Source organism: Coffea arabica, chromosome 4e, assembly GCF_036785885.1.
Source record: "Coffea arabica cultivar ET-39 chromosome 4e, Coffea Arabica ET-39 HiFi, whole genome shotgun sequence".
Lineage (NCBI taxonomy): Eukaryota > Viridiplantae > Streptophyta > Magnoliopsida > Gentianales > Rubiaceae > Coffea > Coffea arabica.
In genome coordinates this window covers 9,578-131,473 of record NC_092317.1, presented here as the reverse complement: position 1 = coordinate 131,473, position 121,896 = coordinate 9,578, and the positions used below count along the sequence as shown (strand labels likewise).

Here is a 121,896-nt window from a genome sequence, read left to right as displayed (position 1 = left end):
AAAGGGATTCCTTTTTTTTTTTTTATAAAAAAAAAAGTCGCTACTTGATATTCGTGTCAGGTGCATCAAATCACCAAAAAATATTTTTAAATGACTCCAGATCTATAAAAACGAGAGAAAAATGTTTAAAAGCCGTAGTTGATGAAAGGGAAACTAAAGATTTGATTGGCTTGAATATAAGATATTTTTTCAACCTAATCCAAGTCAGTTATGAGGTTTAATCAAAATTTTTTTGAATATAAACCTTTGTACTCATCGCATTTAGATATTATCTACATGGATGCAAGATCTAAACTTATGGGGTATCGAAAAGAATTAAATGTTTCTTCAAAATCTAATTAGTACGAACATATGAGTTATGAATTCCAAAATAATTCCTTAAAAGGAGTTACTAGTGATCCAAAATGAAACTTCCAAAGAAGAGAAAATTAGAATTTGTATGCATAAATATAAAAACAGACAAAGAGAGGGAAATGCAACAAAATGAGCGTGGGAATTAGGAGTTAGGACTCGTGATAAAATAATCTTTTTTATAGGAGAGTTAATGAGGTGCTAGGGCTAGATAGCGACATTGGCTCATTTCCATGCTTACATGATGACTTTTCTAACCAAAATAAACAAATGAACTATCTAATTTATTAACATCTACATGAAATGCCAACCTAACTGAAATGAGTTAAACACATATGGAAAAGGAATACAAAATAGGAAAAATAACGTTCAATTGAGAAAAGGCCATAAAAATGGAAAAACTATATGTATGAACTACGCTATATGAATTTAACATGTGAAGAATCTAAGAGTTTAGCATTGAACTAATATATTCTTACAAAACCTTATTAGTACTGGACTAGCAGGGAAACAGGATGAAAGCCATAAAAATAGTGGACTAATGTGGTGATGGTATATGTCCATCACTTGTGTAGTAATAATAAACCAAATAAAGTAGTACAAATTAAAGCAAGTGCATATGAGAGCACATAACACATAAACATACTGTCTAGATGTAAAATTTCTAAACAAAGTGAGTAAAACACATGAGTCATATTAAACACAAAATCCTATCCATTACATTAGGGGATCTAACTATAATCCTAAAGTGGAAAAGATAAAAATAAATCTATCTAACCTATCTATTACATTTCATCAGAAAGAATGCCCTAATTACAATTCTTACAAATGAAATTTACAATATAACCTATCCATTACATTTAGGTATTTAATTACCCTTTAAATGATGAGAAAGATTAAATTAATTAGAATAAATGAATAAATAAAGCTAAATAAGCATAATGATGAGAAATAGCAAAAGAAGTATATAAAATGTATAGCACATATTTGAGAGTTAAAGAGTGATACGGTAACTCTGTTTGAAGACAACGGCTAAGGTGAAAGAAAATAGACCTATCTAAATAACGTGCAAAATCTTACCTCAAATCAACAAATAAGGCCAAATCAAACTAACCCGCCAAGAACACATTTATTGCAACATTAATTTATTATTTTTGGGACTTTAACAATTGCTCTAGTTCTAGCACGTGCTGAAAATTGTCATTTACAAAATCTTTTTGCATATAAAACTAAAAACAAATGGTTTAACAAACTGTTAAGCAAAAATCACTCTACTATTCAAATGTACAAATTGCTATTTTTTCTACAACCATACAAATGTAAAATTTTCTGTGTTCACGCATGGTCCTTATAACTTTATGGCTAGGAGAAATTTAAGTTTTGAAAATTTGAGTTTCTTTTCATTCTCAATCCGATTTTATTATTCCTAATTAAACGAACAAAAAAAAATTGTTTTGTTTAATATTCAACCAGCTTAATTATAAAGAGCAAAATGTTATACTACTACTATTATAGTTTCCCTCACGATCCATGTTATTAAGAGATTCTTTAACGATTTTGACTTCCTTAAGACGAAGAAGCGAAGGAATTTTGGAAATGATTTGAGGAATAGTACGTAGTAATTCCGTAATTAATAGACACATGCAGGGATACAAATGATAACTAATTAAGAGGAGTATTATTAAATACCTAGCTAATAGTACAGATAGTTAAATGGGTAGAATTGAATTTTGAGGCTTTTGATTTCATACCTGCAAACTTTTGAGGGAAGAGTGAAACTGAAACTGATGATGGTAATTAAGTTTTCATAAGTTGCAAAACATAGGATATGAATGCGGAGATTCATTAAACTGATGGATCAGTCCAGAGTACGTCCAATGTACGAATGAATAATTACCAAGAATCTGGAAGTGAGGGGAAACCAAAAAAAAAAAAAAAAAAGAAATTCAAAGAAGCCGCAATTGTGAAAGACCAATTCTAATCAAGTCAACAACGTACTGATGCTATGTAGTAGTATGTACCAAAGAAAAAGATGAAAAACCTAGAAAAGAGAGCCAAAACAAATCAATTGCAACGAGCTGAATTTTTAATTCCCTAGCTAGAAAAAAAAAAATATATGGAGTACTATCGTGTTTGGAATTTTGTTTATTAGTCGAGGAATATTAAGTCAAAAGTACGTCTCGCAAGAGCAGATACCATTTTGGTACCAGCCTCAATTCATCCATCAAATTCCATCCCATCCCTCTCCTTAACATCTTCAATCTTTTCAACAGCCTCCTTCAAATCCCACCTGGTTTCCGCGTCCTCTTCGCAACAACCAACTCCGATCCTTAAAAGCTTCCACATCTCTCCTGCACTGTTGTCGGTGTCACCCATTTCTCTGTCGAAGTAGGCTTGATGACCAGCTTCCTGCTGATGATCTTCGGCTGCCTTTATAGAATTTATCCATCCCGCTACTTCGGATGATTTATAAGAATAGGAGGAGGATGATACTCCCGTGCCTTGAGCGATGTAGTTTGCGGGAAAGTTGCTGGTGAGGATCTCTAAAATCAGAACTCCAAGATTCCAAACGTCCGTTTTCCTGGTGGTGCGGCCGTGTTGTACGTATTCTGGAGATTTGTAGGCCACTAGTAGGTGTTGAACTTGCTCAGGGTTAACCACCGGCACTAGAGCGTAGTCCATCAAGAGGGGCTGGAAGGTCTTATCCAACACCACGTTGGAAGACTTCAGGTGACCATGAGCTAAGCTCACGCTAGGAAGCTCATGGTGAAGATAAGCCAATCCTCTTGCGACTCCTTTCACAATTTTCAACCGAGTTGGCCAGTCGAGAGCTGGCTGCTCCGCAGAATGGTTACCTGATGATGACCAACGCGGAAAAAAAATCCATAATATAATGGAGTACTACAGTGTATTATTTAACATGCATTACAAGTAGTTAGCTAGCAATTACCAAAAAATTAATGGATGAGTACTATTGATCCGCACGTACCGTGAAGATGACTGGCCAAGTTGCCATTTTGCATGTAATCAAACACCAACAGCTTCTCCTCTTTTCTGTAGTAATATGCCACAAGGGGCAACAAATTAGGGTGGACGAGTCTCCCCAGCCTTCTCATGTGCTCGTGAAAATCTTCTTTCCCGACGTTGCTCATTTGCTTAAATCGTTTCACAACAACCGCTTGCCCATCCATAAGTACAGCCTTGTATGAAGATCCGAAGTTGCCGCTCCCTAAAACTTCCGCGGACGCTCTCAGCAGGTCCTGCAAATCGAATTTTTGCCGGTCCTCTCTCACAAATGACAGCTTGCTTGCTTCGGCCTTTGCCTTTCTCGAAGTGACGGCATTACCGCCAACGCTGGCCATCTGATTATCAGCAGCGCCTGCCGCCGCAGCAGTCTGTTTATTATAGGGTTCCGGCACTCCCGCCTGCGTCATGCCCTTACTGCCGCCATTACTACCATTACTTTTGCTATGTTTTTCTGATGATGACGGCGATGTTACCGCTTTCCCAAGCCTCGGCGTCTCTTTCTTACTACGTCTATATATGGCGAGAAGCACCGCAATACCAACCAAGGCCACCAAAATGGCCAGGGCAACAATAACGGTTCTGGAAACCGACGAAGCTTTCTCGCCGGTTACCTGAGGAGGGGCAGGATCGGCGCTATCTGCAGATGGTGCCGAAGTTGGAGAAGGTTTCCGGTCGGGGAGAGGAGAGGGAGAATTGCATGATATCGCTAGAGGTGGTCCGCACACACCCTTGTTTCCTGCACAATTAAATCCAATATTTCCGTCTTAATTTTCGCATATAGATACAACTGCAAAATTTGCACCAGTGGGCTCTAGGAAATGCATGTGTACACACACAGCAACATGGATAGAACAGAATAGATAGTACGTACCTGCGAAGGAGCTTGGATCCATTTTGGCTAGACTAGATGGTATCGGACCCTGGAGTTGGTTGTTAGACACGTTAAGCGCCTTGATGCCTGGCTTGAGATCTGGAATGGGCCCTGTAAATTGGTTGTTCTCCAGCCTCAGTTCTAAAAGCCTAGGGGTGGCCAGCGTCGCGGGAATATTGCCCGTAAACCTGTTATTTGCCAGATAAACTTTCTTCAAAGAAGCCATGCCATTGAAAGCATCCGGGGGGATCTGTCCAGAGAAATGGTTGTTGGACAAGAAGAGCGACTTGAGGGCGCCGAGTTTCTTCCATTCGGGCATCGGACCCTCAAAGCTGTTGTTCATCAAACTGATGGTGCGTAAGGAACGCAAGGGAACCAGCGCATCCACGTCGATCTGTCCCGTCAGCCTGAGGTTTTCGAGCTGCAGACCCCAAACGACGCCGTTAGAGCAGAGCACGCCCCGCCACGTTGCGTAGTTCCCTGCACACGGGGAAGGAGCGACGGAGGGATGCCAGGTGTCAAAAACGTTGACGTAAGCCAATGAGCTTTTGAATCTCAGCAGGGCTTGCGTCGTGGTGGTGGTGGTGGTGTCTACAGGAGGAGCACCGGACGCCAATAGCACCCATGATGATGATGATGATGATGATGATGATGAGAAGATCAACAGCATCAATGCAATGACACCGGTGGTGCCAACATTAAGTTTGGTACCATGACGGGGGGCTGGTGCTGGTGGGCCTCTACAGGCGCCCATCAGCATTCTTTAAAGTTGACAATCCACGACGAAATAAGTAATGATCCTACAATGATATCTTATAGTATTTTGTGCCGATATGATTGCCAACAGTAGGCGGCTGCAGAGGGAGGAATCGCCTTCCTGGGATGCCTTTTGATGATCAGAGCATATATATGAATGGCTCTCTCTCCTCTGTCTCTTATTCCTACTTAACTAATTCTACCTTCTCCTCTTTCTTTTCTTTTTTTTTTTCGTAAAACAATAATATATTTTTCTTTTCCCTCGTCTTTGCTCTCTCTCTCTCTCTCTCTCTCCCTGTTTTTTTTTTTTTTTCTTTTTGTGTTTTCCCTTAATTTTTGGGTGTGGAGAAGAGGAGAAAGTGGAGAAAGAGAGAGAAGTTTGCAAAGGGCTGAGGATGGCTAGAAAGTTAAAAGAGTGTTTTTGCCTAGAATAGAATACTCCTAGTGTCCCTCCCTCAAAAAAAGAAAAAAAAAAAAAAAGAATACTCCTAGTGTAAAACTAAAAAATAAAAATAGAGCATTTGGGGTGGCTGAATTGGGTCCCGGTTCGTAGGAGGCTGTGAATTCTCTCACTCAGGAGGAGGTTCTGAATTTTTCTGGGTTCTCCCCAGCCCATCTGTTTGTTGCCCGTATGAATGGGTTCAATGCCAGGTTGCTAGCAAAACAAGTCCCTCCCATTCTCCACCTTCCCAATATTTCCTGAATGCACGTCCGAGATATTTTAGGCAAGCCTTTAATTTTGAAACTCAGAAAGACCAAAAAAAAAAAAAAAGTATATTATCTACTGAATCAAGTGATAGATTCGAAATTGAGCTTAAAATCCTAATTGACTAACCAAAACACAGAGCTTATTACCTTTCACACCCGTCTGATTTGACTTGATGCCTCAGAGTCGTTTTCCATTCCAACTTCTTTGCAATTACATGATGTTGTTTTCTGAATGAAAGTGATCGGAGTATTTCAATGAAAATTTGACGTGTAATCAAGCCAATAAAATGTCTAGATATTTCATGGTGAAAAATAACCTTACTCATCATTAAGAATTTCTGCTGAGATGCTGAAATTTAGAAATTTTTTGTTCAAATCCTTCTTTCTTGTCTTGTCGCCGCTGCTTATTAAATCTCACCCCTATCCTACTAGCCAACAAAAAAAAAAAAAAAAATTTTTTTGTTTTTCAAAATGCAATTATTTCTATACAAAAAAAATAACTTGAAAAATGTATAAATTAGTCATAAAAAGTAAAGCGTGTAAATAGATAGGATGTGCCTTAACCTTGATTGGTCTCAGCCTATAAACTCAAAAGTTCAATATCTAGTTGACTGACTTGGGCTCATTGAAAACCAACCCTACTTTCGGTCGGGTCAGCTAGCCTGGAATTTCAACTTACTGCGGAGGAGCCTTTCAATTGTCACTGCTCCTATCATCTTCAGAGTCTGCGTAATTTCGTATTACTGCCACTCTTCTTCACAATTAAACATCTCTTCTCATGCTTCACAGTTTGAAGAAAACACAAGTTTCACACACACACACACACAATGAGACAACTAATGGTGAATTTAAAGGCAACTTGCAAACTGAACAAGGCTGGCTTTATTTCTCTGTCTCTCTTTGAATACAAAAGCTACACATGCCGATTTTCAGCCGTAAAAGAATGAACCGCCGAGCAATGTAAGCAATCACCACCACAAACTCAATAGGCCCGAAAGATCCAAGGAAAAAAAAAACGGATCCCTTCCTTCTCAATAATCAGCATTTGCTTCACAATCATCAACCCAATGTAACAAAACCTAGCATTTGCTTCCCAATTAATCAGAATCTGCAATTTTACAATTTATTTATTTAGCCGCATGCAGACCTCCTCCACAAGCCTACTTCGAGGTATATCATAGTCCTTAGTGGCCACGACATCTTTTAATTTAACTACACCTTGACTAAGTTCATTTTCTCCAACAATTAGCATCCAAGGGATCCTCGAATCTCTGGCACGTCCGATGTGTTTCATCAGTCTTTTATCCAACATGTACTCAGCTTTTACTTTGGCATCCCAAAGTTCGCTTGCCAGTTCAGCACCCAAAGACAGGTCATCGCCCAAAATGCTCACTAGGACTTCAGTTTCAGTAGCCCGCATCGTCTGCAAGGATAATATTAGAAGAAAATCAGTGATGACAGCTTTGACCTCAATATTCAACTTCAGAATTACGTGGACTTGTTCTTGCACGATCGTAGCCACTAGATTATTTCACCACACACTTACTTTTGGCAAAAAACTACTGCAGAACATAATAATGGGTAGAAGAAAGGATTGTGACCGTTGAGAAACATATATTTTCAGAACTTCTACTAGGAAAGAGACTGCAGAGCAAGCACTTCAATTCAACAATTGTCTTCAAATAATTAATAAACAGGCTACTACACTAAATTCTACTTACCTCGTTTCTATCTTTCTGAAGCTGTTCCATTATCACAAATACTCGCTCTATTCCTAGACTGATGCCAACTGCAGGGACCTGCTTTGTGCCAAACATTCCTACAAGGTTGTCATAACGTCCCCCAGCAGCAATTGAACCAACCTGCAAATTTTATTTTTGAGGGTGAAATTACTTATAAATAGCAATCAACTACACACTGCCTTGCAAACTTGAAATGAAGCCAACCCTAGGTGGGGAGAATTATGTCCTTTAACACCTGTACCCTCTACTATCTTGTGATCAAATTTAAGCCACTTGGAAGGCAATAACTCTAGAGAGAGTTGACAAAACACACTACCTGGCCTGTCAAACAGGTTCATGCTGAGCATTGCTGCTATGGAGCAGGACGCTAAACAAATTGTAATCATATAGAACAAAATCCAACACTACATACAACTGGAGGAGGAAATGCAGAACTGAATTTTTTTTTTTTTGCAAACAATAAAGAACACGACAAGTGCTTGAAGAGCAATGATCATTTAGGGCAAGATAAGAATACAACCTTTTGCCAGCTACATGAGGTGTTTTAAGCATGAAAGCATTTGACAGGATTTTTATATGAAGGGTCATGTCTCAAAATTGACAAGAAAATGTGTAATAATTTTGACCAACATGCATACAAGAGCTAAAAGTAATTATATTAAATTATTTCCTTTCAATTATTCAATTTTACAGGAGATAAAATACATAAGCAAAACAACACTGATAAAATGGAAGTAGTAACAATTGACAAATAATGGACATTTTAAGGAAAGTCATAACCAACATAAAAATATAAAAAACAGATATCTGTGAAATACAGTTCAAGATCTTTTAAAATAAAAATCTACCTGTGTAGACCCTTTAAAAACAGCTTCAAATATGACTCCAGTATAGTAATCAAGGCCTCTTGCAAGACTCAAGTCAAAAACCACTTTGCTGTCGCATTTAGCTTTTCCTAAAGCTTTGAATAAGATCTCCAATTCGTTCAATGCAAGGTGGGATTCAATGTTCTCCAAGAACTCACTGCCCTTGCGTTTCAACTTACATAACAGTTCCATGGGGGGTCCCCGTTCTTTAACAAATGTGCCAATTGCATCTGCAACCTCTTCAGTTAAACCCTTCTCATTCACCTGAATCATCACACTCAAAACAATAAAAACTTCGAAGGCCAATTTTTCAGAAAATGGAAAAAGTCAATAACACAATTGTCCATTTTAAAAAGGAAAAATCAACACAAAAAAAAGAGCGATAGACGCTGAAGCTTCCTTCACATAACAGACCAGCATTTTTAGTATCTCTTCGTTATAAGAATGGTTTGCAGTTTTGAATTGCCCCCATCTGAATCCCATAAATCACCAAGGTTCTGATCAATGACAAAAGTTTAGAACATTAATCAAACATATTTCTGTCCTTTTTTACTTTCAAGAAACAGCTGCAATCATTCTATTACAGATTTTGAGTTCACCATTTCATGGATGTCTCAAATCAAGTCACTTTAAAGTCTAGAAACCCAACATTTTCCTAGACTGAAAATTAAAGGCCATTTGATGATCATACAGAATTATAGGTAAACGAACAACCCTACACCAAATATAGTAGTTCTACAACTATAGCACAAGTGGAAGATGGCAGCCAACAAAAAGTCGGGGGGGGGGGGGGGTGAGGGCTGGGGGGAGGGAAATTGATGCTTAGGTACATGCAGGAGAACTAACTGCACTTCAAACAGCAGTCCATCTTTTACTACTGTCAAACACAATAAAAAGCTCTGGACTAGTATTTCAAGGCTTCAAATATCTGAGTGTTCCAGAAACATGGACATTTATAAGACATGACAAACGTAAACATAGTCATATATCACAGCTATGATCACTCATTACAGCTTTTGAGTTCACCGTTTCATGGGTGTCTCAAATCAAAGTCACTTTAAAGTCAGAAACCTGACATTTACCATTCACAGCTTTTGAGTTCACCGTTTCACAGATGTCCCAAATCAAGTCCTTATAGTCAGGATTACATACGCTGAAAATTAAAGGTCCTTGATGCTTTAAAAAACCGACTTAAAAGGCAAATAACTAATCAGATTAGAAAACTAATTAATTAGAAAAAAATGTTTCAGGACAAGGACAACTAGAGGGCTGTCTACTCTGAAAAATAATTGGAAAATTAGCTGACTTAAATTTGAACTAAAATTACAGTTACTAGTAAGAGTGGATAAAGTAGTATAACAGAACATAAACACCACAAGTAAACAGTAGATGCAGGGCCATACCATTTCTCTCTTTATCTGCTCAAAAGATTGTTTGTCTAGTTTGTCGATGCTAGAACAAATAGTTCTAAATTTTTCCTGTGGCACCCCACATATGGCCATCATACCATCTAGTAACTTTCGATGATTCAATTTCACCTAGAAAAAGTTAGATGCATCAAAAAAATTTACCAGCCACATGATATCTTTAAAAAAAATAAAAATAAAAGCACTTTAGGAAACTGCAATATTCTGCTGGGATTTAAGGTAACAAAAGACTAATGAGCAGGGCGGGGAACAAAAACAATGTCAACCTCATAATGCCCAATAACACACTTGATTAAATTTCTCAATAAATTACCTCATAATCCCCAATATCAAGCTCATTTAGCAATTCAGTCAGTATCTTGATGACCTCAAAATCTGGCCCCATTTTTTCAAATTGACCAGCAATATCAAAATCGCATTGATAAAATTCACGAAATCTTCCCTTAGATGGATTATCCCTCCTGTACACCTTTGCTATCTGATACCTTTTGAAAGATGTAAGACCATTCATAGCCACATATCTGGCAAATGGGACAGTCAGGTCATAACGGAGCGAGCAAAGTTCTCCACCCTGCGCAGAAACACATGATATTTAGTACTAGAAAGGAAACCCACAATAATGGTTGTGTTATATTAAAGCAACATATAACTCGTATTCATTTTGACTAAAATTTAATTGAAATCAGAACAAAGAGAATCATAATTCTTCCGCACCTACAAGCAAAATCCAACCATCAAACAAAGAACAAACTGAAAACTTTCAGATATCAATTACTACAACAGTTCTTTGTTTGAAGTTATATGTATGTCAATTGTTTACATAGTCAAACTGGACTCAAGCTTTTGTTTCAATTTTAATCCAATCATGCAGTAAACATGCTGAATGGAAATTAATCATTCCATATAAGTTACAATCACAATAAGGACCTAAACCATCATGTCATGTACATTTCCCCATAAAGAAAGTCAACAGAACTACTGCTATATCTGTATTAGATAATGAAACTCCTTTAAATGGTATTGATACAAGATAGCAAATCCATCATCAAGATGACACAGAAAAAGGAACTTAAGTTTGGGAATTTCGTTTAGAAGTAATTTATGAGTCTAGATTGTGGTTCATTTCCTTATTTCATGTTCGTATTCCATGTTTCCTTATTTTATGTCTGCTTGTCAGGGATCAGTTGTGGCTGCAAATTCAACAGTCAACCACAGGAGGAAGTTCCAGGATCAGCCACTATACAGTAGCAGCTTTACAGGACCACCTAGGCCATCAATGTGTCAATAAAGGTCACCTAGTTGGTAGAGATTTACCAATACATGTATTAGCTTGTATTCATAAAAGTCCTCGGAAAAATTTCTTCTTACCTTTTGGTTCGGTCTGAAGATTTCTTCTTCTCTTCTCCTATTACTCCATTAGTTTCTCATCTTTCCTACTTGTTCATACACTGTCCCTGGCTGCAATCAAAAGCTATCTACACTCTCAATAACACCATTTTATCCAGATCTTAAACTATTCTGAAGAAGCTCATGATCGACCTCAACCCCTCATAAAGATATTTCAAGCCTTTACAGTTTTATTTGTCTTAAAAAAGTAGGAGTTGAGGTGAAGAAATAAGTCCCTCCATCACTAACAGGCACATGTAAGGAATATCTATGAGTATAGTCTTTTGTGCATGCCTAAAACAACTCATTCCAACCCATCTTAGATCAATGGAGAGCCTAAAACAACCCAAAACCAACCCAACCTGGATCAGCAAGACAAAAATTTTGCCAATCACATTATCCATACAAACCCCATTAGTAAGATGCAACCAATGGAAAAAGAAAAATGAAATAGCAGAATCACACAAAACAATAATCATCATCTGAAGAAATTTTCCTCAAAATGAGCACAGAAAATTAATCATAACACACCTGATCAGCAAGGTCATAAATCAACTTTGAGTCTTCGCCATACTTTCCCATAAGAGTCTCTCTCAATTCGAAGGCCGGTGTATCAAGAGCTGTGGCTCCATGCCTCTTAAATACGTCAACAATAATTGAGAAGGCTTTCTCCCTTACAGTCATCTGTTCTTTTGCAAAATCTCTCGTTCCCTGTTACAAAACCTCCAACCTTAGGCATAATATTTCATTATTTTTTTTAAGAAAAAATTATTATTCAACGAATGAGAAAGTCTTATCAGGGAAAGGAAAGCGCAGATGCAACATAACATACAGCATTATCAAAGAGTTGAAACAAGGATACGTATGCCATAACACATCAAATAATGAACCTCACTGCAAAAAAAGAGGAGTCATAAAGGAGCATTCCAAGATGAGATATGTACCCACCACAGCATACCAAAGAAAACATTAAGACTAAAACAAGACCACATGGATTCTATTATTTCCAGCTTTGCCTAATTTCACAAAGCAAAAACCAGAAGACCTCAAACTCCCTCTTTAAGTTTAAGATCTACCTGTTAGGTACCTGGTTTATTAGCACGATACCAAAAAAATCTCAAGAGACCATGTCTATGTGCCACTATTGTGTTTAAGATCCACCAAAAGGACCATTTCTAGAGCAATCTAAACATATTAGATGGCACCAAAACCTTGAAAGCCATGTAACTATTAGATCTTAACACAATCTTAATATGAAATCCTAGCCTATATCAAAACAAAAGGGAAACAGAGGACAAAGATAACTCAGACCCAGCAGTTTATAAATCATTCCAACTGCCAGAAGAGAAGTGGTAAATTCATTGACAATAGTCTAGCAGCGCATGGAAGAATATCCACATAATTGGCACATCATCCGTACCCAAAACCACAGAAATTAGCAGGAAAGAGTAAGATGCAGATGGAATAACCTCCAACGAATAGTTGCTTAAAAACATTTGTCAGGCCTTATTAAAATATTAAAAATATAAATGCCCAGATGCCTCAGAATGGATTGGGTCGTTTATTAAGCATGAATGATAAGTTTCTCCATATTGTTCACACAAGTTGGCAAGCTTACAGATGTTCTGAACAAGGACGCATATTGTTAACCAAGTATAACGAGAATTCCTAGCTCCTACATTGCCTATGAGATTTGGAACATTTTTAGGGAATTAAAAAAAAAAAAAAAGCTACAGAAGGAAGGTGAATATGAAGGGATAATTAAATAAATACCTTGGGGAGCTTGGGGAGCCTTCGACTTTCATTGCTCGCCACGATATCTTTCAGTTTTTCCAGTAAAATCTCAAATCTAGAGTTACGGGGGTCCAAAAAAAAGAGAAAATCTTGAGCCCATTTCTCAAATAAAGTAGAAGCTGAGATGGAATTGGTTTCATTGGCCGCCCCATCCCCACTTAGCAAGCTTTCCTTGATGAACTGCATCAAGGCTGAGGATCCTTTCCCCAAAACTTTTTTTCTCCTTTCACCCTTTTTCTTATCAGCACCAGTAGGAGCACTAAGAGGTGGATTTTTGCTCTCGGTAACTGCTGCAATTATGCCACCGCCTTCCAGGGACACAAACGCTACAGTGGCCTCCCAACAAACAGTCTTCCTGACAGCCTCCAACAAGCAATAAATCTGGTGCACAGACCTAATGTAATCCTTGTCGATTAGGGCCGCCTGAGAATAAGAGAGGAGTTGTTTAATGGAATCAATTTTGCTGGAGGACCTCTGAGCTCCCAAAATGGAGCGTAATTCGTCAGAGGGAAGCGAATCAAGGAGAAGCTTGGCTCGGGAGGAGCTGGTATCAGCTAAATTGTAAAGAGCCAGAGCCAGAGATGACAGAGCGGTAGACATGGCTTCGGCACTGCCAGCTCTGAAAGCTGCACAGCTCAACTGGACACGTGTCCTATAGTGCAGAAGTCGGCATACTTCCCTAAAATTGCCATAGACAGCAGGTATCCTGGAGATGGCCGGGGTAGCAGAAGTAGGGTTTTTGCTGTTGACGACCAATTTGGAACCATTGAAAAAGACCTTGAAGTCGGAGGCGACAGCGACGTCATCCTTAGCGAAGGAGCCATCCCCAGAGTCAGTAAGATTGAAACAGGAAAGGTCGGCCCTGAGGGCCTCACAGGAGAGGGCAGCGACAGCATCAGCAACGGGGCCAAGAGCAGAAGAGCCGTGGTCCAAAAGAGCGGAGATGCCATCGAGAGCGGCAAGGGAGTAGTAGTCAACATCGTTTTGCTGGGGGACGCCACCATCTTGAAACTTGTAGGAGCGTGGGCCAGACTCATCTAGGTTGAGGAAGACATCATAAAGCTGGGTGATAGCGAAGGCGGAGGAGGAGGAGAGGCAAAGGAGGTTATTCAAAAGGACGAGGACGGAGGCTCGGGTCTCTTCAATCGTTAAATCATCGGGAATGGAAAACGAGACCTCGGGTCCGGCGGACGACGATAGCTTGGAGATGGCGGAGGAGTCCAAAGCTAGTCGAGCGAGGCCGTTGGCCAACTCGAAAACGGAGGACGACGAGAGCCATTCCCCACCTAAGCGCACAACGCGAGACAAGAAGGACTCTGCCGCCATGTTTCCGGAAATCTCTCCCAGCAGGTTGCCGCCGGGAGGATCGGTAGGAAGAGGACTCGGGGTTTTTAAATTCTAGGGTTGCGGCGAATGAAATTACAGGGTGTGTTTGGTTCTATGGACTGGGGTTTGGAGGTCGGGTAACCCAGCATACGGCCAATTAGTTTGGTATCGGAGACGGGTAACCGGGTACAAAATGTTTGAAATGTTTTTTTTTTTCGGAAAATTTGTCAAATTGGTCCCTAACATTTACCAAAAACACTTTTTTAGTCCTTAACATATAAAATCAACCAAAATGATCCTTCACATTTAAATTATGAGCCAATTTGGTCATATTGCTCATTTTTGCTCATTTCTCCTGCTAAAAATAGCACGCCCCCCTCATGTGGTCATATGTTTAGGGGCAAAATCGGAAAACACATTTCATTACCGGTCGAAAGAAGCCATCTTTTCTTCATCTAATCACCTCACTAACCCATGAAATTGAAGAGGGAAAATACAGTAGCAAGAAATTGGGAAGAAGAAGCTGACGTTTGACGAGTAAAATTGATCCAAACGAGTGATGTCTTTGTGGAAAGGAACCCATCATTGTGACTTTTTGGAAACCTGCAATCAGATACTTACAAAATAGTTGTAATACTTGGGGAGGGGGGGAGGGTGAGGCATCTGATTTTTTGTTGGTTGGGGGAAGGGGAAGAAGAGATAGAGAGAGGTAGTTACTTTTGGCGCTGGAGGGATTTGAGGATGGAAGCTTTGGAAGACTCGATCTCCCATCCATGTATCCGAAGTCCAACCCGCTCGTCCGGCAGCAACTCCGCTCCGGTTTCTTTCAATTCTTTCTGGTCTGCCTCCCACTCCATGCCCCCTACCTCACAAAACAAGCACCGTCACGATTTATGTCCAATCCTGTTCCAGATTCTGCAACCCCCCTTCTGCTGGGCTGGCGACTAGAGCTGGTTTTCTACATCCACAGGGATGCTTTCCGAACGGCGATGGATTCCAACTACCGCTTTTTGTGAAAGGTCTGAATCGTCATTGCATCTTGTTTGTGTCTGTGTGTGTGTGTGTGTGTGTGTACATGCCCTCTTAATTTTCTTCACAATTTTCTGGCCAAACCTTCAATCTTTTCTCAATCACACCCTACAGGTTTGTCGTCGTCATCATCGGCAATACATTTCCAAGTTATGCTTGTTAATTTGGGGATGCAATTAGGGTTTCTTCAAACTGTAATTTGAGGGCCAAAGGTGAAATGTGTATTTTGGTGGTGGTCCCCTATCCTTTTACCTTCAACCGGTAATGAAATGTGTTTTCCGATTTTGCCCCTAAAAATATGACCACGTGAGGGGGGCGTGCTATTTTTAGCCGGAGAAATGAGCAAAAACGAGCAATAGGACCAAATTGGCTCATAATTTAAATATGAAGGATCATTTTGGCTGATTTTATATGTTAAGGACTAAAAAAGTGTTTTTGGTAAATGTTAGGGACCAATTTGGCAAATTTCCCTTTTTTTTCACCCCCTAAGTTTTATGTGAGATTTTTTTTTAAATATACTGCCAATTAGGGGAAATGTTTTTTTTCCTCCCCTAAGTATCAGGCTATCAGCACTGTTAATTAAGGATAGCTAAGGGTGTGCATTCGATGCAAAAGCGGTAATTCGGTGCAATGAATTCGATTATTCGATCTATAGAAATCTAAACCGTTTTTAATTTCGAATTGGCCATAACCGAATTCATTCCACAACCAATTTCAAATTCGAAAACGATAATTATTAAAAAAAAATTGATTTTTTAAAAATTATTACTGATTTGATCCCCAAATTTATTCATAATTTAACACATTACTTATGTTCTAATCATTTTGTGGTTTAATTTAATTGGCATTTATTTGATCACTTATACTTAGAATCCTTAGTCTATGATTCAAGAAACACATAAAAAGTGATTAATTTAAGCTAGAATAAACCTTAGACTGTACAATAATTAGTGATAATTTATGAATTTATAATTTACAATGATTAATAATAAGTAATATTAGTTGCAAACTTACAAATTACAATGATTAGTGATAAGTTATATTAGTTACAAACTTATAATTTATTTCAAATCAAAATAAAACTTATTTGCTTACATATGTTATTGTGAGAGTCAATACACTAATACATTGATTTGCAATTCACATGCATTCACTTACACTGCTTAGTTGTCTTATTTATACTTAAAGCCTTAAGATTAGTGAATAGATAATCTGAATTTTTATGTTAAATATGTAATATAAATTTAGAGCACACTAATACTTGCAAGTTACAGATTACGCATTCAAATATTCAATAATTCAAACATGTATGATCAATGATGTATCAAATTACCAATATCTAAATTCTAATTACTAATTATGTTTATTGTTTAATATTTAGTATTATACATATATGTATTAATTATTATCCAATTCTAGTCATGTTACTCATGTATAAAATAATAAGTAGTTAACTTATATTGTTATGTATTACTATATATTTGTATTATTATAGTCATATAACAATTAACAAATACTAAAATAATATATTGTACATTATTATATATTATTATTATTATAAGTACATGATATGATGATAATACCATATACTTATTATTATTAATAGCATTTACCTATCTAATATAATAATATATTAGTAGCATATACTAATACTAAATAGCATTTATCTATATATTATATAATTTTATATACCAATTTGGTATTCGAATGCGGTAATGCGGTACCCTATTTCAATTACCGAATTTGAATGCGAAATTGGTTATTACCAAATTCATAATTTCATTACCTATTTTATACCATATTAGAATTCGGTGAATTCGGTATGTACTAAATTTGTACCAAATTACCAAATACCCGATTTCAAATTACTGAATTGAATTTGAATTCGGTTATGAATTTGGTATGAACCGAATTTGCTCACCTCTAGGGATAGCAACATGACGGGTTTGGAGTAGAGGATCTCTCCCGATCCCCTGCCCCGTTGCTAAAAATCTCTCTCCACCCTTGTTCTTGTCATTGCCCTCGTCGTCCCGTCCTGTCCCCCACCTCTATTCTCGCCTCGCCCCATCACGCTTTATTTGCGGGTGATAATTTGATTTTTTTTAATAGAAGTCTTTATTTAATAGATCAAAGCTAAATTTAAAAATAAAATAAAATATAGGGCTGGAAAAAGTGAAAAAAGAAAAATAAAACCAGAAAAGTGTTAAAATAAAACGTCAAGAAAATTAAAAAACTCATTTGGATTGTATAGATATATGAAATAAAGGTTATGTTTGTTTGTCAAATATTCTAAATTTATTATTATTAGATTATATAATATAATATATTTATTTATATTAAATATTGAAGTGGGAGACGGAGCGAGGGTATCGTCTCCCGCCCCCAGCCCCCCGCCTCATTTAAAACGGGAGGAGAAAAATTTCCCCAGTCCCTGCCCTACCCTATCCCCTGTCCCATTACTCCCCCATCCACGAACAACAGTCTCCATTGTCATCCCTACTGCCAGTTTTAGATGAATAAATGATAATTATGTAAAATTTGAATTTAAACTATAATTTTATAAACATGTCACGAATCTAACGATGATAGTGTATATATTATTAAAAAAACCTTATAGCCGTTTTAAGAATTATTTTACTCTATGAACAAAGAGTACCGTATGGTTAATTTAGACCCGCAAGAAAGTCAGTTTGATATATGTTTTATCAAAAAAATTTAAAAAAATCAACTTCTAAAGTACTCCTATCTTCGTTTAAAAAAAAAAAATTACTGGGTCTGAAAAAATCTCGGAGATTAACATGGCCAGTACTGCATACGCGAAATAAGGGAATTTCCAACGAAACATGTAAACGTGAAAAAAAAAAAATTATTTCCAATGAATCCTTTATAAACTTTTTTTTAAAATTTTTTTTTTTTTTTGAATGCCCAACTGACAAGTATAGAATTTGAATTGAATTATTCATTCATCTGTCGATGTACAGGGACCGTCCGCTGATCCAATTGACTTGGTGTGGAATGAAATTTATGGAGGGAGGGTCCCCGTACCTTCTTCTTGTGCCATAAATAATAGTAGTAGGTAGAATTTGCTATGGCTTTTGCACAACTTGGGAATGAGCTTCTCAATACAAAAAAAGAAGAAGAAGAAGAAGAAGAAGAAGAAGGTGTACAAGCAAGCGGGCGGGTGACTGACAGGGACTCGTGTAAAAATTTTTAAGATTGCTCAACTGCTAAGGATGCAAATCCTAGAACACCACGGACGACCTCATATGCTGCTTTGCTTAGTTTTTACCTTTGTCACGTCATTCGCAGAAAACAAGGAAGCTCTACAACAAGCACAATTGTCCCTACTGCAGCAGAAACCATAGACATCTTTTGTTGCCATCATTTGATGTTTTCAGAGAAACCAGTCTCAGATTTCAGTGATTCACAATCATCCATCCAACCAGATGCACCAACCAAGATCCTCCCCCCCGCTTTGCTTTAATACTCGGTCACTGAACTAAACGAACTAACGCTTCTACCACTTCAGACATGGGTGGCCGAAATTCTGGCTCCGACTGATTTCACGTTTCACAAATCACAGGTTCAAATTATTGCAACATGAACTATAATAATATGTAGAATACCAGAAACAATCCACGTTACCCACAAATTCACAAAATTACGCACAATGAGATTTCTTGCAGCCCTAAAAATACTCACCTGCACGCACAGAGCAATTACATCTGCGAAACGAGAAAGACATCTGGGCGGATACAGCCCACGCAGGGCAGGATCAGCCATTTTCTCCAGGGCATCAATATCATGAAGCTGAGGTGGGGCCCACCGGACAAGAAACTGTTCCATTCTTGGCTTTGAACTTATTTTTGAAAAAAAAAAAAAAGCAACAAACTTGTGAGGATGAAGACAATTAAGCGGTATCCCTGATTGCCTTCAAATACGATAATAATTACCTGTCAAAAGCCATTCGACCTGTCAATAATTCCAACATAATCACCCCAAAGCTGTAGATATCACTCTTTGATGTATAAGCTGAAGGTTTTGTGCACTCAGGCGCTTTATATCCAATCCCATGATTTTTGTTCATCCGCTGATTTTTTCCCTCCAATTAAAAGAGTCAAATCAGAAAAAGAAGAAACCCCAGCAAATAAATTGTGATCTGGGATCCAAAATGATTGCAGCAGCACAAATTTTGGCATAACCAAAGTTCCCAAGAAAGAGTAGAGTGAAACATCAGGTAACGCAACAATGACAATCTACTTAAACTCCGTACAGTAGAGACCTTGTTCTTGTACCAGATTGAAAGGAATAAATCTACATGCAATAAGCATACAGAAAAGAATATCAGAATAAGCATTTTGATTTACCCTTTTTGGGGGCAGTCAACCAAGTAATCCCTCGCAGGTTCAGATCATTTTCTTGCCTGATATATGTGGATGTTTTCAAGCTAGGATGAAACTTTACATTGTTAACATTAGTTTCAATGGAATATCCCACATTTAATCTATTCCAGTATCTTCTGTAACTTGAGAGAATTTACTTGGACTCTATCAACCTTGGTGTGGTGTATACTAGAGCTTTGGCTGTAAATGAAGAGTACATATATACAACACATGACAAAAGGTTTGATTACAATGCACCAACCGTGAGAAGAACTTACAATGTAACAACTTGGTATGGAGTATACTAGAGCTTTGGCTCTAAATGAAAAGTGCACATATGCGACAAAGGACACAAGAATGACCTATGCCTATGATATCTTGTTTACGTCTACCACATCTTTTAAGAAACAAGTGAAAATACTTTTAGAAAAAGTAAACTTAAAAGAGATGGCTGCATAAAATCGGTGGATGCTAAGAATTATAACTTAAGCATATTCAGTGCGGAATGTAAAGGATGCCTTGTATACTTGTGCGCAAATTTACATGCACTCCTTGGGCTGTAGGCAAATTATTCCTAAAGACTTCAGACATATCATTTTGCCTATAAAGTCCACTTTTGAGCTCCTCAACTGGATAACTGCCCCAGTGCTGTTCCTTCCTTGATATTTACGCTCTTTACTTAACCATCCTCTGATGGATAGCTAATGTAGGCAAAAAATCAGTCATCACAATTTATTTTTCCAACTTTCATTTTTAGAAGTGCTTGACAAAGCCATAAGCAGCTTCATATTGTTTCTGGTCCCAGTTTTGATTCTATAGTCTCATGCCTAGGAGTTTATTGACAGTTGTTTGGCATCTAGTATGATTCCAGCATAAGTTCGATATTTTTAACCACTTCAACCAATTGGTTTTTCGACAGTTTTAAAGTAATGCTAATAAATCACGGGGTTCATCCATTCAGCAATACACAACTGTTTTGAAACCAAATTTTCGCCAATAACAATTCTCAAGGGCTTCAAGGAATTCATACAAGGTCTTCAAGACCAAAAAAATGTTTTGAAGAACCACAATATTTTGTCTTCTTCCATGTCACCACCAGCTAACATGCAAGCATCTCCACTAGATAGTTATGAGATGTCATGCATTACATCCTCAAATGAGGAAAAAAATATTTTAATGCCAATGCCATGAGGGTAGGGTCGTCTAATTTCTCTGCATGCAGTTGGAATATATGGCATCATAGAAACTCCTGATGGCATGGTGGTGATGGTTATTTTGTTGAACTCTAATGGTGCTTTCACTGGCAAAATTAGCCAAAAACCAACTGGACTCGATACATCTCTTTTCGCTTCTATTTATTCATTTCAGGTAGAATGATAACAGGGAATCCAGAACAGTTGTGACCATTGCAAACATACAGAAGCTTTATTTTTGTTGTTCTGAACATACTCTAATCAATTGTAAACTCCTATGCCAAAAATATCAGCAGCATACCCATATGTAATTATCACTCACCAAAGAAAAAAAGTTACATTGCTAGATAAAGTTAGCTTTCCAACCAAAAATTAAGAACAACGGATAGAGAGAAAACCAACTATTTTAAGCTTTATCTATCATATATTGTCATCCAAAGAGCATAAAAAATAAAACAATTAAAAAATTCAAACACATAGCCACTATAAACCTTAGCCTGAGCTAAAAGAAACAAATTACAAAAACTTATGGGAAGTGTATCATAAGAAAATTTTATAGAAAAATGTACCTCATAGAAAACTGTCAAGCCACAGTCAGAGAGACGGGGATTTAGTTCAGCATCAAGCAAAATATTAGAAGACTTTATGTTCTTGTGAACATAAGATGGAGAGCAAACCTCATGCAAGTACCTGAACAAAATGGAATATCAAGATATAAGTTGACTAAATATGTCAGTGTCCAATCCTTGTAACAAGAATATTCATGTTCTCCTCTTCTTTTTTTTCCCTTGACCCATTAATAGAGTCCCTAGGAAAAGGGAAGATAAAATGAAGTACATATCAACAAAACCCCAGCCTTGGCTGGCTTTGAGGATTTGGGGCCGAGGGAAAACAAGTCATTGAATTCCGAAAATACAGTCAAAATTGATCTACATATCTAAATCCCGATATATTTTCACAAATCCCAACAATTTCTGATGATTTGTAGACAGAAAAGTTGCAATTTGGGCAGGTAATCACAAAATAGTGGAGTGAATCCAATTCAAGCTTTGCTATCCATTTGATGCTGTAAATGGGAAAAATAAGACTACCATCCCTTCCGATTTGAATGTTACATTTGGATATAGATGTGTCATGTATTTGGATATGAATCACAGCATCCCGGATTGATACTTAAATCTGCTCAATTCACCCAAATCAATGAAAATGGCAAGACAAATCACACTGAAAGATTGATAAACTTACTCGAGAGCACGAGCTGTTCCTAGAGAAATTTTGACTCTGGTATTCCACGTAAGTGGTTTGCTAAAGTCATCTGACAGGTGCAGGAACTCATGAAGTGAACCATTTCTAAAATACTCATAGATTATCATGTTCTGTCCCTGTTCTGAACAATAACCAACGAGTTCTGAAATATTTGGGTGGCGTAGTTCAGAGATATGTGTGATTACTTCCCTAAATTTTCCCCCATGTCCACCTTGTAGAAGTGAGGAATCTATTTTCTTCACAGCCAAAACCTGAACCAGCATCAGTAAAGATCAAATCATTAACGTCTTCCACAATCTGCCAAAGGTCAAATAGATTCTGATAACTGTACAACTAAAAGAAAGTGCTAAACACAAACACACACACTGATTGCAAGGACAATTGAAGTAGCTACAATAGCATTTACAAACTCCCCACTTTCAAAGGTAAAAAAAGGAGCAGAATAGCAACATATAATCTAAAATATTACAGTTCATCAACACAGTCAAGTATGCTGGGTGTAGATAGAGTTCTACAAAAGAACTAAGTTAGCTATAATAGTTTTACCAATTCTGCTCATCCCATGTGACAAGGACTTAAATAGAGAATACTGTAAGTCAGCTCTCAGATTCTTATACATCTTGACAAGGAAGCAATATAATAAAATGAAGGAAGAAAGTAGGGTTAAAAAAATTAAGAAATTCAATGGCAACCTGACCATAGAACTGTAAACAGCCTAATGCATAACTTCAGGCACAAATAAGATACACATATATAACTTCTAAAACAACTATAAACAACCTTGCAAAATAGAACCTCGATAAGAGTCTTTATCTCTAACTAAAGATAAAGACAAACAACCACAAAATTTAAAGCATGAATTAGTTTTCCCATTTCCATTAACTGTTACACCAACATGCTGTAGAGCTACATTCAGCTACTTGTTACATTCTCTTATCTATCCTAATCCTAATTCCTCTATCCTATTGCGGATTTTATTCCAGGCATACAATTCAGTAAGAACACTCTATTTGGATTGAGTATTTCATTGACCAGGACATCTCAAGTGATTGAGAGAAACAATACATACTAATTTCTTACACCATCTAAAAATAGTTTAACCAATTATGTGACCTAGGAGACTGAAATGAAAACAGCACATAAATGTGCATTAATTCTAATAACCAATGAAAATTTTTTAAGCCAGGCAGATGAAAATATTGCAGAGAAGATACTAATTTCAACACAAAATAGTAGAATTTATGCATACCTTCCCATCAGCATGCTTTGCCCTATAGACTCGACCAATTGATCCCTCTCCAAGAAGGCGACCTGTTGCAAAGTTACCTGTGGCATTTTGCAACTCTGAAAGAGAATAGCAAGTGACATGAATTGAACTGCTCCTTTCTAGACGATCTGTAATTTCATTATGATTGGTATATCTAGCACAATCAGAAGGTGGGAGATTAAGATCTCCTGAAAGAGAGGCTTCCAATGCTTTTCCTGACTTAAAACCTGGAGAAGGAGATGCTTGCAGAGTTTTCCCCGTCTCAAGACTCATTGAAGCAGATGTCTGTAAACATTTTACTTTCACTGAAGAAGACGAACCAAATGACTTCCGTTCTGCCAACAGCAAACAAATTATAAGCAGCTGCACAGTTTAAACTGAAGTGAGGGACAACTTAAAGGAGGGGCAACTGTAAATGACTGGACCAATTATCAAAAAGAAAAAAAAAATGGTGCACTAATATGTAGAATGAGGCACTAAATAGAATGTACATGCAAAACCATGAAGTTTTTTCAGTCCAATTTCCAGTTAGGAGTTTTCAGTATGAACAAATGAACAAAGGAAAATGCATATCCTGTTTGCATTGTGATAAACTTACATCAATAATGCATTGTGTAATGTTAGGGGTATCTTGCTAAAAACAATGTAAAACATTAATTACACAAGTTCTTTTTCCTGTATTTGTTTGACTCATCAGAAACATCAGGTACTTAAGACTTAACTGCTCAAATGAAGTATCTCTACCAGATATCTATGGGTAACAACATAAAACCAAGTCAAGAAAAGTCAATATGACCCTATCACAAAGGTTTTCACAAAGGCAAAGAACATAAACACCAAGAAAGGGACAAAGAACCTTAACATCAAATTATGCCAAATGGTACACTGAAGATTAATATCTTTCCCATAAATCATGCGTGTGTCACACATTAGATCTCTGAACTACCTGCATCAGATTTGAACTTTGGAACTCTTGCATGTGCCTTACAATTAGTTACAGATGTAGTGATTCCAAGAAATTCTGGATGAAAATGTTACCTGAAGTTTACCAAAATCATTTCACTTTCCCAGAAAGTAGGGCATAACATCAATCAAACAGTGGAATGCCCTGAACTTCTAATGGGAATCAATTTTAGGTAATGCTCCATAACCATGGCATCAGCATTATCACCGATGGTAATTCTTGCACCATCAGATTTCTGATATCTTATCATTGATCAGGAGAATGCTGTTAATTTTTGTTCTCCATTACTATTTTAATTCCACTTTTAAATCCGGGGAAGGAGAGTAGTTTGCGAAGAGCAAGAGGTGGGGGGGAGAGAGAGAGTGAGAGTGACCTCTGAAGTCGTTCTGCACATCATTAGGCAAATCATTGGACAGCTCATGAATTGCAAGAGGAGAAAATGGACTATGCTTGCGGCTGAGCCTATCTTCTTCAAGAAAATGCGATGAAGAAGATTTTCGTGAGAATAAAGTGATTATGACACCAAACACTACCAAAATACCCAGAACTATTCCTGCAATGGCTGTTCCACTAAGACCAGACTTTTTGATATCTTCTTTTGACTGCCTGGCATGAGGATCACTTTTCTGACCAGGGGGTGGGGGAGGAGCAGGCCCTGAAGACCAAGAGTTTCCTCCAGTCCTTGAACAGAGTTTCAAAAGTCAATAAAGAAATTGATACAACTTCACCATGCAATGTAAGCTCAATACTCACTCTATATCTTTGATGCTTTTCAATTCATCAGGAATCCAACCTGTAAACTGATTATTTGCCACATTCCTGCGATGCATATAGCCAACATATTCTTTTAGGTTAATCATACAAGCAAATTATGCATGGAAAAAAAGATTTTTTGATGCAGAGTATTGGTTAGTTGAGCTATGTAGCATATCCAGCAGGAGTACAGTATTCAAAATTCCCATGTCTAAGATAAATGTCAAACTAAATAGTGATCTATAACCAGAGAAATAAACTATAGATAGATAGATAAATATTTTTAAAAAATTTTCAATCATTTGAAACTCAACATAAGTGCAGAAACAGTTCTTTACATAATGGTTATTGTCGTTAACAAGGGAATTAAAGCAGCAAAGCCTGTCATATAGCCATAAACCAAATTATGAAAAATGAATTAGATGTGTGTGTGTGTGTGGGTGTGTGCATGTGTGTATTTAATCCAATACAGCAACAAACAAACTCCAAGTGAATACAGCTCAACAAGAAGCCTGGCTTACAAATCATCAAGTGGAAGATTGGCAAGGACATTTATTGAACCGGTAAACTGGTTATTCTGCAAATGCCTGCATGAAGACATGTAACCACCTTCAGCACCACAAAAATCGCAGTCGTAAAAGTTAGTGAATCAGGTCACTTACAATGTGCTGAGGCTTGAGAGGGATTTAAAGCTCGGGGGTAATGTGCCAGTAAATGAATTGAAAGACAAATCCCTAGACATAAGAGCAAGGATACATTCACAAACACAGCTTTACAGGTGGAAAATACTGGATGATACACAACAAGAAACACTTGAATTTTAATGCACGTGCACACACACGCACAGAGCAACTGAGCTGAAAAGCTGAAAGTAAGATGCATTCATGACATTATAAATAACACAAAATGAATCTAAAATATCCCATTTCATTAGTTGCCAACAAGATCGAGGTACCAATTTTTTGGATATTTATACAAATGCTACGGTATTAAAAAAAAAGGAAGGTCCCAATAAGAATGAATGTAATGCTGTTTGGCTTGATCATGTATACTCCTCATGATGACTTTCTAGTGAAATTAAAAGCAATATGATACTTAAGTATAATCTAGGGAACGTATCACCCAATTTGCTACCACATATCAGATTTTCTGATAAAAATCTTACATGACAAGTTAAAAAACTTTTTAGTGTTTAACAAGTTGAAACGAATTTTGATGCATGGTAGAAGTTGCAAGGTTGAGAAATATAAGAAAACATAAAATGATATCAGTTTCAAAGACTATTTTACATTTTAATCTCTTTTTATGTTTATTTTTAGCAGTAGTTATAGGCTTGGAGTATCCACTTAGAAAATTTAGGTTGCAGTAAAAAATTAATCCAATCAAAAGTTCTTTCAGTGGATAGCATTAAAGTTTTTGGAACTCCGAAGTCTATAGAAGCATACATAATCTCTTTACTTCATTCAAGTTGAGTTATGCCTCCTGAATTTTGTGATCTCTATTAGACTTCACGACATTAAGCTTCTCTTCTCTATCAATTTTCTTCCCTTTCTTCTTTCTTCTTCTGCACTCTCATCCAGGATTATATTTCTTTTCATAAAAGGAAGCACATCACATGACAAAGATGAAGGTACAAATTTGCCTGCAAAATCTGTCTTTCAACCTATTGTTCGTGCTTCCTCTATAAAACAAACGGAGATACATCCTGCGATGCCAAAAACAAAACGTAAATGGCAAAAATCACCATACTTACAACTTAGAGAGTTTAGAAAGTTGTCCGAACATATCATTCAGCTGTCCATTGAGCTGATTGTTATTAAGATTCCTGCAAAACCCTTAAAATCAGGACACTACATAAAATCAAACAAAAAGCCAAAAGTTACATATCTCTCATTTTTACTACTTCCTTTGAGAGAGAGAGGGAGAGAGAGAGAGAGTGTGTGTGTGTGTGTGACAAACTCACAAATATTCAAGATTAATCATCTGCGAAATTGAATATGGCACACTGCCGCTGAATCCATTCCTTGAAAGATCTCTACACGGAAAGTTATTATAGTCATTCAGACAAATCACTTAAGTGATGAAAAACTGTCAAAAAAATTCTTTGTATTGATTTAATAAGCATAATCAATTTTTCACACATATAATTTGCATAGAGTAATTAAATTTGGATGTTAATTGCGAAAATCCCTTTCTCGACAATTAGTGTATCTATTGCACTATAGCTATTTCATTGCATAATCATGTCATGCAGACAAAAAATAAAAAGGAGTTGGAAAATCTCTCTTTAATCTTCTACCAATTATTTGCCCTAAAAGAAATCACAGTAATGAAGACAGCTTTAAATCAAATCAAAAGAATAGTCAAAACCAAAGATCCCTCAAATAGAAGATTCATGCATGGAAAAACTACATGATTTTCCAACTGTTCAAGCAAACCAACAGGGAGATATTCTTTTAAAAAAAAAAAATTTTCTTCAGCCTAGAAGACATAGATAAGTACAACCATGCCAAGAAACCATCAAAATGACAACTTGAATCGGTAGTGAATAAGAGAAAGTCACTTGTAAGATATAAATAGTTTCTTCTGGCTTACATATATTGTGCGTTAGGAGGTAGTTGATACGGTATATCACCCTTGAGATTGTTTTTGCTCAAATCACTGCATTAAAACAAAAATTTTCATCACCATCAGGCCAAATCAAAGTTTTTTTTTTTTTGTTGGGGGGGGGGGGGGGTGGATACATCAAAAAGCTGGTGAAGCCTCACAAGTAAGTGACGGATGTCAAACTTGAAAGCTGGTAGCCCATTGATCCAGTGAGTCCCAAATCAGAGAGATCACTGAGAAAATATTGAAAGAAGGTCAACTTACAAGAGATGACTTTGGTTTAGAAAATGGACCCAAATCCAAATACTTGGTCCTATAGCACAAATAAATTTCTCTTTTTGGGGGAAAACACGTATACATTTCAGTTACACTGGAGCCTGAACATTTGATTCCGTGCCAAGATTGACCACAAGGGTCACCTCCATTTGATTTCCAGCCATCCAGTTTGGACGGAGAATTCATGCTGGTGTACATGACATTGAGCGCAGAAACTGCTAAGATATAGAGATGTCAGAATGAGAGGTAAAAGAGGCAACAGGTGCAACAATATTGTAACATGCGGAACCACTTAAATGCTTTTGCTTTTAAATGATTCTTTGGTTGGCAAGTGGTGAAGCAATTCGTTAAAACATTGAACTAACCCAACTGTCATAACTTCATGGTTTTTAACAAGTGGAAGGAACGGGGTTTGGGGGAAACTATAATGTGCTGATGTCATCACCACTGGTGGTGCACCAGACCCTTCTGCTGCCTATTATGCTGTCAGAATTTGTCAATGAACAAATTGCCCTACAAATTACAGACAGACTGTTGTGCAAATGAAGTCAGTTCTCACTGTTCATTCTGGGAATGAATGGAGAAAAGAATGGACAAGATAATGTTCAATAAACATTTAAGGTTTAGAGAATCCTAAAATCGAAAATGTCGCAGGTTAATTCTTCTCTCCTATCATTGACGTTGAGTTGAAACCACAAATGACCAGACCGCAATCTTAGGCTAGCTAACAAGAATTTGTGGAGGAAGTGAGTTTTAACTTCTTTGGATGAGGCATAGAATATCAAAGTTTGCTGCCATTATTGAGCCCAACTTTAACCATTATATGTGGTTTCGAACTGAAAAGAGTAGGGCAGCCGGGAATGTTGTTGCTACATCAGCAGAAAATGGTAGAAGTATAAAGCAAAAAATTCAAATAGGCCAGCGACTGCGAGGATGCATGGCTACGGCGGTAAGTGAACTGTGAGAGTAGCATTTTTGTGGCGGTGTCATCCTGTTCCTAAGTTGGTCTGCAGAATAACATATGGTATAAATATAAATGATAATGGTGGTGGTGAGAGATACTAATTAATAATACCGTCGGGAGCATTGGTTTTGGAGAGCACGAAAGTAGTGAAGTTGAAGGAGGTCAGGAGAAGCAGCAGCCAATAGAAGTCCAGTGTTGCTTGTCTCGGCAAAAGCAGCGGCCCTCTTGTAGCTTTTCTAAGAAAGTAACAACCATAAGAAGGAGAATAACAAGGAGGAGAAGCGATATCAGCATCGCAGGCCATCATCGTCATCTCGGCCCGGGCGGGGGTTGAGGAAACAGCTGGCGACGGAGTTGTCAATAATACTCCAAAGGATGTTAAATTTGGCAATAAGCCTGCCTATTCATTCATCAAGCTGCAGGCCGAGAGGCATTTTTTGGTTTTTTTTTTTTTTTTTTTGGCGGGGCGAGGATTCAATGTTAAGAGGAAGGAAGATTTGAAAGAGCAGGAAAATGAACAATGCTGATGTATATGTCGTGTATTACATTGCACTGAATAATTATGTCATGGCTGGAAAGCAAATGCTAAAGGTACGCCTGGGATTAAGCAGAAGAAGATGGTGACGCCAAATTATTATTAATGAAAGAACCGGAATTCTTTCACTTGGAATAAAAGGAAAGGAGAGGAGAGGGGTCTATTGCCGTAGGTGGCGGTGGCGGTGGAGGAGAAAGAGCGAAGGAAGCCTGGGCAAATGCCGCCTGATTCTGGAAATTAATGGAGGACGATACCGGAAAATGGTTTTTTCTTTTTTCTTTTTTTTGTTTTGTTGTTTGGTGTGGGGGGGGGGGGGGGAAGGGAAGGGAAGAGAGAGAGATTGCCCCTTTGCGTATCCGCATACGTGTTTTCTTTCTATTAGGTCATAACATTCCGGTTGGTTCGGGATGCGATGTGAGGTTGGAGATTAAAGGAACGAAGGCCGAATTTTAGGAGGGGAAGAAGAAGAAGAGAAAATGAGTTCATATTTGCATTTGAAATATTCTACCACTACCTGATTGATTGTGGTCTGTTGACTAGACAGCAGCAGCAGCTTGCTTTGCATGCATTGCTCGCCTGGTCGGAGCCCCAAAAACGGGAGACATTCCCGATGATTCTGACACTGGAATCTCTGGATACGTCCATACTTCCCAGGCGACCAAAGCAGCCGCCCTTCCCCCAACCGACCGATACGTCCATACTTCCCGGGATATATTGGATAGGAGATTATGTATGTGCACAGATTGTGATTTTTTGTGACGTGATGTATGTGAGATAAAAAAGTAATTAGGAAGATAAAAAAATGTGTTGAAAATATAAACAAATCATTTTTAGTGGCTATCCAAACACACAGCTGCTGCTACATTGCCAAGCCATGCGTACGCATTCCATAATTTCCATTCATGAATCACCACATTTATTGACCAACTTAAACCCCTGCAAATGCATCCTAAATACAAATAATGTATTTTTGTCCGCGTCACAAATATATTTATAAATTATTTTTTTATTTGACATACATCATATTAAAAAAATAATGATTTTAAAAAAAATTATTTTAAATAATTTTCTATCAAAACATGCTTGCTTAGGGTCTATTTGTATCGATGGAAAATTTTTTCAAAAAAATGTTTTCCCTTTTTTCTGATGTTTGGTTGAAAAAGTGTCCAAAAATTTTTTTTTCTAAAAAAAAGGTTTTACTCTATCCAATGGAAACCAAACTTCTGCAAAAGGTTTCACAAACTTCTGCAAAAGGTTTCAGTGAATCTAAATCAACGGTATTGTTGGTTACATCATCTTATTCAATTGTTCATAGAATTTGCTATGAATGCTTTAAAAAGATTTTTTTTTTTTTTTTTTTTTTACCGTTTTTTGACTCTCAAATTGATTGTGGTATTTAACATGGATTGTCTTGTCTATAGTAGTAATAGAGAGATACTAACTGATGATTATACTGGAATGCTAATAATAGAATTTTTCAACAAAATGATTTTCAGCGAAAAGATTATTTTACAAGCAAACAGACGGACCCTCAAGTGGCGTGGCACTACTTTACCACTGGGACGTTGTTGCACCCAAGGTTTGTAAAATCGGGATTCCACGTAGGATCGATTTTAATTTCACAAAATCGGATCGTAGGATCGAATCGTAGGATCCCACCAAAAGCTCCTAAATTTACTAAATTAATAAAATTGAAATTCATATACCATTTTGTACATCCTAAAAGATATCAAATAAATAAGTTACTCATCAATATATAGCATTTTTTACTTACTATCTGACAAGTAATAAAAAGATGAAGAAGTTACAGCCGACAGCATTTCAAGAATGTTTTGATTGCCAATTGCCAATCACAAAAGATCAATAATATGTTTACAATTTCGAATTAATGAAAAATATGTACGTAGTTGAAGAATGAAATTTTTAGAAAAGTAATATTAATCAAAAAAGGTATATATATGAATATAAAAAAAGGTTATGCGTGTTAGAAGTGCATATACATAATAGGTGTGAATTGAATGTGTTAACGATCAAATATTGAACATTCATTACAAAAACTTAATATATATATATATATAAAGCTCAAATATTAAATGGGCAGAAAAAGTTCTGGCATTAGATTTCATTTCATCATTTAATTCAAGTATTTAAAACTTCCTGTGGTTTCACTAATTAAAGTTGCCAAATACAAATTTCAATTATTGAGAAAAAAAAATAGGAGCACCATCCAACAGAATAGAATTCCTGGTATCATATAATTTCCTACAATGTAAACGAAAAAAGCTTGAGAAAAGGTAAAATTTGTACATTTCCATCCTAATTTCACACGCCATTAATTAGTCACTATTGCACTCATGTTTAAACGCTTACAAAGTAGTATGAGTATGAGAGAGGAAGATGATGATTTTGCTGCTCAGCTTTTCACCCAATGCAGAAGATGAACTTTTTCTGCAATAGCTGTCGGCTGTAGCTTGTGGGTTCCTGGTAGAAGCCGCAGCGATTTGTCTTGTGGGTTCTTGGTAAGAGCTGTAGCCGAAGCTTGAGGTGGTTTGATGGTTAAAATTAGGGATTTGATTTGGGCAGCGGAGAGGAGAAGAGAAACGTCAAAGCTCTGCTTGAGGGGAAGATGAAGAAGGCCCGAAGCTTTTTGACGGAATCTTTTGACTTTGAGGCAAACTTTGTTAAAACATTGCAACTAAGGCCTGCAATTGAGTGTGAACTTACAAGTCTACCCCAAATGTCGATTTTTACTTGCAAAATGAACCTTGTATTCCACAAATTAGCAAAAAATTGTAGGATCGAAGTAGGATCGTAGGATCGTACGATTCTACGCGATCCTACCTCGATCCTATATAGATTCAAGGAATTTGCGATTTTGAGTGCGATTCGGATCGATTTTGCCTTTCCAGATCGTAGGATCGTACGATCCTACGATCCGGATCGCGATTTTAACAACCATGGTTGCACCCCGCCCACCCGCGGTCTCGGCAAATACAAAGACTGCAAATGCTCCCTGCACTTCTTTTGTTGCGTTTAACTCAGGTAGACGGCAAAATTTCAAACACTCCTAGAGCAATAAAACATATCGACATGGTTGGCCAAATGTAGATCATCCACACATATGTTTCAAATTTTAAATAATCACACTTCACTTCTAGAGCCAACAGGTCAATGTTCATCAACTCCCATTTTGCTAGGAAATGCACAGCTAACCTTGCTAATGCATCTGTTGCGTTATGCTGCTTGTATTCCATCCACTACATTCTTGGGGATCCGCAGATATTTGGACTCTTTCACCCAGCTTCAGCCTTCACAGTAGGGCACCTCTTGCAAATGCTAATGCTTGCCTGCTTTACGTAGCCTTGATAAAGCACCATGCTTGGTTAACTTGGTCAAGATGTACGCCATTGCAACCTTTGCACCCAAGTCAGAATGACCCCCAGACAGGCAGACTGCACCCCCTAGTAGGATCAAACCATTTTTTATCAATTTATTTGCAGGTTTTCTGGAGATATTACTGGTATAGCAATCCGAAGCCACTTGGCAGCAAATGGTACTTGCTGCAGAGGACGTGTCATCAACACCTTCCATTCCAGGAGGGAACTACGTGAAAAAATGGATAACATTAGACAAGAAACAGTGCTCTTTCAAAAAGCTCACAACAGTTGCTACTCGTAAGAAAAAAGCTGATTAATATACCAGCCGCATAACAGACAGGCCCGACTTAAAAATCTACCATAGATAAACAACATAGAATGCAAGCACAAAGCAAACAATTGACACTAAGGTCAATTGTCAATTACCAGCGGCTTTGAGCTACGGAAATCATTACTACTGCATGTTGGCAATTTGAGCAAGTCAAATTTGTGGACACCAGTCTACCACTACCTCAGCAAAATTTGTGGTTTCTAGGAACTACAAACAAAAAATGAGAAGGCGACTAAACTTTTCAGCCTAACCACCTCAACAAGAGAAAGGCTTTTGATTCTGAAAAGAAGCTTAAGAAAAACATTTACATCATCTACAACACGGATGATATGTACAAGTGGTTGTTGATGTCACACAACACGGGGAGTAATGCAAGTTTGAGCTTAGAACATGAGGTTACATCTGGTACCTCTAATGGGCTACATAGCATTGTCGGACGCCTGAAAACGCCATGAAAACAACTTGTGACAAGAAGAAATTATTCCTAACCTTCTGAGTTAGCATTGTTGCACTCAAAGATGAATTCAGCTGAGGAGAATATATATGAAGCGCATCACTCATCCTGCATACATAACTCCATATGCTCTTTGCAAATACCAGCTTTGCCATTTCCACATTCAGGCCAGCGTCTTCTTGATGCACCATTTTGATTTCGCATGCATTTCTACCAGCTACTGAAGAAAGATATTTCAGGGAAGCAAGAAATCAAATAAGATCATTCGCTCACTTTGTGCAAAAATCAACTTACAGAGAAATGAAGGGAAATCCAACTAGTATTATTAACTGTGGCAGTACAGTAAATTGTATCAAGTTCACATACTACTACATGAAAAGGGGAATGCAAAAGAACAGCAAACATGTGTGACAGATCAGAATGGCTTGGATATGCACCATTACATTCCATTTAAGGCAACTACCTAAGATGTCAGGAAAAGAACACAAAAAGAAAATGCACTTTGTGCACAGTGATAATCTAAATGACCGACCTCAATTTCCTGTCCCAATATGTAGGAATTTATTTTTGCTCTGTGGGGAAGGAGGAAGGTAATTTATTTAGTAACTTAACATACTTGACTATGGAATTGAGTTCTTCAGAATTCCCCTTCACTGAAAGCATGCTTCTGCAACATATTTTCAGTTACAGCACTTGCCTTGGTACTTCTAAGACATCAGATGGTAAAATATAGGACCTCTAAGAAAATAGGTAGCACTTTCATTGTGCATCTGAGCCAAAAAGTAATAGGTGATCTGCACCTGAGTACTAAACTGCACAAGTAAATAAACCCTTTTTTCCCATCCTTCTAAGGAAACAAGAAAAAAAAAAAGATCTCTGAAATTGCAGCTAATGGCACAGAACCATTGCAGCTTTCCCTGATTCAATATGCTTCCTATGATATATCTCAATTATCTGCTGAAAAATAAAATGACGTCGGAAAATAAGTCAAAAATACGTGCCTTTTCTGATTCGCCAACCAGACCTAAGGAACATAACCCTTACATATTTCTTCTGTCTTGGGGCAAGAGCATGTTCACATCCCTGATAAATGTATTGTGCAAAATCTGTTAGCCATAAAGAACTATGCCCTTATCATGGAAACATGAGAACTATGACAAGCAACCACAAATAATAGATTGTCAATAAATAATTCAAAAGCATAAAAGAAACTTGCTTCTGGATTTACTTCAAATGCTACTAAGCAAGGGAATCCGTGTTGTCTGAGAAATATTGTGGACATCCCGTGCACCACTTCATTGCTGATAATGTAGTGCAGCAATACAATTACTCATAAGTTAGTACTAAAGAGAGAGAAAGAGAGAGAGAGAGACCCTCAAACATGTATCCACCAATATCTCCACCTCCTTCAGGCTCTCTTCAGTCTGCTTTCCAATCCGTGCCCCTCAACCCATCTGCCACTCTATGCCTTCTGTCCTCCTTCCAACTTGAAACTATTGCTTAATCATATTGCCATCCCAAAAGATACTGAGTTTCAAGAATGGTCTTACCTTACAAGGGAATTGACATATTAGTCCTGTTTGGATTGTAACTTTTCTGTAATAATTTTTAAAAATTTTTCTAGCAAGGGATGAGTGGGACTTAAGAAGTGGGTAGATAGAGGCATTTGAATCTAGGACCTTTAATTTCTGAGGTCCCAACCTTAGCCACTAGACAAACACCTCCTCGACAAGTGAGATAAAGAGATGATTAAGAAATGTATCAAGAAATTATTCTAAAATTTTTTTTTACAAAAATTCACAATCCAAACAGGCCTATTATGTAAAATAACTAAAATATGTCCTTAAAACATGCTGTTTTTGTTGAAACCGATTTAAGGAGAAAATACCTCATGCAACTCCAACTGGAAATAGTAGTAAAACATGCCACTGGCTCCTTTTGAAAATACACAGAAATAGGCATAGGTATTTGCTACCTTCCTAAATTGGTTGAGATCAGCCAAGGACCCGAAGTTTCAACAGCAACAATTTGCATAAACTTTGAAAATCGCATTACCAACTGTTAAAACAGCGGAACAACTGGAAAAGGGCGGGGAGGGAGCAGAAAGGATGTCAAAAGGGAGAAAACTGGTGGTGGCAGGAGACATTTACGTGCTGATTTCGCAATCAGCAATTTGGTCGCAGAAACATGCCATCAAGATCAAAGTGGTGCAGCAGATGTCTACCAGACACTCTCAAAGTAAACGATAAATAAAAGAACATCTAAGAAGCAGCATCACTCGGAATGCACTATATAAGGATTAGATGAGCTACAACAACTTTGGATACCTTACTAAGACAGTAGAAGGCCCCATATTTATCTTCCCAAACTCTCCAAGCTGATACATATTCTCTTGGGGTCAAGAAGGGGAATTTTTTTATCGTGCGACCAATTTCAGTTCCATTACTTTCATCCACCTGCAGCTGCTCATGCTCCATTAAGGTCTTGTCCCAGGTTTTCCTATAGTTATTGTCCATATAAAAATTTCTCAGCAACTCAGAAGAGCAATTCTCAAACACTGTAATACTCAAATATTTCAAAGGCCCATCCTGCAATAGAAAAGGATATCATCAAGTATATTTATTCAATACTAAATTGACAGCAAAAAAGGATACTAAATCTAAGAGATAGAAGAGAAATAATGGTCTAGCAAGCTGCAAAATTTTATCTTCCCTTAAAAGAAGCATGTCATCAGGCCAAGTCCTAATATAAGATGAGCCAGCTCAAGCGGACTCAGCAACAGTGCAGTAATCAAGTAACATACACAATGTAGCACCAAAAAAGTAGACTATGAAGTGATCAACTATATTACCACCCTATCATAGTTAGCTGCAAGACAGTAACTATAGCCTGAGTTTTTTTTTTTTTTTTGGGGTCCCCCGTCTGAAGGGAAAAGACGGGCAAATATGTACAAAAGTTATTTCACGTCAAGCTGAGCACACATACAAAGTGGGAAAGGGAAGAAAATGGTGTATGTCCTTGCACAGCAAATGTTATCATTGAACTCAACTGGGCTAATAACAATATATAACGAAAAGAAATCAGCAAGCAGTTGCTACAGTGTACAAAATAATAAGCAAAGAACATGTTTTTTCCAGTAGGATACGAACAGAATTTAGTTTTAAGCAGGAAGTCCCTCGGAACCAAAAAGGCAGAGGGGTTAAGATAGAAAGCTCTAGGCTTAAAAAATGGGGCCTAGTTCAAGTATGACAGAAGAAAAAATATGAGGGGGGAAAGGGCAAAGAAAATAGAAACCTTAGGCTTGCAAGACTTGGCAGTGTAGGAAAAGAAATGGTTTCTCCTGTCAATGACAGGCTCCCATTCCTCATTCTCATGAAGCTTCTCATCCAAGTCATGGAGCAAATCCTTGAGATCCGAGTCAGATACAATGCTAGAAGTCCTGTGAAATTAATATTTCCAAGAGCCCAAGGCAACAATTGTTAGAAGAACTTTTAAGCAACACCCGAGCATTAGATGAAAAAGGAAAAATCGTGAAAATGCTAGCTTGAAAATCGACTATTGCAAGTTTCAAACAACAACAAAACCACCAACAAGAATCAAAGCAACCCGAGAGAGAGAGAGAGAGATGACTAGATTAGAGAACGGAAGAAACGACGAGGAGTAAAAGCACAACAGAGACAGAGGCTAGTATACACAGACTTCCCAAGTATAATGAATGGTACTAATAAAGTAATAACATAGACACACAGGAAAGAGGGAGAGAGATGAAGAAGATAGCAACCTAGGTTGCGAGAGGGCGGCGGAGGAAGGTGAAACGGCGACATTAGCATTTGTTTTGGGGTTGAGATTAGGAGGAGCAACCGTGAAGCGGAAGCGAGCGGAGCACCACCTCACAAACTGGGTCGCCAATATGACAAGTATAACTCCCATGGTATATGGGTTCCATGATGGCCTTAGTCCTCCATCATCCACCATTTCTCTTCTTCTGCTGCTGATTTCGAGTTCAAATCATTTGAGCTCATTCTGTACTACTAGTCAACTCAAATCCCCGCCACCTCCCTATCCCCCACCCCCTCCCCCCTCCCCCCTCCCCCTCTTCTCTTTTTTCCCAAAAACCCCAGCACCAAAAATAAAAAATTTAATTTGAGAGAGAGAATTTTACCTGTCTCTAGTCTTTATTCGTCAAATTCACAGTACCAAAAAGGGCTGTCCAGTTTGCTACAAACACGAAAGCAGCTTCCCCACTGCTACAGGCTACTGCCGCGACTCCACCCGTTCCTCGTTCTTAACTATGGTGCTTGCTTGTATAAATATTTGCCATCCACCACCATTCCTTAATACATAAATAAATAGTGTATTTACACACACCTGCTATCCACATATATACATATTTTTTTTTATAATATCCACATATATACTAATATTAATCGAAACATTTTGCATCTTTCAAAATAGTTCTATCCTATGGAAACACCCACTATCGGTTATCGACTAACATACGGGGTCGGACCCCGCCACCGCCCGGGGGGGGCCGCAGGGGTAGCTGCTCCCACAGGTTTACCATAGGCCTACTTGTTTTTAAGTAAAACAATCTATGTGTTTGGACATAGTATTATTTGAAATCTCGTCTTTGGGAAATGTTATTTGTACTCTCATTTTTGTAATCGCACTTTCACTATCATTTTTATCATATGATTTTAATTTATTAGATTATATGACAAAACAAATGATGAGAATATAATTAATAAAAGCAAGTGCCTTCCGGTGTTCTTACTCATACATTCATTATATGACATTGAAAAAGAAATAATTTGAGAAAATCATGTTAATTTAACAATTGGTATATTTTCTCTTTTTTTTTCACCTCACACCTCTCCCCGTAACCCTTCCCACCTCAATTGCAAGACTCGGGATTCGATCCCTAAATTTGATAGTGGAAAAAACTCTAATAATTGTTCTTTAATTACCGATCCAACCCCAATGATTTCAATAATTGGTGTATTTGATCAAATGAAGGATCATAAAATACAGTCTTGCACTCTCACATTATTAAGAAATAAAATTATTGGAGTGTTTAAAGTTCATATTTGTTCTACGCTTTGTCTTTTACAACTAAAAACATCTTATTGCTAGTTAATGTCTTTCAAACTTTTATTTGTAATCTATGATGCTTGATTGGCCATAACATTTTTGTATTATATGTTTGACCATTCACCCTCTAACTTAAAATCTTGGGCCCGTCATTGCTAACATAGGTAAAAAATTGTTTATTTTGATGACTAAATTTATTTTAAGCAAAAAAATAGTTATTCAACTGAAACAAATATTTTTTGAATCAAAAAACATATACGTTCAGTGATAAAAAAATGCCCGTTGTCATTGGTTGAGTGCCTAAAGGCATAATTTAGTGATCAAATAGTTCAGCGACCATTGTTGTTATTAGATCTAAAAGAAAAAACATAAATTTCATTGAACTAAATTTATTAGCCTGACTGTTTCCTTACATGAACTAAATTAACCTGACAGTTTCCAATACATAAACATCTTCGCTGAACAATGCTATAATGATGATACCAGGCGAAGTAATTCAAATATACATTGTGATGATTCCCTAGACATTCCGATTTCCAACTGGCAAAAGCAACACGTGGCAGTCAATTTTTTTATTAAAAAAAAAGTTTAACAGGCTGAATATTAGAGTTCTTTCTAACGTCGGGTTTGAATCTTGATCTTGAGTGTTGAGGTTCAAACAGATACCAGTAAGATATAACTGAAATTCCCACATTATGAAAGTTAACTTTTGAGTCTCTCATGCATTGGTTTCTAATATTTGCATTGGTACCACACAAGATTTGGCCGAGGACAACCAACGCAACTGAGGTTTGATTCGTTAAATTTGGAAGGCTATACAATTGAGTCCCCTCCCAAGGAAGACTTCAGGCCTTGCACGGGAAAAAAGAGGAAAGAGAGAGGAGGGCTTGAGAATTGAGACTCAAACCAATGACCTCAAAGTCGCGTGACTAATGGTCTCTATCAATTAAGCAGAATCCTGAAAACATTAGCCGTGCGAAACAAATCTAACCCACCAGAAAGCAGAAGCAACAACAGCTTGCCTTTGCCAAGAGGAGCGCCAATCTTTTTCCTGGAAAGACAGATTAAAGGTGAAAGATTGCAGCAAAGCCACTATTATCACGTACACAAGGTCCTTTGAAGATATCACATCACCTCAGTCCCCTTAAAAGTCCACAGCCTTCTCCCTCTTGTGATCACCAGCCTGATTACGGAATTAAATAATTCCACAAGAGCATCAACTTTAGAAGTGATCGTGGGTGTGTCAATAAGAGCTAAATGACATCTTCCCTTCTTCAGCAGCCAGAAGTTTTACATGGCAACTTCTTTGTTTTCTTCTCCAGATTTAGTTTCTGCATGAAAAAGTGCTGTTAGCTATTAATTGGATTAGGCACACTTCAATCAAACACCAAAGAAAACAGTAACTTTCTGACTTACTTTCTCATGCTTGGTTAACTCTCCATCCATTCCAGTAAAAGTATTACACCTTCGAAGCTAGACTATCTTTCATCAAGTATTTCTTCTTTCCTTGAAATTGTGGGGGACGTGGCTGGAATATGAGTATCTTTATGTGGGGCTGGGGATTGAGCAAGCCATTATCAAGGGAAGGAAATCAATTGTGGCAACAAAATAATTGAAGACAAGTGACTAGGTCTTTACCTTTTCCCAATTTTCGGGTTCGGATTACACCACCTTCAACACTAGTTGAGGAAAGCGTCCTAACGGGCACAGATTTTGCTGAGGATTCGGGCTTCTTTGAAGATATAAGAGCAGAAGAAAGAAGAGCATCAACAGCATCACGTTGTTGTTTTCTTTTCAAAATTGTATCATTAGGCAATTCTACTTGACCTGAAGCTTTGTCAACGTAACCTCTGTCTCCACTTAGGCTTCCTTCAGGAGATGTTACGCCAGTGTCCATCATCAGCGAACTTCTCTGATGCTTGGAAGGATCTAAACACCTTCGGGATGCTTGACGTTTCAAATGTCTACGATTCTCACATTTCACTTTCTCCAAATGCTCTTGGTCATTGCTTGAATTTCCACCCATATTTCCATCTGGTGAATTGAGTTCCGTACTCTTAATTTTCATTGCGCTAGTCCTTTTACCAGAAGTTCCCTCATTCCCGGCTTGACTTCCATCAATGGAAGGCTTCAAACCCTCGCATATTTGGCCCTCGCTATTTTCAACAAAAACAGATGCAAAATCCTTTACCAACGGAGAATTATTTTTGTTCGTGACTCTTATTTTGCTTTGTGCAACGGTTTTTACAGAGGGTACAACATGCTCAATTTCACCTGTCACAGCATCAACAGGTGCTTCACTCATAATGTATTTTCTCTTCTTTCAGATATATCTTTGGCCCTTGTGTTTTGCACATCAGCATGCTTGGCAGTTGCTTTTACCTTATTGACGTGCTGCAGCTGCCTCAAATGATTCCCAGGACCTTCGTCGGGAGGAATTTCATGTGAAGCTGAATTGAAGATAAGATTGTTGTATGGTCTTCTAACTTGTGTTACCAAATTTCTTTCTTTAGCATCCTTCAGGAGAGAAGCCCAGTTCTCATTTGTCTGCAACGTTCTTGCATTTCCCAAAATCCACAAGGAAAATTTGGCCCTTGTGAGAGCAACATTCATGCGTCTAACATCAGCAACGAATCCAATACTGCTAGAACTAGATCTGGATGCCTGATGTTCAGCTGCTCTAACCGTGGAAAGTACCAAGATGTCAACCTCTCGACCTTGAAAACCATCAACTGTATTAAACTCCATTTCAGCTGAAATAGAAGAACCAAATGCACTGGAAAATCGTGAACGCAAAACAGAAAGTTGACGCTTGTATGGAGTTATTACACCAATCCTTCCACCGACAAATTCCAATGGGTACCTAGGCAAAAACCCCCCACTTATCACAAGAGAATCATATGGCAATTGATCAATTTAAGATGGAGAAGGCATACCTCTTCTTAAAATGTCTTAGTACTTCAACAGCAGCATCAGCCTCACATTCATTGTAGAGGGATAGCGAACCAGTGTTCTTACCATGACTTTCCTGTCCATCAACGACATCAAAGAACATGTAAGGGCCAAGGCCCTCAGTCTCATGGAAGACTGCAGCTTTGCTGGACATCTGGTCGCCGTTTTTCAACTTCCCATCATAGAAGTGCAACGAAGGAAAGCGACATATCTCCGGGTGCATCCTATACTGACATATTCAGAATATGTTGGATATCTCATACATAGATATACTGGCAAGAGCATAACACCAATATTCATGGATAGTAGCCCAACAATGACAATGGATCAAAAAGAGCAATCACAGAATGAGCAACTAATATTCTAAACTGTATTCATCAGGACCTTTTCTAATTTCTAACTTCAATGTACTTTCTGATTTAGTATGTCCAATCTCTGTTTAAGTCAACTGAATTTGTCAAAGGCAAGCTCCTTTACAGTTAGATTCCCAAACACTAGGTGCTGCATTCAATTATTCATTCACTCCTTAGCTTTACTCTTAAATGCAAATAGTTCTGCAGATATTGTCTTATTAGATTCTGTCATTGAAAAAGCTTGCAAGGTATGTGTCTCAATTTTCTATAGATATTATCGAATTTTTCCTTTTTCGGTCCTTGGTTATGTACCTGGGCCACAAATGAAAAATGAGAGAAAATGGGGCCTCACTGGATTCACAATATTTGAGGACCATTTTCTAAGCTGCATTTGATTCAGGAATATCCTTACAAGCTCCCAGCTTTTAAGCTGTAACAGCTTGACTCAGCGCATCAAATACTATATGTAAATCACTGTATGTGACACTCTAATAGAATACATTTCCTTTCATACAAATTTCAGTTTACCATTCAAACAGGATGATAACACTTAAAGACTACCTGTTGGGTAAGCATGACAACAGGATGACCAGCACGTTGCAAACGTTCAAACATGCTACACTGATATAAATATTTGCTGGCAATGTTAGAAAGAACTGTAGCAGGAAGCTGTTTGGGATCACCAACCTTCAAGAAAGAGAGACTATTCAATAGCATTTCTCATGGTATAGTGACAATTACACATTCTTTCCCTAGCATTTACCATTATACATCTGGTTCCCTTTGACTTTAACAGCTGAAGAGGAATCAATGTAGCAGGTTCAAGGGCCTACAGCAGAAATCTATGAATCAAAAGCACAAGAAAAACATACCAGAAGAACCATTTAAACCAAAGAACAAACAACAGAGAGAACGGATAAAAATAGGGCAATAACAAATGAAAAAGAAAGCAAAATACTTGTGCTGCTTCATCTACTACAACAGCATCAAATAGGGTGCTTTCTGTTGAACTGCTGAACTTATGGCTCAAGATAGATTCAGCACAAACCCCATAAAGATCTCCACCACAGCCACTCAGTGTAGTCACGACAACTTCAGCTTCTTTCAATATAGCCCTTCGCAACTTCTGTTTACGAGCTTTGCTTTCTTCACTGGCCTTTTTCTCCTGAGCTTGTGCATGGGAAAGATCTTTATAGAATGCTTTCTTTTTCTCATACAATCTTTTCAGCTTTGCTTCAATTTCTGTATCAATTGGTTCCTTCAAGTCATCACCTTTAACACTCCCTTCTAATTGTCTTCTTGTATCTGGATCTCTACCCACCAAGTTCGCACGCTTGGCTTCATAAAATCTGATTTGATCAACTAAACTCTCCAGATTAGAACGAAGAACTGAGACTGAGTCCACACCAATCTCAGTCTTTCCATCATTCGCAGTCTCCTCAACCACACGCTGATCAACAAGTGTGTCAATAAAGTAAGGCAGTGAATTCGGATGAACAGTCTTGATATTGCCAACTCTAACAAGATATGGTTTATATATCAGTCCATCACAACCATAAAGCCCTTCAGTTGATATTCTAGACACTAACTCATCAACTGCAGCATTGGATTGAGCACAGATGAGAATCCGTCCTCTACTGCAACTGCCAGAGGACTTGGTGCTCCTGTCTTCCTCTTCATGTAGTTGCTTGGCCAATGCTGCATCCTGCCATGCCCTTGCAATCGCAGCAGACTGATTGATCTGTGATCTGGAATGCATGTCAGAGCTAGTCGTACGATATGGATCCCGACTTCCCGTTCTTTTCTTATCCCTAGTCTGGGAAAATGCTAGCAAACCACTCACAATTCCCAAAATTGTTCTGGTCTTACCAGTCCCTATCAGTAAAACATACAAATGACACAAAATCAGCAAAACATACAAATTACAAAAAAATTGCATATTAAAGAAACAACAGAACAGGGAAAAAAAGAAATTAAAACAGAATAATATAAGAGGAGTAAACAGACCTGGTGGACCCTGTACAAGGGACACTTCAAAATCCTTTTTCAAATCAAATGATCCAATAGCAGCAGAGATAGCTTGCAGTTGAGAGCCATTATATGAGGACCTTAAAACCTGCTGCAAAGGCTGAGACAATCTGCCAAGATTTTCTCTTCTAGAATTATTAACACCAGTATGACAGGCTGGATTCAAGATAACAGGAAGCAAAGGAATTTCTCTTAATGATGACAATGCTTGGAATTCTCGGAGTTGAGGTGTAATGCTCATAATGTGACTAATGCACCATTTACTTCGTTCAACAAGAAACTTTCTAGCTCGATTAAGACGAGAAGATCCATTTTGCAGATACAGTCTGAGAACTAAGACACTTGATCTTCTTTTAATGTCTATTTCACGCTTCTCAACCTAAGCACAAAAATATCACCAAGGTGAAAACAATTATCTAGAAATGCAAAGCAAAATACAATGGGTGTGTTTGAATAAGCGATTATTTCAAAATATATTATTTGGAATGATACTGTAGCATTTTTTAATGATGTGATGTATGTGGGACGAAGAGATGGTTGACAATATAAAAAGGCGATTAGAAAATTTGTTTGTTATGCAAGCCAAAATTTTTTGCAAATAAAACTTGTATCTAAACAAGCCCAATGTGGATATTTCAAATTTTATTGTTAGATCCAATGAGATTCCAGGAGAAATCTAACAAACTGAAAAATCTGCAGTCAAACTAACACCGTCAGCTACCTAAGCTTGAACTGAGACAAAGTTACCACTGCACTTGTAGAGAGAAAATAAAATTTTTAGCATATTTACAGCCGCTAAAGAAACCCAAAAACCATGTGGATAAATGAATTGAAAGAAAGAAGAAGTATTAAACGTCATCCATTCCTATGGGCACTGAAAACTAAACTCATATGACTAAACAAAAAATCATTTTGCAAAAGATGCAGACATGCAGATACCTACCTTCCCGACCATGTGAATGTCCCCATGGGAAGAACGTGGCAATGGTTGCCTAGTAAGCAATATGAGATCCTTCTCCAAGAAGCTCCTAGAACCCGAGGATTCAGCGTCATCATGGACACAGCGAACCATATGAAAATCATCAATTCGCTCAACAGACAGCACAGAAATACCTCCATAACACATCTCATCTACAGAAGTCATCTCCTGAAAAGAACTGTGAAGCTGTGCCTTAAATTCTTCTAGTACTAGTGGACGAAAAATTTCAACATATTCATCAGGTGATTTAAAACAAACAGGGACCTCCTTCAATTTGCCAAACTTCCTATTCCCACCTTTGTCTTCTGATGCTAATCCAACTGTCACAAAGTAATCCAACTCTAGAATTGATTTATACCAATCATCAAGCCTGGGAGCCTTAAATCTTCCCTTTTCAAGATTCAGCCTCCAGCTCCCAGACCTGTTTTGCATGGGTAAGTTGAGTTGAATGACTTGTCGTTTAGCACCAGGGTTGCTTGGTTTGGATAACAGTGATTTGTGAGGCCTTGCTGACTTGAAAAAAGAAAAATCCCATGAATCATCTTCTCTATCATGATGTAATACCTTGTTTGTGACTAGATGACTTTTTTCTAGAACTTTGTCATCGCTTTTGTGGTCCTTGCTGTTGCTGTTAAAGATATTACTTGTACCAACTGGTGCTTTCATTTTCCAACCAAGTTGAGACTTGGAAGAACCAGTTCCCCCTGAATCTACACTTTCATCCGATGACTTTAAGTCAGATACATTTTCTGTAGGACAAAAGTAATTCTTATTGTGTTTAGGGCTCATCTCTTTTTCCTTACTCTCTATGGACTTAAACATCAAGTCAGGTGCAGGCCACTCTCTGCCTTCAGTTTTATCCATCTCCAGCTTCTGAATGATAGGTGAAAAACCCTCTATACTTCCTTCGCAAAGAGTTTCTGATGAATATCCCAAACAACCAGTCGCAGAATTATTTTCTTCATTACAATGCAAAGTTCTTTCCATAGGAACAGAAGAAAAAGCCTTATTATCAAAACTATCTTGAGTCAACCCAAGATAAGATTGAATCTTCTCAACAGCAGAAATTGCTGGTTTTTCATCATCATCCAGAAGAATTATCACATTATCCCTCTCTCTACCAATTAATCCATCCAAGCCTGTCAGATGTTCTTCTACAGCATTCGGGGATAACAATTTCACATTTTCAAGCAAACAATTTTGCCCGTGCAATAGCTCTTCAGAGAATATTGATTTGGGTTTCATGTTTGATTTATTTAATGCAGAAGAACCGTCATCCACCAATGAAAGAGAGAGGCATGTGACTTGATCATTCATTTCATCCATTGCAACATTATCTGCAATGCACATGCATGAGTCTGCTCGTATTGCAAGTGAAATTGAGGCAAGAAGGAAATAAAAACAAAATATTTCACCTGATGACATGAGCCTCTCCACAGCCCTAATTGCACAAGCAGTATTTTGACTGCATGACTTCTTAAGCACACCCAGCAAAGAAACTAGAGCTTGTTTCCAGTATCTAGCCACCACAGCAAGTGATGACCTACCCCAATCCATGAAATCATGAAGCCACTTCATGTCAGTTATAACTTTCATTGTGAGGCCTGAATTTGGATAAAGTTCGCCAAATATAATAGGAAGGATCTCAAGTAGACGGACACTTGTCATCTGAAACCAAAAACTTAGAATGCTAGTTAACTGTGAATCAAATGACAAAGAAATAAAGTGCTATGACAAACGAATAATCTTCCACAACGCCCAACTGGTACGTCAAGCAATCTGGGATTTTTCTGTTTTTCAGTGTTTCAAGAAAAAATTATTTGGGGAAGGACTCTTGGGTGTTTTAGTATGCTTCCAGAAGAAGGTAAAGTACCAACATGAGAAACCAAGGCAGGTCATCATGCGCGAGGCATACCACCAATTACGGTCAGTATTAACTCAAAAAGGTCATTAAGAGCACTTGAACGACAAGCGACACTGAGTAAAATATAACCACCAAAGCAACAACACTGACAGGTCAATGCACTGGCAAATCAAGTGTTAGCATTACTGTTTGACTAAGACAGCTCAGAGATGTATCCATGCATTAAACAGCTATTGTAGTGCGAAAATTCCTAACAAGATCCCTAGTGTATTTATCAAATCATCATTTGATATTAAGTCAGGCGTAATATGGAGAGAACAATAACATACAGTTCAAACTTGCATGCTCTGTGAAGGAATAGATGAATGCATAGAGATGCCCACTGCAACTAAGCGTACGATACTCAAAGACAAAGAATTATTACAAGTTTCTTTACCTGAGATATTTTATCATCTTTGAATGCCTTGCCTTCAGCCAAACACTTCTTCACAGATGGCCATGCCATTTCTGATATTGAGCAACAGAATTTCTCCCAGGCTGTAGAATTGACAACAGATGAATTTAGGTCGTCCTTTCTCAGATTAATTACAGGCTGCCTTAAAAATCCACCTCGGGAAGAAAACTGTGGAACATTTAAAACTCCTCGAGAACCCCCAGCAATTGGATCTCTACATGAATTTCCTTCTTTAATTAATTTGCATAGCACAAAGAAGAAATGGTGCAGCATTTGAAAGTTCAGTAACACAGCATCCAAGTGAACCTGGAAATAATGTTGGATCATAGTACAGAATTTGTAACCAGAACAATATTTCCAATGGAAAAATTTTTAAAAATGCGGATAGAACAGAGGAATGAGACCACTAATAAATGTTAACTGAACTTCTAAGAACATCTAATGCATGTAATATAGAAGAGAAATTTGGAGAACAGAGGAACAAGACCATGAATCAGTGTCAATTACAGCTCTAAAAACACCATTTTGTGCACGTAAGCTGACTTGCATAATGAATCAAACTCTTTTCTAATGAGATTACACTACTACAGTTTTGATCACGATGATACTGATCGAAAGGTAAAATAGCCAAAAATGCTCCAAACAAATATCCAAAAAAAGTTCCTTATTAACTCGTGAAACATACTCTAGTCTCATACTGCCAAAATATAGTTATTCATGAAACGGCAAAGAAAAGAAATTAATTCGGTTCAGTACCGGACATTACCAGTTTCAGGGCATGTCTCAACCCCAGAAAGATGGCTGCCAATGAAGATTGGCTCGAACAGAGAAACCGCAGACCAGAAGTAAGGCCTTTTTCGCCTGAAAATTGCTCAAGGATAAGCCTACTCACTTGTCTGTCATTCTGGACCAAAAAGAAAAGAGTTCAGATTTGACCGTTAGAAGAACATGATATACACGGAAAAGGGGAAGAAAGAGTGAGGAAGTATAAGTAAAATAAACAAGACCAAGCAACTATGACTTCATTAATTTGCCCAAAACTAGAGAATTTCTTTTTTAAATGTAAATTAGTACATCATTTGGATCAACAAGAAAAAGAATCAGACTATCAGCCATCCCTGGCTCCCAAGTCCACTGCTTCTTCAGTTCACTTTGCTCCATTCTGAAAATATAGTGGGAAGCCAACCTGCAATCCACTCAAAAGAAAAAGAAAAAATTGTGTTGTTTTCTGTTCCTTTTCCCAAATAGATGCAGGTAATCATGATTCAAAATCATAATCAACTACAAGGAGTTACACTCAGCCCAAAAAAAAAAAAAGAGAAGCAACTTACCTCCTAAATGTCCTTATGAGAGGAATATACATTTTTGAGACACCAATGGAGTTTTTGGACTCTGCTCTATCTCCACCATCGTCAGAACCAGAAGGGATCTTCCATCCAAAAAGATGAGAAATTTCTGAAGCACAGGTTGTCAGCAAATCCCCTATTGAAACTGACATTCGGATGCTATACTCTGCCTCTACCATAGAGAAACGAGATAGAGCCCAAAAAACAGCTTTGGAAAATGATACCGGAAGGATCAAAGGATCAATTCCAACTAGAACATCAAACCATAGCATTGGAATGCACAGCCACTCCGTATATGTCAGTGTAGTATTTTTCATCTGCAGATGGAATTCATTCCAACAACTTGTGTCCTTCTCTTCAATATCTTCACCAATAAGGAGCTCTTCATTGTTGTCATTTTCATCATTAGCCTCAACAGGCACAACTTTTTCGTTACATGAAAGCAAATGATTGTTCAAAATTGTGGCAACCAAAGCAGAAGCATCAGAAATTACAACTGTTTGAATAAGATCCAAGGCTGGTTGTCTCAGTGAGATATGAAGGGATGAATCCTTCAAAGAAGAGACAAGAGAAGGGCACCTGGATGATTGAAACAAAAGGACTTACAAATCAATACAGCCATATCACCAGCAAACACAAGGATATATATAGGATCACCTGATCCAAGATCTCAAAGTGAAAAAACTCCAAGAACACTAGAGAGGTAAATGAAGTACACAAAGACAGTGAAACATAAATCCTGCTTATCAGCCTCGGAGATTTGAAGACCAATTTTTGTTTATATTCATCATAAACTTTAAAAAAGTGTAGCTAATCTTAAACATCCATAAAGCTACAAGGTATGTGAGAAGTAAAACACATGTTTATTTTTCAAAACGTAATTATAAAATCCAGCGAAGACAAAGTCATTTTCTTCTTTGAATTTAGCAAAAAGCTTGAGACCTAAAAATATAGTTACATACACAATAATTCATTTATACAAGGCTAAGATATGCACGATTTTTAGACAAAATAATTCAAACTACATGGCCAAGTACAAGCTAAGAAATATTTTATCACATAAACAACTACTAGTTTTATATAAAAGTTACCCATATTCAAGTAAATTTACTTTTCCATGTTCCGAACCTTAGTTTCTGCTTTCTAAGCTGTTTGGTTTGTATACATAGACCTGCTTATCAGGAAATGCAAAAACCCTCAAATCCGGTCATTGACATCATCAGATATACACTGGAGCCCTACTAGAACTTATGCAGAAATTTTGATTATAGAAGTTAAATTAGGCAACTTTCATCAAAGAAGAATGATCTTGCAGACTTCCATAGCCAACACATCTAAAATATTGACAGAGAGTTGTAGCACATACCACATGTGCACACATTCATAAGGTGGGCAAGGTGGGTTAATCTTGTAACCTCGGTGAACAATGAGAAGAGCAATCTTGCACAAACAGAGAAACCTCATAAAAAAGGCTGAATTTGCTATAAAAGTAAAAATGAAAGTAAGTATGCAGTTTTCTTTAGCCATTGCAGAGGCAGGAATTAACCTGACAAGCCTTTTTTCGCATCAGTACACTGAAGTTACTACTCACGGTCACTTGATGCAAAAGGAAGTAAAGAAGATGCCTCCGTTGCATTTCATGCTCTCCATCTTGTAAAGCTTCTAGAGACTGGATAGACACACATTAGTAGCAGCATTACTAATACAACATAAAGAAACTCAGGAAGATAATAAAGAGAAAAGAACACCCTGGTGGTGAACTTGAAACCATCAGGACAAAAAAAGTTCAGACATACCTGCAAAAAAGGCTGGAAAAGATCAAAAATTTCTTTGTGGCTTTTCTCATTACGAGTATGAAAACATTGACCTAGCAATGTATTACACATAACACTTGGAGACAATGTTGATCTCCACCAAAGCTTACATCCTTAGCACAACAAAATGGTCAAATATCAGCTAAAGTAATAGAAAATCTAATGCCTTTCCAAGAGAACAATGCACTAGAGGACCCTTACCAAGCATTTGGAAAAGCAGCCTCAGGCAATTAACAGCGTGAGAAAATTCAAGATCATCACTAATTTGGTTAAGTACGATACTCAAAAAAACAGGGTAGCGATCTAATATCCCTTCCTCAAATGCTGGAGGTTCTAAGAACCCAAGCCTTCAAAACACCCAAAAAGAAAGGAACTATAAGCAGAAAAGTTAAAAAAAGAATAGAACTTAGCATTGAGAATTAAAGCAACTGCTTCCTACAATGCTTTAATCCCGAGCCATACAGTTATTCGGTCCAGCTGCACCCTAGGTCTAGAAGTCTCAGTAGCTGATGGCACTATTTCAGTCTCCAGAAGACTAACACATTTCTTCAGCAAAGGCTGCAGAGGATCCAAGTCAGCTGATCTCCTTCACAGCATAGAATAAAAACTTATCAAAATCCATGCAAATAAACAATTAGCAATAAAGCCAGAATCTTTGATCACTGGGCCACAAAAACAAGTGCTTGGCATATCTAAAGCAAATTATATTACCAACAGTAAAACTGTGTAGAACCATTAGGAGCATTTATAAATTCCCAAGGCAAATTTTATGCTTACTATTCACTTAGAACCACTCAAGCCAAAAGGGATAACAAGGCAAATCTATGCCATAGTTTCAGGATAGTTCATTGGATCATCTGAAAAATGGTAAGAAGAATGAACCATATTCAGCCTCCGCCAATAAGGTTGCGTCCACCAAATCACTACAAGGTAACTACCATAACAACCCCTTAAACCAAAGAGCAGTTGCAAGATCAACAATATCAAAAACATTATGTTTCAACTTTTCCAGCTAAATGCCACCATAAAATAAGATTAGAAGAGTACCTTACATTACCCATTTGTGCAGCCAGCCGAAAACCAATAGAACGTGCTCTTCTGCTTTTAAGGAAAAGTAATGCATAAACTCCCTAAGCAAAGAATTGAGAACATCATTAAGAATATCTGAAGCTCTCAATCAAAGACTGAAGGTTAGTAGAAGTGAGGGGAAGTTCTTACTGGATACTGCTGATGTCCGGCCAATGTCAGTTCGTGAGAGCTATCAATTGCTTCAATGAACTTTTCAAATTCAGTAGCCAAAGATTGATCATCCAACAAGAAGGGAAACATCAAAACCTGCAGCTCAACAAACATATTTATATCAAATCAAAAACATATACACAGTGACCCAACAAACCATGACAATGCACAGCAGAGTAGAGGATGAAGCACACCCTCAATAAAATATCAACCAAGATATGATGTATCACCATATAGTTACAAAAGTTATTAAAAAAAAAAAAAGCATTTTCATTTACACCCCAAAGCACCTATAACTAACAAAAGCGATAAAAATGAGAGCCACAGTAACAGTATAGGATGGCATTTAAGGCAATTGAAAGGGTGTAAAAAGGAGAAACAAAAAAGAAGTTGAAGAATCAAGCTAGTACAGCTGTATACCATAACAGGAGGCTTGTTAGCTAGACCAAAGCTAGTTCCATGAGACTACATAATGATCACTAGGAAAGAATTAAATCACCTCTTAGACCCTTTATGCAGATTCAAGGTGCATTCAGGCATTTTGAGCAAGTTAAAGTCCATCATACACAATTCTGTATTCAGGCATTTTAATAATAATTAAACTCCATTACATGTTTTTCAAGCAATTTCTGGACTCTTTTCCATAATCATACCTAATTATACATTCAGCAGCCAAATACTCCAGAGGTTTTCCAACCCTATCCCTAAAATAGTTATACAAAATTCTGTTGTATAATGTGGCAGATACAATAAGAGTCCAGTAGGGTATCAAGAACCAAAGCCTAATTTCTTTCAGTTTTACAAAGAAAAAACACTACTAGTTATAGATCCAAATGCTCAATCGTCACTAAATATTGGATTTGTTAAGACTTAAGCAGACTACCTTATCAAAAATCCATGTAATTGTTCACTCACAATATTCAAAACAAATTTACACACACAATTCAGATTCTTTAATAGTATAACCAACCTTAATTATAGTTTGGTGTTCTTTCCACTACAGATGTTGCCACCTTAATGTTAAGTCATCATCAAATGCAAGCCTCATATCAAGATATAAGCCACTGGAAAAGAATTTAGACCTATCAAGATATAAACCACTGGAAAATTTTATTTCGGTTGTTACAAGAGGGAGTTGTGTTAGGCATAGTCCTGTAAGAATTAAAATTTTTCTGCTCTCCTATGGTTCTGCCTTCATTCTTATCCCACCTTTTTGGTTCATTTATATAATGATTTTCATTAAAAAGCCAATCCTTTCTCTCTAGCCTTCCCTAAGCTCAGGAATTCAGAACGAAGATGTCACCAACTCAACCAATTCCCTGTTTTGAGGCCATTTCTGCCCAAGTGAAATTCAAATATCTATCTGTCTTCAGCAAGGTAGTTTTATTTTTAAGGAAATGGATGGATCATCTGAAGGAAATAATTATTAATCTCATCAACCTAGTCCCACTCCAGGTTATTCCTAGCAATCTCAGCCACTCCATTATCATGACACTCTGAAACAGGAATCCAGCAAGCAACAAAATATAGATATTTGTTCCACTTTCTTCAGCAGTGGGCAAGTGGTTAACTATGTCAAATGCAGCGAGGCATTTCAACATCAGCGTGGAGAAAGCAAATAAAGACCAATAAAACCACATCAGATAATAGTATTACACACTGTTGGAGAGAGAGAGAGAGATTGACATATAAGTATTGGAAAAGGTATCCAAAGCACCTCAAACATCACACAAACAACTTCAGCATTAGTACATGCTGGATCCAACTCCCCCCGAGCTACTTTTGCATTAATCTCTTTCAGATTTTTACTTATTCTTTCTTCATCAAGAGTACGGACTACTTCCAGAAGAGGTCCAATGGAACTGGGATCATAATCCATATTATACATATCCTGGGTGCGATGGTGCTGACAGATGCATTGAGTGCAATGTCGCATTTCTTCAGAAATCCTAGTCCACAAAATCTTAAGAGGCGAACCATGAGGCTCATCTATAGAATAATTATAGAAAGTCTCCAGAAGAGGTCCCATCAAATCCCAAGAGCTGCACCAAATATGATTGTCGTCCGGCAAGCCAATTAAAAAGTTGAATGCATCAGAAAACCTGAATAAAAAAAATCATGAACAGATAACTTAGACGAAACAAGACAAAATAACCACTTCTGCGTACATAACTAACTACTTATTCAGATAGACAAACAAAACCAAATAAGCTACATTAAAAATTAAATGAGACGATTGAGGAGGAACTACAACGAGGAAATGGACCAACAACCTTCAAAGCAGAAGGAAGCTAGTCACGACATCGAAGCATAAGACCCCTCATTTCACACATCAAAAGTGCAAGTAGGAAGCTAGTGATCACTCTCTAAGAAGGATGCAATTGGCTAGCCACGGTGTAACGGAGAACCTTCCTGCTTGAACTGGCCATGTTTATTTTGAGTCGGTGCACGGGTGTCAAAATGTGCTTGCAGGCAGGTCACGGGTGTGGGGGTGTATTTCACTGTGCTTTGTGATTAGGCTAATATTACACTTGCTCCAATAGGAGGGTGAGCTTGTTCATAATTTGATTTACGTGTTCTAGCAGAGGGTTGGCGGCAGTATAAGACACCAAGTGTCACCCCAAAGCCCAGAAAGACAAGGGGGGAAAAAACAGAAAGAATGATGATGTTTTCGATGTTAACAAAATCCCGTGGACGAATTTCACAACAAAGAAGACTCAAACCCCGGATTATAGAGAAAAAAGAAAAGAGGAAGATAGAAAAAGAAACAGACCATGCTTGTTTGAGTTGGCGGAGACGGCCACGCTTGTGAAGGTCTTGACCCTGCTCATCATCGTCTTCTTCTTCGATACCCCTCCATCGGTCTAATAGCTCTCCTCTCGTAACCAACTTCTTCTTCTTCATTTCCATTTTTTTTCAAATTAATAGCTTATCTGTTCACTCCAATCCACCCTCCTGAACCGTCCGCCAACTGATATTCACAGCATTCCCAGTCTATTTTTTGAGCTGAGAAATTAGGGCTTCCATCCACAGGCTTTTTTTTCTTTTCTTTTTTTTGTCAGCGGCAACAGCAGGGATGATGAAAAAATCAAAATTAAGGCGAGAGAAGTATACGAAACTCAAAAATCAAAACCCCAGTATTCGGAAATGGTACCAATCAAATTACCTCTAGGGGCGAGGCGAGGCGAACGCGGGGAAAGGGGAACAGCGGCCGCCAATAGCGCTGATGCTCCCTCCCTTTTAAATTAGGATTAGTATCATTAAGTCCCTCCCTTACTTATTAGTGTAACTAGACCAGTAGTACTTGTGCCTTCCGCGCCAAAATGCAGGGGCAATGACCTGTTACTCGTCTCTTTTAAATTTTTAAGCCAAACCTCGACATATAATGGAAATTTGTTAAACTAACTAATAATAGGGAGGCACTTGGAAATTCGTTAAGCAAATAATGGGGAGCTTGGGTGGTTACTCCGTAAAACTTTTGGACGAGATTTTTTGGATATTATATATATATTATATATATTATACATTTATGTATATATATTTATGTAATTATACATTTATATAGATTTATATATATTTATGTATATTTATAGTATACATTTATATTATGTATTATGTATAATATAATACATTTATAATATATTTACACATTTATATTAATATATATAATATTAATTATATATTTATACATAATATTAATACATTTATACATTTATATTAATTATATTAATACATTAATACATAATATTAATATATATTTATAATATATTAATTTATACATTTATAATAATATACATTTATTACATTTATAATTATATTTATATTATGTAATATATATAATATAATACATTTATATATTTTTATATAATTATATAAATATATTTATTTATAAATATTTATAAATGTATTATAAATGCATAAATGTATATAAATATTTAAACAATAAAAATTTTAAATTTTAAATAATATTAATTATACATTTATACATAATATTAATACATTTATATATTTATATAAATTATATTAATACATTTATACATAATATTAATATATATTTATAAATTATAATTTATACATTTATATAATATTCATTTATAATTTATACATTTATATTAATTATACATTTATACATTTATAAATATATTTATATTAGTATTATATATAATATAATACATTTATATATTTTTATATAAATATATAAATATATTTATTTATATATATATAAATATATTTATTTATATATATTTATAAATGTATTATAAGTGCATAAATGTATATAAATTATAAAAATATTCAAAAATATGTTTTAAAAATACCTCCAAAAATAATCCAAAAAACATCAACAGTAAAAATTTTTCATATAGTTTTTGAAAAACAACCCCAAAAACAACTAATCCAAACGGACTTGTATTTGAAAAACGAAATGCTACAGTGCTGTTTTGAAAAATAACCCCAAAAACAACTAATCCAAACGAACTTGTAGATTTGGATGAATGGACGGTGAGACCGAAAAGTCAAGGAATCTTTACTACTCCAATATTTTGTATTGACATACTATCTATTTTAGGCTTAATTACACTTTGCCCCCCCTGAATTTGGAATCCTGTACACTTTGCTCCCCTGAACTCCAAATATATACAATCTTACCCCTTGTGATCAACTTTATGATAGGGTTAAGATGAAGGCATATTTTTTATGACCAAAATATCTCTAACTGATTCTTAAACATACATAATAATTCTAACATAATAAATACCAATTTTTTTCATGGTTGCTAAATGTATTGAAACACAATTACACTATTCATTTCAATTTTTAGCACTAAAATGAATTAGATAATTCACAAAAAAAAAGTCTAGACAACCCAATGTATTTATCTCAATGTCGATAGCAATACTTTATTTTAAATAAAATAAAATTAATTAGTGCATCTGGAATGAGAATTGTTTGCTTATGTTTTTTTATTGTATCACTTTTTAGTGTGTTTTATGATATAAAAATATATTTATAGAATTTTTAGTTTTTTTAAAATATAGAATGCAAACAAAATACAAAGTAAGGTACGAATGAGGTATAAAATTACCAAATAGTATCGTATTGACTCGTGAAAATCTTGTTGCAAAGTAAATGAAAATTATTAAAACTAATCCATTTACAAATAGCAATGGAAAATTTGTACAAATGCTTTAGGAATTTTTAAATTTTTTTCTCCACAATACAAATTTTCAAATCTTTGGTATTATACCATCTTTTATTTTTTTATTTTTTAAATGACATGACTTTGTGTTTTTTCCTATAAAATGTTGCATATTTCGATTAAAAATATAGCATTATTTTAAAACTATTATATAAGGGCATTCATGTTATTTTGTTAAAAATTTGGATGGAGAAATCATCATTAACGTTTGACTTGGTCAATGAATGGGGCAAAGTGCATATATTTAAAGTTCGGGGGGCAAAGTATTATAAATGGTCAAGTTCAAGGGGGTAAACTGGAATTAACCCTCTATTTTAAGTACTTTCAGTGTTAAATTGTTTTTTCATTTTGAACTATACTCTTCTTCTTTCTCTGTACACAAAAATATAAATTTTAAGTTATGCATGAAGAAATAAAAGAAAGAAATAAAAGAGATTCTCATGATTTTTGAACATATTGGATGTTATTAGTATGTTCGTTGAAAGTTCACATACAAAATGAGTTTGGTAATATTCATATGTAAATAGCGTGAAACAATTTGAAAGTTACATAATTAAAAGTACGAAAAATTTCATTATGATTTTCAAATGTTACGTTATATTACTAATTTTGACTATTCTCTTTATATATGAGAAATTAAAGTGATTAACACTTGATCATCTTAATAGTTTCATATGTATTTAACTATGAAATTGCTGATATGCATTATTGGTATTTTGTGTATTATTGGGAAGATTTATCATTATTCTTCCACAAATTGAAGTATTATTCGTAAAATATAATATGTCAAACAATTAGTACATGTTTTGTATGGTTAGTTCAAAAACGTATGAGTATTTTTCAACTTATATTTGAAATGTACAAAATATTGAATTTTTTTAGGGAAAAATTTTTATTCTTAAGTATTACCTTTTTTTTTAGTTTAGTAAAGTCAAGCTTTAGCTCCATAAAAACAAAAAGAAATTGATAAAAAGAATAGTAAATATCATGTACACTAACAATGTATACACTATCATGATTAGATGCACGACATGTATATAAAATTTGGATTTCAAATTCAAATTCAAATTATGTATCATGCATTCAATGGTGAAAGTGTATAGAATATTAATTCTTAAAAAAATGAGGTAAGTCCTGCAACAAGGCAAATGCTCTAGATTTTTCGCACCGTTGAGGTCAAGAAAGCATGTGATTCTAACCCAAAAGGAATTGAAAATGAAAGAATGGTTTGCGTGCACCATCTATTGGCTTCTTATATATTTGTTTTTGGAGTCTAAATTAACAACTCCAAAATCAACTCTAAAAAATACACACAATCTCAAATATGACTTACAAAAATAAAAATAACAAAATAACAAAAAATTACCAAATGCTAAAACATTTTCTTCTTCCACCCACTACAACAACCCCATCGTACACCACTGCCATCTAGGCTTATCAAAGTTAGGTTTTAACAAGTCTAGACTCAACTCATCTAATTAGCAATACTTTTGAGTTTCAGACTATGGAATTTCGAGTTAATAAATGTGAAAATTATATTTGACTCACAAGATTTTCGGGCTCTAAGCCTAATTCGAGTTTAAACCAAACTCATTTATTATTCATTAATTTCCTTAATATAATTACTATGATTATTAAGTCATAAAACTAATCTAACATCCACGATATTAAAACTATACACGAACCAATAATAGATCACTAAAAAGTAGATAAATCAATAATTTTTCAACAATAATTATATTTAATTCATTCAAAATACATAAAAATATGATCAATAGTTAATACATTTTTCAAGGTTGAAACTTCTCCATGGTCTTCTCAATTTGTTCCTACTAATATTTGCCCATTCCCTTTGTTCAGAGTGACCATATTTGAACAAAAATACAGTGTTTAAATCCAAATAGAATTAATCAATTTGATTTGTTTCACGAGTCATGTAACAACATGTAAGAAAGAAGAAAATATATCAAGAAGTGATGATGGTCAGTTCAAGTAGATATTAAGTTTGTAAAATATACAAAATGCATAATTTGTCATTGAAACTATCAATGTATGCATTGTGAATGTGGAGATTGGAGATTGGAGAGGCCAATTGTAGATATGGAGTGGAGATTAGAAAGGTAGAGGCTGTTGTGGCTGTGGGTGAGAGGAGAAATCAAAGGGATTGAGGCTTTTGTTGTTCTTCTGTGAATCTTCTGATATGTTTTTTTAATATTTAATGTCATTGATATATCATATATATTAATATATTTGTCCATATAAGTATTAGTATTTAGTAACTATATATTTATTTGGATATAATTATATATACACCAAAGTATAAATATACCATATATAAAAGAGATAAAAGTCTGTCCAGTTTATTACCCTTTTAAAGATTTGTTTGGATCTCATTAGCTTGTTGACACGTGTATTCCATTATACCATGCTTTTCATTTTTCTCATTCTTTATCATCTCCATGACCTCCGGCCACCCTACCATCCTCGTTCTTATTTTCTTTTCATTTGAACCGTCTCTTGCAATCTTTATCGCCATTCACTCTTTCATCTACTCGTCACCGCTACCATTATTAAGCTCTAGCACTCAAACTTAGATTTACAAGCTTCTATTTAATTCACTACGATTTGAGCAGAATACCAAGAAGATTTGACGTCTTTTTTTCTAGGCTGCAATTTCAATTTAACCAGCAAGCAATTAAGTATCAAACCTTTTAATCTTCTATTACATTTGTTTCTTAGGCTTTGTTGAAAAAAACACAATTGTAAATGCAATAGGAATCTGACATTGATGTCCAGGTGGCATTTGGACTATTTGATTAGGATGACATTGGATGATTTTATTGTGCTGCCGTGTCTGATTTTTTATGATAGCTCTTCTATGATTGGTGATGGTGCAAGAGGCGGAATAGTTGGCTTCAATTGTGTTTTAATTCAGAGGTATTGGCGGATTAATGGAGGAACTTGTTAACTTGCCGCCATGACTGGAGGTGAGGTAATGGGGAGGTGTGGACAGATGGAGTTATGAAAGAGAAGCAGATAAGGTGAAAGGAGGTGAAAAAGTAATGGGATGGGTTGAATCAGAAAACTTAACAAGGTGTACACGTGGCAACCGATTAGTGGCATCCGAACAATAGCCTTCTTTGGATGATGCGGATCAACTTTTAACTCTATATAAAATTATATATATAGGTACAAATTAACGGGCTGAACTTATATGGTGTTTGAGTTTAATAAGATTCAAACTCGATTCACATTTAATTCTAATTTAATATTTAAGTCAAAATTTAGTCAAACTCAATGAAAGTTTAGAATTATTGGGTTCTTTTATTGACTCAAGTTCGGGCTAACCCAACCTCATTGACAGTTCTACTGCTATTAGTTGTCCCCTTCTCCCTCATTGTCCTCCATCTCCACCATCACTAGCACCATTTGCCCTCCTATCTCCTCCCTCTTCTCTCATCTTCTTTCCTTCTCCTCTCTCTTCATTTCTTTCCCCCTCATTCCTCCTTCCTCTTTCTCTCCCCTTTTCAGTAGCAGGGAAGAGAAGCGGAAGAAGGAGGAGAAAAGAAAGGGATGAAATGAGGTAGAGAATGAGAGAGGAGGAGGGAGGGGGAAGGGAGAAGAGAGGAGATGGTGAGGGGTAGTGGATGCTGAATATTTTTTTAATTTTAAAAGATATTTCAATATGATTTTAATTTTTAAAAATATTCCAAAATATATCTTCAAGAAATACTCTCAAGAGCACATAACCATATACAATAAAAGTTGTTCATATACACTGCTATATTACTTTTTTTTAAAAATATCATAAAAAACACCTAATTCATACAAAACCTATATTATACGAGGATTAATATAGGAGTGTTTGTCATAGTCCAAAATCCAAATCGTAAACCTTATCATTATCAGGGGTTTTTGTTGTTGGCTACTCACCACCGAGTGTTTTGTGTTTAGGTTGAGAGTGGATTGAATTTCGTCCTATTAACAAGTTAATTAATTTAAAACCCAAGTTACGATATGGGACAAAATTGAACACTTCATTCTAATTGAATGAATGATTTCCATACCGGTCCACAAAAACAATGAGTATGAGCACAATTAAACCGTTTCTGTACCAATATCAATTTACCAAAAATTCAATTGGTTATCGAGGTGTTCAAACTTCCAAAAAATCCAAAAATCAATCAATCAAATCTAGATTAGATATTTATAAAATTCATTCGTATCCAACCTTTAAATTTTGGTAAAACAATATGGCAATAGTTATTGAATTTCGATTAATGAATATCCGATTATTGATAGAATTATTGAATTTTATATGTTAATAATACATTATATCATATACATACTGATATATTATGTTATATACTAACCTATTTGTTGGGTTTGGATTTTATCCCATCAATAAATGATTGGTGGGATAAAACTCCAACCAACACTATTAATAAATAATGTCAAATTCATTATATACTAACCTATTAAAAAAAGTAAGGCTACAAAAGAGCATTGTTGAAAAAAATTATTTTCTTTGAGAATCCAATTTTATATTTGTAGAAATATAGAAAAAACAATGGGGGTATCTCTTGACTTTGCGATAAAAATGGAACGTGAAAAGAGTGAAATTATTATGATACAGCCACACAGGCAGAGAAGAGAAAAAGGGAAAATAAAAGAAAGAGGACAAAAAATGATAAACAAAAATATCTCTTTGCACCTGCACGTGGGGAAAAGAAAGTACTAAGACACCTGTTTTTTGGGAGGAGTGGACAAGATCTCTCCGCAAATTGCGAAGACGACAAATCCTTTTATGACCTTTTCTTCTCGTTTTGGCCCTTTTGGGTCGTTGAATGTCGGCAGCATCATAATCGGAGTCCTACCAAATCAACAAGAAAATAGTTTTTTTTTTTGAATTGACACATAAAGAGTAAAGGATAACGTAAATTTTATATACATTAATAATATATATTATTATTAATTAAATTCATAATACATATATAAAAATTAAATTTTATATAATTATCATTTATTCCTCGAGCGGCCGCATCCAACATTGACAGTCCAGTTCCAATTAATCCTAAAGAATAGGGTACACTAGCACCGGACTAAAAAAGACTTAAACCCTGAGCTTCGGAAAAGCCGGCGAGAAGGCGCCTCCTCCCTGTCGAATTTCCAAAAAAACTAACAAATCCAGCTTCGTAATCAATCGTCCACTACATCTTCGAAAAAAAACTTAAACCCTGAGCTTCGGGAAAGCCGGTGAGAAGGCGCCTCCTCCCCATCGAATTTCCAAAAAAGGCAACAAATTCAGCTTCGCAATCAATCGTCGACGACATCTTCGTCGTGGTGTTGGATGGCTGTTGAATCTGAATCGCAGAACAAGAGCTGCTGCTATTCGATGATTGGAGGGGGAGATTTATACGGATTGATGATGGTGGTACCCAAGGACCTGCTGCTTCTCCACAACCACCTTTCCGATGCCACTGCTGCTGCTACAGCATCATTCTCTGCATCCTCCACCACCACCGCTGCCAACAATACCACCACCACCACTCGCCCTCTTCATCAGCATCAGCTGCTGTTGGATTTCCGATTCCGCCCTCCGACTCTATCTCTACCTCATCTCCAACTCCCACGCCTCCATGTCTGTCCCTCCCCCTCCACTTCCTCTCTCCTTTTTCTCTTAATTAGTAGTGGTACTACTGCTAACAGTATCACCCTTTTTTTAACACTGATGTCTAATTGGAAACTCACCCCTAAAATAAGAAATAAGATAAATATTTTAGTTCTTACTCGCCTCATGGATGGATGGTTGGTTGGTTTTCAGGAGTTTTTCCGGAGTCGAGAAGTTGCGGAGTTTCTTAGCGGTGCTTTGGCCGGAGCTATGACCAAAGCCGTTCTTGCTCCTCTCGAGACCATCAGGTATGCTTAGCTTCTTCTTTCTTCCCCTCACCTCCCCTTCCCCTCTCTCCATTTCCATTTCTCCCCCCTCCACTGCTATTTAATCTTTTTACAGCCCTTCTTGTTTCTATTCTTTCTCCCGTTTGTTATGAGTATCATTAAAAAGATTCACACCCCGGGCAATCTGGGCACGTCATTCCTTTCTGCCCCTTATATTTATCCGCTGTAGTTGTTTCATTCAAAGCTCTCCCAATGTAGTTTCTCAATTTGCCAAAGTGCTTGTATGTATATCTACTGCTCCAAATTTCAGTGCACCAAATGAAACTTAGAGTCAGTACACTTTTGAGCAAAATCTTATAAACCCTTACTTATTCAGGACTTTACATAAGGCTTGGTTCGTAAAACTTCAGACTCACCTGCTTTGAGGAGAACTACTGGGCTGTATATTTAACCTAACGGTAGAACATGTGTCTTTTGGTTTCAATTCCTTTCATGACAATTAGTTTCATACTTCATCCATTATTCTTCATCTTTTCTTAGCAAGGGCTACTTCGGACTGTAAACTAACTTAAGCTAGTATCAAAGAGATGTGAACAACAAGGTTCATTTCCATTATAGCAAGTGACTTTCTTACTATTGGTTGGGCTTCGTGTGCACCAGATAAGGAAGATAAGACTCCTTGCATTGAAGCGCATTCCTCTTTTTATAATACAAAACATGCAGGACCAGAATGGTAGTTGGCATTGGTTCAAAGAACATCTGTGGCAGTTTTATTCAAGTCATCGAACAGCAAGGTTGGCAGGGACTATGGGCTGGAAACACAATTAACATGCTGCGCATAATACCTACTCAGGCAATTGAGCTTGGAACTTTTGAATGTGTCAAGCGAGCAATGAGTTCAGCACAAGAGAAATGGATTCAAAATGATTGCTCAAAAGTGTATATTGGTAATCTGAGTTTGAACCTTTCTTTCTCCTGGCTCTCGCCAGTTGCTGTGGCTGGTGCTGCTGCTGGAGTTGTGAGCACACTTGCTTGTCATCCACTCGAAGTGTTAAAGGTATTTGATGTTGGAACCATCTCAGCATCTTGCAGTCTTTGAAGAATTTACAGTGGTGCATCAGGAATAAGTTGTTTAGTCTGATTTCTCATCAATTGTCTTGTTCATTCTTTGTTGGTTGCCTTTATATAGCAACTCAAATTGCTAACGAGATCATTTCATCTTTCTTAATATGTTTCTGAGAATCGTAATGCATGAATTTCGTCCTTTTTGATCTTATTCAGGACCGGTTGACCATATCTCCAGAAATTTATCCCAATCTGTCCATTGCTGTTCGCAAGATGTACAAGGATGGTGGTCTTGGTGCTTTATATGCTGGTATATCACCTACGTTGATTGGCATGCTCCCATATAGCACGTGCTTCTATTTCATGTATGATACCATGAAGAAGTCTTACTGCTTGGCAAACAAAAAAGAATCCTTGAATCGTGCTGAGATGCTTTTGCTTGGAGCTCTCTCAGGTGAGAATTCTGCAGAGACAGTGCTGGTTCAGAGTTTTCATTAAGGCTTTCCTTTTTAAAATAAAATTCTTGCCTTTGATTTTGCTGAACATTTGGGCATTTACTCTACTGATGGACAAGCTTTTGGTGTAATGGTTCCAGTTGCTTATACGTCCTGTTATAAAAAAGTTGGCAAAGGTTTTACTACTTAAAGTAGAGCAACTAAGCAACAAAAGAGTCATTTATAGTAGGTGTAGTGGAAATAACAATTGAAGGTGGATAGTGAAACAAGACAAGATGGAGAAAGAGAGATGAATGCTAATGACGCGTTAAATTGCAAGAGTTCAATTTGGTGATGTAGATGTCTATACAAGATATTTCAGTCCATAAGAAATACTAATGACACATGCGACTACACCTTTGCTCTAATGAAGCTAGATGTCAATAACATGATTGTGCCTTACAGGTTTTACTCAAAAGTGAAAATTTTAATTCATTGTGCCTTATAAAGTAGCTGAATGATTATACTGCACTCCATGGATACCTGGTAAAACCTCTTTAAAACACTTTTAGCTGAGGAATGAGGAGTAATAGGTGGCTAGTTGGCAGCCTGATGGCTTGTGTACCAAATTGGAGGCTTCAGATGCAGGGATGCAAAATTTGATTTGTTATAATTACTTTTTTCCCAGTTGCTTGCTTTGTCAAGGAGTATTAGACGTCTGGTTTCTCATCAGAGAAAATTCCCGTTTGGTTGCATTGCTGCTGAATTGTATCTTGTAGTTGTTAAATTCCACGAGGAGGAACAGGATTATTTCTACATGTTACACGTAAGGTATAGAAAACGTCTCATTTGCCCTTGACAAGACTTATTTTTTGTGATCGATCAGGTTTAACAGCCAGCACAATCAGTTATCCTCTAGAAGTGGCAAGAAAACGGCTAATGGTGGGAGCTTTACAAGGTAAATGCCCACCACATATGGCAGCCGCACTTTCAGAAGTCATCAAGGAGGGGGGATTGAGGGGCCTTTACAGAGGTTGGGGTGCAAGTTGTTTAAAAGTCATGCCATCCTCTGGCATCACCTGGATGTTTTATGAAGCCTGGAAGGATGTACTACTTGGTTCAAGGTGAGAGCGACTAACCCTGTGGAGGTTGGCATGCTTCTAGGGTTCCACATGTCACAGTCCACCATGGGGCAACAGAAGTTACACAACAGACTACTGCTTGATTGTCCAGGAAAGGAGCTACACTGAAGTAGAAGTTGTCCGAAAAACTGGCTGTTGCTCACAACGGACCGACTATCGCTTAACTGTTGGTGCAATTTTGGGTGTGCGCCAGAGCCTAGAGGGAACTTTTTTTTTTTTTTTTTTTTTTTTTTGAAGATAAATACATCTGATTAACTGTATGATTACATCATGTCAATTATTTCGTGTTTCTGAAACTTTAGATCTTTGACATGTGCTCAGCTTGTTTGCATAAGAAATTTGAGCGATTTTTGTCGGGGGTTAGGAGAAAGACGCAAGTTCATAATTACTCTCAAGGAAGAACCCGTGTAACACCAGGATTTGGAATGGAATGCTAGTTCTAGTTATGCAGCACACCGCTCCACAGCTGAACTTTTGAATGGCAATTAAGATTTTTGAGTTATGTGTGCTTGCTTTTTTTTTAACCCTTCGACCGCCCTTTCTACCCGAACTGTCAGTCACAAAGGCGATTTGAACCTGAATGTGATGGCAGGAAAGACTCTAAAAGTCCTCTTGACTATTGAGCCGATGCTTGCTAGGAAATAGGAATGTGGCAATTCAACTTTTGTGGTCTCTATTTCTACCATCAATTGAGAAAATATGGACAGTTTGATTAGCAGGTTAACGTTCTGCCGAGACATTTCAACAAGAAGGAGATCCTAAACCCTAAATCAAGGTAACGCGACAAAGAATACGAGCCTCAAGCGCAAATTAGCCTGTGAAAAAACAAACTCTGTCCAATACGCGATGGAAGCAAGAGTTGGAAATGCAGTTTACAAATATGGTGCGGCAATACAAGGACAGTGGTCAACATATGTCACCAATTTAGTGCTTAGCAGCTCGTTGTCTTTGGCAGGAAAGAGACGAGATGAAGCTTTTAGACCGGCGGCAGAGTGCGGGTAGTAATGCAAAAATAAGAGGTGGTGCTAGGCAGCACTGCTAATATCTTCAATCTTGGACCGAAGCTGGGCAATCCCTTCTCCAAGAAAACCACGAGAAACACGTGCTCATCAACCTTGATTCCTCAGTGAGCATGTAAAGGCATAGAAGGCAAAGTCCTATAACACCAATTGAAGCCTCACAAAAGGGTTTTTTTTTTTTTTTTTTTTGTTAAAGAAAGTAAGAGAGGGAACGCGAGGGGTTCGTGGATGGCGTCCATCAGGGGAACAAACAAAAAGAACAAGGGACGGGACGGTACGGTACAATCATTATCCTATAGCATTACAGAATGAATGGGAAGTAGTAGTAATTAGATTAGATAGCGCACCAGCATAAGCAACTGTGGCAGTCGAGACCAGTCTTCCCAGTGCCGATAGCAGGTAAAGGCTAGCAACAACCTGCAAAAGAAATTAGTGATTAATGCTGGCTTCACTTAGGTCCCCATGCCGTCTAAAAATCAACCGGAATAATAAAATGAGATACAAGATTTCACAAGCTACTAACTCATTTTGGCTGTCTTCTTTATTACTACTACTAGTTGTGTTACTTAACAATAAATAATGGTACAGCAATAGTTTAAAATCTCTAATACCAGTAAGTAACAAATAAATAAATAAAGCGGCTGATAAATAAATACAACTTCAACTTTATTACAATTTCAACAACCAAGGGCCGGGGAGTTAGTAAAATAAAATTCCACTAGTAGTATTTTAGTAGGAGAGGAGGTGGGTTTGGGGCCCCCTGCCTGTTGTACCTTGAAAAACAAGCGCTTGTCGTGGCCGGTGGCGGCGACCCTGAGGACAGACTCGGCGGCCCCGATGGTGTTGGCGAGGCATGCGAAGATAGAGTTGGCGGAATCCTGGGAAATCTGCCACTCCAGGGGATCGACGGGGACCTGGATGTTCATCTGGCGGAAGAGGAGCCCGAGGATGGCCAGGGAGCAGAGCAGGACGATGAAGACGTCGGAGACCAGAGACACCAGGCTGGAATTGCGGTAGGCGCAGTGGTAGTACACCAGGGACCCGCATATCATCACTATCAGGGGCTTTCCGCCGCCGCCGCCTCTGAATTTCCCCACCACCTTCCTCGTCCCCACGTCCCCGCCCTGCCCGTTGCCTGCTACTGCTGCCTCCATGCTCAACGTCATACCATTTACTTTCACTTCTAGAAATGTATTATTAGCACAATTTATTCGTTCATAATTTGCAACCAATCAACCGGCAACGCTGGTCAACCCCCCCCCCCTCCCTTTTGGGACTTTTCTTCTTCTTCTTCTTGCTAATGTTCTATTTCGTTCCTTTCTCTTGTGGAAAATAGGATGGTGACCGGTACGCGACTTATTATACGGACAAATCATCATTACTAGTTTGTAACTAGAGCAAAATTGGCAATTGGCACCTCTGTATATTCAATTTGTCATTCCTTACTTTTGATTCAACACCCTTTCTCTATCTGCACCGGAATTCTCTGTAACCATCAGAATTGTTCTCTTCGTGGACGGCAATATCATTTATACCTGTCACATATCCTACTTCATCTCGCAAGTATATATTTTTTTCTCTCATCAATGTTCTTTTTCAGAACTTGTACAATTTATTTAGCCCCCTGAAAAATTGACCCATAAATAAATAAATGAATAAAAAAAAAACAACTTGTATAATTCAATGTGCAAAAGAAAGCAAAACCATTCATAGAAGTTTCTACCTCATTCCTATTTGCGATCTGTTTTCGAGGCACACTCGTGAGTTCGCTATTTAATTTTTGCGAAATGATTGACATGAAATTTTTGTTGAATGCCAATTTATTATGGTTTGGTGGCCGAAGATTTTATTAATTCGGGTTAAAATTTGGGGAAAATTACTTGACATGGGGTTACATTGGTGATCGATCGGTAGATGTTTCGAGAGCTTACTACTGAAACAAATACCCCCATTTAATTTACCACTATACATCAGCATACACTTGTATAGTTTAACAACTTACAGACAGAGACGCAGGATACAGATATGTACTGTTTTCAAGTACTACTACTTTTTTGATCCCCCAAATAAAAAATTACTAGTACTGCTACTGCTACCAACCACTAGTAGCAGTATCAAGCTGGTGATTACAAGGGTCCCCTCCACCAGCAACAAAATGCTTCCGCTGGTCAGAAATAAATAGCTGTTCTCGTAATCCTTACTCCCAATCCATTAAGCTTCAGAGCTCCCACACTCTGCATCACAAAGTTGAAACTCAACTTCAGGTACTCAATCTAACAACGTTAACAGAATTAGCTACTCCAAACAGGAATGATCAACCCACCGTGCCATGCCACTAAGCCAGTTGCATGTCTTAATACTTTGTGCTTTGTGTGGTTCCAACAATATATATGTCACACCATATTGCAAACAAAGAAAAAAAGGGGCAGCATTCCACGCACCTTCACCAGATAATTGTTCGAATCGAGCAACAATGTGTTTCCCATATGTATATTTCTTCAGAGCATGCAGGTGTATCCTGATTCGATTAAGTAATATTTCCCGCTGTCTATCGTTGCTTATTTCCAGAATCTTCTGAACTACATAGTTCGCAAACTGGTCCTTCATCATTGTCTACATCGAGCAAAACAAAGAGGGTCAAAACACATCTTTGCACACCATTTTTTTGGTGTTGAGCGTTTAACACCCATAATTTTTTTTTTTTTCTTTCGAAGCCCAAAGGGCCTACGTTAATTTTTACAAACCTAAACCCCGAGGGAACCCCAAAAGCCGGTATCCTTTGAGGTCCCACAGGAGACTTATAACTACCAACCCAAACCCTCCCAGCCCTGATGTGGGATACATCTCAGGGAATGACACCCCAAACCTCCACAACGGGGGAGCCTGCTGCTAAGCCCGCCAGAACCCAACCCCCCCAGAGGCGATAATTAAGAGCAGGAAAAATAGAAAAAGAATATTCACGGACAAAGCTAGTGATCTTGTCATGCTGCCATTCTCCTGATGAAGACAATAACACAGACACACTCATTTATGTTGAAGCTAAAACCTCTCTATCAGAACGAAACATATGCTATCTATTTTTCATTTTGTAAATAAAAAGTTACCATCCTCCAATCTCCACACAGTGGCATCCCCCCCCCCCCCCTGGGGCGCCCCCCTCTCTCTCCTTTTTCTCAACTTCACCAGCAAAGGCCTTCTATAGAATGCTCTGTAAACCATGATACTGGTCCTCAGACGATCTGAAATAGTGTTTCAAGAGGCCAGGCAAACCATGCTCCAAAGCATGGGGTGTTAGTTCCCATGATTCCTTTTTAGCAATTTGCAATTGTATAATAAAGTTAAAAAGCTATCCAAAAAATGTTGAAACTCCAAAGACAACAAATTTACACACACAGTCAAATCGAGGAACAATATAAACAAGTTGTCAAGTACTTCAAAAGTTCTTTCTCACTTTAAGGTTAAAGTAGAATCTTAATTAGGGCAAAGCTGCAAAGAACAATTAGTTACATTACACCATTTCTTCTCCCCAACTTTGGCCAGACAACACCTCCCACACCCCAATTCAGTTAGAAACATCCAAAAAAGCCCTCAACACTAATATAAGCTAAGTAGGTTCACTACTAGCAAGAGACATTCCAGGAGTTTGTCAGCTGGCGTCAGATTTATCTGTGAAGGTAATAGGCATTGTCTTTGAGATAGGGATCCAATCAAAAAAAGACGCAGGATCTCTTAGGCAAGGAATGACACTGAAGAACATTCTTGGAGATATTGAAGGGGGGATAACAATCAAACTGTTAAGGACATTAGCTGATACTCAATCATCCTATGCTATGCTTAAGTTCACTCACACTACACAACATCAAATATCTACCTGGGTTACGCAAAAGACAGGGCAACAAGGATATACAGGCTGGCTTTTATAAAGATTCTCAAACTTGTATTAAAGCTGCCTAGATACAGGCCAAGCTGATCCCAGCCCAGGAAGTTTCCACCCCATCTTCCAATTCTACCTTGTCAAGAACTTTAGTATGCACATAACTCATCATGAGATGCGGAAGAAACAAGTGAGCCAACTGTATTCATCTATACAAGAAACTAAACCTAATTGTCATGTAATCTCTTGTCCTCTGCACCCTCCCCAACCCCCACCTCTTTCCCCTGACAACTTACCTAAGAAATTCCACTGCCACTACAGCAGTGAGCACCCTCGCACAGATGAGCTTAAAGTCCATGTAAAGATGCATTCTCTCTCCTCTCTCACACCCATCACCTATTTATCTCACTTCTCCAAAATATCTGAACCAACAACACATAGGACACTCTGCAGTTAGAACATGAATTTCAGGCAAGGCAATTGAGTGCCTCAGCTAATTAGGTAAGTAGTCAAAGGATCATTGCAAAATAAAAGCAATTTCAGGCATGGCAATGGGGTGCCTCAGCTGAATAGGTAAGTAGTCAAAGAATCATTGCAAATAAATGCATCTTAATAATGCATAGGTGGGACCTCAAAAGGCATTGCAATCAATTCATTTTCTGAAGTATACAAAAATTGACAAGGCTTTTCTAGAATACATATACATATTGAGGGTGAACCTAGGTTCCAAAAATAGAGATTAACAACTATGCATTTTGATGTCCAGAGTCCTCTTTAGAGGAGCAAAATAAATTTACCAAACTTGAATATGGAGCACCAAATTAACTCAAAATATCAAATTGACCACTCCAATCTATGCACTTGGAAACAGCTTCAGTTTCCATCAGAATCCCCAGAATAATTCGCAGAGCAATAATTAAGTCAAACCATGTCAGAATTCTATGAAAACAACTTGAAGAGAAAAAATTTTCAAGAGGTATATGCACTTACCAATAAATTGTCATTGTCATCTCGTTGAGCAAGAATCTCCTCAATCAAGCTCTCCCTTTCAGCAGCATCACCATACTCCAAACACTTCTCAACAACATTTGATGCATATTTATGTTGGCTCATTAGTACGATTTTCCCAGTCAATTTGCTGATAATTTGAGTTCTTTCATGTTGTTTCCCCCTCTCCAGGACATGCTGCAAACCAAAAGTAATCCTGGTATTATATATGTGTCTTGTTTATTCTCATTTTTTCCTGGTATTATTCTTATTTATACGGAGGGGAAGGGGCTTGTGGACGATTAGTGACTTCATTTTCTGTTGTATATTCAGTGTACAGACGACACCTGGAAACAAGTCCAAACCACAGCATGAAAATTATTGAATGCATCAAGTTGCTCGCATGAGATGATCAAATACTCTGAATCAATCAACTTTTGGTGCCATATGAACAGAATGGTTAACATGTCTGGTTTGCAATTTCATCAAATTGATCAGTAACCCTGAATGTTCTCGTTCGGAGTTCAAACTCAATTGAGGCTTGAAAAATGAATAGGTTTGACCAATCTCATTCATTACATATCCATCCTAGCCCATGTATGTTAATTATATGCGGCATATGAACATAAGTTCTTTAGATGAGAAAACTGGATGTGGTAGTACGAATTTATGGTTCTTGGTTGCAAGAGAAATGCTAATATGTGCATTATTACTCCACTCAACCAGGCAATTAAAGTATGCATATAAGTCTCTCAAAATTCAAAATCCATGATGAAGTTTTCTTTGAAAAATCTGGGAGCACTATGTTACCATCCAATAGTGGAAGGATTACAAGACTGAATAAGAATACAATGAAAGTTTTACCATCAGAAATTTGTTTCTAATTCATTTTCTGTTTCTCACATCTGAGTGAGGAGGGTAAATTAGACATAGAGCTACAACCGAATCACCCAACTAATGGATTTAATGAGTATGATATGGCGCTCCCAAATTGGTCCAAGTTAACTGGAAGAGACAACTAAACTAAAACTTGAAAGAAATAAACAATAGAACTGGGAGTAAACATGATTCTTTCAAGAAAAAGAAAATGAAAACCAAAACCATACAACAGTGGTAGACGAGTTAGAAGGAGATGGAAATTATGTCCACGCATAGATAAACTCAAACCACTCCAGAACCCCCAAGGTTGAATATAGTCAATGTACATCCAATTGTACCAGCCAAACAATGGGAACTGACAATAGAACCTATTTGAAATAGTTTACAGAAATGGTCTTGATTTCAGTCAATTGAAGAAAATACGTGGCTACAATATGCACTGAAGCAAGTCTTCTGATTAGTGAATTAACGCTTCAAGTAACTGTACCTACCACAATTCCTTCTTCCCTAAATGAACTTGAAAATGATTGAATACAACAAAAACCCTAAAAATGTGCCACAACTATAATAAAGCGCTGAATCCTAAAAGAAGAGACAGGAAAGAACAGTACCCTACAGATGACAAAGTGAAATTGACTTAGAAACAGATTCTCGAAATCAGAAAGTCTAAACAGTAAAATTTAGAAAAGAAATTGAATGAATTGGTATATATGAGACTCCACAGCAGTCATGACAGAAAAATATAGTCTAGCTTAACAACTTAAGGATTTAAATCCCTGATGTTCACGAGGAGTATCTCTTATCTATAGTACAAAAGTAAAGAATAATATCAGGTCGAGCACCAAAACTAAAAAGATTATTGAAAGTACACGAATAGGTTTATGAACTCTAAACAGCATATTCATGAAGTGATATCGTGAAACAAACCTGGGTGACATAATTTCCATATTGATCCTGAGCAAGAACATAAGCCGATTCCAGGATCTCATCCACAATGCACTGAGTTTGTGAGTCGTCTGAGCAGTGCTCTAATACTCTCTAAGAAACCAAAAGATATATTTCAATAGAAGTGGTTGAAAGATACAAAGGCACTACAAGAACTTCAACGACGATTAGATTTTAAGATATGTCAAAGGACCTGAATAACACGGCAACCATATGGATGGGTGGACAATGTAGCAACCTGGCCCTGAAAAGCACAGATAACGAAACCAATCTTTTCTGCAGGAACACATTCGATGCATTTCTGTATCACATGATTGCCATTTTGATCTCGTACACATCTCATTACATGCCCATCCAGTTCATGTACAAGTTCAATTTTCTGGTCAAGTTCAATTACCTCGAGAGCCTGGAATGTAAGCCGACCAGAAATCAACACCGTTAAAAAAGAAAAAGTAGTTAAATCTATAAGTAACAGGGAACAACCACTGATAATAATCATATTTTTTGACCATGGGCAGGATGCAGGGAATCGATCTAGGTCATGTTCCCCAAAATCAAACACTTGCAGGCAACATAAGTTTCTCAGCTTCAAGGATTCAGAAGGGACGACAAACAGGAAAGGTATAGGGGATACAAATATTCCTGAGACTGGCCTACTTGGTGCATAAAGAGAATGAAGGGATTTGGAAGTCATACTATTATTGGTTAAAATTTCCTGTATTCAATTTTCTTGTTAAACAGTAATAAAACTGCTTCTAATTCCTAGGAAATTGGAGTAGAACCAAGTAGAATACTAAAAAAGAATCCTACAACACAAATTACCAACAGAAGTACAGAACTTGATAAGAATACAAAGTAGATCAACACAGAAATAAACCACAATACTAACACTAAAGAGTATCTGAAACTGCCAAATAATTAGAGAATGTATACCCCAAAATCTATTTACTTCCTTAAAGAGCCAACTGTCACTTGCAGAGAATAAGCACCCATTGATATATCCTCTACATCCACATACCTTCTGAATAACACGGCATCCATACATTTGCAAACTCAAAGTTAGCATCTGCCCAGATAGCTCATGCGCTAGCTCCTTCCTCTGCTCAGGATCCCCATGTTCAAAGAACTGCCTCGATAGAAATGGACAATACAATTCCCTAAGTAGAGTGAATGTATACGCATAAAACAAGGAAAGAGATCGTACACTTTCAAATTTGCACCTTCTGAATGACATAATTACCAAAAACATCTGTCATTAATTTTGGAGCACGAGGAAGAACTTCTTGAAAGACAGATGCCTTCTCTTCAGCACTACAATTTTCCAACTTCTGTTGGATGAATCGACTTCCATGTTGATCAACACTGAAGTAAGACATGCAGAGAAAATAATTCTTCTCTAGTCATAGTCACAGAAAATGACACCACACAGACAAGTAAAGGGGCTCGTTAGGAAAGACTACCTGAATTCAACAATCCGCCCAGCAATGTCAATGAGGTCAATCTTCCGAGCATTGCCTGATTTCAGTTCTTCGAGAAAAGTATGCTTCTTGGGGTCACTGAAGCCATCAGATCCTCTTTGCCCTTGCCATCCTGCATAAACACCAGTGTTTCTCACAGAAGCCTGAGAATATCTTAGGTCATTTCTCCTCCCTGAAGGATTTGTCCCTCCCACCGGAGATCCAGGCAGTACTGGGCTACCAAGAGGGGATCCAGGAAACGGTGGCATGAAACTTAGGCCTGTTGGACTTCCATAGTAATTAGTACCAGGAGTCCCTATTTTTCTTGGACTTAAAATGCTTATGCTTTCGCTTGGTGCAGGCTGAAATTTTCTATCACCAATATAAGCAGGAAGGTTCGGATTTTTTTGTGAAGCATAAGAATCAAATTGACCCCCTATCATATTCATCGAGGATGGACGACCATAAGGTGCTGTATATGCATCCTCCAAGGGAGGATGAAAGTACTGTACATGAAAAGGATCAGGAAAAGGAGGGTGCACCATTAGCCCCTGATGACCATAAAACTTGTTATAATGTTGCAAATCACCCACTTGTAGAGTACTTTCCCCCGTAGAAACACCAGTACTTTGATCACTAAAGCTTTGAGCAGAACTGGTCTCAAAATGCATTGGGAGGCTTGTATGTGATGGATATCCAGCCACAAAGGGGGGAATAAAACCAGAACCTAATGCATATCCAGACATACTGTACTGTGGAGCATATAAAGTAGTTGGACTTAAGTTGGAATAGTATTGATTTCCTGAAGCCATATATGCTGCTGCTGTAGCATACAGAGGAGGCGTGAACCCAGGAGATTGTAGTACTGGCTGTGCCTCATAAGAAAAATTAAAGTGGCTTTGTGGAACTTTTCCATGGACATTGCTCATATTATTAACTGCTTGACCAGTAACCTGATCTTGAGACGTCTGAAATTGGAAATGAGAGCATTGTTGAGAGAAAGGAAGCTGCTGCTGCAGTATGTTCTTCTCGTAGAATTTGCTTTCTTGTTTATTTCTATCATCAGACGCAGAGGGATGACCTCTCATAACCTCAACTTCCAAGCACAGGTCCTTACTTCTGTCATCCTTTTGAGTTGAAGGAGACCTCTCTAGGTTGTCAAGATAAGATGTTTTTGGCAAGGATGTAGTGGAGGAATCATCAATGGCTTTTAACTTGTGAGAAATTTCAAGTCTAGCACCAGAATCTGAAGGTGATTTTAATTCAGGTAACTTTGAGATATCGAGAGAAAGATTGTGCAGTTCAAGAGCTTGGACCTCATCATCAATTGGTTCATCTGTTGTAACATGCCCTGAACGAGACTGATTGTACACCGGTGAAGGTGTGCGAGGGAAGTCTTCCTAAAGAATTTCATCAAGATAGAGAACATTTAGAACACAATCACAAATTCACAATGTAAAACAGCAAGAACAAGTTCATTAAGGGATCAACGCCTCTGAGACTAATTAGTTATTGGACATTGCTAATAATCGTCGAGCGAAACATAGTCATACTCCCAGAAGGAACATCCAGACTCCTAGAGGTATTCTTGGACTCGGTCGTGGACCAAGTTGGGAAAATCTAAAATCAAGACCAAACAGATTGTTTAAACAGTACAGCTCACCCTAGCTGCCTAGACAATCCCCTCCCTCACCCAAAAGCCAAAGAAAATTCAAGATGCTCTGCAATATTATGCAAATATATGTTGCAAAGTGGGTGAACAATACCTGTATTAAGTCCACCAAACTTTTATGGCGGCCAGATAGAGAGAATATGCTCTGTTCAGGTATAGAAGTACTATTTTCAGCCCAATCATCCGAAGCTTGCTGGGTTGAGTTATCATCTTCAGGCTCCTCAGGATGAGTGGAAAGAGAACTTCTAGCCAAGAGTAAAGATCCATCACCACTGCTTCCAGAAGGTGTTAAACCCCAACTGTTGCTGAGAGTGCCAATGTCGTGTACCTGGTGCCAACTCTCCCTTGACATGGTAGACTGAGGAAACCTTGCACTCAAGTCAATATTGGAGGAAGCAAATCCAAAATTGGATGGATCAACACCTAGTTGCCTGCCAGTCTGATAACACTCAAAGGCCCTGCCTGAACTACCCATACTTGAATCCCAGCTAGACCTCTGTGGATATATGAGATTGCTGAAGGCTGCATAAGAGCCTTCCATACTTGGAGGTGCACTACCACTACGATTAGGAACCATGCTAGTATGATCTCCATGAATTTTACTCCCCTTAAGAAGTAAACCCAACTCATCGGCAACCAAATTATTTAAAGGTGACCTGAATGATGCAGCACCCTTAGAGGAGGCCCATTTCCCAGTTCCAGTACTTTCCACAATTCTCACGGGGCTCTCAGTTGCCATACCGTCAGAAGAATGATAGGCAAATGCTCTCTGAAGCAAATTATCACATACCCTTCTAACACCAAAACTGAGAAATTATTAGTAACGCATTTTGCATACATAGGAGAACCAGTAATAAAAACAAAAATCTTCCTCCCCCTCCCCCCTTCTCTGTGATGGCCTCAAAATCGGAAGACGATACAGAAAAGGAGCCAGTAAACAAACGTATAAGGAATAAATGGATGTATTCAACTTGCAAAATTAGAGGCTAGAAATATAATTGAATTAAAAGCAATAACTGCATGGAATTATGATGGAAAATGAAAACTGAAGATAAGGCTCGAAGTACTCGACATCTAGATGGAGGATGAGGTTCTAGCATGGCAGAGAAATGCATAAAACGTCAAAAAAGAAATCATTTTGATGGCCTGCATGACTTTTGAATATAATATAGATTCAGGCAGACAAAATGCCGTGAGTTGCACAACCAGGAATGAGCAATTACCATATCTAGTTCTTCATTTCGTAGATTCCGAGAGGAAAAGAAAGAAAAGCCTTTGGAATTCGGCAAAAGTAAGATGCTGCATTTATATCACGCGACGTCAACATACAGATACGGACAGACAGACAAATAAGCTAGAATTCGTGCAAAGCCAGAGCATTCATTTCAGAAAAACAATAAATGTCCTAAGTCCTAGTATCATTTACGGCACTAAAAGTCTCTTGCAGTTATGACAAGTTCTGAAATAAGAGAAAATTTAGGTCGCCTTATTGTACCGAAAAGATGGAAAAAGCTTACAAGTTAATTCTGAATTGAAAGTAACTGAGGGAGGGGTTTATTGAGGGGCGGGAAAAAAGGGATTTTTATACCATGACGGCATAAACAACAAGTTAAGAAGTCTAGTGATAACGCAGAATAGCAAAGAAACAACGGAAATTAATCAGTGCATATGTTTATGTTTTGCTGGACAGAAGCATGTATACGAACACGAAACTGACAGCAAAATTACTGATAAACAAGAATTCCGAGTCAACACTCGCAATAAAAATCGAAACTTCAACACTTGGAAGTAAATTACAAAGGTGAAGGAAAAAAAAAAGATTTTTTTAAGGGGAAGGCGGGGGTGATAGAGAGAAGATGAAGAAAGAAACGATGAATCAGAAGCTCGAAAAAGAAAATGAAAAGCAAAGGAAAGATGAAAAGAAGATACAAAAAGAAGGAAGAGAAGAACGAGAGTAACCGAGTAAGGTGTAAGAACAAAAACTCACCGAGAACCCTAAAAGAATCCAAAACAAAACCCAAAATAAAAGGCCCTGGACTATAGTAATAGCGGTGGTGGTGCGAAATTGGAAACTGGGATTGGAAGCTCCGACAAGACTCTTCTTCTGAGAATTCTGTCTCGCTTATATATTATAAGAATAATTACTACTACCAGTAGTAAATTGAATAACAAAGGAAATGTATTGGCACTTTTGGCAGTAAACTTGAATAAAAAAAAAGAAATGAAATCAGAGAGGAGAGAGAAAAGTTTGTCCATTTGTACTCGTATTACTACTGGTTGGATTTTGGGTTAATTACAATTAATCACCTGAATGAATATCCCATTTCCCATTTACTCTCTAACCTTTAATTTTTGTCACATAATTATTTTGGCTTTTCATTTATTCTTTTTTCTTTCCCCATTTCCCCCTACTTTATTTCTTTTTTGCTTTCTATTTTCTGTTCTCTTCCGTCCTTCATAATAGATACTTCATCTTAATAGAAAACTTTATTTAGAATTTGCAATTGATTTTATGGGTAGAGCATGAAAAGATGTCAAAAGCTTATTTCAATATTTTGTATAATGTCATGTGTCGCAAATTGCATTTAATGATCATTAATCAAGTCACAAATTCATCTTGTGATTTTTTAAGAATAAAATTAGAAACTATAATAGGAATGTGAAAAAAGCAAAAGAATTGAAAAATCAAAATATGCTATTTTGGAGAAAGGGTTTGAATATTTAATGACCATTTGAGAAGAAAAAAAAATCTTTGCAATTCCTTTTTTCTAGTTTCAATCACTCAGATGAAGTTCCTCGTGGGAGAGGAAAAAGTAAAGAAAAAGAAAGAGACCAAGAAAATAAAGAAAAAAAGAGGCGGAAAGCAAAAAATACAAAAAGGAGAAAAATATAAGAATTTAGAATAATAGAGGGGTAATTTTGTTCAAAAGGGCATAAAGGGTAATTTTGTTCAAAGGGGGAAGAGAGGGGTAATTAGAAAAAGGTCAGGGGTAAAGTGAAAATTAGAGTATACCTTAAACAGATTAATTGTGATTAACCATTGTTTTCTTTTGGTTAATAACACCTTGCCCCCATACTTAGTGGATAGTCACACTTTACCCCCTTTAACCTTAAATATATTCACTTTACTCCCGTAAAGATCAAAATACAATAAAAAAATGTGAGTGCAATCACATTATTATCCTTTTATTCATGAAATTGTTTATAATGTAATATTATTTACTTTCATTGTTAAAAAATATACATATTCTCTATTACATCAACTATATAACAATTTTTTAGAAAAGATAAAAAAAAAAAGTTAAAGTATATATTTAGTTTATATCCTTAAAATTTTTCTTGTTGGGTTAATATTCAAGAAAATCGTTCAAAACGTCCCACACATTTTGTAAAATGACTTTTTTTCATTCCTCACTTTTAAAAGTGTAATTTTACGTCACTTACAAATTTATATTGGTCAAATTTGATCTCTACCTAGGTTTTCGAATAGTTTTTTGCCGGAATCCATCACGTCCTTGCACGTGATCATTTTTTAGGGGCAAATTTGTCAAAACAAATTTCACATAATTTGATTTTTTCGTTCCTCATATTTTACATAATGAATTTTTTCGTCCCTCACATTTCAAAAAATTAAATTTTTCATCCCTTACATTTCACAAAATGAATTTTTTATCCCTTATTGATCATGTGTATAAATAGTTTCTTTTTTTTTAACTCATGTATATATCTATTTGATTTCACCTGAATAATATGAATAACATGTAATATATATATATTTGATTTAGTTTGATATTTTTGTATAATTGATGCGATAGATAAGATGTAAATCTTTTGGCAATGAAAGAAAATGATGCTAGGTTACAGATAAGTTCATGAATAAAAGGGTCATAAGGTCATTGCACTCACTATTTTTTTTAATATATCTCTAACTTTGACTACTCTTTTGTGGGGGATAATGTATGTATTTCATATTGAAAGAGGTAAAGTGGTTTGACTGTCCCCTTAGTTCAAGGGGACAAAGTGTCATGAATTTTTTTTTCTTTTTTAAGGGGTTACATGCACTAAATCCCCCTAAACTTTACCCCTTAGTTGCGTTTTGCTCTTGAACTCACTAAATAAGTATTTTACCCCCCCTATTTGATATTTTAAGACAAAAGTACCCTTACTATTTTATTTTGTTTCTTTCTATTTATTCATTTCCTTATCATGAATTTTCCACTACTTTCTTTTATTTTTGTATTTTTATTCTTTTACTATTCTCTTTTTTTTTTATTTCCTTATGTCACTATTTTGTTTCACCTTGATATTAGTATTACTAATTTGTATATTTATTATAATACATAATTATTTTTTTACTTATAATTTCGTTATTGTTTTATTTGTTTACACTATTAGAAAATTGAAGACAAATTGTATAGTGTAAAAAATTAATATATGCCAATCATAATCAAGAAGTGTATATTACTAGTAAATTGACTATTTAAAAAGATATTAGCAAACTAGAATTTTAAAAAACTTAATATTTAAAAGTGTATTCTAAAAAATAAAGCAACTACTATATTTGTTTATTTTTTTTATGTATGGTTGATTAACTATGAAGTTATTATGATTTGAATTTGTTATCATTGTTATTAAAAATTATTTTATTCTAAACACTAGGCGCATTGATTTAAGTAATATATGAAATAGGTTATGTGCATAGAGAAAAATAGCCAATTTCATCCCTAAATTTTTTTTTAGTGCCAATTTAGTTCCTAACTTTTATTTCTGACTAATTTAATACTTGAACCTTATTTCGTAGTTCCAATTAAGGACTTTCGCGATGGTACCACTACCTAAAACTGATATGGCTCCTAATTGACTAATTAAATAGGGGTATTATCATGAGACTGTAATAAAACAAATAAATTGTTTAAAAAAATCACCAAATTAAACTTTTAAATCGTGTAAAAAATCACCAGATTAAACTTTTTTAAAGTTTAATATTGTGATTTTTTACATAATTTACTTGATTTATTATAGCCCCATAAGTGATGTTCCTAAAATACCCTTGTTTAGTTGGTTAATTAAGAGCCAAATTAATTTTAGGTGCTGAAGCCGTCACGGAAGTCCTTAATTGGAACTGCAGAATAAGTTCACATATCAAATTGGTTAGGAATAAAAGTTATGGACTAAATCAACACTAGTGAAAAATTTATGGATGAAATTGGCTATTTTCCCTAGATTTTATGATGATTAATACTTTCAATAACAATAAGTAAAAAAGATAAAAATAAATAAACAATAAATTTAAGAACATTAAAGTTAATATTTTTTATCATTTCTATTTTGATCATATCTTCTATTTTAAAATTTGTCGAACCTATTCTTGATTTTAGAGCAAAAAATAAGCATATAAACTAAACCTTTTGACTTTGCTTTAAGTATAACTCGTTAGATTTGGCAATAGGTTCATTCATATAATATCTTGAACAATTGAGAATAAAAACGTTATTACTGAATTAATCAAAAAAAATCTTTTTTTTATTCAACTAAGTTTTAAAACTAATCATTTTTATTTTTATTTATGAGTTCCACATTTTATCTTTCCATATTCTAAGGTTCATCCTTGTAACTAAATCCTTCAACTTTGATCGAATATAAGAAGAAAACATCACAATTCTTTTTCTAAAATAAAAAAATTCCCTCTACAAGTATGAAAAGGGAATTTTTAGATCTCACATCTACTTACAAAAAAAAAAAAAGTGTAGGAATATAATAATCTTTTTCACTGGAAGAATTATCTTTTGAATGAGGCATCATTTAACATCAACTAAAGAAGAAGTAAAGCAAAAAAAAAAAAAATTTAACACTTCCTTTCAATACTGATTAAAATTGCATTGCTGTGTCAGAAGAAGGATAGCTATACTATTTCGGTATAAACAATAATAGAAAAGAGAAAAAATAGTTGATCCCATGAGAGAAATGAAAAAATTTTAAAAAATATAAGGAAAATGGACAAGTTGAAAAGGGCAAAAAGGAAGAAAAAATAAATAAAATAATAATTAATTTGGAAGGACCACTATTGTCATAAACATAAAAAATGGGGAGCAAAATGCCTATGTATTAAGTTGAGGGGAGTAAACTTCACGGGGGTTTAGTTCTTTTAACCTTTCTTTTTAATCACATTGTTCATTATTGCCTTTTGGTTTACGGGGTTTAAAAAATAAATACAAATGTCGCTTGTAAAACCCACTCACACCAGGGCGCGGCCGCTCCGACCCTACAGCAGTATAAGACTTTTTATAAGATTAAAGAGTGCAGATAAAGAACAGAGAAAAGGAGTAGTCAAACAGATATCTGTACTGATCATTAGTATTATAGTACTACCATTATTAGTCAACTACAGAACCAAAAAATAAAAACAGACGAGGGAGGCGAGGGGAGGGGCTAATTATCCAATCTTTCTACTACTATTTCATAATCATAAGGGGTAATTTCAGAAACATCTCGCGAAGTTGCTAACACTATCATTGGGTCCCCTTCAGTTTTCGAAAAATTACACTAATTTTCATTGATATTAACTATCATGTAACATTTAGGCTCAATTAGTAATTAAAAAGTGATATTAGGAGAGAAAAGATAACATGATTCTATTATTGCCCCTCATGTACTACATTATTTAGTTAATTCAATAACCAACCCACATATTAAAAAAAATACTAAAATTTGCTGTTTATCATTAGAAATCAAATCACATGTAGCTTAAAAAAATAGCATATCATTCTATATCTTTTACTTAATGCAAAATCTAAATTACTCTTTGCAGTTTCATACCCATTGTCAAACATGATTAACAACAAATAATAAAAAAATTTGCAATAGAAACATCAGAGAGAGTGATATTTAACGTCATAAATAACCTTTTGTCAATATAATAAGGTTAGTTACTAAAAATTTATGGTATTAAAATTCACTCTTTGAAATGTTTTTGTTGCAATTTTTTTTTATTTATTACTGATCATGTTTGACACTGGATCCATAATTAAAAAGAGTAATTTAGACCTTACATTAAATAAAATATATAGAACGATATACTATTTTTTTGACGGTATATGTAATTTGATTCCTGATAATAGACAACAAATTCTAGTGTTTTTCTTTAATGTGTAGGCTGGTATTAGATTGACCAAATAATATAGTAGATAAAGGGCAATGGTGGAATCAAGTGATTTTCTCTCTCCTAATATCATTTTTTAATTGTTGGTTAGACCTAGATATTACAAGATAATAAATCTCAAAAAAGGTTAGTGTGATTTTGGAAACCTAAAGGGATGCCAATGCAATAGTCAAAATCCTCAGAGGATGTTTCTTAAATTATTTCTAATCACAAATGCCAGGTTTTTTGGGTAACAATCAGATGACGGAGATAATAAAGTAATAAAGGAGTTTCAAGAGTCAATTACAGTAGCTTTAGAGAAGCTAGTCCCCCTACAATCGTTTTTAACAAAAGATCCTAATTGGTGGTGAAAGCCTTCTGAGTCGACCTCCTTCTGGATTTGCTCAGATCAATCCCCCCAATGAATTCGCAGTGCTGCCCCTTCCACCACCATTACACTTCCTCAGCCACATATTGCATTTGCTATTTAAGAAAACAAAAGACTCTACGGTACCACCAGCAGCACTTAAATCGAGTGTACAGTTACTTGAAATAGTGTACTAGCATAACATCGTCAAAATTTAGTAGTAGTTCCTTCGGGGACATCCGATAAAGTAGCAGTAGTATTTCTATCCATTCATTTGTAGAGTTTCAGCGGTTGGTTCGATATCTAATTTTAGCGTGTTTGGATTGTAAATTATTTGAGATAATTTTGTGAAAAAGTATTGTAGCATTTTTTTGATATGATGTATGTGAAATAGAAAGGTGATTGAAAAACGTATTAATGATGCAAGCAAATCAGTGTGTGTAAATAAGGTGTGAATAAAGTGAAATAACACACGATCCAAACACACTACTGTTTGCTTCAATTTCTAGTGCCTTTAACGCTTCAAACCAAACCCGTTTAGAGAGAGAGAGAGGGAGAGGCAGTGCCGGCAATGATGGGATGAGAGGGGGAGGGAAGAGAGAGGAAGAAGAATAAGAAAAGATAGAAAGGAAAGAAATTTTCCGTTTAGATTACCTGTTTTTAAATGTATTTTAAAAAAACTTTACTTTAGTAGTGTATATGAAAAATTTTTGTATGAAAATTTTTAAAATTATTTTTATTTATATATTATTATAGCATTATATTTAAAAAATTTGTTTTTGAAAAAAAAGGAATCCAAACGTTTGGAATGTTTTTTGATGGAAAGAAAAATGGGTGTGTATTACAGCAGCTCTAGAGAAGCTCAGATTCGGCCATCAACACGTGCACACTGTTTCTAAGGCCGTTAAGCTACGAAATAGGCCGGGCCAAGAATTAAAAACCTATTAGGAAATATTTATTAGCAGGGAAAAGTGTGAGAAAGCTAAGGAAAGTTAATTTTTCTTTCATGCATGTTTGGTTGGCAGTTACCATCCTCACTTGTACTTGTACATGTAGAGCTGCAAATGAGTTGAATAAAATCGAGTTTTGACGTAATTAAACAAAAATTAGACTCAATTTTATCAAGTTCGAACTCAGGGCCGACCAACATTCAATGTAAAATTCGAGTCTAGTCGACCTTGAACTAAAAAAATAAGAAAATAATTTTATTATTTAAAAAATAAATAAAATATCCATTTTTTCTTAATACGTAATAAAAATATTAAAAATATACATGTAATTTTAGTATTAAAATAAAAAACTAAAATATATCTGTTTTGACCAAATCGCTTGGTTTGTTTGCAACCCTACCTATATGTCCCCTAGAATATGCTTGCCCCAACAACAAATGGCATATAACCGGCCATTCTGCGTAATCCTGATGAAAAAGTTCATCTAATCAAAACACCAAAGCCGCATAGCTCATTCCATCCTGTATAATTGCTGATCGCGAAATAGCAATCATCTTTTAGCCTAATTATTATAACTTAAACCTTCAATTTACTTACTAATATACATCCAGTTGTTTTCTCATCCTAAGAAATCCTTCAACAAAAAGAACAAGAAACGAAAGGAGTTGGTCGTCCAGGAGCAACTAGTGCACAAAGCATTCTAGATTCTTAACCAACTAGCAAGGAAACAGAATGGGGGAGGGGTCTCTTTCCAGCTTCCCGCCGCAGCAGTCAATCCTTTTCATCTTTTCTTCACACCAAAACAACTGCCCCTTGCTCATCTTCACCATTCTTACAACCCTAGACAACACTTTGACATCAATGGTGCCAAGCAATAGATCCACATCCTCTGCTATGCTGGGCCATGCTTTCTTTTTCCAGCTCTTTGTCCTCTTCCGCTGTTCCTTCAGTTTCAATGCTTTCTGTAATTCAGAGGCTTCAAAAATAAATCCAGGAAAGCAGTTTGCAGAAGATATTTGTAGGACACCTAAGCAGACTGCAAAACTCCATCATGGTCTCATATTGATGGATCAATACAGTTCACTTCTACAATGTATCCCAATTTTTTAAAACAGGTTGACAATCCATACAATCACACCACCAGAGACACACAGCCACAAGCATGCATGCACACACACATGCAGAGATGCATCATAGATAAGAAGAGGAAGTGAATACATCAAAACAGCCAAATAGATCAAAAACCAAAGCAATGATACAAAAAGGTAAAGAACTGTGCAGAATGAACACGAGTTTTGAGTCTTTGACATAGCATGCAAGCAGTGAATTTATACTGTGAGACCAACAGGATGTAATGTTAAAGTAAATCAATAAAATCAACCTTTAACAAAAAGGTAGCAACAGCCAAAACACTCAGCCTCACGTTCTCTCTCTCTCTCTCTCTCCCCCCCCCCCCCTCTCTTGTTATTCTTTACACACACACACACATGTATATATATGTAGCCTCACCTTCTCAAGAGAAGATTGAATCTGTTGAAGAGGAGTAACCATCTGGTCCTGACTTCCAAAAACACTCCGCACACCACCTGATTTTTTCTTGTCCGTTTTCAGAAATTGATGGAAAGTCAGGATCGAACTCTCAATTATAGTAATCAGATTTGGGGCAAGCACATGCAAATCTGACTCTTCGTCCATGCTTTTCTGATCTGAGCCTACAAGTCATAACAAAATAGGCTAATAGGAACAGCAAACTCAGAATAGGCTATTCGTGTTGGTTTAAGCATACATACTTCACATAATTAGAGAACTTAATATTACCAAAAGAATGCACAACCAAAAAATGGATAACTATCAAAACAAAAGAAAATACTTAGCTGAAGTGATCCAAATATGCATCATTAATCTCTAACCAGACTATACCTTGGACTTTTGGAACCTGAAGCAGTTTAGGCAAAGAATTTCTCATTCGAGCATAAATTTCTGGCCTTGAACCCTGCTCAAATGGCTCATTTTCAATAAACCTTTGCAGTAGAACCTCAAACTGTTGAAATTGCTGAGCACTCTGATTGTAAGAGGTGGAAGTTTCAAGTCCGCAAGAAATTTTTTGGCTCAATTGAGTGTACTGGCAGTGAAGAGCTTCCCATGTCAAGCACGTCTGACCTACATATGCTGTTTCAAGGTCCTCGTAGGGATCACTTGCTTGCGGCTGCAGGTACTCCATTTCACCTTCAGGTTCTTTAACCGTTTTCAAAGATAAGCATTTAAAGGGAGACCTTAGCCTTTTCAATGAGGATCTGGGTGAAGGGCTCGAAGGAACATGAGAATCTGCAAGAAGTCAATCTTAATCTCATAACAAAATGGGGATCTAAAAAATAAAAAATAGTTAATGTACAATTAGACAGATGAAAGAAGCTCAGAGGGAACAGATCACGAGCTATAATTGTTTTTCTTCTTTCATATTGTCCTTCCCAGTTTCCTTGTTCCATTTCCTGTCTGAATTACTTTGTCTTTGGGCCATTTTCACTTGGATGCCGACATCACCATTTTCAATCATAGAGCTGGTTTTTGCCAGCCAATGTCCGTCCTTGCACATAATCAAAAAGTGTTACAGTACTTAAGAGATATTTACTTGAAAAGAAAGTTTTCCCTTTAAAAAGCGTAAGTTGTGCACAAGGAATTGAGATCTAGCTGATACTTTTCCATTATCCAGATTTCATGAGCTCAATTCATATCTACTTTGTATTAGGTTGATTGAGGTTAGATTGATGTTAAGAAGTTTCATACATATAGAATAATCGCCAAAGTTTAGCTTTTATTTGTCCAGGGTTGTCATGGAACTCTAAATGTAGGCAACGCAGTGGAGGATCTTTTTTTAGGATTTTGGTGAATATAATTGCAGAGATGGAATCTGTACAAAGGATGGAGATGAATACTGTTGATTGGTAGATAAAAGTTGCCTACATAGCCTAATCAGCAGCAGTCAAGAATCTCGGAAGGAGATAAGAGCAAAATGAAAATATTTGTCAAACAAAAACATAATAATGAAGAAACATATTTGTCAAGGGCTATTAGGCAACTTTATTCTCGAGCTACTGATTTTGCAAATAAGGTAACTTTAGCATCAAGTCTAAAGTATGAGTAAACAGTATAAGTTGGCTGATACAACCACAAGGGTTTATTACAAATAGACACTTTTGGTTCTGTTTTAGCTATTTGGCTTGTGCAAGAGTGAGCAGAAGGTATTCAAGAATTATTGCCTTCATTCAATTCATTCAATTTCTTTCAATCTGAACAACTTGCAGTCAGACATGGTCAAATAAGCTATTCCTTGTTCCTGAAAATCAAGATGACATTAATTGCAAGATGTATAGCGTCTAAACAATCCAGAATGGATATAATCATTAGATCTTCATTCGTTCTGGTTAGGAGTTCCTACTAACTATTATTACATCCATCAAACGTTCAAAAAACAATATTTCTTTGTATGCATATGGAGGCCACCGTAACAAGTAAATCAGCCCAAGAAAACCGATGACCAGTCGACATTCCCTAATTTCTTCTCACTTCGCACCAAAACCATGTTTTTGAGACTTGGGAGACAGTTTATGCATTCCTGTATATGCCCACATGATTAACCAAACTATGCTAAACTGAAACATCAGATTTTGCCTGAGCCAAGTCATTGCAATTGGACAAATGAGGCATCATACGGCCAGGATAAATTTCAACAAATTCACAGGCACGATAGTGCTGCAGACTCATATTAACCCAAAATGATAAATAGAACAGTTCTAAAGCCATTAAATCTCCTCTTTTGAGAGAGGAATGAACTAGCAGCTTCCAAGAAAGAAAGCACGTAGGCTTAACGTCAGTGGAAGAAGCTAGGAGACAGCCCATTTTTGTATCCTTTTCTTTGTTCCAGTGTTCTAGTTGACATCCAGCGAAAATCTGCAGCCATCTATCTTCTCTCTAGCAGTTCTTAGACCTTGGATCTTTAGTCAGTAGTGAACCAAAACAAATAGAATATTATCTCACATCAAACACGAAGGAGACAGAGACATTAGTTTGTATACTCTACAATTCCAAGTTTTACCAAATTGGTTGCTGATAGTTTTACATGTTTCTTAAGGCAGTACAATAAATTTCATCATCAGCTAAAAGTTGTACAGTTTTAACTTAGTCATTAAAAAAAAAACCATGAGAACTGCAAGCCACTAGTGACCTCACATTTTAATGATCAAGAAGAAGAACACGACAAGTATTTCAAACCCTCAGAGGCCAAAAGATTCTATTCCATGCACACATCCAAAAAAAAAAATTCCAAATCCCACTTGCAAATCCTTTGCTTATGTGATACTGCATATTATACCCCTAGCATTGACCACTGTACAAAGAATAACATCATGTATCACGCTTGTCATTGCAGTGCTCTTAAAAATTACTGACCTAAAGAAAAGATGTTCGGATGACAAATAGGCTGTACGTAGCATGATTATGAAGCACTTCCGTAGATGGAACGTATGTAAGAGGAGGAGCAATCATGATGTTGAGGAGAAACAATGCTTACCAACTTCATGCAACTGCTGAGCAATTAATCTATCGAAGAACAGCATTCGCTCAGAGTAGGTATCATACAAGGCATCAAAAATTGACCAGAACTGTTGTCCTTCAGCTTGTACATCCCTCCACTCACTAGAGCTGGTATCTCCTTCTTCTTCATCCACATCTTCCCCATCCTCTGGCGATGCCTCTTCAGGTATTAACGCCATAAAACTCTTTCTTCTAAGTTCTTTCAACCTCCGCTTGACCTCATTAGTGATGAAATCATCGTCATCATCCTCAGCCTCTGTACTGCTGGTATCAACATCAACTGCCTTGTCTAAATCGTCAACATTTTTATCCTTGGGCTCCTCTGGCTGAGGGAGAGTCTTATCCCTGGCATTGATTTCCAGGCTCGGTTTTTGGGATCTAATAAACTTCTTCATTTTGAGGAAATCCATGTTGCCACAGAACGTTGAGGCACAAGCATGGGAATCAAATCTTTTAAATCCTTCTAATCACCTGACGATCCAAAACAAAATTTGACAATCCAAACAAATACTCAAACACCACATTGAACAAAATGCAGGCCCTTTGGTGTGAATGCATGCCCTTTTGAAGGCACAAATCCCACCTTTAACGGGGATCAGATTTTGGTTTTCTAACATCATGGTGTGATATAAAAGGACTTATTTCAAGCATAACTGCAGTTAGTTCCACCCAAGAAACGTGATTAGATATCTCTAATTCAAATGTCAAGCGACTAAAATTATCGGGGGCTTTTTTTTTTTAAAGGTGGTAAAATAGAAATGTGGAAGGTAGGTTGGGATGGTGAATGTAAACAGGGAAGCTATGCAAAACAAGCGGTTTTGTGGCCGAAATCAGATGTGAAGCCGGAGAAGCAGATGAGCAGATATCCAAGAAGCAAGACAGCCTTAAGAACCCATTTTTCTCACCAAAGAATGGTAAGATGGAAATGACAAAAGAAGAGAAAACAGAGATGCGGGGCTTTGCATAAAGATGCTAACAAGTAAAAGAAAGACAGTAGAATGGCGGTTAATATAACAGAGAAATGAGTACACTGCGTCAGAAATATGATATATGAGAACAAAAAGAAGAGAACTTGTAGGGTAACAAAAAACGAAGGCCAAATTGAGGTAAATGAGTGCAGATTTTTTTTGGCTTTAAAGAAAAAAAAGGGCCTAGCGCACCTGAAATGCAGAACGCGGAAACAAATCCAGAGAGCAAGGCAAAGAATGAGAGGTTGGCGGTGCGGAGGGCGAGGGCGAAAAAGCCCTAATTTTTGGAGCTTTTAGCAGTGAAGACTGGGTGGAGACTGGAAGAGAAGCGTGGCTGGACTTGCTGCTACAAAGTAGTAGCAGCAGCAGCAGCAGCAGCAGGGAGACAAAAGTACACGTTTGAAACAAATAACACCATCAAACAAACGAAGACCAGCAAGCGATGTTTGTCTGTACTGCAATATATATTAATGCTGCTATATATTAAGATTTTGTTATTGTGGGGGCGGAGGTTGTTCTTCTTCTTCTTCCGCTTCTATCGATTTTGACTCGGAATCTGCCCTCCCATTCCCGTTATGGTGCGCTGGTTCCTCCTATCTAGTGCTCGTCGTGGTACTCTCTTCAGACCCAAGCTTAAGCTCGTATCACGTCGTGGGGAATATATGATTTGACAGTCTTGATTATTATCAAGTTTTTTTTTTTTTTTGTGGGGTGCTGTAGACGATCTTAACTCAAGGTTTCGACAAACCACCCTTTTTATTACACATCGGATACGCCGGGTTCGTAATGCGATGTTCTACTTTCTCGTCGATCTATCTATCTATCTTGTTGGCACACTTGCTTACTACACCCAGCAAAGCCAAGTGCAGCAGCTGGTGGTGATGGTGGTGGTGGTAGCAAGCAAAAGTTGAAATCTTTGTTATTCTGGGGGCGCTTTCTGGTTTGTGATTTGGAGGTGCATTCCCTTTCAGACCTTTTTAACAAGCGTAAGCAGCATTATCAAAAAGAAAAAACATGCGTAAGCAGCACTGTATTATTACGGGGGAGCGACCCTAGCCTCTGCCTCGGGCTCTCAGCCCTCGCTGCACTGCCTTTTTCTTTCTTTTTTTTTTTTTTGGATTTCTTTGCCTGGTCTGGATACAAGACAAAGCCCCTCACCATGCATGGAATCCATTAGGGCCAATATCACTACTGTCAAGCCCCAGCCGCGAACACCAAAGCTTTTGTTTCTCCCTCAATTCTTTTGTTCTAAAATTACCTATTTGTCCTTCCTATTCCTCCCTCAAATCACACACCCAAGTCCCAATCCCAATTACCTCTCCAAGTCCTATTTTTTTTTTTTATCGAAACGTTAGATTTATATATTATTACCAAAGCTTTACAGTATCCAAACAAAAGAGACAAGTGTCCATGATGATCCATGATACATTAGCATCTAAGATTGGGATTTACCCATCAAGTCCTACTACCTATCATTTTTTCAGTAATAATCTACCTGAAAAATCGTCAATTTTGGTCCTTGGACTTTTGTACTTAAACTGATTTCATCCCTGAACTTTTTTTTAGCCTAACTATAGTCCTTAAACATCTATATCTATATGTATTGAGGAAGGGGTTTTTAGCAGAAACCCTCTCAATGGCTTCTAAACTTTTCATTCTTTTTTCAAGATTTTTGTATTTATTTTAATATATAAAAAGTAATGAGTTATAACCAACCCTATCACCAATCAAATTTAAAATTTAAAGCGTTCCACTATCTACTTCATAAACCGTTTATAGTTGTTATTTATATTTTAAATCCTTTTTACTCATTAATTAAAGACAAATGCTCATTCGTATGATATTTTAATACAATGTTATATTTTTATAATTAAGAAATATTTGTCACCACACTAACCTTATAACCACCCCTACAAATGAACTTTGCAAATTACAATCACGTTTTAAAAAAATCACAAATGTGCAACTAAATGTAAAGTTGAGGGGGTAAAGTGCAACTAAATGTAAAGTTAAGGGGCTTACTATATTTAACCCTAAAAAAATCCCAATAATGTAACAAGTAGTGGGTTATAGATTTTTGTATTTATTTTAATACATAAAAAGTAGTGAGTTATAACCAACCCTATCACCAGTCAAATTTAAAATTTAAAACTTTCCCATAATCTATTTCATAAACCGTTTATAGTTTGTTATTTATACTTTAAATTCTTTTTACTCCTTAATTAAAGATAAATGCTTATTCACATGCTATTTTAATACAATTTTAATTCGCAAGCATACAACATGATCAAGAAACAGCAGAACCAATAAGGACTAGATTTTGACCACAAAAAAAAAAAAAATTAGGCCTAGATGGAACTGGCACGTTGCCGTAACTTACGATGCCAATTAGGACTATTTAGCGTTTTTTTTTTTACAAGGAGTTAGGACACTGTAAAACTTATTTAGGCAAATTTTGCCTTATCGGTGATTTGAGTATTAAGTTATTGAATATACTACGAATTCTATAATATTAGTCTGCTACAAAAAATAATATTTTACTAACATGTGGTATTTGCGTACGAAATTTCAGAGGTAAATCAAATACTTTTACTTATACTCTATATAATTTGAATAGTTTTTTAGCGAATATAACCATACTATGCAGGACCATCACTTTGTACAATTGGAACTAGCAAATTGTATATCAATCATAATTTAGATTTTGCTCGATACCTATGCAGTTGGTGAGTTCCATCAGTAACACTACATCAAGCATTTAATATTGTTTCATACTCTTATCAACATGTATTTCAAAAAATTGTAGGTTTGAAAATGATACATGTGTTTGAAAACTAGTTACGTGGTTGATGTCAAGCAATTTTACAACATCACAAGTATTGTTGATAGTAAATTCAAAGAGAATATGGATATTCGAATATACAATCATATGTACGATAAACTTACTCTATTTAATTTAATTACTGTGCAAACTTTTTAAATTTATAATCATAACCTATACTTTATTTCATTCTTACTAGATTAAATATTTTCGAATACTTGCTTACATTTAGAGCATTAATATAGAAAACATGTTCTATGAGTTATGCAAAAATTGTGGATAACTATGTGAAGGTTGTTTTTCAAAAATAGTGTGTATGCATTGTAATGACGTGGTCAACACTGTTATTAGGTAATTAATTTCATGTACCTTTAATTTCAACAATTTTTTCTGTATTATATATAACAATTTATTTGTCAAATAGGTACAATGTTAACATACAAATTAAAGACCAAAAGTATGACAAAAAGAAATAAATAATTGGCACTTTCAAATTTTAAAATAATCACAAGGCAAATAATTCAACTGTTGGTTTTAAAGGTGACAAGTAGAAATTTTAGATTTAAATTGCAATTTATTAGTACAACTATAAAATTCGAATTATGACTAATTAATTAGATGACCTTATTATACAACTCAATAAATGAATTATTACTAAAAGAGAAAAGCCCACGAATATTGAACAAATTCACATGGTGAAATCAAATAGATATACACATGGGTTTAAAACAAAATTGTTTATTTTAAACCCATGCATATATTTATTGAATTGTGTGTGTACAATTACAATTCACTTGTTTATAGTTGAAATTAAATAGAGATATATTACATGCTATTCGTGCTATTCAAGAGAAATCAAATAGATATATATATGTAGGTTAAAAAAAAACTATTCATACACATGGTCAATGAGAGATGAAAAAATTCATTTTGTGCAATGTGAGGGACTATGGATCAGATAATGTAAATTTTGATTTGACAATTTTATCCTTAAAAAAGAATCACATACAAGGCACGTATTAGATTCTAGCAAAAAAATAATCGAAAACTTAGGTAGGGACCAAAATTGACTAATGTGAATTTGTAAGTAACATAAAATGATATTTTTAAAAATTAAGGACGAAAAAAGTTATTTTTCCTATTTGTAAATATTATTTTACTTACATAGACTTATTTATCTTTTTAATCAACATTTCATCTCGTGAAAAAATTACGAAATTGGTCCTTCAATTTTTTTAATTAAGTTGATTTCATCCTTGAACTTTTTTTAGTTTAATTTAGTCCTTAAACTTTAATACTGTAACTAATTTTGGTTCTTCCGCGGCAACACCACTAGTAATTAATTGTTTCTCCGACCAAAAAACCACTAGTCAACCAAGGGTAATACAGGAGTTACGAGCAAAATCATATTAGATTATAAATAAAATATTTGACTATTAGTTAGGGGAGAAAAACTAAAATTGTCTATTAAAGTGGGGAGGAAAAAGAAATTGGCAACAAATTCTCAATTATCATCATCTTCCATCATGCGCGAACCCAATGCACTCATCAACCTTTCAATTTATAAAACTTCTCACCGAAATCCTGTTCAGGTTCATAAAAATTCTCAAATATATGCAGTATCATCACACCTTTGGAATCTCCAAAACTCTAAATTATAATCTGAACTCAAGGGGCTTTCCCTGTGGACAACTCAAGTGTTGAAATTTGAGGAAAATAAATGGAGGACACCAAAACTGAGTAGTAAAGAATACTGCAGCGGAGGCGAAGGCAATTCTCGTGTGCTTGAAACTCTCAAAGCTTTAAACGTTTGATTGTTATGTATTTGTTTAGTGGTTTTGTGACAAAGTATGAGAAAAAAAGAAAAACACGTTGGTCTTCTTAGTTCCTTCTCTCGATGCGCTAGATATGCTATTAATTGTGAAAGACCAAATTTTCAGTTGCATTGCATATCACTGGGCTGAGTTATGTACCACAATAAATACAGAAAATTAGGTGTACTTATGCCCTCAAACTGGTCGTGAAAATGCCACAATGGGAAACCAATGGTAAAAACTACTGATTGTTGCTGTGTTTGTGACAAATGTTGGAGCAAGCAGGGCCGCAGCCAGCTCTATGCTACTTCCGATGAAGATAAAAGTAGGTTTTCAATGGACTTGTATGTGTGTGTTAGTGTGTTATGTATTGCCAGTGTGAGAGGAAAACTCTTAACAAACAAACATTGGAGCGGCGATCAAGTGGAGAAGAAGAACAAACCATAGCAATGGTTTTGTTTATGAATAAATCTACCAGTTTTTTTTTCTTCCCCAATTTAATCGAAAATCTGTTTTCTCTCCTATTTAATGAAAATTACTTCTTCATCTTATCGTGAGACTTTGCTTGCAGTACCTATATCGGTGGCTTTTTTGTTGGAGAAACTTTTACTGGGGTGCCATCGCAGACGGATTAGGTCAATTCTATCACATTCATATGACATTTTTTGAATCAAAAAAGGAGAAAAATTAAAAAATTGGAACATAAAAAGACCGTTCTTTGTCTTGGAATAGTTGAATTTTTTTTTTTAGTAAATTTTTTTAAGCACCATTAGTATATACATGCACGAATCCAGATATATACCATCATACAAAGTGTGGTGTTTAAATTTAAATTGAAATAATGTAACAGGTATCTAGATCCGTCAGCGTATACAATAACAATATACGAATGATATTCCTTTTTTTATTATGTTATACTTTTTTATTTTTCCTTTTTGGCTTCATTAAATTTCATGGGAATATCAAGTTGAGTTAGTCAAATGATCTACCAATTATACCCCCAAAATTTGTAATCAAGTTGTTGGGTGATTGAATTCAGATTGAAAGTTAATTTCAGGGATGTAATAGTTTCAATTTTTAAATATTAAGAATGAATTTATTTCATTTTAAAAGTGCGGAAATAAAAGAATATTTTTGTAAAATGTGATGGAAAAAACTGGTCTTTTTCTGTAATTTATTTTCTAATGTCCTTTTATTTTTATCCATCCACCACTAATAAATTGAGCTTCCACTGCCTTCATGCTTCCATCCCATCAACTCAAATCCCAGTTGAGTTTCAAGTATGTTTTTATCACGCTTAACGCCTCTAAGTCACAAAAGTTTGTGCAATACCTCAAGTACCAACTACCAATGTCTCTGTATATTGGTTTTACAAGCGACAAGTCAGGTTGGGACGATCAGAATTTAGCTCTCCTTCTAAAAATGACCAGGCTTCTGTAGATAGCCCCTTGCAACTTCCTTTCACAAATTTTACCCAAGGCTTCACTGGTTGATGTGGTACTAAAACAATGAACTCGCAAATACACACAACTTTGCGCCCTTCACCCGAGCTTAATACGCATTAGGACCATGACAGTGAAAATCATTACAATTTTAGTTGCATCTTGCATCATATTTCACATCAGAAAAAGCCTTCATCTGTCATAACAACATATATATCCATGAATCAGTGAAGAATAGTAAAGCTCTAACTCTATCCTGCGAAACGAGTCTCATCAACTAGTATAGAACCCAACAATGCTTCTACAATCTATACACACTTGGACCAAATGCCACCGCCTAGTAACCCAGCCAAGCAGATGGTATCATCTGAAATTTGTTCTTCGCCAATGATAGCAAATCATAGTAATCAACATGGTTGAAGCAGTCACGAAAGTCTGTGAAAAGCCTTTCAAAGACTCTCCATTGCACATTGTAAGACCTTGAGTACGGAAATGGTAGGAAAACCTGCAAAAATTGAATCCTTTATTGTTTTTCTTTTTCTGATCATGATGCTTTGTAACAATAGAAGACTAGAAAATAATTGCCATGATGACGCTGTATCAAAATGTGAAAGAGCACTGATGGTTGACACCCACGATTTATCTAACTCTAGAAGCACTAATACACAGAAGTTCATCTTTAAGGCCTCACTTAAATCACTAGTTCTACACAAACCAGATGTTCGATAAATGCCCATTAGTTCCTCAAAGATTTATCCAGTCAATTTTTTCTGATTTTGTAACTTAAATAGAGAACCATGCTTTATACACCAGAGATAATACTGATTCCTGAGTCCTAACCATTATGGGTCTTCTGAACTCTTTATGTATATGGCCCTCTCAAAACACAAAGGTACCTAATTTGGATCACTTTGAAGATAGGAAATAAGTATAAAAAGTGAGACAATTTACAGACAGAATACATGAGGGGGGAGAAACAGAAACACAGGTATCATGAATGGATAGAAACTTTGCAATTCAAAGAAAGCAAACAAGAGCTTTTGGTCAAAGCCGTTGCAATTAGAAGCGACAGCTAGAACTCGTATAATAACAGTAGTAGGTTGTGGTAGGAACGTATTCCTATGGTACCACAGCTGGCATCCCACAAGTCCCTTAATTGATAGTTACAATCAGTGCATTATCATTAAAATTTAACATTAGTCATTCAGCCGGGGTAGCATCTCCTTTTGCAATGGTGGATGGCTTTGGCCAAGAGAATGGAGGATGAATGAGGCATTGGAAGAAATCATGTAAACCTTGCCTCTTACTCTTTTGCCTTGAGATAATAACGAGAACAAGCTAATCTGGGTTTGTGATACCAATGGTTCCTATAGCGTAAAATCTGCTATTGATCTTTATAGGAACACTCTATTAAAGTACTGTTGTACAACATTGTCTACTTTAAGAAGCATATCCACAGACGTGCTTTAGTCTTCTTGGACTGGTGGGTGCAGATGTACCATGAGCAGCAAAATGACTTGGACTGGTCAGTGCAGAATGCTTAGCAAAACAACTTTACTGTCCCTTGGAGCTACTGTCTACTTTTTGAGAAGAGGAAGGAATGGTAGAGTTTTTTCACTCAAATGCCAGTTGGCAGTATGTGTACTAAGAAGCTGTAATGATGTGACTAAAGCTTATTGTGGCATGATGGAGAAAAATGGCTGTTACAAAGACCAATTGAAAGGCTAGCATAGGGTTTATTTACTCAAATATTGCCTATTTATTGTAAATTAAAAAAAAAAACTATTCTTAGCTCCAATACTTTTCGAAAGTACAAACCAAAACATGTACTTGTACTCCCATTACCAACGGTCATCCACCTCTCAGTTCTGCTCCCTCAACCTATGCATGATGCTCCTGACCGTCACAGCAGTGGCAGTGTTTAATGTGTAAGCACCACCAGCTTTGACTCTGCCACAGTCCTTGCATCCCCAAATTCCAACAGCATTCCCCTTTACTGCATACGTGCCATAAAATTCAAAGATATATCTACATGCTGACTATGCTAAATGACCTCAATATTCTTAATCTGCTTTCGCTGCCTCTCACCCGATAACGGGTATCAAATTTCCCAATAATACTTGCCTTCTTGGTTGTTATGTTTAAGAGCTGGGAAAATTCACCACGGGGACGAGGCGATTGAAGGATGGAGCCACAAAAACCCCAGACTTACTTTGTAGTCATAAGGAAATCGCTCATCGTAGAAAACCCAACCACTGGGCACACTTTATTATGTGGAAGGGAAGAAGAAGTAAAGGGAAGGAAAAGGTCTTTTGGAGAAGATAGTCACCTCCTTAGGAATCAACTTTAGAAGAACATTAAAGTTGACAATTTTTTTAGACAATATTTGATTAAATAACCGTTAGCACAGAAAGGGGTTAGCATAGAAAGGGGTTTTGATCAGCAGATCTTTTATAAACAGTATGCTGGTGCAGTGGTTACCATGTCTTCTTCGTGTAGCTTAAATTTAACGGTAGTAGTTTAGGAACGGGTTGTCTCAGATAGTATTTTTCTTCTGTTTCTGAATATTCTCCAATGATCTTTAATAAAAGTTACTTTCTTTTTCCTTTTTTCCTTTTTTTTGGGTTTTTATTTGTGGGGGGGGGGGGGTGGGGGAATGGGAACAAGTGAGGAGAGGGGAGGGAAGAAAATGAGCGTTTGCTTACTTCACCATCCAGTGCTAGACGCTTAAGTACAGAAAAGGTCTGCTCAGTCTCCTCCAAGTTGTCAATAACAGCCAACCAGATGAGGGAAGCAAGCTCATATGCTTTATCCTGTGATTTGCCACAAGCAATAAACTGATCTGCTAGAAAGCAAAAGAATTTAAGGTTAATCTGGGGAGCAATAAGTTTCTGATAAAAATAATTATAAAACTACTGCCTCAGACAATGAACCACATAGAAACGAAGATCCCAGTATAACCACCTTAAAAGAGCATCAGTTAGTTAAAAAAGAGATAAGCATCAGCCATAAAAAAAAAAACACATTACACTCTTTGTACAATCTTGTCCGCAAAGGCTTCTATATCAAAGCTTCCCAACAAATTCCAGAGAGCAAAATAGAAAAAACCCAAAATGGATCGACAATAAATCAGTTCTAAGTCAGAAGTTACAAGGCAATTGTAGCAACTTGTGCCCCAAGCAGAGAATGTTTGCTCAAATTACATATTCCATTTGGCTCACTCAACATGTGCAAGACATTTACCTCTGAGCAGTACGTGATCTGGTTCAGACATCCAAAGATAGGGAACCAAATAAGCTTTCCCATAGCTTTTTTTTTTTTTTTCCTAGTTTCCATAAGACCAAATTCAGCCTGAGTGACATTACTGGATCTAAGTTCAACTTTTCTTTCTCATTTTAAGCTGAACTTTTTAAATTATAAAAAGTCTCTGTAATTGTAATGTAATTCCAAATATAAAGAAGAAAGAAGAAATCAAATCCTAACATAACTTGAACAATCTGACAACTAACCTATTATGGTTCCATGAAGTATCCCAGATGGAAGTGGCATTGGTGAAACTTCAAGCTGCTCCCTGAGAAACAAGTAAGTATGCCCCACAATTTCATCAATTTCATCATGGAGTGAGAAAATCTGTTTACTGACATAAAGTGCAGCGTATCTCCTGAAATCACAATCACATTTGGCAACAAGATTGTCAATGATTGTTAATGACACCTACCTTTATATTAAAATCAGGAAGAATAAATCACAATATAAGGAAACATAAAGAAAATACAAAATCTGGATACTATTTAGAGACCGAATGTGTAGCACATAATTTTGTTTATTGCTGCAGTCTTTTAACCAATTATCCACATAGAATTAACTCTCTTCCTAGAAAATTTGGATGTCTTCTTCCTCAACGAAGGAGAGGGAAGACAGCTAAGAGCGGAAGCTGTTTTGATGTTTAAGGTTGGAGTACGATAAGCCTCTCAATTTTAAAAAAAAAAAAAAAGAGAGAAAACAGAGTTCTGATCACGTACATTTTTCACAAGGGAAAAAAAATTTCTTCCAATGCCAAATATTGTTAAGGAAAGCAATTAGAACCAGTGACGCCTAAAAACCCAAAAAAAGTACTATAACATGACACCTGAGTGACATTTATGCGAAGTGCACAACAGGAAGCTTGCCCTTAAGCTCCTGCTACTGCTGCTTGAGTATAAGTTAAATGAGGAAGGTCATGATTTGAGAATTATGTGATAATCTCTTCCAAACATGCATAAGTTCGTAAGCAGGTAATAAAAACTCCCAGTCTACCTTTTACTCAAACCTCGAGGAATAGGCCCTGGCCACCGTTTAGCTTGGCCAGCCAAAGGGAAACTCCTAATAAGGGCTGCATCCCACAAGCATTCTTCCTGGAATAGTTTAGCCCACTGTTTCTTGACACATGATATTTGCCCCCAGTCTGAGATGGGAACACGCAGGAAGATTTCTATCAGTAGATGATCCGGTAGCTTCGCAAAGGGACAATCAGCGGAAATTAGAGTTGCAGCAGTGTCTGTGTCTGTCATTTTCACTGCAGAACAACACTTGATATCTCAGGAAACAATCGCGGGCATTGCGGCAAATGATCAGCACGGAACATAAAAGTCCATGCAAGTAACAACTACTAACGGGGTCGGGACTGAGAGTATGCAGAACAAACAGGAAAAGACCATTTTTGTTTCTTTAATGCGTCAAAGAGAACAAATTCAGCTGAAACAGAGAGAGAGAGAGAGAGAGAGAGAGTCACTCACGTACAAATCATCTTCGCGTGAGATTTCAAAGAGTTTATAATTATCCACTTGCTGTTGCCACGTCAATAGGTCGCCTGAAAAAGAGCAAATTAGAAAAGAAAAAGGATAGAAGGGATGGAAATTGTGATTCGGAAAATGCATTTAAGATTATGAAAGAGTGGCAACTCAAGTCATCAGGGACACGGACAACTATGAATTCTACTTTATTAGTGCAATAAAACTCCAATAAATAGGGCCAATCAGTTAAGAAGCGTTAAAAGGCTGGAACTTGAGCCCAATCAGCAGGTGGAAACAAACAGTTGAAGAAAATACGACCGAGCCACCGAAATAAATTAAGAAGTCAGAGAGGAAGGGTGGAGGTGGGAGGAGAGATGAATAAATAAACATTTTACCTCAGCCAATAACCGTTGGGCTTTGGCTCGCACCTTCTTGTTGTCTTGCTTCTGCTGAAGCCTCTGTAGCAGCTATGTAATGAAAGACTAAGAAGGAACAACCCCACAACCACAGGCGAAGACAGTCGGCTGGAAAAGACGGCGAACAAAAGCAGCAGCAGCTTCAAGCTAAGAGGTCGGGTTGGCCCGAACACCAAATGCTATGCTGGTGAATAGGTGATCGCCGCTCACCTGAACTGTGCACCCTACAAAATTAGGAGTACAAGAACATTCCTTCTGTTTTCAAATCCGGTCCGGATTGCAAATTTTTCCCCAAGTGTTTAGGATTTTTTTTTTCTCAAAAATTGGATAGAAGTTTATTTAAAGTTGGGGTAATTTCAGAAACTTCCTCTGAGGTTTCTAACAATTTTACTGAGTTCCCTAAAGTTTGAAAAATTACACATATCTCCCTTATCATTTAAAATGACAATTTTACCTTTAAATATTTTAAATGAAATTCTCTTATTTGGTATGCTTATACTTAAAATGAGTTTTAAAATTATTTTTTCATTCTTTTTCCTCCTTATTCTTTTTTTAAAATTTTTTGCCAATAAAACTGTAAAACTACCACTATTGCCTCTATTTCTATTATAACCAAATATCGAACTAGTGAATTTTTTTTTACGAGCTAATTTTAGAGCGAATTGCGCGAAATGTCACTAAACTATTTGAAAGTGCCGGTTCTGGTCACTAAACTTTTTTATTAGCGTGAAATGTCACTGAACTAGTAAATCTATACCGTTTTGGTCACTCCGTGTATTTGTGCCGTTAGGAGAGACGGAAATCAACTTTTTGAGGGGCAAATTTGTCTGCACAGCCTTTTCCTTGAAGCTTTTACATAATCATGAGAGACGGAAAAACGGAAGACAGCAATGCATCAAAATTTCTCAAACGTGAGGAAGCGAATTGACCAACTTAACCGATTTTTTCCACGAGGAAAGAAAAAAAATTGCAAATAAAGCATCTTTCAATAAGAACTTTTAGCTAGGCATTTCGTCGAACACCAAATGAGCATAAGAAATTTCACCGATTCTTTTGGTCAATTTGAAGTTAATCAGCCCAAGAATTGGTAAGAAACATAAAGACATTCAATCCCAAACAACACAGAAAGCATGTATACACAAAATTGCGTACAATCAACATACAAATCACAATAAGCTAATCTCGGTTTTGAGATTCTTATAGGTCTAAGCTTGAGGAGAAAACAGAATTTGTTCGGTTGAAGGGGAAAGAGGACTTACCACATCTGTTCGATTGAAGATTTGCAGACGACGGTGATGGAGGATTCTGGGGAGGTGATGGCGGCTTCCTTCGAGCGGCGGCGGCTTCAGTGGCGGTGAGCGCAAAAACGAACAGCAGCGGCAAAAGAGATGCGCCGATGCTCTTTCCCCTCTTTCTCTCGTCCTTCGTCCAGACCTCTTTTCTTCCTCCTCTGTTTTCCAATTCCTCCGCAGCTCCTCCTCTGCTTTTCTTGTTTTTACTTCGTTCGTTTTTCCCATTTCTTCTTAGCTGAAAAACCTCTGGCCCTCTTTCAAGTTTTCTATCCGAAGCTTTTTCCTTCCTTACTCTGTATCCGGCCACAATTTAGATTTGCAACTCTTGCGTTGCCTCACCTGAGCTGACGCTAATTTGGCACTAATTTGGGGAGTGGGAGTGTGGGAGGAAATTTTATTTGAAAATGGTGGCAGGCATCAATTTGACCTCGCCGAAGTCCACTTTATTGCCAAATCATTCATCTTCAGGAGAATCAAACACTACTGCTTTCCTTGGTGGGTCACCTTTAAATGGCTTATCTTTTCAATTAAAACCCAAAGTAATCAAGAATGTCAATTTGGTAGTTGCTTCCGGAAAAGCCATCAGCAGCACGAGTGGTAGCAGTGGCGGAAGGTTCTACTTCAATATCACTGGGTTTCCTTTCCCTCTTGGTCCTTTCCTGAATAGGCGGACAATCAGAACTGAGGTTAGTAATCTGCGCCCTCGTTTTTTCAGTCCTGGCTCTTGACCTTTCTGCATCAGAGCAATAATCCTGTCTAGTTGAATTTCTGCTTTGCTGCCGTTTTTCTTGTGGGTTAGTTTCGTGAGTCCTGTGCATATACTGTCCATCGATCATCCAATGAAAGGTTAGTTTCGTGCTCTTGACCGATAAAGGGTAAGTAATGATAAATAATGTAAGGAAAGGTAAGTAATGATAAAGGGTGTTCTTTGTTACAAATGGTGAAAGAGGGAGGAGGAGGAAGAAGAAAGAAAAAGGGAAAGGAAGGAGAGTGGAGGTGGAGGTGATGGCGGTGGGTGGCAATGTAGGTGATGGATGGTTGTGGGTGAAGAAGAATGAGGGCATAAATTTTTTAACTATTGTGTAGACGAAATTACCCCTTAAAAAGTGATTTTCCGTCTCTCCTAACGGCACAAATACACGGAGTGACCAAAATGGTATAGATTTACTAGTTCAGTGACATTTCGCGCTAATAAAAAAGTTTAGTGACCAAAACCGGCACTTTGAAATAGTTTAGTGACATTTCGCGCAATTCGCTCTTAATTTTATATGGAATCCAATATTTTTGTTGATCTTTGTTTTCTATTTTTTGGTATTAAAATTAACAATAAATAAAAAAGAAATGGCCCAAAGGCACTATTAAATTATAATAATTCCACTACTCTAAAAATTTATAAATTCTAAATGAATTATTTCAACATTTTCTTTACTATCTTTTAAATCTAAATCCATAATAACATATCATCAAAAATATCATATCATAGTAATAAAATTATTAATATAACTGTTTATCAAATAGTAAATATGGACATGAAGAATGTGGCACCTTTTTCTTATAATTATACTAAATAATCTTATAATTGTATAGGAAAATAAATTAAAACTCATTCCACAAATGCATTTTTTGATATTCATTTAAAAAATTGTCCAAGTCAATATTATTTTAAGGTTTTGTTACTAAAACTATGAAATCAATGGAAGTAAGTGTAATTTTTCAAACCTTATGGGAGCTCAGTGAAATTGTTAGAAATCTCAGGAGAGGTTTCTGAAATTATCCCTTTAAAGTATTATTTTAAATAATTACTGTAACACTTTATAGTGATGTATTAAGATAAAAAAACTATATTAAAAAATATATTTGCAATGCAAATAAATAACTTTGTGTAAATAATAGCTATTCTTTAAAAATCGATGTCAAATGAATATTCTCTAAAAATTATACTATAAAACTTTTCCAACATAAATAAAAATCCAATCAAGCCTTGGTTGGTAATAGGCCAATTATGTCCAAATAATTAACCAACCTGTCTTTGGTAAGTTGGCAATCAAAAGGGATTTAAAATCCTTCTTTGGGCTATAGGTTACCATTAAAAAAATCCAGAAAGTGTATTCTTTAAAGGCCCTGTTTATATGATGGAAAAGCAGTGAAAGAAAGCGTGCCTTGTGAAAAGTGAAATGAAGTGACATATAGAAAAATAAAACAAACGCCTTATTTAGATTGCAATTTTTCTCTAAAAAATTTATACATTTTTTGTGGATACATTTCTCAATTATTTTTTCACCTCACATACATCAAATCACTACAATATAATTTTCTATAAAAACTCTAGAAAATAATAATCTAAACAAGATCTAAGTTTTTTGCTTGTGTTTGGTTATAAAGAAAATGATGCAAAAAAATACAAATGCTTGTGCCTGTTTAATTGAAAAGTCATGAAAAAAAATTGGCTAGTTTGTTTGTTAATTAAAAAAAATTCCATATTGAATTTCTTCTTTTTTGTATTTAAAGTTAAAATATATAAAAACATGTAATATATATAGTTTTGCATATTAGAAGAGTTGTTTACCTCAAATCTACTCACATTCTTTAACAATAAGTTTATATATAAATATATAGATATATAACATATATATATATGTATTATTTGCATGTGTATGAGCCATTTCACACATATATAGATATAAAAAAGAATATAAAATGTAATATAAATTAAACAAATTACTAATTTATTAATTGTATAAAATAAGGATAAAATATGTAATAATTTTATTATAAGTTGTAAGATGTTCAAATTTATGTAGCTCTTTAGGGTGGAATAAATAGTTTAGAAAGGAAAAATTGAAAAAGAAATTCAATTGTTTGAAACATTTCTATATTAATTTGTACATAAAAAAGTTTTACAAGGAAAAGAGTTGCTACAAAAAAAATGTGGTGGGCATTATAAATTTCCGGTTAAAAACTCGTAGAGAAGTTATTTTCTTCCATTATCCTTCCCTTTTTCTCACCACCAAACACTAACTACGTAGTTAAAAATTAAAATTTATGGATAGAATACTATTAGGAAAAATTATTTAAAATAATACTATTTCACTTTTCATGACAATGTATGTAAGATAAATAGGTGGTTAAGAAGATAAAAATGTAATTTAGATATAATATTTATTATAAAATCAATTTATTTTTGCAAATAATACCCCGTCTAAAGAAATCTGCCCTTTTTTTGTGCTTCGAAAGCAAGCCTCATTCTTGTGAACGTTTCTTTTCCCATGTAAAGCCAAATAATATATCAATGAACTGTGTTTTTTTATTTTTATTAAAATCCATACAGAAAAATACACGAAACATAAACCTTACCAAGTGGTTCCAAAATCAATTTATATGCATAAAATCGAACACATCTTAACATATTAAATGCAATCATGCAAAATCTTAATTGTGCTTAATTACCTAATGCCCAAACAAAATGCGCTAGGATAGTCATTTTTAAGAAATAAAAAGTTTTCTTAAATTATAAACACGTTTTCTAACAAATTTTTTATTTTGTTTGGGTACCTTTTCATCTCATGTACATCATGATACAGAATTGTTACAGCATATTTAATTTTAAATAACCGGCCAACTGATAGCAGTTCTTTCTCGAGGCAGAACTACTGTCAAACTCAAAGATAGAATAACAATTAATTGTACTACTTTTGTGCTCCTATAATTATTGTATTTAGTCTCAAGATTTCCAAAATTTTCCAATCTAAGATAGATCAAATTTCATCATCTTCTTTGACTAAAAAATATGTATCTTTTGTAGTTAAAACCACCGTCAAACCTCATCATCGTCAATTGTTGTTTTTAGATGAAAATTCTGTTGATAGTCAAGTTTTTAAAGAACTTCCTTGTAGTTTTACTAAACTAGAAAAAGTAGCAGAATTTTGTTTGAAATAAGAAGACAAGTGAAAAACGATATCGGATGTCGGTGATGAAAAAGAAGATAAGGTGAGAAGGTGCATTATACGGAATGATGAGGAAGGAATGGAGGCAGTCCGATAAAGATGTAGGAGTGATCAAGAGAGAAAGTAGAGTAGGAAGCAAGATTTAGGTGATAGAAGATTTCCATTTATTCTTGAATTTTTATATTTCATTTAGGGGATAATTTCAAAAACCTCTCATGAAGTTTATAACAATCGCAGCCACTTTTCCCTGATGTTTGAAAAATTACGAAAAATCTCTTATAAAAAGTATGATGGAAGGAAAAAGAAAATCAATGAATATCCAATATTACCCCTATTTGATATGTAAAACAAATTAGATGCTAAAAAGTCAACTATCACCGTTATCCGTTAGGTGAAAATTTTAAATTCGTTTTTTTTTGCAGGAAAATTTAGAACCATGTTTTGAAAGCATTCTTTTTTGTTACTTAGGTCATTTTTGTTGGTTAAGTAATTTTTTAAAATATTTATTTTAACAAATGCAGCCCTAATTGGTTGGTAGATTTTTTATAAATTGATTAATAAATCTACTTAAAAAAATTAGGAATGCTGTATAATATACTAGATTAGATGACGCTAGAATTTTATGATAAAGAAGTATCGCTAAAAAAGAATTTTCATTTTTCTCTTTTAAAATTATTTTTCACATAAAATTTGTAAAGTTTGTGAAGGCTATTATGGTATTATCATAGCATCAAGAAAGGTAAGTGTAATTTTTATAACCTTAGGGGAGGTGACTGCAATTATAATAACCAAGTATGAAATTATCCCTTTATTTGGGAATCAAATTTGGTAATTAACCAGGTATGGTCGAGAATTGAGATTTGAGAGTCACCGCATTTTTAGATTTCATTCCAATTTTTCAATACTCATACCCTTTTGTGATTTCGTTCCAAATTTCAATACCATGCCCTTTTGTCCAGCAACAAGTATGACGGTGATTCCAATTCTTGATTCCCAAACTCTCTTACCAAGCGGCCCTAGTAGAACAAAGGAATCACAGGCATAAACATGAAGGACTCGTGAAAGTAAAGTACGGGGATTAATCATTAAAGTGCTAGTAGTAGTACGACTAAAGAGAATGAAGTGTAACAGGAGGCACGGCTTCTTTCTTATCCATCTGTCTGGATTTATTCTCAGTTAAAGAGGCTTCCGGTGGTGGACATCGAGCCACCAACGAGTTCTCAACTCCAGAGTTTGAAGACCAGGAAAGACAGGGTGCATTGAAGATGACCATGCCCGCAACGGCTTCTTCTCCACGCATCGTAGTTGTGCATGGAAGCACTGCATACACTACCACCGCCGCAAAAGGGAACAACGATTCCTCCAGGAAGCACCGCGTCGTCAACATATCATCTCCTTTTTTCTCATTTGCTGTTGATTATTCGCGTAATTCGAGGGGACCGCACCCGCACCGGCTTATTGGATTTCGATTACACTGTTCCGATTCGGGAAATTCATCATCATCTTCTCCCTCTTCAAGTTCAACTCCAAACCCCCCGGCTCGGGGCTTTGGTCCAAAACCCAGTCCTCCATTGTCTACTACTAGTAAGGATAAGGTATCCTTAGGTTGTTTGACAACCGTATTTAATTTAATCTAGTAGAACTGGTTCAAAAAAAAAAAAGGGGTAACTGGAGCTTGCCTTGCCTTGCTTGGTATCTCTTTGCTGATGGTCAGTTACTTACTAGTACTACATCCTAATTCCTAACTAACTAGCACTTGGTTGCTTCACCTATGACACCAAATTCGGTGTAGAACTCGTATGTTTTCATTGCCAACTCTATAGCAGTCACCAAAATGTGATTCAGTCTTTTGCTTTATTGCCTGACCAATAGGCTTTCTCCTTGTTTTTGACTCTCATCAGAAACCAACGAGAATGAGAATGGATGACAGCAAGAGTTCGGTGCCACCAATAAGGTAGCTACAATCCTTCCCATTTTCTGTGTTATTATACTCTATCATCTTTCTTTTCCTTCCCCCTCCCCCTTCCAAGGCTGTACGACCCTTCTCCCATCACATAACAGACGTTGAAAAAGCATTATTGCATTGTAGTACTATCATATTGCTGGCATTCAATTATTTCCCCCCACGCCTATCTTGATTCTTTTTATCATAGTTGTCACGTTGTGCGACTTTAAACTTTGTCATGTGGTACTTTCTATGTCGTTAACCCCGTTTTGCTGTCTACCTCCTTATTTACAATCGATTGTTGAGATTCCTGTAGAGCGTGCAATTCTATATTACTTTGCATGACAACATTTTGTCCCCCCCCCCCTCTTCGGGGTGCAAGAATTAGATGTCTTTTAAAAGCCAAAACTCAAACATTGCTGGGTTCTAAGGAAATGCAGGTCTAACTATAACTGAATATTGATATCAATAGTTCAAAAGCCTGAATTGAGATTGAGAGGCAAATGGGGAAATTAGCTAATTGGGTGTACCTACTATATGTCTAGTTGCAAGGAAAGTTTATTGACCCACTCCATCTTTTTTCTATATTTTTGAACACTTAAATGGATTCATGAGCCAGTGTTAGCTTTGTGTAGTTTTCATCTAAAATCATTTGCACATAACCTGTTTTCTGATTTTTACTATTATTTGGTGCAGGAAATCATCCTCTAATCGCTCCAACAACATTCCTAATCGTGAGTAAACATTACTTCTTTCTCTCGGTTTGTTTGCGCGCTTGTGTGGTTAATGTTACTTGCGTTCGAGCTGATTCTTGTTGCTGCATAAATAATATTATTGATCAGTCAGCCGAAGCCAAATCTTGATTCAAGTGAGTCAGTATGACCTGTCAACTTTATTCGTTGCTATTGCGATTGTTCTTTTCTGTCTCTTGTTAAAAATTAAACAAAGAAACTTTGATATAGCCAACTATGGGCAATCATCCATGTTTTCCCTATTTATTAATTTGTTGGACCCCTGAAACCACAAGTGTTTTGTTTGAATCTTCTTGGTTTTTGAAACTTATGTCCACAATGATCAGCCAGGTGAATCTTCTTGCTGGTTCAACAGATTGTGTTTCTAAATCTTCTTGATCGAGATAGTTCTACACCATCATTAATACTGTTCCTCCTCTGGTTCAACAGAGGCACCGCTTTTGAGTTCTCAAAGTGATGGAAGATCAGGGAATATTCCCATGGACTTTCAGTTTGAGGAACGGCTAGAAGCAGTTAAAAGGTGCTCCGTACTATGACCTTTATTGTTGATTTAATGTCTTCATTCTTGTTTACTGTAATAGACTGCTGTTCATGTCGACCAAGTTTGATTTTCTTTACATGCACAAATGCTGGTGCAGTTGCTGTGCCACAGTTGTTGTTGTGTCCCAGAACAGCTTGTCTTTTTCCCTTTTCCTTTTCTTATCTAAATGTACAATTCCGGCTCTTGTATTAGAGTTCCATCAAGTCTCACATCTGTTAAGCACAATGTATTATCCCTTGATCGTTTGAATGACAGCACCATGAGAAATCACCTTTACTATGATAGCTAAAAATTATAAAGGTTTTCGAGTTGATTATAATGGTGTCTTATTTTCTGCCACCATCAAAACTGTAAGTACACGTGCAATCTTTATCTTGGAAATTGTTTAGCCCTTTGTCAGACTTAACTGCAGAATTTCCCCTTACCAAGACCATGGCATATGTGTCATCCTAGTAGCTAATTGCCAAATTGTTGATTTTCTGTTGCATTTGCTTTCGACGTTTTCCTTGTTAACCATCTGCATTTAAACAACTACTTCCTCCATCCCATTGAAAGTGTCATGCTTTCTATTTTGGTCTGTCCCAAAATATGTCACTTTCTAAATATGGCAAACAATTTTTCATCTAGTTTCCATTTATACCTTCCAATTAATCTCAGGTGCTGGCCCATCAGATTTCTTTTGACTTTTGTTAAGAATCCATGTGTGAATTGCACCACCTTGATACATGTGATGGAAAAAAGGAGCATGTTTGCACACATTTGCGTTTCATGTGAGTATGAACTGACAAAGGAAATGAGTTGGGCCCCATGTGTTTTGTTGTCTTGTACACAATTTTAGAGCATGAATTGCACTAACTCTAGTATCAACAGAGCGTGCAACAAACTCTTGGCTCTTTTATCAACAGAGCGTGCAACATCAATTTTGTTTGACTTATGCCATTTCTTATCACCAGTATATTGAAGGGTAAATAGAGAAACTAAAGCAACATTTGGGCACTGTTTAAAAAAAGCACAAGTCCCTAAACACGTCAATGAATTTGGGACAGAGGGAGTATTTATTGAATAATGCTTCTTTAAGTTTTAGGTCAGCACTCCAGCAAAAACAGGCAGAAGAAGAGGAACAATATGGAGCAATTGATTACGAGACTCCAACTGTGCCCACAAGTAATACTGTTGGACTGGGTACTAAGGTAATACTCCAGCATGAGCTGATGTATTTTTTGACTACGGTCTAAAAGGCAGTGTAGTTTACACCTCTGATATGATCTGTTATTATGATTTTGAATTGGACAGATTGGAGCTGCAGTCACAGCCTTGATCTTTGGACTTGTTTTTGCTTTTGGGGACTTTCTTCCCTCTGAAAAGTAAGGCTTATGCAGTTCCTCAAGCTTTAGTTCAAAATTCATTCAGATCTTCTATAGTTTGTCTAATGTGTAATTTCCTTTTACCATATGTTAGTGTTAGTCCTCCTGTTTCTTTCATGTCAATATAGACATCATACTGAAGAGTAGGAGATGCATTTGCTAGTCATGCAGGAAAAATGTTCCCTGGTTGTACTGGGGTGGATAATTTCTTCTCGCGAAAGTACATAATGGCCTATTAATGGTTAATAAATTGTTGCCAAATTTCCTTGACTGGTCTAAATTGGAAGGTTATGGGAAGGAAAGTTCTCTATTTGTAACTCATTTGATTCGTTTGTGAAATACATGAATTCTGATGCATCTTTACTTCATTGGGCTCATTTTGGGACTATGAATTGCATGATCATGTTCACGAGTTCTATGAAAACAGAAAGCATTTCTCTCGAGGTGCTGCTTAAATATGCCTGTGCTCTTATATGGCTTGCAACAACTGCTTAGCTAAAATAAAGCAAAATCCACCTTCTACTTGAGAATCAATTCACACAGGCTTCAAAATAACTAAGCATTATAGTGTATCCTGTATTTTTACTGTCATTTGTCCTTCAGAACTATCCACCGGTTGTGGTACTGAAAGAGGCAACTTGATCATGATTTTTCTTTTTTTGTTCCAGAATTACTCCGACCGAAGAAGCCACCACTGTTGTTGAAAAATTTTCAGCTAAAGAGAGAGAAAGTCTAAAGGTAAAATGCTGGACATGTCTAGAAATTTACTTTTCCAGACAGCTTGCAATTTTCCCCCCCAGACGGTTTGAAATTTACTTTTCTTTTCTAGTTTAGAACGCACAAAAAGTATGCCTTTATGTAGTTTGCTAGAAAAAGTGTGCTTAGAAATGTACAGTAAGTTAAGTTTGGGATGTTATTAGAGGAAAGTAAAGAAGAGAAAATCTAAGTTAGGAGAGAAAAAGAAGAGAAATTTTTTAAGTTCTCTCTTTGTTTGGATGTTTGGGAAAGAAATTGGATGAGTTAGGTTGTGCACATAAGTAGATTTTTCTTCTTCCATAGCTTTGTACGGAAAAAAAAGGCATTTTGTTAAAAGGAATTTACTAATAGCATTTTGTTAAAAAAATGGTTCATCCATATATGCCTTCATACATATAGTCTGTTAACCTGTTTCATAAAAAAGTTTTGTTGTAGCATCTGCCCAACAAGATTCTTGAAATCTGTGGTTGAAGAATCATGTGAACAGAAGTTAGGGAAGAGCAGCATTTGATTAAATGTGGATTTAGCATTTGTGCATCTTGTTCAAATGCTGCTCTCAAATGGGCTGTCAACACTACACCAAACTGGGTCTTAACATGTTCCTGGTGTATAATAAATAGGTTAGTCAGATGTAGAGCCTTTGCCAATTATGTTTGGCTATTATGCTGATTTTAGTTAAGAAACTATTTTGGACGAATTGTTGGTGCAGTTGAATGGTAAATGTTGTTGATTCATTGTTGGATGTTGTGTTTTAAAGGCCTCACTTAGATATACCTTTTTTTTTGTTGTTAAGTGCAAAGTTATTGTATGCATTTGGATACTATACCATTTGATTCTTTTCCAGAAGAGGCTGCAGCAATTTGAGCAGACGCTGAGCATCTCCCAAGACAATCCCATTGCTCTTGAAGTGAGTTTTGATGTTTGAGATTCATATGTATGGCCTCATCTGAATGTGCTCTGTATGGTCTCAAGTGTCTGCACAGTCATTTGATTAACTTTTGTGGTGTATCATTGAATTCGTGTCATTGTACTCATTTGAGGCTTTTCCCCGTTTAAAATCGTCTCTCTGATAACCTACAGCAAACCAAAATATCACATGGTGAACACGCTTCATGGCGACGTGTTCACTGCAACTAGTGACTTAAGGCCAGTGGTAATTTGTTTTAGTATTAGCTACGTTCATCATGGAAAGGTTTCTATATACCTCCATAACAATATCGAGGTGGGGTTCCCTGGTTCCTGAAATTAACTGCACCTGAGTACCAGTTTTCATGCACCCCACCTCCACACCCTCCCCCCCACCCCAAAAAAGAAAAAAAAATCCATATTTTTTGCTTGACTTCTCACTCAGTACCCTGTTGACATAATCCTGTCAAGTCCACAATTCTTTTGGGTAGTCTTCTCAGCTGGAATTTGGCAAAACTATGTGAACCTCCATAAGTTTTAGGCTAGACAGCCCTCAGACACAATCAGTTAGTTACTAGCTTTCATATCTCGTCATATCCATTTTCTTGCAAATTCCAAAGCCAAAATGACAAATTACAATGCTTACAAACTTTAGATAGACAATTTTTTGAGCATATGGCTTCTTAAAAATGCATCCATCCTCGAACCAGGTGGACTGAGGAGGTGGGAAGGGATGAGGCTCCAGGTGGATGGTGAGGCAGGAAAAGACGGGGAATAGTAGTGAAACAGTGGTGGATTAAATTCAAGTATGTATTTAACATCATTATAAGTATAGAACTCAATGACAGGTTGACGGTTATGTGTGGCATCAGCTAGCATAATGTATCAAACTGGAACAAAATGAACTCTCCCAATTCTAGCATTCCAGAATAGTCCTTATTGTGTTCTTGAATCACAGCTGGTGCATGGTGTTTCATTTTTTTTTTTTAGGCTGAGGTGGGGTGGGGAGTGGATATTTGCTTCTTGGCAGCCTAGCAAGTAGTCTTTTTTCTTCCTGTATTTGCTCTGATAGCACCGCAGGTTTTGCCTGGTTAAGAATGATATGTAGGCCTCTTATAAGTTGCTTAGGAAGTCAGAATTTCCCTCATCTTCTTTCCGAAAGGCCCTCTCAATATACCCATCTCCCTGCATTATTGAACATTTAGTTTACTGTGGATAAAATGAATGCATATAACAACTGCCAACACTCTTATAATACTTGTCTTGTCCATTCTGTTTAATTATTACCACCACATAGAACGGTATTGTCTTTTTACCTTTTCCAATTTTTGAACATTCATGGTTTCAAACTTCTGAATTTGGTTTTCAGGGGGCTGCAGTAACACTAGCTGAATTAGGAGAGTATGATCGAGCTGCCTCACTCCTTGAGGATTTGACGAAGGTATTTCTTGATTAACCTGTTATAACTTACACAGAAATATTAGTCTTCCGATTTTTTTTAGTCCATCACTCTTATTACGAATTTACCTTGTTTGTTCTTCAGAAGAAACCAAGTGATCCTGATGTTTTCCGATTGCTAGGAGAAGTTAAATATGAACTCAAGGATTATGAAGGAAGTGCCAGGGCCTATAGAAATTCGGCAATGGTTAGTGCTATTTGTATTCAGTGGACGCTTCACATTCTGTGATAGTTGATGCTGTAAAAGTTTCCATATTATAGACTAGGTTCGAGGGACAATGACTTGTATGAGATACTTGGTAGAAGGTTACCGTAGATGGTTTTCACCATAAAAACCAGGGAAAGCTTCTTGTTGTGATGATTTGTGTGGTGTTGCTATCAAGCTGTTGTCAGGTCATGCACTGGAGCACCCTTTTGAAGTTCTTTTCAATGCATGTCTTTTGTAGTTTGGCTTTTTACTTTGATTTGCCTTTTTTTCATAGTTAGTTAGAACAACCAGTTCTGTTTGGTGCCATGCAGAGAAAGCCACTGTGAAAAATCTATTGCTTGATGTCAGTACCTTGTTTAATACATAATTGAAGAAATGTTCAAGGCTTAAACATATTTTTACAGGTGTCAAAAACTATTGACTTTGAAGTAACTCGTGGTCTTACAAATGCACTGCTCGCTGCCAAGAAACCTGGCGAGGTTGGTTGACCTACTAATGTAAAATGCATAAACATGTTACATGCAGTCTTCTTGCAGCAGTTGTACTTGCAGTCTTCTCTTGTGTCACTATTTCCTTCACTTTCCTAATAGTATTAATAATTATATGCTTATTATAATATTGTAGCTTTGTTTTACTTATACTTTCATTCTTGTTTGATATATTTATTTATTCATTTATTTGCCCCATTAGGAAATTCATGACAAACTATATAGCATGAGAAAATACCATATGCCTGTCGTAATCAAAAGTTTATATAAATATTATTTAAACAGATATTAGCAAACTCTAGAATTGTAAATTACTTAATATCTAAAAGTACATACCAAATAAACTAAGTGACTAGTATTTTTATTTATGCTTTTATTATGCATAGTTGATTAAACATTATGTTACTAAGATCTGCATTCTGTTTCTATTAATAATTAATTATGTATAAGCTGTAGATGTATTACTTTAAATACTATGTGAAGTATTCTATATGCATAGCTAATATATACTTTGTTACAACGTGGACTTTGTGAGCATTATTACTTCATATTAGAAAAAGTAAAAAAGATACAAATAAATAAAGAATAAGTTTGACAAGATTCAATACAATATTTAGATAATAATAGCATAGAGGAGAGATTAGTTGGTCACATGAGAGAAGAGAGAAAAATTAACTACAAAAAGAAAAGGGAGAAAAAAGAAATACAAATATTGTTGACATTGAAGTGGCACTTTTGTCCTAAACAAGTATCTGACTGCACAGCTGCAATTGTTGCGAAATAGATTCCTTCTTGCATCTGTTTAACTCTGTCTTGCCTCAGAAACTGGTTATCTAGACGATATGAATCAGTCAGCAGGACAGTTTAGTGACATCAATGATGACTGTGGGTCATTGCTGATGTTGCAAGTTTCACAAGTTATAACAATAACTGACTGAGTCGAATACAATTTTGGCAGTGACCTGCAGTGTACATTTTTGCGGAGTAGGTATTTTTCTTGCCCTTGTGTCTTGAATGGCAGTGCTATACTTTCCTTCTGCTCAATGCAGGCTGTCCAAATGCTTCTTCCAATTCGTGAGATGCTGAATAATGAGAAAAATGTTCACAATAATTTTGAGGCAGAGAGCAGCATAGTGGAGAAAAGCTCTCAATTGGATCCCATTCAAGTAAGCCTCTTCCTCTACCTATGATGTGCGGTATACTAATCAGTTGGTGTACTATTTTTCAGACGTCTTGGATTTACAGTGTCATGCTGGCCATTCATATGTGATGCGTTATTCTCGGTTAGATTTTGATATGGCCTTTTGTAAAGAGATTGAATGCTTAGCGCCTGGGCTATAATAGTTTTCAGGTACAAAGAAATCAACATAATGAAGTACCTAGGGTTTGATACATAATAAACATTCCATCATTTTTAACAGACGGACTGTGGATTTGATAACCAATCCTGCCATTCTGGGAATTGGTACTGTAGGAATATTTACCTGCTGTCCATGGGCTATGCCTTTTAGCCCTGAGTCTCCCTTCATAGACCAACTGTTTTGGAGGAACTGGGGCACTGGATTCTCACCAGTTTTTGAGTTCCTCAGGCTTCTTCCACGTCATTCACTACTGCTTTTTTAGATGAGCAACATGGTAATAAAGTAGAAAGATGAGGGCTTATTTATGGGCAATATTAAGCACATGCATGACAAGTAAACACTTGAATTAGAGAAGTTACCCCTTCCATCGAGTAGCCATGGACAAGTAATGTAGCCCTTCATTCTATACGTGCCAATCTAAACAACAGACACAGTCTATACCCAAGTTTTCTGCCGTCTAATGAGGGTAAAAGGCAATCTAGTTTTAGTTCTTCCCTCACATCCTGCATACCGTTGTCCGCAGGAATATGCCTGCTGCGTGTTGACAGTTGCATCTGTTACTTCAAACTCTGTTTGGAAAGTATTTGTGCATGTATTATATTTTACCCAATTTTTGAGATATCTCTCTCTCGCCTCCGTGTTTTGTAATTATCCTAATTAAAGAATTTTAATTTCCAACATGTGTTCTGTTTCATTCCCTGTTGCATATGTTTTTGATTGCGTATTCTGTTGGGGTAATGATTACTTTTGCATGTCTTCTATAGGTAGACCTACTTCTTGGAAAAGCCTACTCAGATTGGGGGCATGTCAGTGATGCTGTAGCTGTTTATGATCAAATTATTTCTAGCCATCCTGATGATTTTAGAGGTTACTTAGCAAAGGTGCGCCGATCCTTACACTAGATTGTCCAAAAGGATTTATTGCTTGATGTTTTACCTGATATTCCGAAATTCTTGAAAGTATTTTTGTTTTTCCCATTCATTGATTGGTTGACTGCGATTCTTTGTGAAATGAGTTCCTTTCATGTAACAGATATACACTCTTTTGAGTTTTTTTGAAGAAGGTAGAAATCTTGAAAGTCAGCATTTTGCTTGATTTTTTAATGCAGGGTATCATCTTGAAGGAAAATGGTAATGCCGGTGGTTCAGAAAGGATGTTCATGCAAGTATGTAAATGGCTTTCAGAATTTGACTCGCAATTGATGTTTTGCTAGTTGTTTGAATGAAACTCGCTTGGGAAGTTTCAAAGAAGTGACGAGTTTTTTGTTATATTTGAGAGACAAATCATAACAAGAGGCCACCTATTTGGAGCAAGGCCTGACACTTAAAAAAGAATGATGAGCTTAAACAAGTCAAGCTTGATTTCATCTAATGGATACATGAAGCTTGGTTTTTGGTACAGAGTCTCAACTGTTCTTGAAGAAAATGTATCCTGTGGTTTTCTTTGTGACCTTTGTTCTGCCAAATACCTTGATTAGATATGTGCATATGAACTCTTGCATATGAAGTTGTGATATTGTACATGTTTTGGAGCGATGTCAAGCTTTGTAGTTTAGTACGTGCATTCAGTCGGGTGTGCTTTACAGTTTGTTGTTAACAGATCATCAGTATCAAAGGATTTGAGAAAAATATACTTGTGCACACGATCAGAATTTGTTTGTATGCATTGTGCATGTGAAAAAGCAGAGCGAGTCAGTGAATGCAGTCAGAATTTTCGTTATTGGACTTGTAGGCCGAAGCAATAACGTGTTTGAAATATGCTTCTCAACAGGCTCGGTTCTTCGCTCCAGAGAAAGCCAAAGCACTGGTGGACAAATACTCAAGATGACATCTGCTTCTGCCTTCTTGTTGGTTTAACTGTGATTTGCTTGGGCGGAGGGACAGGCACGTATCTTGCTGTATAAACATGTACTGCTTTTGGGAGGTACTATTACTGTCTGGAAAATGCTTTCTCAATTGCACATGCTATGAGCGCAATCCAATCCAGTCCGGGCGGCATTTTACGAATTTGCCTTTACGATCGCACATGCTGCCTGCCATTACTATTTACTACTCGTGGTGAGATTAGCCGTTTGGGACTGCCATTATCTGCTGCAGTATTGGTTTTGTTTTAGGTGTGTGATTAGTACACAAGTACAATGGCGTGCGCACGGAGCCCAGCCGGCATAAATGTTACGAGGGATCGCAAATCATCACTGTACTGTATTGTATTGTGAGGACAAGGCCATGGAGCTGCCAACGGCAGTCAAAGAGTAATAGAGCGAGTAGTTTTCCCTAAAAAACTGCTGATGCGGAAGTGCGCTGACTTGGCTCAGTGCAGCCCAGCACATGATGTCACGTGGGCATGGTTATAATTATTGAACAAGTAAAAGCATCAAACTTGTAGCATCGTCGAGAATTAATTTGTGTTTTAATATTCATCACGTTATTCAATTATGAGCCTGGGTTTGCAGTCTCCGACTGTGTAAAAAAAAAAAAAAGAGAGTAATACTATTATGTCCATGGGTCATGTGAGCAACATTTGCAGTAATCTTAAAGTACAGAATGTGCTTTTAACGATTAAACGGGCAGTTTGTCGGCCAACTGAAGTGAAGTGAAGGGAGGTTAGTGTAATTTTTGAAACCTGATGGGAGGTTAGTGAAATAGTTAAAAATTTTAGGAGAGGTTTCTGAAATTATCACATCTTACATTTCCTCTCATGATTTTTCTGTAATACTTAATATTTTGCGCTGGCCAATTAAGCAATGGTGGAATCTGAACCTTCCCTTTCTAGTGGTGGCCCTGTTTAGAAGAGGAAAAATTTTTTTTTTTCTCCTTTTTTGGTGTAATTGCAGTCGCACCTTTTTATTTAGAATCTGAACGCATGGTTTGGAAATTTTTTGTTGAAATGGTTGTAGCATTTTACTGGACACAGTGAGAGAAATTGATATAATGGTCATTATTGAAATTGTAAGAGTTGAAGTTGTTTGTCTTAAGAGATTCTGGGTAGAGTTTTTTTGTATCCCCTATTATTATGGACTTATTTAAAATACTATTGAGTTAGAATTTCTTTTCCTCCCTTGTAAACTTATAGTACAAAACTGTGCAGATCGGATCATTTCATAAGTTCAATTTTCCTTGAAAGGTGTAGTATAATCTTTTTCCTTCGTTTGAAAGCGAGTCCAATCTAACTCCGGTAGAGATGTACGCGAACCGAGCTACTCGCTTGAATTTGGTTTGACTGAGTTCGAACTGAGTCTCGAGCTACTCGATTGTTATTCAAGTCGAGTTTCGAGTCAATATTTTGAGACTCGTGGCTCGTCGAATTACTCGTCGAGTCAGGGTGTATTTAAATAATATATATATTATAATTATAAAATGACCGTTACGGGTATAATTTATATTGAATTTACAATATACTCTTCTTTATAATAAAATTTCATAAGGGCAGAAGTGTACATTTTTCGAGTCGAGTCGAGTCGAGAAGTTTGATTAGACTCGACTTGATACGATTTGCTTAAAAGTCGAGTTTTATTGAGTCGACTCTCGAGTTTAAAGGGAGTTTCTCGAATTAAGTCTCGAGTATCGATTTTTTGGACTCGATCGAACTCGAGCCTAGGTACATATGAGTCGAGTCGAATTTGAATTCGAGTATAGCAATACTCGAGTTGTCGATTACATCCCTAAACTCCGGTGGTGCCACATAGGGGTGCAAACGAGCCGAGCTCGAGTCGAGCTTTGGTTAATCGAGCCGAGCTCGAGTTAATTTTGTGAAGCTCGAACTCGAGCTCGAGCTCGACGAGTTCAAAATATCAAGCTCGAGCTCGAGCTCGAGTCAAATTCGAGTCGAGCTCGAGCTTAAAAAATAAAAAAAAATAATTATTATTATTTTATTTTTAAAAAATAAAAAATAATTTTTTTTAAAAAATGAATAAAACAATAATTTTTTTAACAAATAATAAAAATATTAGGGATATATATGTAATTTTACTATTAAAATAAAAAATAAAAAATAAAAAATAAAAAAAAATATATAATTGAGCTCGCGAGCGGCTCGCGAGCCAACGAGCTTAATGTTTTTGAGCTCAAGCTCGAGATCAATTTAATTAGCTCGAGCTCGATATTGACGAGCTCGAGTCGAGCTCGAACGAGCGGCTCGCGATCGGCTCGATTCGCGAAACACCCCTAGTGCCACCAAAGTAATTATTCCTTCGTTCACAAGACTGAAGTGTATTGGTTTGCCTTCGCGGGCTTAATTATGTTATGAATTGTGACCGGTGCATGGATAGAATAGGCTGCTGCCACTAGCGAGCACCTGCTTTGTAGCACTTATTACAAAACATCAGTTCAATCCATCCGATCAAATCATTCAGTGACGTCTCTCACAGCATCATCTAACGTTACGTAACCATCAGAGAAACGACAACAACAACAACAGTAGTGATTTTAAAACAAGTAAGATTAAAGAGCAAGACTTCTTTTGAACTGATCGATCTAGCTTGTAGTTGTAATTAGATACAGAGCCGGCACGTGATTGCCTTCCCCATCAATCTCCAAGGGCAGAAACAAATGGAGTAGTATCTAGTATCTAGAGAAAAGGTAACAAAAATCGCATGAAGGAGATGGGATGAATTACAACGATTTTGTTGTATGTATATATGTTCCTTAGTGCTATATAGTAAAAAAAATTGGGATCATGGGTACGCGAGGAACAGATCGCTAACGAGGGGATGTTCGGAGCATCGATCGATGTCGTCATCTGCACATTTGAGGAGGCTGGTGGTGGTATGGCGAGTAACAATATCCAACATTGCTATTAATATCCATGTCCAGTTGATCTCCGCTAGCTGTCGTAGTCAAACCGAAATCGTGCAAGTGAAATGCATCCGGCGTATCCCTCCTCTCGTCCATCATCTTCAGGATCTTCTCAAACGCAGCAACTTGGCAAGGGATCTTTAGAACTCCTTCTTGTTGGAACCCGAACTCTTCTTCAGCTTCTCTGAGTAGAATCCCAAAAGCTTGGTGACCCAGATACTCCATTGGGATCACAAATCTCTTGAGCTCTTCTCCCACGCATACTGCTAGATACCCTTTGGGCACCACGTCGCTGGAGCCACCCGAGACCGCACCGTTATTTAGGGAGCTGCTGCTTTCTCTTTCTGAGAAAGACAGTGTTTTCTTGAGGAACTTGATGCTCTTACTACTATTACTGCTGCCGCCACTGCTGTTAGTGTTGTTGGTACTAGTGGTGCCGGTGTGGCTTATTGAGCTGCTGCTGCCGGTA

At 36.5% G+C, this 121,896-nt stretch overlaps 12 protein-coding genes and 1 pseudogene across 40 annotated transcripts in view; 2 read left to right on the top strand and 11 right to left on the bottom strand.

Annotated features, from left to right (window-relative positions):
* Positions 1–2,398: 2,398 nt before the first annotated feature.
* LOC113740774 (pollen receptor-like kinase 1) lies at positions 2,399–5,150 on the bottom strand. Its single transcript, XM_027268299.2, has 3 exons — positions 4,250–5,150; positions 3,341–4,114; positions 2,399–3,206 (listed from the first exon to the last, which is right to left on the bottom strand). The coding sequence occupies exons 1-3, from the start codon at positions 5,007–5,009 to the stop codon at positions 2,569–2,571; spliced, it is 2,172 nt and encodes a 723-aa protein (XP_027124100.1). The 5' UTR covers positions 5,010–5,150; the 3' UTR covers positions 2,399–2,568.
* A 1,430-nt stretch (positions 5,151–6,580) lies between these two features.
* Positions 6,581–14,422, bottom strand: LOC113742253 (histidine--tRNA ligase, cytoplasmic). The gene is made up of 7 exons (XM_027270050.2): positions 12,908–14,422; positions 11,666–11,845; positions 10,062–10,319; positions 9,725–9,859; positions 8,304–8,585; positions 7,435–7,575; positions 6,581–7,136 (listed from the first exon to the last, which is right to left on the bottom strand). Exons 1-7 carry the CDS (start codon positions 14,252–14,254, stop codon positions 6,837–6,839), a joined length of 2,643 nt encoding a protein of 880 aa, XP_027125851.1. The 5' UTR covers positions 14,255–14,422; the 3' UTR covers positions 6,581–6,836.
* Positions 14,423–18,294: 3,872 nt separating this feature from the next.
* On the bottom strand, positions 18,295–32,343 carry LOC113742979 (protein STRUBBELIG-RECEPTOR FAMILY 5). Of its 3 annotated transcripts, none has more exons than XM_072046818.1 (17): positions 30,005–32,338; positions 29,067–29,191; positions 28,074–28,206; positions 27,877–27,948; positions 27,704–27,769; positions 27,072–27,143; positions 26,862–26,933; positions 25,771–25,842; positions 25,630–25,695; positions 25,109–25,174; positions 24,729–25,036; positions 23,374–23,726; positions 22,104–22,375; positions 21,428–21,548; positions 19,237–19,385; positions 18,986–19,142; positions 18,295–18,840 (listed from the first exon to the last, which is right to left on the bottom strand). In XM_072046818.1, the coding sequence occupies exons 1-17, from the start codon at positions 30,187–30,189 to the stop codon at positions 18,775–18,777; spliced, it is 2,355 nt and encodes a 784-aa protein (XP_071902919.1). In that variant the 5' UTR covers positions 30,190–32,338; the 3' UTR covers positions 18,295–18,774. The 3 variants fall into 3 exon arrangements, with proteins under 3 accessions (XP_071902919.1, XP_071902920.1, XP_071902918.1); XM_072046819.1 differs by having other exon boundaries at positions 19,237–19,373; positions 30,005–32,335; XM_072046817.1 differs by having other exon boundaries at positions 18,745–19,142; positions 30,005–32,343.
* Positions 32,344–32,488: 145 nt separating this feature from the next.
* LOC113742386 (uncharacterized) lies at positions 32,489–38,199 on the bottom strand. Of its 4 annotated transcripts, none has more exons than XM_072046820.1 (7): positions 37,815–38,199; positions 37,434–37,640; positions 36,947–37,091; positions 35,980–36,240; positions 34,654–34,735; positions 33,688–33,869; positions 32,489–33,093 (listed from the first exon to the last, which is right to left on the bottom strand). In XM_072046820.1, exons 2-7 carry the CDS (start codon positions 37,625–37,627, stop codon positions 32,827–32,829), a joined length of 1,131 nt encoding a protein of 376 aa, XP_071902921.1. In that variant the 5' UTR covers positions 37,628–37,640; positions 37,815–38,199; the 3' UTR covers positions 32,489–32,826. The 4 variants fall into 4 exon arrangements, with proteins under 4 accessions (XP_071902921.1, XP_027126027.1, XP_027126026.1 ...); XM_027270226.2 differs by having other exon boundaries at positions 33,688–33,872; positions 37,434–37,637; XM_027270225.2 differs by having other exon boundaries at positions 33,688–33,872; positions 37,434–37,643; positions 37,815–38,198.
* Positions 38,200–40,902: 2,703 nt separating this feature from the next.
* LOC113741320 (uncharacterized) lies at positions 40,903–55,099 on the bottom strand. Of its 6 annotated transcripts, none has more exons than XM_027268823.2 (22): positions 54,939–55,075; positions 54,546–54,820; positions 53,490–53,874; positions 51,752–51,868; positions 51,581–51,663; positions 50,973–51,119; positions 50,735–50,880; positions 50,516–50,646; positions 50,266–50,388; positions 50,086–50,159; positions 48,705–49,298; positions 48,448–48,559; positions 48,140–48,277; positions 47,356–47,679; positions 46,471–46,723; positions 45,020–46,392; positions 44,056–44,455; positions 43,007–43,923; positions 42,812–42,877; positions 42,610–42,735; positions 41,680–41,924; positions 40,903–41,606 (listed from the first exon to the last, which is right to left on the bottom strand). In XM_027268823.2, exons 2-22 carry the CDS (start codon positions 54,680–54,682, stop codon positions 41,045–41,047), a joined length of 6,453 nt encoding a protein of 2,150 aa, XP_027124624.2. In that variant the 5' UTR covers positions 54,683–54,820; positions 54,939–55,075; the 3' UTR covers positions 40,903–41,044. The 6 variants fall into 6 exon arrangements, 5 of the variants coding, with proteins under 5 accessions (XP_027124624.2, XP_071902916.1, XP_027124626.2 ...); XM_072046815.1 differs by having other exon boundaries at positions 51,586–51,663; XR_011813382.1 differs by having other exon boundaries at positions 41,286–41,606; positions 42,812–42,890; positions 54,939–55,099.
* Positions 55,100–61,530: 6,431 nt separating this feature from the next.
* LOC113741428 (reticulon-like protein B22) lies at positions 61,531–68,024 on the bottom strand. 2 transcript variants are annotated; one of them, XM_072046814.1, is made up of 3 exons: positions 67,301–68,024; positions 66,875–66,944; positions 61,531–61,842 (listed from the first exon to the last, which is right to left on the bottom strand). In XM_072046814.1, the coding sequence occupies exons 1-3, from the start codon at positions 67,691–67,693 to the stop codon at positions 61,829–61,831; spliced, it is 477 nt and encodes a 158-aa protein (XP_071902915.1). In that variant the 5' UTR covers positions 67,694–68,024; the 3' UTR covers positions 61,531–61,828. The 2 variants fall into 2 exon arrangements, with proteins under 2 accessions (XP_071902915.1, XP_027124758.1); XM_027268957.2 differs by lacking the exon at positions 61,531–61,842 and adding an exon at positions 66,319–66,665 and having other exon boundaries at positions 67,301–68,020.
* LOC113741224 (probable mitochondrial adenine nucleotide transporter BTL1) lies at positions 62,008–66,010 on the top strand. Its single transcript, XM_027268718.2, has 5 exons — positions 62,008–62,610; positions 62,794–62,888; positions 63,591–63,924; positions 64,149–64,386; positions 65,253–66,010. The coding sequence occupies exons 1-5, from the start codon at positions 62,320–62,322 to the stop codon at positions 65,492–65,494; spliced, it is 1,200 nt and encodes a 399-aa protein (XP_027124519.1). The 5' UTR covers positions 62,008–62,319; the 3' UTR covers positions 65,495–66,010.
* Positions 68,025–68,461: 437 nt separating the features above from the next.
* Positions 68,462–78,483, bottom strand: LOC113739540 (pumilio homolog 5). Of its 8 annotated transcripts, none has more exons than XM_072046807.1 (11): positions 78,329–78,463; positions 77,565–77,640; positions 76,436–77,147; positions 74,673–76,069; positions 74,433–74,574; positions 74,231–74,338; positions 73,406–73,618; positions 73,195–73,305; positions 71,392–71,586; positions 68,851–69,140; positions 68,462–68,761 (listed from the first exon to the last, which is right to left on the bottom strand). In XM_072046807.1, the coding sequence occupies exons 3-11, from the start codon at positions 77,078–77,080 to the stop codon at positions 68,746–68,748; spliced, it is 3,117 nt and encodes a 1,038-aa protein (XP_071902908.1). In that variant the 5' UTR covers positions 77,081–77,147; positions 77,565–77,640; positions 78,329–78,463; the 3' UTR covers positions 68,462–68,745. The 8 variants fall into 8 exon arrangements, with proteins under 8 accessions (XP_071902908.1, XP_071902911.1, XP_071902909.1 ...); XM_072046810.1 differs by having other exon boundaries at positions 76,436–77,135; XM_072046808.1 differs by having other exon boundaries at positions 76,436–77,132.
* Positions 78,484–85,281: 6,798 nt separating this feature from the next.
* LOC113738744 (uncharacterized) lies at positions 85,282–91,515 on the bottom strand. Its single transcript, XM_027266000.2, has 5 exons — positions 90,547–91,515; positions 89,364–89,857; positions 86,717–87,121; positions 86,306–86,508; positions 85,282–85,758 (listed from the first exon to the last, which is right to left on the bottom strand). Exons 2-5 carry the CDS (start codon positions 89,794–89,796, stop codon positions 85,513–85,515), a joined length of 1,287 nt encoding a protein of 428 aa, XP_027121801.1. The 5' UTR covers positions 89,797–89,857; positions 90,547–91,515; the 3' UTR covers positions 85,282–85,512.
* Positions 91,516–96,571: 5,056 nt separating this feature from the next.
* Positions 96,572–102,497, bottom strand: LOC113738558 (uncharacterized). Of its 4 annotated transcripts, none has more exons than XM_027265797.2 (6): positions 101,599–102,497; positions 101,207–101,280; positions 100,728–100,986; positions 99,941–100,092; positions 99,137–99,276; positions 96,572–96,936 (listed from the first exon to the last, which is right to left on the bottom strand). In XM_027265797.2, exons 3-6 carry the CDS (start codon positions 100,979–100,981, stop codon positions 96,769–96,771), a joined length of 714 nt encoding a protein of 237 aa, XP_027121598.1. In that variant the 5' UTR covers positions 100,982–100,986; positions 101,207–101,280; positions 101,599–102,497; the 3' UTR covers positions 96,572–96,768. The 4 variants fall into 4 exon arrangements, with proteins under 4 accessions (XP_027121598.1, XP_027121599.1, XP_027121596.1 ...); XM_027265798.2 differs by having other exon boundaries at positions 99,137–99,273; XM_027265795.2 differs by having other exon boundaries at positions 101,211–101,280.
* LOC113739537 (large ribosomal subunit protein eL43z-like) lies at positions 96,985–98,915 on the bottom strand (annotated as a pseudogene).
* Positions 102,498–103,367: 870 nt separating the features above from the next.
* On the top strand, positions 103,368–119,088 carry LOC113739541 (uncharacterized). 8 transcript variants are annotated; one of them, XM_072046799.1, is made up of 16 exons: positions 103,368–103,597; positions 108,032–108,450; positions 108,757–108,809; positions 109,497–109,534; positions 109,982–110,072; positions 111,172–111,283; positions 111,387–111,457; positions 112,126–112,195; positions 113,058–113,120; positions 114,489–114,560; positions 114,663–114,764; positions 115,190–115,264; positions 116,323–116,439; positions 117,399–117,515; positions 117,743–117,799; positions 118,405–119,088. In XM_072046799.1, the coding sequence occupies exons 2-16, from the start codon at positions 108,121–108,123 to the stop codon at positions 118,459–118,461; spliced, it is 1,425 nt and encodes a 474-aa protein (XP_071902900.1). In that variant the 5' UTR covers positions 103,368–103,597; positions 108,032–108,120; the 3' UTR covers positions 118,462–119,088. The 8 variants fall into 8 exon arrangements, 6 of the variants coding, with proteins under 6 accessions (XP_071902900.1, XP_071902903.1, XP_071902901.1 ...); XM_072046802.1 differs by lacking the exon at positions 103,368–103,597 and having other exon boundaries at positions 107,689–108,439; XM_072046800.1 differs by lacking the exon at positions 103,368–103,597 and having other exon boundaries at positions 107,689–108,450; positions 113,061–113,120.
* A 1,985-nt stretch (positions 119,089–121,073) lies between these two features.
* Positions 121,074–121,896, bottom strand: part of LOC140005683 (protein SMALL AUXIN UP-REGULATED RNA 51-like) — a 1,064-nt gene continuing 241 nt past the window's right edge. Inside the window, exon 1 of the mRNA XM_072046710.1 lies at positions 121,074–121,896. This exon is cut by the window's right edge and continues 241 nt beyond it. Coding sequence (XP_071902811.1) covers positions 121,368–121,896 — 529 coding nt within the window. The 3' untranslated portion in view covers positions 121,074–121,367.

Excerpts from the sequence above, each read along its gene's own strand:
- LOC113740774 (XM_027268299.2), bottom strand. The coding sequence starts at position 5,009 with ATGCTGATGGGCGCCTGTAGAGGCCCACCAGCACCAGCCCCCCGTCAT. Across the intron at positions 4,115-4,249 it reads GGATCCAAGCTCCTTCGCAG|GAAACAAGGGTGTGTGCGGA; the intron begins GTACGTACTATC and ends TTAATTGTGCAG. Across the intron at positions 3,207-3,340 it reads CTTGGCCAGTCATCTTCACG|GTAACCATTCTGCGGAGCAG; the intron begins GTACGTGCGGAT and ends GGTCATCATCAG.
- LOC113742253 (XM_027270050.2), bottom strand. The coding sequence starts at position 14,254 with ATGGCGGCAGAGTCCTTCTTGTCTCGCGTTGTGCGCTTAGGTGGGGAA. Across the intron at positions 9,860-10,061 it reads TTGATATTGGGGATTATGAG|GTGAAATTGAATCATCGAAA; the intron begins GTAATTTATTGA and ends AACTTTTTCTAG. Across the intron at positions 7,137-7,434 it reads TTCAGAAAGATAGAAACGAG|ACGATGCGGGCTACTGAAAC; the intron begins GTAAGTAGAATT and ends TTATCCTTGCAG.
- LOC113742979 (XM_072046817.1), bottom strand. The coding sequence starts at position 30,189 with ATGGACGTATCGGTCGGTTGGGGGAAGGGCGGCTGCTTTGGTCGCCTG. Across the intron at positions 25,843-26,861 it reads CTTTCTAAACTCTCTAAGTT|GGATTTGTCTTTCAATTCAT; the intron begins GTAAGTATGGTG and ends TCTTATGTCTAG. Across the intron at positions 19,143-19,236 it reads GGTCGAATGGCTTTTGACAG|TTCAAAGCCAAGAATGGAAC; the intron begins GTAATTATTATC and ends TTCAAAAATAAG.
- LOC113742386 (XM_027270226.2), bottom strand. The coding sequence starts at position 37,627 with ATGGTGGATGATGGAGGACTAAGGCCATCATGGAACCCATATACCATG. Across the intron at positions 34,736-35,979 it reads CCTTCTACTGTCTTAGTAAG|GGATGTGAACATGCTCTTGC; the intron begins GTATCCAAAGTT and ends TACATTTATCAG. Across the intron at positions 33,094-33,687 it reads CAACAATGCTAACTCAGAAG|TTCCCTCCTGGAATGGAAGG; the intron begins GTTAGGAATAAT and ends TTTTTCACGTAG.
- LOC113741320 (XM_027268823.2), bottom strand. The coding sequence starts at position 54,682 with ATGGAAATGAAGAAGAAGAAGTTGGTTACGAGAGGAGAGCTATTAGAC. Across the intron at positions 51,120-51,580 it reads GCACAAATGGGTAATGTAAG|GAGATCAGCTGACTTGGATC; the intron begins GTACTCTTCTAA and ends TATGCTGTGAAG. Across the intron at positions 50,881-50,972 it reads TGGCTCGGGATTAAAGCATT|GCTTGGGTTCTTAGAACCTC; the intron begins GTAGGAAGCAGT and ends GGTGTTTTGAAG.
- LOC113741224 (XM_027268718.2), top strand. The coding sequence starts at position 62,320 with ATGGCTGTTGAATCTGAATCGCAGAACAAGAGCTGCTGCTATTCGATG. Across the intron at positions 62,611-62,793 it reads TCCAACTCCCACGCCTCCAT|GAGTTTTTCCGGAGTCGAGA; the intron begins GTCTGTCCCTCC and ends GTTGGTTTTCAG. Across the intron at positions 64,387-65,252 it reads TTTGCTTGGAGCTCTCTCAG|GTTTAACAGCCAGCACAATC; the intron begins GTGAGAATTCTG and ends GTGATCGATCAG.
- LOC113741428 (XM_027268957.2), bottom strand. The coding sequence starts at position 67,693 with ATGACGTTGAGCATGGAGGCAGCAGTAGCAGGCAACGGGCAGGGCGGG. Across the intron at positions 66,945-67,300 it reads ACAAGCGCTTGTTTTTCAAG|GTTGTTGCTAGCCTTTACCT; the intron begins GTACAACAGGCA and ends TTTCTTTTGCAG. Across the intron at positions 66,666-66,874 it reads TGCCACAGTTGCTTATGCTG|GACTTTGCCTTCTATGCCTT; the intron begins GTGCGCTATCTA and ends TTGGTGTTATAG.
- LOC113739540 (XM_072046806.1), bottom strand. The coding sequence starts at position 77,080 with ATGGCAACTGAGAGCCCCGTGAGAATTGTGGAAAGTACTGGAACTGGG. Across the intron at positions 76,070-76,435 it reads GTTTGGTGGACTTAATACAG|GAAGACTTCCCTCGCACACC; the intron begins GTATTGTTCACC and ends GAAATTCTTTAG. Across the intron at positions 71,587-73,194 it reads ATGGAAATTATGTCACCCAG|CATGTCCTGGAGAGGGGGAA; the intron begins GTTTGTTTCACG and ends TTTGGTTTGCAG.
- LOC113738744 (XM_027266000.2), bottom strand. The coding sequence starts at position 89,796 with ATGGATTTCCTCAAAATGAAGAAGTTTATTAGATCCCAAAAACCGAGC. Across the intron at positions 87,122-89,363 it reads TCAGCAGTTGCATGAAGTTG|ATTCTCATGTTCCTTCGAGC; the intron begins GTAAGCATTGTT and ends GACTTCTTGCAG. Across the intron at positions 86,509-86,716 it reads TCAGGTTCCAAAAGTCCAAG|GCTCAGATCAGAAAAGCATG; the intron begins GTATAGTCTGGT and ends TATGACTTGTAG.
- LOC113738558 (XM_027265795.2), bottom strand. Across the intron at positions 100,093-100,727 it reads CCTCGAGGTTTGAGTAAAAG|GAGATACGCTGCACTTTATG; the intron begins GTAGACTGGGAG and ends TTGTGATTTCAG. Across the intron at positions 96,937-99,136 it reads GTCTAGCACTGGATGGTGAA|GTTTTCCTACCATTTCCGTA; the intron begins GTAAGCAAACGC and ends CAATTTTTGCAG.
- LOC113739541 (XM_072046799.1), top strand. The coding sequence starts at position 108,121 with ATGACCATGCCCGCAACGGCTTCTTCTCCACGCATCGTAGTTGTGCAT. Across the intron at positions 116,440-117,398 it reads CTCAATTGGATCCCATTCAA|GTAGACCTACTTCTTGGAAA; the intron begins GTAAGCCTCTTC and ends TGTCTTCTATAG. Across the intron at positions 117,800-118,404 it reads CAGAAAGGATGTTCATGCAA|GCTCGGTTCTTCGCTCCAGA; the intron begins GTATGTAAATGG and ends GCTTCTCAACAG.